Source organism: Megascapheus bottae, chromosome 14, assembly GCF_031878675.1.
Source record: "Megascapheus bottae isolate mThoBot1 chromosome 14, mThoBot2.hap1, whole genome shotgun sequence".
NCBI classification, from domain to species: domain Eukaryota; kingdom Metazoa; phylum Chordata; class Mammalia; order Rodentia; family Geomyidae; genus Megascapheus; species Megascapheus bottae.
In genome coordinates this window covers 28,428,377-28,572,555 of record NC_143522.1, presented here as the reverse complement: position 1 = coordinate 28,572,555, position 144,179 = coordinate 28,428,377, and the positions used below count along the sequence as shown (strand labels likewise).

The following is a 144,179-nucleotide window of genomic DNA, read 5'->3' as shown; positions in this document are numbered from 1 at the left end:
GAATGTGGGGAGGCAAGCAGGGTAATGCAACAATATCCTTCCTGCCCACTGAGAGCAGTGGGGATTTGGCCAGGTAAGAACAGCCAATCTTGGTCTAGGTGAACTGGCAAAGTCTACCAGGTCAATTTTAATGAGGACTTTTATTTGATGGTAGCAGTTGGGCTACCAGTCCACTGGGTCCCTGGCATCCTCTCCGGGCCCCTCAGTTCTGGTGTTCCCCAGTTCTTCAGGGTGGTGAAGGAAAGATCTTTTGGAAGATGCTCCAGCCACAAAGTAAGTCTGTGGCCCCAGCTTTGTCTGAGGTGTATCTGTGAGTAATAGGGTTCTCACATCCGCCTTCCACACCACTTTCCACGATGTCCTCCGGGGAGGCACGCTTTCTGAAGGGAGAAGGTCCCATTTATTTCCTGTGTGCCTTGAGAAGGGGCACCTGAGACAAGGATCCGAACAATGACACCAAGAACATGTCTCTAATTCTGAGACCACAAAACCTAACTGAAGCTGGGTGCTGGCAGCTTATGCCTGCCATCCTAGCTACTCAGGATGCTGAGATCTGAGGATCATGGTTTAAAGCCAGCCCAGGCAAGGCAAAATGGAAAACCCTTAGCCTGTAAAAACCCATTGATCAGTAAAACACTGGAACTGGAGATGTAGTTCAAGTGGTAGGGCACGAACCTTGAACAAAAAAGCTAAGCAAAGACATCAGGTCTCAATCACGTTCCAATACTGGCATACACACTCACAGAACCAAAGATTTCATAGCAAGTGTAGCTTTGGAGGTTTTTGGAGGCATAAGATTAAAAAGCACCACACAGCCAGACACATTGTATATCTAGGTGTGGCCACACCTAGATAGCACCCTTTCCTTCCTTTCACAATGTGACAGATGGTTGATTTGAACCACAATCATTGACCCTCAGTTTTTTGGCATGCGTGCGTGTGTGCATGTGTGTGTGTGTGTGTGTGTGTGTGTGTGTGTGTGTGTGTGTGTGTGTGTGCTGATCCTGGGTCCTGAACTCAGGACCCTTAGCTTTTTGGCACAAGGCTGGTACTCAATTACTTGACCCACATCTCTTCTATTTCCAGGTTTTTGCTGGTAAATTGGAGATCAGAGTCTCAAGGACTTTTCTGCCTGAGAGATTCTGAACTTGGCCCTTGGATGTCAGCCTCCTGAGTAGCTAAGATTACAGACATGAGCCAGCAGCTCCTGGCTTAGTTCTTCGGCTTTTTGGCAAGCATCTGTAGCCGTGGGTCAGGGATGGCAAGAGAGGGTTGACGTCTGGGGCAGAGGGTGAACATATTAACTTCAGATCTTCCCTGGAAAGTAGTAAACAGTGTTTTCCAGGATGCTGGCTGGATTTTTTTTCTTTTTAAGTGTCTTGCATTTTTGGTAAGTGACAGTTTTGCAAATTGCGGGTAAAGAACTTAAATGTCTAATTAAAGCCTGAAGATGTACAGGAGTTTGAAACGTGTGATTGATGTTCACGGAGGTACGGCTCCCTGATGGAGACGGCCTGACAGGGACCGCAAAGCCCGGGCGGCAACTGATGTCTTGTTGTGATCCGTGTTGTCATTTTTTCATTACTGATTAAAATTAAAAATCTGCTTGGCAAATCCATTGTAAAAATTCCCTTCATGAGCATGGACGGGTACAAATTATTTTGTCAATCGTCTGGCAATCACCACGAGGCTGGAGAATGATTCGAGCCCACATTTCTCATTCCTCTCCAGCTCACGCCAGTGACTTTCCCAACAAAGTTTCCAAAAGCGTAGGTAGCATTCTTGGCAGTGTTTAAAAAAAAAATTAAAGATTCATCTCTTATTTTTTAATGAAACGTTCTGTTGGTGTGCGCCCCTCCCCCCTGCCGAGAGCCAAGAAGGGGGGGAGGCTGGAGGTGGGAGACTCAGCCTGTGCTCTGTAATTGTCTAATGCTGGGCCACGACAGGTGGATAATTGTAATAAAAGCTTTTATTAGGATGAAAATCTGTTTTGAGAATGGAAGCGTAAATTGTCGAAAACTGCAAGGCAGAAAAGGGATCTCGCTAACCTTCAAACCAAGTGGAAATATTGACAGCGGCTCCGTTCAGATGGTGTTTCACTTGGTACCCATGTGCTCCGGGAAGTAGCAAGGTGAGGCTCCTGGGACGTTCAGGTGGTATGGAACTCTGCCTCATGAGCAGAGGTCGTCCATCCTAGGCCTAGCTCCGTGCTGTCACTTCCCATCTCTGGGCTCTAGTTCCGTTTTGTTTTGTTTTTGTTTTTTGCCAGTAAAGTGATCTGATGGCTGGGCTAGGCCCTGCACCTCTCCAGAACACTATGAGATGTACATTCACGTTCGTTGATCTGAAGCCTGGAGGTCAGCTTCAGTAGAAATGTACCCACCCCTCTCCTCTCCATTTGTCTGCCCTCTTTCTCTTGACCTCCCCCCTTCCCCACCCTCCCCGGCAACTTCTGACCTCAGTCCTAGAATCTGTGTCTAAGGTTTTGAGCTGACATCCAGTGACACCAGCCTGGGTCACGCAGTAGACTCCAAGTCCGAATTGAACTCAGATCTCCAAGAGCTCTTTGGAAGCTTCTGAAAAAACAAAGACTCAACCTGCTCAGGCCCTGAACTCCAACACTCCAGGAGAGGCTCCCGTGCCCCCTGGGCTGGGACAACAGGAGTAGGGGGAAAAGATAAGGTGAAGGTTGGGAGTTAGGGTAGGGGAGCTGGTGGGAGAACTCTTTCTTGAGTTCTTTTTTTTTGCCAGTCCTGGAGCTTAACTTAGGGTCTAAGCACTGTCCTTGGGCTTTCTCAAGACTAGAGCTTTACCACTTGCGCCACAGCACCACTTCTGGGTTTTACAGTGTATGTGGTATGGAGGAATTGAACCCCGGTCTTTGTACATGCTAGGCAAACACTCTACCGCTAGGCCAAGCTCCCAGACTCTTTCTTGAGTTCTCATACCAACCAGTGGACCTGCCAAATAGAGTTTGCGGACCTCCTTAAACTATAACTTAGACTTAATTATGCAATATTTCATTCTGTTTGGAGTCATTTGTTTATACTTTATGCACCTCATTTTCCCTCTTCTCTTTCTGAAAATGAAACAAAACAAAAATCTTAAAGGTTTCCATCCTTCTAGGGAAGGGGAAAAAAATTGGAACTTATGTGTAAGAGATTAAGACTCTGGAGGTCATCTTTACAGAGAAGCAAATATACCCTTTCCCTTTTCATAGACTCTCTTGCTTATTGGATACCTTGAGCCAATCACAGCATGGAGAGTGAACTTGGGAACAAATGAAATCAGAAAGTTCAGAATTCCAAATCCAAGCCTTTTCTAACTGAATGGGACTGTTGACACCTCTTCACACTTCGCTGGCTTGTGAGTCTCCCACAGAGAATGGGGGTGTTAGAAAATGCAAGTAATCGACAACTGCAAGATCAGCAAGTTGGGGAGGGGTGATGCCTGTCTGGTTAGGGAAGGATCCCTTTAATGATTGGGTATTTTTTTTAAAATAGTTCATTCTAGTTTATAGGAGAATTTCCCTCCAAACCTATATTTTGCGGATATTTTGCTAATGTGCCAACCCACAGCTGGAAAGATGGGCCCTGACTTCTAACACAATCGTGAAATGTGAGCTCATGCATGCAGGGGTTGTGGGGAGTCTTGCTTCTAGAAACTTCCCCCACTCCACCAGGGCCACAGGCTGTTACTTCCTCTTCATGGGGACAAGTGGAGAGAGTTCTCAAGATTAGGATCTCTTTGTAAGTCCAGCCACTCACCTTGTATGCTCACCACTGATGAACCAAGTGTAACTAAATTAAATCCCCCACAAACACTTAGTAAAGATCCTTGGCCTCTGCCACTGAGTGAAGTCTTGATGGGAAGGGGTACAGTCTGCCCCCTAGAGAGACCCTCGAACCCAGAAAGACAAAGCAGGAGCTGGAGAAGGCTGTGTAGAGAAACAGCAACCACAGGGGGGCTGATTTTCTTTCTATTCCATCCTGGCTAGAGACTCTTATCAGTACACAGTAATTCTAACTGAGGGGCAGAACAGGATCTGAGGTCTGGGTGAGTGGTTAGCCCTCTATCTCATTCTCAGCCTGCAGCAGTGTCAGACATCACCAATCTATCATGCTCCCTTTCTACTTGAGCCAGGGCCACTGTTGCTACCCAGGCAAGCTGGCATGGGACAGCAGATCAGAAGTGGTTGGATTGTGGCCATTGAGAATAAGTCAGGAGGCATGTGCTCCGCCAGCTGTCTGGGTAAGACTTTATTAAGTAAGCCATTATAGATGGTCTTTAAAGTCCTGCCCAGCTCTGACATGTCAGCTACAAGCAGCTGGTGGAGAATGTATTTCAGCTAGCACCTGCTGGCTGGAAACTTGCTGTGTGTAGGGCAGAGGGCTCAGCCATGGCCATCAGAAGAGATGACCGTGGGCACAGCCAGACTGTGAAGAAAAAGAACAGAGCTTGGGTGAAGGGCTCAGGGAGATCAGGAGAGGAAAAGAGCCAGTGTTGGGAAGGCTTGGAAGGCTCCCTGGAGGAAGTGGTGGAGAAGGAGCTCGATTAGCAGAAGTTTGGAGTACCACAGAGGGTATCTTGTGCCTCCTCTTCCTGGACCTTCCAGGAAGTTTCCTGGAACTTCCCCACAAGATCAACCAAGACAGCTGCTGGAGGCATACCCTGCAAACACACCATCTTATATAAATATTCACCATCTCTGTTCAAGCTGCCTTTGCTTAATGCCTTTGATGGCAGATAAAACCGAAGGAGCCAGAAGCCAGAAGAGATGGCATCTCTTCCTCTGGGAAGTCTAGCCCATCCCAGCACATGCAGGACACTTCCAGAAGTGTGCCCAGAAATCAAGAAGCCACATAATGGGGTGCCCTGGGTTCTGGGATGCAGAGCCAGTAGCTATTTCAAGGACAGCCTGTCCCAAGGAGATGCTCTGTTTGCCTGGAGATCCCCACATACTCTTTGCTGCTGTGTGGGTGTAAAGAAGCAGCGGGGGCCTCTGGGGGTGGTGAAGAAGGATAGGATCACAGATTGGGAACCAGACTGAGCAGGGCTGGGTCTTGACTTTACCACTTACTGATTGTAGGACCCCCTCCCCCCCAGGACCCTCAGTCCCCTCCTCTATAGATGGGGGTACAGGGAGACTGACTCAGGAAGGATGGCAGGGTGACCCCTGTGGGAGGTAACTTCACAGCCACCGCCTTTCAGCCTCCATCTGTAATCCTGCCCGGGGCTGACACCCCAGACCCAAGGCACCCAGTGTCCTGAAGCGCTCTCTCCGTCTCCATAGACGCTGATGCATACTTGTCGTGGGCGGTGTTCTCACTCTCAGACAGTTGGTGGAATCATAAAAATCCATCTCCCCCTCTTGTATCGTGCATGTTCACAGTTCTTCTTTGACAGGCTTGGATAGGCTGCATGTGAGGGACTCACCATCTTTGGGCCATATTTCTAGTTTGCTTGTGAATGGAAAGTGTTTGAGGATGTCCAGGCCATAGCTGGGCCAGCCAGGGTGGGTGGCTCGTACCATCATGCTAGGTGTTCAGGAGGCGGAGATCATTAAGAGGACGGTGGTGTGAGGTGAGCCTGTGCAAAGAGTTTACAAGACCTCATTCACATCGATAGACTGGCATTGCACTTATTAAAGTGGCAGGAACTGAAATCCTTTTGCACAGTTACTTAAAGATGATGATGATGAAGACAGCATAACAGAAAAAGCTAGTGGTATGTGCATACCATCCTAGTTTTTGAAAAGTATAGTAAGAAGGGCTTAGGCAAAAAAGCCAGACCCCATGGGAAAAAAAAAACAGAGCATGCTGGATGCTGTTGGTTTATGCCTGTAACCCTAGACTGAGACGAGAGGCTTGAGATTCAAAGTCAGCCTGGGCAGGAAAGTCCATGAGACTCCTTTTTTATTGTATTTTATTGTTGGGATAATGTATAGAGGGGTTATAGTTACATTCGTTGGGTAGTGGGTGCATTACTTTTCAAACACTGGTACCCCTTCTCATGTTTTTGTCCCCTTTTCCCTCCTCCCATCCCCTCCCAATCATCTTGTTTTCTCCCCTTCCTTCCCTATTTCAAATAAATAAATAAACATTTATACAATATGTCAGGTGACAAAGTCAGATACAATAACCACACGAGATTAATCATAAGGGGAAAAAGAGAAAAGAATTAACCACACATAATTCTTTCAACAATCACAAAGATAAACCTCTTGTTCTCCTAGAGTTCATTTTAGTCTTCCATGAAACTCTTATCTTCAGTGGTGAAACTGGCTCAAGTGGGAGAGTGGTAGCCTTGAGAAATAAAGCTCAGGGACAGCGCCAGGTCCTGAATTCAAGCCCGGGCACCAGAACAACAGCCACAAAAATAAAACAGAAGAAACAAGTCCAGATGAGTGTGTCTCAGATGGGAGAGCAACTGTGTTATAAGCACAAATCCCTGAGCTCAAGCCCAATAGTAAACAAACAAACATATAACAAAAAGAGAAAGAACAAAAGGTGGGATCACTGATGTGAAGAATTCTTGCTGCTCAAACAGTACAAAGGTCAAGTTCAAGGTCAGAGTCAGGCTCCTGGCAGCAGTGCTTGTACTTGTGCTTCTTTCTGCAGCCACTGAAGTCGCTGGCTCCTGTGCAGTGGATGGGTTGACTCAACAGTGTGCTTGTGCTTAATCTACAGGAGCCTCAGTGTTTATGACTGATGGGGTGGCATGATGCATGGAAGCAGCTGTGCCCAGTTCCCACTCCTGGTGAGGCCCCACCACACTGGGATTGGACAGGATACAAGCTATGTGTGCACGAAAAGGGCCTGAGCTCCATGCCATGGCAGGAACCTCACCAGTGCTAGCTCACCTAATCAAACCAGGATAACCTGAGGCAAGTGTTACAGCCACCTTTCATTTTGGGAAACTGAGGCTTTGGGTAGGAAAGCATAGCCAGATGGAATCCAGTCAGAGCACAAGAGCTGTTGGGAGCAGTCTAGGGCAAGGAGCAGGTTGATGCTGGGCCTAGAGGAGACACGGGGTCTAGCAGGAGGTTTGGACTTCTGGAAGTTGAGTTGGGGAATCTGACGGCTGGAGTCAGCCAGCTGTTCCCAGCTTCACTGATGGCCCCTCGAGGGCCACCCTCTGGAATGTAAACACATTGGGTCCTAATGACTGGACACATTAGGCATGTGCGCATGGGAGTTTTGGCAGCTGAGACATTTCTGGCAGGAAAAGCAGTTGATTTATTTTTTTAAGTCAAGTGGCTAGTTGAGTGTATCAGCTACAACCTGCTCTTAGAGGCTCCTGCTGTTAGAAGGTCTGGTGTGTACGGAGGCTTCGGGTGGTAAGGCCCCGTGAGTGGATGAGTTCTAGGACTGGCCTTCCTTCCTTCTGAGCTTTCCTCTTAGCCTTTACTGGTGCCCTCAAGTTGACATGTGGCTGGGCAGAGAATATCTCTGAAGATTCTGGATGTATGTCTGTCACTTGCTGGGCCACGCAGGCCTCCCTTAGAGCTCATCGGAGGTTGTGCAATGGACCATACTTGACGTTGACCTTGAGACCGGCCTTTTCCTTGGTGAAGAGTGCCTCGAATGCTGGAGAATTTTCTGTGCCTATATGCACATGGCAAGGGTGAGCCCTAAAGTTCCCCTGTGATTCTGACTCTCTGTCCCTGCCCATGGCTCTGTGCCCAAGGCCTAGAGGAGTGCTCCAGAAAGGAGCACAGCCAGGTGCTCGGGTGTCTCCTGGGTGGAGGGGTGGATGGCTCCATTGTTGATGGGAGGATTTAACTCTGCTTGGATAATATTTTAAGTGAGTCCTCAACACTCCATGGCTGTGTCCCAGTCACCAAACTTAGCACCTCCTTCATTAGTGGCCTGGGCCTGATTATCCCCAAAGTAGTGAGCCTCGACAGGACAGTGGCCTGTCTTTCTGTCACCTCTTCCCAGAACTATTGGCTTAGAGTAGTAATAGTACCTATTCATACATTGGTTGAGATGAGTAGTGGAGCTTAAAGCACCAAATGAGAGGTTCTTCCAGTCCAATCCCTGCCTCCCATTCCAGCACTCCCCTTAGACTACAGAATCCTTTTTCTGGCACCATGACACCCGGCACTCTCACAAGCACTCAAGCCTGTAAGGTCAGACTGCTAAGTCTGAAGCAAACGTATTGATGTCCATCTTCGTGTACATGACAGGGGGCAGAGCTCGTGGTTCTGGAGTCCGTGGACAGTGGAAGGCACATGCCTCTGCCAGGATAGGCTAGGTACTGCTGCAGTAACTGACACCCCTAACATCTTGATGGTTCTAGTAGAACACAGTGTATGTCTGATGTCTATGTCCAGCAATCACCAGCTGGGGGTGTGGGGATGGGCTCAAGTCTTGGTTTGGGCTTAGACCAACAGAACAGCCACTGTCTGAAATGTCAGATTTCACCACCACAGGGTGAGTTGCGTTGTGGCTCTTCAAGGTTTCAGCAGACTGTGCTGTGTGTCAGTGCCTCAATTCACTGATGCTCTAGGATGATAATCTGGCCCCCCAGAACAAGCCCCTCCCCCCACGCTGGCCTCAGAGGGAGGACTCAGGACATGAGTGAACTCTGCGCACATCCACGCTGTTTTCCGAAACGTATTTGGGGTAGGTGCAGCTCGTCCTCTGAGCCTCAGTGTTCCTTCAGGTCGCATAACGTCCGTCCACAGGTTAATGTGAGAATCAAATGGGATGGCACGTTAAAAAAAAGATCCTGCAAGTGCTCATTCTTTACAGATCATCTGTTAAAGTAGTTACCAGATGGAACCTGAGGGGCGAAGGTGGGGAGAGAAAAGCAGGATTTTGGTGACAGCCTTCCTGGGTGGCTGAGTGACCCAATTATGTCACCACTCACTGTGCGGCGGATCAGAGAATATGGGAATCAAAAGGAAGTAGTGATCTTGGCATGCACTTTGAAGAGCAGTGTGGCACCCTGACTGTGGACTGTGCTGTCCACCCTCCCATGTCCCTGCCCTTGGCAATCATGTCGGTTCTCCATCCTTTCAGTAGGGGACGGCTTGAGCTTTCCTGTGGCCAGTGTAAGGCAGGTGGAGGGCTGCTGTGTGGGATCTGAGTTTAGGCATTAAGAGGCCTTGCATGTCACGTCCTTACGTACCAGCTCCCAAGCAGCCTCTCCTGCTTCCTGTGGATATAAGACCCAGTCTCTCAGAGCCCCCCAGTCAGAAGAATGGCTTGTTTAGCTTTCAGACAGATAGAAATAACACAGGATTTACATGTTAAATTTTGGGGTGGCTTTGTTACACAACATTGTCATGGAAATATGGGACTGATACAGGGATTTCACACTGTTGGTGAGAGACTTGAATAGTTCAGGAGATCAGGCAGGGCTTTCCTGAGCAAACAAAGTCTATTGAAAGAGCAGAGTTTGTATTCCCCAAGTGAAGGGTTGGAGAGACCCTACCAGCAGAGGGATGGTTTGTGCAAATGTCCTGTGGTGGGAAGAGCACAGCTCCCTCCCTAGAGAAGGAGATAGGTGGGGAGGTTGTACAGTTGGGTTATTGGGTCTCTCTCCCAGGTCTTTTTGAATAAGTCTTTTCAAATCTCACTTTGCATAAGCATTAGAAATGATGAGCCATCCTGTACCATATTCACATAGGATATGCCTCAGGGTGGTTTTTTTTTTTAAGTGTATGTGTGCGTGTGTTCAGGGGGAAATAAGTGAGTGAGCCTGGAAGGACAGAATTGGAAGGATGTGGGTTAGCCTGCCCTAGTGATTGGGAGGCTGAAGCTTGGAAGGTAAGTGTTCAGCCTGGGTACCCAAGGACAGCAAGGGCCGTGTGCAAACAAGGGACTGGATGGTTTGCTTCCAACATGTCCCCGCCCAGCCTTCTGTAGCACCAGGTGTGTCTCTGAGGCCTGTGACTTAATGAGTTTTACAGAAATGTCCACCGCAGCCCCAGGTGTTTTGGGACGGAGAGGAGGGACACTGCTGAAACGCCTGGAGCCCAAGGTGGGACCAGCTGCGTCACGCCAATCATCTTCTCTCATTCTCTTAGCATCTCTCGGAGGTAGGTAGCTCTATTTTTATTTCCTTTTATTCATTGGATACACTGAGCCACTGAAATTCAGAGAAAGCCAATGATCTAAATGCTCATAGCTAGCAAGTCTGAAGGCTTCCCTCACTTCAGAGTCTTTGTTTTCCCACCTCAACATGCTGCCTCTCTAAACCCAATTCCTTTCTGATGGAATCACTTGATTTTTGTTGATCAAAGAGCTATTTGATGGGGCATTTATTTATTTATTAACTTGGTGAGTCAGCTCTCAACCCTTTGGAGGAATTTGCATTGCAAATGGCCCATCACCCCAAATACTTCTTCCTCCTCATCTCTACAAAGCCTTAGAAAAACAAGATGGAAGACTGCAGTCCCATGGTAAATGTTGGAGTCCATTTCAGGTGGTACCTAAGATTGTACAACCGAGGAAACCTGAACTCTTCACTGGGGAACGTGGTTGAGATGAAAAGAAAATGGGACAAGAAACTCACTCAGGTAAACTAGCAGTGGGCAGTGGGACAGAATTTCAGTGTTTTTTTTTTTTTTAATTTTTGGTCTTTTTTTTAAACTAAGGAAGGCAGAAGTGCTGTTAGATCTTTGGCTTCCCTGAGCCAAATCGGAGTAGCTCAGTTGAATTCAGTTCAATTCAGTTCTGCTCAGCTTAGCTCAGCTTAACTTAGCTCTGTTTAGCTGAAAACTCAACTTACTCAACTCAGTTCCACAAGGCTTAAGTCTGCTGAATTCAAGTTAACTCACCTCTCTTCACCCAACGCAGTTGAGCTTAAGTCAACTCATTTCAGCCCAACTCAATTCAACTACATTAAATTCTAAACTCAGCTCAGCTCAACTTAGCTTTGCTAAATTCAGCTTAGCTCTGCTGAAATCAGTGCTATTCAACTCACTTAGCTCCTTTTGGCTCAGCTCAGCTCAGCTTAATCCAGCTGAGTTCAAGTTAATTCATTTCATTCAACCCAACCCAACCCAACTCAATCCAGCCCAACTGAACTCCACTCTACTTACCCCAACTCGACCCAACTCAACACAACCCAACTCAACTGTGCCACTCCACTCCCCTCATCCCAACCCATCCTAACTCTATCTAACCCAATTCAACCCAACTCACCCAACCCCACTCAATCCAACTCAATTCTGTTCAAACCAACCCATCTCAGTCCAACTCAACAACCCAAGTCAACTCAACACAACCCACCCCAACTCAACCCAACACAATTCAACCCACCCAACTTCACCCAGCCAAACTCAACAGCTGAACTCAGTTCAACTCATTCAGCTATCCTCTTCTCAGTTTAATTCAGCTTAGCTCACTGAGCTCAACTTAGCTCAGCTTACCTCAAGTAGATTCAACTCAACAGGATTCAGCTAGACTCAGCTCAGCTCAGCTCAACTTAATCAACTCAACTCTACTTAGTTCAGCTCAACAAAATTTAAGTTAATCCACCTTAAGTTACTCAACTCAGCTTAGCCTAACACAGCTCAGCCTAGTTCAAGTTCTCAACCCTGCTTGGTTCAACTGAATTTAGCTCAGCTCAGTTCAACTCAACTCTGCTGAGACCAACTAGTTCAAGTTAACCACTCACCTGATTCAACTTAACTCAGCACCACGAACCTCTATTTATCCTTTTCATCTCTACTGAATTGGGCTCTGTTCCTCACAACTCAGCTCATTCAGCTACACTTCACTCAACCTGATAGAGCTAAAGTAGTCAGGATCATTCCACAATACAGAGGATTTACTGAGCACTGAGGGTAGACATTCTGAGGGTTGCTTCTTACAGGAATGAAAGCTTTAGTCATCAAGATTGAAATATACAGTTAAATAGGTGGAAGAATGTTTATAGTGTGCAAAGACTGTGACCACTCTGAGAAAGTTGTTCTCGGGGAGTATATTTTCTCATGGAGATTATGAGGGTACTTCTTGATATTGGCATCATTTCTGGTAAAACTTAATTTGGATTAGTAATGATGAGCTGGGACAAGAAGGCCGCGTGTTGCAGGAGCAGAGTAAATGGAATGATCACGGTCAGTATAGGAGAAAATAGGAGTTAGGGCTATAATGCAGGAAGAGCAAGATTTAAGACCTTGTGGAGTGGCACACCAGGAATTTTAACTTTGCTCCTTGAGGACATATCTTATTTTTATAAAAACCTTGAGAAATTTTCAGAGTAGAGATGATGATTCCCATTGTATGGTTTAGGAAATGGAGGCTAGAAAATGTCACTGCTAGCTCAGATGGAAGAAGACTGAGTGGGACATTAAATCATAGTAAGACAATTATTTATTTAAGTTTATATGTCCTCAGGCCCACAGCCAGAATTCAACCATTCTGGCACGACTCATGCTATCTTTTTACATGAATGTCCAGACAGCTGAGGGAGTTGAGGCAGAAAGATGGTAGAAGAGAAGAAATACTTTTGAAACATAAGGGATTCATGAGATAAGGAGTGGGGAAGTGTTTGTTCAACCAAGGTCTTCAAGTCCTATGAAAGTCATCCTGAATCAAGAGTATAACTGATTGAATTGGAGGATGGACTTGACCTCATGATTTTGGGTTTCTTTTCCAGAGAGATTGAATTTATAACACTATTTCCTTAATGATAGTTTAAATTCAAACGAGAAGCAGGTAGTTAAAGCAAGCTGCCTTCAAACTTAAGAAAATGATGGAAAATATTATAACATCTACTTATTATGCTCTACCTAGAATAAACAAGCATTAATTTTCTCCCCAAATTGGCTTCGGATTTTTGTTTGCTTGTTTTCAAAATGAAATTGTTGTCAGTTCAGTTTAAATTCCATTTATATCCCTCTCCATATCTATTCTTGCTTCTGGTCTGAGGTGCTATTCTCTGGATTAGAGCATATCTATAAACAATAAAGGATATCATTTGTGTATGTTAAGCCTATTGTATGATCACAACCTAGATTTTTCTTAAATAGGTGAGTTTAATCCATTTACATTTATTGTGATCCCTGGGCATCAATCAACATCATCATCATCATCATCATCATCATCATCATCATCAACATCATCACCATCATCATCATCATTTGTATGTGCCAATCCTAGGGCTTGAATTCAGAACCTGGGCACTGTCCCTGAGCTTTTGTGCTCAAGGGACACTATTTGAACCACAGATCCACTTGAGGCTTTTTGATGGTTCATTGAAGATAAGTGTCTCATGGACTTTCTAGCCCAAACTGGCTTCAAACTGTGGTCCTCAGATCTCAACCTCCTGAGAAGCAGGATTATAGGTGTGAGACACCAGCACCAGGTTTTTGTTTGTTTGTTTTTATGGAAAGCTCTTTCTTTATAAACAGGGGAGACTGATTCCAACCCTTCCAACTCTTGTGGATACCAAAAATGGAAGGATGGGCCAGTCTGTTCTACACAGCGGCATGGTATTTTCATGTATGCATGTATGCACATCGTGCATGTTTTAAATCTTCTGCAAATGACTTACAAGACATCATGTGGTGTTAAGAGTTGTTATACTACAAGTGTTGGGAGTGATATAAAGAAAAAAATTGTATATATTATGTATTTAGTATTGATTAGTATTAGGACAGATTTAGTATTTAGTACAGATGCATTTTTCCCTTTTTTTCTTTTTTTCTCTGTCATGGGGCTTGAACTCTGAGCCTGGGCACTGTCCCTGAGCTCTTCAGCTCAAGGCTACCACCCTATCCTTTGAGCCATAGCACCACTTCCTTTTTCCTAAACAATTTTAATCCATGCTTGGTTGAATGTGCAAATGTAGAACCTGTGGGCATGATGGATGAATAATGCTGCAATAAAATACAGGAGTACAGATAAGTTTTTTTTGAGATACTGATTTCCTTTCCTTTGGTTATGTACCCAGAAGTGATTTGCTGGTTTCAATAGTAGCTCTATTTTTATTTATTTTGTGGAAACTCCATACTGTTTTCCTCAGTGGCTGCACACATTTTCCCATTTCTACCTATGGTGTGCAAGGAAGGGTCTCTTCTCTCCACATTTCCATCCACAGTCTGTCATTTTGGCTATTGCCATCTAGCAGGGGTGAATGCTATCTTTTGGTGGCTTTGATTTGCTTTTCTCTGATGATTATCAGTGCTGAGCACCTCTGTGATTTTAATCTTTTTTTACTGGTTTAGTACTCTTATTTAGTGAGGGTCTGCAGGTGATACATTCTTTGTAGTATATGTAGTATAGAACTCTTCCCCCCATTTTTTAGGTGACACTGAGAAGTGATCCCAGCATGCTAGGCAAGCATTTCTGGTCCTACTCTAGCTCCTATTTTTTAACTTTGATGAGTTGTAGGCTTTTAGCTCTTCAAATACCTCTCACCCACATTTTTCCTTATTTTTCCTCCTTGAAGTTCAGATATGGTAGACCAAAACGGATGCAATTGCTGAAAGCCAAGTGTTTCTGTCTTACAATAATTTAATTTAGCCATGTCAATTTAAAATTGCCCTTTTACCTTTTTATTTATTTATGTCTTTTTCCATATTCGGTACCATTTCCAAACATCTGTCTTGCAGTTCAATACTTTTGCTTCTGTGTATTTTCTATTCTTCTGTTTAAGATGTCTACTGAATTATCTGTTTTAATTATTGTATTACTTGTTTTGGGAATCTAGATCTTTTCAGGTCAGCCTTTTCCTTTCACACACTTTTTGATCTGTTTTGTCTTGTATTTTCCATTTTTCTCTCTTTGCAAAGGTTTTTAAAATGCTCATTTAAAAGTCACACTCAGGGCCGGGAGTTTGGCCTAGTGGTTAAAGCACTTGCCCAGCATGCATGAAGACCCGGGTTTGATTCCTTGGTACCACATATTTAGAAAAAAGCCAGAAATGGTGCTGAGGCTCAAGTGGTAGAGCTCTAGCCTTGAGAAAGCCCAAAGACAGTGCTCAGGCCCTGAGCTCAAGCCTGGAACTGACAAAAAAAGTCACTTTCAAATTGTTCTTTGATTTTGAAATCTTAATATGAATTTCTCTCATGTTCTGGGTCTTCTGCTTGCAGTAGGGCTCCTGATGTTTGTCCTCATGTGGAAAATGCAGTGTTTTGCTGGGAGTTCCTCTTCTATGAAGGAAGCATTCCTTAGTTTTGCGGGTGGCCTTTCTGGAAAGCGGGGCTTATCAGGTGCGCCCCAAATCCACAGTTCTGTGATAGCTTGGGGTTTGGAGAACAGGTCATGTTTCTCAACAGCAGGTTGATTCAAGGGCTCAGGGAAACTGCTCTGAATCACTTGGGCCTCAAATCTTACTTTTTCTCCATTGGGCTTCAGCTCATAGAATCCAGTTCCAGCATTCTGAGCATTTCTGTTTTTAGTCACTCTGGATTGCGTGCTAGCTTCACTCTGAGCTTCTGAATGGGGTTCTTTCTTTGCTCTTGAGCTCTGCTTTGTATTCCACTCATTGATGGTTAACTTGAAAACATTTATTTGGATTGGGAATAGGTATTGTGGCTGTCTTTGGTGCCAGATCAGACTACCATACTGTCTAGGTATCTGGGAATCAGGATTATAAGTGTATGTTTATGTGGTACTGGATTTTGAACTCAGGATGTCATACTAGGTAGGTAAATCTTCCACATAGATCCCTCCTCAACCCACTTTTCTTCAGTTTTTTAAGTGTTTTGTTTTGTTTTCAGATTCGGTCCTTCCTTCCTTCATTTTTGTCCAGGTTGGGCAGTCTCATGTAGCTGGGATCATAGGCACAGAGCATCATACCTGGCTTATTTGTTAAGACTGGGTCTTGGCAACTTTTTTTTGTCTTTGTTTTGATTGGCCTCCACCTTCAATTTCTTCCTTCCTAGAAGCTGGGATTACAGTTGTGTGCCACTGCACTGGGCTTGTTATGGATATTATAAGGTCATTAGCTGTAAGGCTAGAGATGTAAAACTGTTTTGTAAACATTAAAATTCCCTTTTAGTAAGAAGGTACAAGGTGCCCAATTTCCATTTCTCACTGAAAAAACAAAAAAGGTAAAATCCTTTCTCTATACTGACCTGAGCAGGAGAGCTGCCGATACCTGCTATGGCTGCTTTCTCGTGCACAAACATGTCCTGTAACTGGGCCACTTTAGTGACCCCTGCCTGGCCAGTCTGGATGGCTCCCAGGCTCTGCTGGTCAGTGCCTCAGGACATGTGTGCTCTGGGTTCTTCCTACCTTGATGTCCTCTGACCCCATGCTGCTAGTTCTTGGGCCTTCTGTTCTCCTCCTCCGGTCACCTAGTCTGTGGATCTACATCCAAGCCGTATCCTGACATGCGTGCTTTACCCTCTGGTTCCGCTTGTCCCTCATCACATTCCCAGATGTCCAAGCTCCCTAGCTGGCCTTGCTCTCATTCCATCCGCTGTCCTTTCCCAGTGGACAGAGCAGCCAGGGCACATGATAAGTAGATTCTCTAATTGCACAGCTTACAACCCAGCAGCCACTTCCTTTGTAGCCTAGAATAAAGCCAGATAAGACTTTACTGTGACTTCCAGCCACCCTCTGCTCCACACCCCACATTCCTCTACAGCTTCATCTCTTTCACACTTGGGGGTCCACACGCTTTGGCCAGGCCTTCCCAGGCTGTCCCAAGGCTCCTGCCTTGACCATTCTTACCCTGACTGGCTTCCTAATGGCAACCCCTCTCTCATCCCCAGCCTCCTCTGCAGGGAGGCCTTGTCTGACTTCTCTCCTGCTGGAATCACTGCTTCAGCCATCACCTCACTCTGTAAGCCTTTGGGTGATGTTTATGCTCTGCTTTTCCTAGCACAAACATAGAATGGCCACGTGAAAGGAATTCCTCTTACTTTTTTCTTTTTTCTACAAAGGAACTGACCTGTCCACGTAGACTGTCTCCTTCGATTCTCGGCAACCCTGCGGCATTGAATATTGAAATTACTGTGTCCAAGGTAAAGATAAGGAAGGTGTTCCTCAAAGCTGAAAGACTACTGGCGAGGTGAGGGAGACTAAGGCTGAGGAGAGGTACAGCCAGGCAGAAGGGGGTCACTCTGCAACAGCAAGTTCTTTTCCTATATACAGATCTGGGGTTTAGCTTCCAAGGTCAAGATTTGCTTGGTAAAGACGTTTGATAACAAAATTGCTTTAAGCTAATGAAGGGCACCCAAATCTCCCAAGCCCCGGATGACAAGCTGACTTGAGACTGTTCCACACTCGCTGGCTAGCTTTACACAGAGGCACTTTTCTTTCTAATTGACAATATCTAGGAGGTTTTTTTTTCTCTTTTTTTGAACCATAAAAAAGACCAATGTAAAACCATACCATGTCTACGTTTCTAGCACTTGTCAAACTAAAGAAGTTAGAGAAAAAGAAAGAGAGACAGAGAGAGGAGGGAGGGAGCACAGAGGGGGTTAGATTATTTGAACCACATTTTGCAAATGTTAGCTCTTCTCCTAGTCTGAGGCAGCTGGTGCCAAGTTACAACTCGCCACACATTTTTCCAGGCCGAGTTATTAACCTTTGCAAACAGCCGTCTGCAGGGCAATTAATGCCAGGGCCCAGATCCCGGGTGAGGGAAGCAATGTGGCAGTGCCCGCTGAGTGTGCTGGTTTTTCACCCCAGCTCCAGTGCCAATCTGTCCCTTAGATGTCCAGTCTCGTGTGTGTGTCAGAGAATTGCTTATCCTTTCATTCCCTTGGCAATCTGAGGCACCTGCCAACTGGGGGAGGATGCCTGCTGGACCCCAAACTTGTATCAAGTCTGACAGGGGAATTTCCAGTTCCTGGCTTCAGTCACCAGCATTCCTTCTCTAGGTGACTTTAGACCAATAACATATCTGACCCTGCCTCAATTTCCCCATCTGAGGCTTGGGATCACGGTTTGTAGATCAGGCATGAGGAGTGAATACAGATGAGCCCTCAAAAAATGTAATACTGTGACTGAGAATTGGATAATTGGCAAGACAGCAAGACACAAGCTCAAATCTCCATAGCCGAGCAGTGCTAGTTCCCCACCTGGCCCACTGAGATATGCAGAGATTTAAGTGAGGTAATGCATCCCAAGTGCTTGGCTCAGAGCCTGGCTCACGGGTCTTAATAAATAGACAACATTTTTTTGTCTTGTTCCTAATAACTAATCCCCAAGATAGCACACGATACTAAGCGTGTCCTAAACGAGAACCATCAATTATGAGAATGTGTGCTTAGGCCATCTGGCCAACTTGAAAACTTTTCTAGGCTGGTAATCACGGAGAAGTGTGTGTGTGTGTGTGTGTGTGTGTGTGTGTGTGTGTGTGTGTGTGTGTGTAGTATTTGTATGGATTTCAGTTAAGCACAGAGAACTTGAGGGGAAAGAGGAGTTAGCAAATAAAACTCTTTGTTCAATAGAGAACACATTTCAAAGCAGAAGCCCAAAGACAAGAATCTTGAGCCATTTTGTTGTGTGTGGAGAACATGATTATTTTGTTAGACTTGGGGTGTGGGGGTGGGGAGCATGGAAACACTATCCAGAAATTCCTGTGGTAAGCAATAATGATAATAGAAAATATCCTTTGGAAATAAATAGAGGGATGTTTAGCAAATGCTTTTCTTTCAGGGATCTCAAAAGCTTTTGCATAATTTTAGGGCTATAGTGAGTTTCTTTCAAGGAGTTGACTTTTTTTCCCCCTTGAATCAGGCTGGAATAACTCCTGGCCTGTGTGTTATACCAGCAGGGTAGGGGAAATTGAGATAGGGCTGGGAGGGCAGACCTTCAGAGAGTCCACTCAGCCCAGGCTCCTCTGCAGTTTCCTGACCCTGGGAACTCAGATATCACAAGAAGGTATCTGAGGGCTGACATTAGACTGATATCTGATGCATGTCTCCTCATTTCCTGTTGAGCCATCAGCAGCAGCATCAGTTTCATGGTCGGGAGGGTGGGGTGGAGTGGCAGGTAGACCCTGAGGGTGGGGGCTTTGTTCGGGGATCTTTCCCGGAAGTGAACGTTGGCCTGGGTAGGCAAGAGGCTCCTCTCTCCAAAGCTGACTGGCTGCTCATTCGACCCTGTGGAATTTGTCTCAAACGTAAGGTCCCCTGATTTTACCTCTGTGAGACAATGACTGTTAGCTACCTGGCTGGGATTTTCTTGTCAGAGTTAAAAGCCTGGGAGCTGAGGTCATCCACCCTCCCATTGCACCCTGTCTTAGTCTATACATGCCAAACTTGTCTCCCCAGTTGAGGAAATGCTACTTTGTATCATTATTTATTCTTATTTACCTTCTTATTAGGGGCTCATTCTTCATTACATCTGGGTTCATTTATTCACTCAACAACCCTTCCAAGGCTTCCACGCTGACTTTACTTAGTAGTTAAAAGGAAACATAGATTATGACGTCCAAAGGATAAAAGTCAGAGCCACGAATGACTACTTCCACAGCCACAAAAATGTGCCCACGTGGGTGACAAGCCTCAGGCCCCAGAGACACACAGCTCCACACTTTGTGGCAGACAGAAAGCAGAAATGTAGTTTTTCTGGTTTTGTTCTTGTAGCATTTCTAGAGCTAACCAGCAGGGAGGCGCTGTCGTAGATAGTCAGAAAAGAGGGCTGAGGCAGAGTCATTTGTGCAGGGCTTTTGGTGGTCACTGTGGCTGTTGGGGTGGGGGGTGGCTGGTGGGCAAATTGTGCACCGCCCCTCCGAGACTTGTCCATGTGTGTGTTAACCTCCTTAAATGTTTTATTGGACCCAGAAAGAAGTCACCTAGAGGCAGCTTCCAAATAGATGGACCTGAGAGAGTGGGCAGATGGGAAAGCCTCAGTTTCCCCATTTGTAATGGGGCAGGAGCCTAGTGGCTTCCCCTTCCAGCTGGGCACCCTTCTGGGCTCTGAGCACCAGCAGCTGCCACCCCAGCCACTTCCTCTGTGTGGGAAGAGAAGACGGCCCGCGAGCATACACACCCCCCTCGGGGAGCTGGTGGAGAAGTGGGTGCAGGCAGAGCCTCGAACGCACAGCGGTTTCTGATTTCCGAAGATATGCCTTTATTTGAGGGGCTTCTTTTCCCTTCTCTATGCTTTAAATCCTGGCAGAAGTATTTTCAAGGTTACGGTTATTACAGCAATTATTTTCCTAATTTCTCTTTTGAGTGAAATCCATTTTTACAGAGCAGAGGAGTGAAAGGGATTTTTTTTTTAAACAAGTAGAAGGAAGTCATGGTTCTGGCAGGAGGACCAAGATGCTCTGGAAAAGAGTGATGGTGGATGGATGGGCGTGCTCTAGCCTGGACTTCACAAGCAGATTCCCCTGCTGTTTCCAAGCCGCTTTGCCAGGGAGCTTTAAATGTGGCCTTGGCTTCGAGCTCCGAGGCTGCAAAGCCCTCCCGGTGGTTGTCGGCCCCTCTTGGTGCCCTTTGATTCATGTACTTGGCCAACTGTGTACTGCGCAAATCTCAGGCTGTGTCTGGGCCAGCCACCGGCCTCCTTGGACATGTGCTTAGCTTTGAGAGACAGAACCAGACCTAGCTGGCTCACAGTCACCTTCGGCCTGGGGCTGAGTTTGTGTTTGGAGGGACCTCAGATGGTTCCCGCAGGGCACACAGGGCGCATGGCACCAGAGGAGACCTGCCGGGACCCAACTCCTGGCTGCTCTTGGATACCATTCTTTTCTTTCTGGGTGGTACTCTCCCAGCTCCTGTCAGGCCAGCAGGGAGGGAGGCCCAGGGCCACCCCCAGGTCACTGAAAGTTGGTGGTGGCCACTTCAGGCCTGCATACAGGGTGTGTGTGTGTGTGTGTGCGCGCGCACACACACGCCAATACTTGTGCCTGAACTTGGGGCCTTGTACTCTTGCTTGGCCTTTTTCATTCTATTTTTCTCTTCCTGCAGTAGTACTTGAAGCAAGCTCCACTTCTGGCTTTTTGCTGGGTTGTGAGAGGGCAGAGTTTCTCCAATTTATCTGCCCAGGCTGGATTTGAACCTTGGTCCTTCAGGATTACAGGTGTGAGCCATGAGGCCTGGGTGTTTATTCTATTGTCCTAGGAAATCCTTGGGGAGGGGGACCCTTCCCCCAGCTCTCCTAAGCAAGGGAGAACTTCACTCTGCCCCTGTAGGGGATTAACATGCCTCTCCCAGGACCCTGCCCTCCTCCACTCAAGGCCCCCATCTGACTCCTGCTTTCTGGAAGGCTCAGGCTTCTTTCTCTGGCTGCTTTGTGTGTCGGCATCTATGTGCATGGGGATTCTGAGCAGCTGTGAGCAGTCAAGAGTGCCAGGCCTTGAGTTCAAGTCCCAGTCTCAGCACTAAAACAAAAAACCCAAACGAAACCAAAGCAAACAGAAACCCTTACCTCACACCCTTTCTTAAACCTTGAACTGCTCAGGAGAAGGGGTGAGCTCCAGTTCAATTATTGAAAGAGTTCTTCTTGGGTGCCAGGTCATATGCCTGGCGTGAGAGCACAGAAATGACGTGGGTGCCTTCTTTCTTTGTTAATTAGGGAGAGTGCCTGTGACATAAAGGTGATCAGTGTCACCATTTTTAAGAGACGCTGGCCACACAGCTGAGCAACCATTGCCAGTATCTGTTTCTAGAAAGTTCCATCTTCTCACACTGAAGTTCTGCACCCCTAAGCATGGTGGTCCCCTCTTCTCCTCAACCCTGTCCTCTGAGTTGAAGTTCATGGTCTCACGAGGGCACAACTGCACAGCATGGGTCCTTGTGGGACCAGCTTCTTTCCCTCACACAGCGGGCTCCAGGCACATTCATGTCTCAGGCGTGACAGTTCCCCACGGAACACACAATCAACCTTGTGTATCCGTTCCTCTGCACAGGGACTTTGGTTGTTCCCTACCTCGGCTATCCTGAATGTACAAAAATACCTGATTCAGATCCGCTTTTGCTGTATCACAGAATAATTCTGTTTTTAATATTTTTCAGGGACCACCATTCTGTGGAATTATTTCTTAAAGTCCTTGGCTACACTTACCAGGACTCAACAACCTGGAAGTGAAAAGATAAAAGAAAGAAAACAGAGAAGGAAGGAAGGAAGAAAGAAAGAAAGAAAGAAAGAAAGAAAGAAAGAAAGAAAGCGAGTGAGCGAGCATGCGTTCTACCTCTGGGGCTGACGTGGCAGTCCTGACAGGACAAAGAATGTATTCTGATGAGCAAGCCAAGCGAGAATACTCCAGGTGCTGGTCAGGAGATGGAGGGTGGGGCCCGGGGAGCAAGGAACTGGGTGCCAGAGTCCCCAAGCTGCCTATGAGCCGTGCTGGCAGCTGGCTTTATGTGGATGGCAAATTGTCACTTTGGTGGAATTCAGGGACGCTACTTATGTCATTAGGCAGGAATCTATAATTAACTGGCTCAAGCTGTGTGAAGGGAAGGGTCTTTCTAGGGATGGCTGGGGGAACCCCACCTGCCCTGGCAGGGAAGAGCTCAGCGGACACCTAATTAGTAGTGACTGGAGGTTCCTCCACTGGAGGCCTTAGATTTCCACTGGGGAGTGGCGCCCGGTAAAGGGGGAGACCAGCCTGAGCAAGGCCAGGAAAGAGAGGGCCAGGAAAGGGATGGACGGGGTGGGCTGTAGAGCTGTCTTCATTGCTGACAGATGAGGTCCTTCTATGGGGGCCCAAGATCATTCTGCCTCGATGGGCCCCAGAAGAGCAGAGGCAGCTCCTCTGGGGGTTAAGTGACTTTTCCAGAAGGACAGGGGAGGAAAGCTGCTGAGCTCTGACCACGGGCAGCCTGCAGCCTGGTTTCCCAGGCCCTGGGCGGGTTGGCGTCTGACTGTCCCTTCTGGAATGTCTGGGCTGTAGCTGGGGCTTGCTCTAAATGAGAAACAGGCGGGGAGGGCTCAGCGGGCCTGGCAGGCTGTGACCAGCTCCTCGTGCGGTCTGGGCAGGGCTGCCTGGCATGGCCGGCTGCCAGAGAGGACACACTGGTGGTGCAGCAGGCAGCCCTCAGGCCAGCATGAGAGCTCCAGCCCCCTCCCAGCACCTGCGGGGGTGGGGTGGGGTGGGGGTGGCGTGCAGTGCTCCCTGGGCTGGGCATGGACCTGGAGGGAGATCAGACTTGGAAATGGGACCTGGTAAGCTGAATCTTGGAAGTGTGGGAGACACTCCCAGATCATTCCCTGGCACAGAGACAAGGCCTTAATGTCATCTCCTAGAGGTTAACCCCTGCAAGGATATCAGAAGCTGGCCGGGTATCTTGCCATTCCATCTGTGGAGCCTGAGGTTCAGAGAAGCACAGGACCTTACCCAGGGCCACCCAGCAGGCTGTTGTTCTCTAAGACGTGATTTTCCAGACCAGCACTTGGGAAAGAACTAGACCCCAGCACACACAGTGTACCAGGTCTTTGAAGGAGCCCAAGTGCTTTTCTCAGGAGGCTGAGATCTCCAAGTCAGTCTGGGCTGAACAATCTGTGAAACTCTTATCTCCAATTTACTACCAAAAAGCCAAAAGTGGAGCTATGGCTCAAGTAGTAGAGAACTAAGCATGAACGAAAAAACCAAGTGAGAAGCACTGAGTCCAAGCCCCAGCAGATGTACACACACACACACACACACACACACACACACACACACACACACACACACACATGTGCGCACGCCTTGGGGAGCTCAAGCCTTTACTCTACGTGACACTCTCAAACTGGAGACAGTGATCACCGTTCCTTGTGATGAATGGCCCAGGAAGCAGTGTCCTTCCCAGGCGTCATCCATTGACCCAGGCTCTGTTCCCAGCTCTGCTGTGCAGGTGAAGACCCCAGAGCTGCCCAAGGACAGGTCAAGGTGGGGAGCGTGTCCACTTGATCTGCACTGCCCAACCCGAATCACTTGCCCTTGTCAGCTGTCATAGTAACACAGTAGGTCACAGCTCCTGAGGACTGGGTTCACAAACCCATTTTACCTACTATTGGCCCCAGAGGCCGTGTAGTAGCTATTAATACAGGCAAAGGAGGAGCCATGGAATCTGGCTTTAACCAGAGAAATGGAAGTTCCATAGACTACCATGTGTGCGTGTACATGTCTGCATGTGCATATGAGAGAGACACAGGGTGACTATTTGAATAGCTTCTATTACAGTTTGTTCTTGAAATTGTTCTGTGCAACCATTGGCTATTCCTGTCAATCTCTTACCATCACCCAACCCTTGCCTGTTGAATTTTAGGTGTGGAGAGTACCCATTCCTTGGTATTAATGGGGTCTGGGTCCTAGCATCCCTTGGAGGCTCCAGGTCCTTTCCTGAGATAGCACAGGGAGAATTTGCATGTGACCTACATGCAGCCTCCCCACAAATCAGGTCACCTTGAGACTCCGGGGATGTGGCCTTTAAGAGTACTCAGCCCTCTGAGGGAATGAGAATGGAGCAAAGCCCGCTGTGCCCCATCCTGATGCTGTTTCCCCTCTGGACTATGTGTGAGTCACAGCTGATTGAACCAGTGGGTTTGGGGAGTGACTGCATACAGTACACAGACAGCACTGCATGCCATCCAGGACATCCTCGGGGGTTGTGGGAAGTGTCCCCCACACAGGGGTCTGTGGATGAGGAAGGAGCTGGGAAAAAGCATCCCATCGTAGAGGGAGATACACTGGAGAGACGCTGGCGGTCCTTAGCTTGGTGTTATGGTGTGGTTCACACACCTGTTACAGGCACAAGATCTGTGTTTCATCGTGGGTGTGCGGGATGGGGTGTAAGCATGTGTGTGTAAGCATGTGTGAGTGTGTGTAGGGGCAGGTGCAGGGTCTTTCTTTACTTTCCAATGCTTTGGAGCACACGGCACATTGAGTGAGTCAGGCCTTGGCTCTAGGTGAGGTGTCAGCCAGCTGTGTGCTGTCCCGGGTGACTAGCCCATGGGTCCCTTGGGGAGTGGGGCATTGGACGGGGTGATGGGGCCTGCCATGCTGCTGGCCTCAAGGCTGCTGCCCCTCGGTGCCCAGTGCCAGGCAACAGGCCTTTGCAGCAATTTATAGAGATTTATGGGGAAGCAACATCCGTTCTCAACTCCGTGAGTAAGATTTGCAACCCCCACCAACTATTGATCCACCCGCTCTGTCTAAACACACATTAGCAGGGGCAGCTCATAAAATTAATCCTTCCCTTTTATGAGATGCAAGGTCATTTCCCCAGCTCTCCCCAGGGAGGTGACATCATGAGCCATCTTGTTGGGAGGGAGAGATTATTTTTATTGAATTGGACGAGGCCATCTACAGAACAGCTAACTAGAATGGCCATGTGTACAGGAGCTGGGTGAGCATGGTAAAATCCAACATGTACAGGAGCAGTGGCCCATAGACCCAGGCATGTGACTCCATGCCAGAGCATCTCCTCCTCCTCCTCTTCTTCCTCCTCCTCCTCTTCCTCCTCTGCCTCTGCCTCCTCCTTCCTTCTTCTTGTGTTGGTACCAGGGATTGAACCCAAGACCTCATACTTTTGCTCAGCTTTCTTGCTCATGGCTGATGTTCTGCCTCTCAATTCTGGTATTTTGCTGGCTAATTGGAAATAAGAGTCTTACAGACATATCTGCCCATTGCTGGCTTTGAACCACAATTCTCACATCTTAGCCTCCTGAGGAGTGAGGATTATAGGCTTGATTCTGGCTGCCGAGTTCTAAGTAGCAGTGGAGTGGTGGCTGACGTTATCCGTTTTCTACCTGCTCCCTCTTGGTGCTCTCATATCTGTTTCTAACACTGTGACTTTCTGCCATGGTCTTGGGAAGAGGTGGGCGTCAGGGGCCCTGGGCAGGTGGCTTGGGTTTCAGTCCCAGCTCAGATTCTCAATTCCTGTGTGATCTGTATGAAATGAAGTGTGGGAAGCCACCTGGCCATGTTGCTGGGAGTATTCCAGATCCACAACAGGGCCTCTCACACCATGTCACAATGCCTCAGCTCCAACTACTCCTTTTTGTTTAATAGGTTTGTTTCAAACAATTCCCACTTTCCTCTTTAAATCTATGCATGATGGAAATCTTACACTATTATCATAAATGGAAAATAAAACACTATGTATCATACCATCCATTATAAATTCAAGACCATTTGTAAATGCTCAATAGTCTCCAGGTACAAAACCAGCCCTTGCTGAAAACTACACCATAGTGATGAAAGAAGTCAGAGAACGTACCAATAAATGGAGAGACATGCTGTGGTCCCGTTGAGGTTCACACAGCAAGATGTGAATTCTCCCCCTAACTGATAACCAGGTCCAGAGCAATTCTTTTCCTGATTCCAGGCAAATTTCATATTCTAACATTTGTATGAGAAGACAAAGGAATTTGAATAGCTAAAATAATTCTCGGAAAAGAAGAATAAAGAAAGAATTATTTTCCCTGACATCAAGACTTCTTGTAGAACAATGATAATCCAAGTAAGTGTAGCTGTATTGATCCCGGAATGCTTATGTGAAAACCCTGATAGTCATCCAACAGGAGTCTAGCTCTGGGCCCTGCCCGTGCCTGGCAGGGATCCTTGTCCTGGAGGGGCTTCGTTTTGGTAGGGAGAGTCGTGTGTGTGTGTGTGTGTGTGTGTGTGTGTGCACATGTGTGTGCTTACGTGCCATGGTGAGAAGAAAAGGCATAGGCACCTGAGCTCCTGAAGGCTTTGTGCTGTCCGAAAGACCTTTGGCTTTACATTATGTTGTTTTTCTCAGGCATTCCAGAGTGGTTCTGGCATGTTCTCCCAAAGCCATGTCTTAAGTAGTTACAGAAGAGCCTCTGCTACCCTTGATGACTTCCAGGCAGGAGGATGCTATGTGCCACTGGCTCTCCCTGACTCCTGTGCTAGCTCTGGGCCTTGGTGTTGTTCTGGCCTTCAGGGGGTAGGTGCCCTCTGTCAAGCACAAGAGAGCTGTAGATCCCTCTTGGTCATGAATATCCACTTCCTGCTCAGAGAGCAACCTGAAAGTGGCGTCCCCCTGTGAAGCACTGGCTGACATGGGGTGTGGCTCCCTCAGAGGACATGGTGCCCACGAGGGTCTCATAAGCCATTCCATGCCCAGCTTGTCCAACTCATCATGTTCTTGTCAGCATTTCTCCACTTGGACTCCTCTGTTTAGAAGGCACGTGCAACAGTGGCCATCAGCTCAATATTGAGTTCCCTTTGTGAGTCGTAACAGTAGATGAAACGTCTTTAGAAATAATCAAGGCCCACTTACAATTGCAGCACACTATGGGCGAGGAGGGACAAGCTGTCTTCAGAGGTTTACTCACAGACCAAACTTAGTGAATGGAATAAGCATTTGAGGCCAGAGCAGTGTTACTTCTCATAGAGTGGCAGAGGATAGGCCACTGGACCACCCCAGGCCGACAACAGAAATGCTAAAGCAACTCTGGGAGGTAGTTGAAACGGTGGTTCTTCACCAGGGCTGCCTGTTAGAACAATTAGAGGAAAATATCCAACACACAGATTTCCCCATGGAGGGTCTGAATCAGAGGCCTTGGGCATGAATGGTTCTGGATGTGTTACGTTTCCTGGTGTGTGGTTAGGTTTGACTCCTTCAGGCACCCTGTGTGAAGACAGAGTCTGGATCCTGACAATTGTCTTAAGGACAGACTGGGGTTCACAGACAGGGGCCTAGGCTAGGCCAGAGCTAAATTTTCTTCTTGTTTCATCTACTCATTTTTCCTTAAACCCACCCCTTGACACAGATGGAGTACATGGGCCATAGTGCAGCGATGGCCTAGGATGAATTTTCTGTAAGAGCTGGGCACTGATAGGGGCCTGACGAGCTGTGGGGCCAAGAAGAAGTTTTACACACACTTGAGATCTTCTCAGCAATGTGGGAAAAGTTTTACTAAGCATGCTTTTGCCATGAGAGAAAACATCAGCCCAGATGTTCCATTGTCTGTGGACGTGCTGTTCCTCTCTTGACATCTAGGTTTCTGTACCCGGGGTGGCTGCAGGGAATGGTAGCACAGGCCTCTGACATGTTGATGCATTGCTTAGAGACACTAGGCTAAAAGTTAAGATAAGTTACTAATCCATCTCAGGATGGTGGAGTCAGAGGTACTGATCTTGCTCAGTGTGGAGTATCCACCCACGAAGGCTCTCTCAGCCTCACAGGTCACCCTGTGGGGGACAGGCTGATTTGAACATGCTAATCCAGCCGCTGCCTGGCTCTTTTCCACCAAAGCTTCTCTGTGCATCTGATCTCAGGATATTGAATTTTTCTTTGAGGAAAGAAGTAAATGACTTATCTGGGGAATCAGTACAGAGTAGCCTCCATGAACTGCACATTCTCTATATTGGGCTAAAATAAGGTTTGCTGATTTTCATGTAAATCTCTAAAGCCTGGGTGTCATCGTCTGAGTATTTTATGTGCCAGGTAAGTAGGCTGCATCCTGACTTAAAAAAAAAAAAAAGAAAAAGAAAAAAGGAAAAAAGAAAAAGCAAGCAAGCAAGATCCATGATTGTATTCAAGGAGAAAGAGAACAGATCATAATACTTTAAGTGCTTATAGCTTCATGATACAGAGGCCAAGAAAGCAGACCTTTTGAGTTATATCTGGAATTGATCTTGAAGTCTGGCAGACACATTCTCTGCCAAGTTGTTGCTGGTGCACTCCTTTTACTATAGTCCCTAAACTTGACAAGATGCTGCTGCATGAAATCCTAGTGGGTTTTAGTTTTTGACTGAGGAGAGAAAGCCTAACCCTGTCTGATGCAAATTCACTGTTCAATAGTCTGGTTTTGACCAAATAGGGCCCTCCCTGGAGAATCATATTTGTGTCCTGATAACTCTGAGGACTGAAAAGTGACCACAGCCCACAGGATCTCGTCAGCAGGAGAGTTCCCGCTCTCTAAGGGAAGCAAGGACATCATTCCGGATTCTGAAATGGATGAGAAGTTTTCAGGGCTAATCAAGAATCCAGGTGAGTTAAAGGGGTTGATTTTAGCTTGTGTTGGCTGCACAAAGTAACAGTACTTGTGCTTCTGAATGTCACAGCGAATACCAAAGATCAGGTCTGGAAGTTCTTCTGACCTATTTAATCAAGTCCTCTGTTTTAGTGACCAGGACACAGGGATCTACGGCTGGAGAAGTGACCTCGCCCCTTTCATTGAATGGAATGGAACTTGGAACACCTTTTTTTCTCATGGTGGACAGGAAGAGAGAGAGAAATGACCAGAGACCAGGTCAAAGCACCATTTCCCCCTCAGTGACCCACTTCCTCTGACAATGCCTCACCTCCATGAACCATGATGAGCCACGAATCGAGCTTTCATCAGATGAGCCTGTGAGAGACAGTTCCTATTTAGTCATAACAGTGACCATGTCATCCTTCCACCAAGAAGTCAAGTCTAGGTTTCTAGCTCCTTGCGGTGGCAATGTGGCTGTTTTCGATGAATAGGCTATGGCAGAAAGTAACATTGTGCCAGTACTAGATTTGGCTTTAGTGGACATTTGACCCTTGCTTCCAGCTGCCATATTGTAAAAACTAGAAGCCACAGGAAGACGCCATGTATTGACAATCCAGTTGCGGGCATCACTGAACTGACAATCCAGTTCAGCCATTTGGGTGTGCCATCTTGGATGCCCTAGCAACTGAACTTTTAACTATGTGTGGCCCCTGCTGTACCTTAGGGAGAAGCTGAGCTCAGTCGATCTCCTAGCCATGAGACCTAATGATTGGCTTCGAAGCCTCTACATTTTAGGATTATTTGTTAGGCAGTAATGTTTAACTGGAACATTACTCACAATGCTAATATAAAAACTCATGCTTGACTGTCACTTGGTGCTCTCTCACATATTCTAAAATTCAGTATTTTTCTTTTTTCTTTTTTTTTTTTTGTGGGTCTTGGGACTTGAACTTGGCCTGGGTTTTGTCTCTGAGCTCTTCAGCTCAAGGCTACAGCTCTTCCCTTGGTCCTGGGTTTTGTTCCTTAGCTCTTCAGCTCAAGGCTACAGCCCTACCCTTGAGTCAAGCTCCACTTCCCATTTTCTAGAGGTTAATTAGAGATAAGAGTCTCAGGTCCTTTTGTGCTGGGGCTGGCTTTGAACCTTGATCCTCAGATCTCAGCCTCCTGAGTAGCTAGGATTAGAGGTGTGAGCTACCATGCCCAGCTTAAAAGTCAGTATTTTTCTAATGGGAGGTCACGACTCATTGGTGGATCATAAGATCATTTTAGTGGGCTGCTAAAAGTTAAATCCAGGAGAGCTGAAATATATCAGAGTGCGTTATACAAATAAAGGTTAGAATTGCTTTGTGTGGGTTCAATTGTGTGTGTGTGTGTGTGTGTGTGTGTGTGTGTGTGTGTGTGTGTGTGCGCGCATGCATGGGCAATGATGGCAGCAGGTAACAGATGCTTGCTTGCTCTCTGCTCTGCTCTCTGTGCTAAGGACGCTACATAATTGAGACAGTGCTATCATTATGCCCATTTTAAAAACTTTATAGATTAGAACAGTAGGCTTCAGGAAAGCTGTATAACTGAACTGCTCTTACGTTGCTGCCAGCTGGCAGAGCCAGAAATTAGGAGTACTGAATGTAAACCTATGTAAGGTGTATGTCCGTATCTGAACCACCGAGCTACAGCTTCTAGTTTGGAGACAAAAGGGTGGGATGGGAGTGGGGCCTGCGGCATGGATTTGTTTGTTCTCACCATAGGTAATTTTTCCTAGGGCTGGGATGTGGCTGCTTCTCTCCCCCTCTACAGTGTGGCAGGGGTCCTCGAAGGTACTGGGGTGATAGAGTTGCCACTGTGTCCTGAGGCCTGGAAAGGTCTAGGCCCTTCTCATTGACTTGCCAGGGGAGCTAGAGTCCCATTGGGTAAATGACTTCCTCTGTTTACAAGATGAGAATCTACTCCCTATGGTTAAAGAGCTGGTGTTGGCAGCAGAGTGAAGATAAGAAGCTTTGTGTGTTTGGGGGGTCATTTCCTCTCCTTGCTTGACTTGCACCTCTTTGATAATTGTTTACTTGTCTTGTCAAGTCCTGCATGGAGAAAGGAGGAAAAAATCCGACCACAACTTCCTGCTTGGATAGGGAAAGGCTTGGATTGGTCCAGTCTAGTACCTCTCATCAAACAGTAGTGTCCCCTCAGGGGACATGTAGTGATGTTTGGACTTTTTGGTTGTCATGCTGGTGTAGTGTGTGTGTGTGTGTGTGTGTGTGTGTGTGTGTGTGTGTGTGTGTGTGTGTGTGTGTGAACTACTGGTTTCTAATAACTAAAACAAGAGATGCTGATAAATACCTCATGTTTGCAGGATAATTGCTATAACAAAGAAGCCTCCAGCCACAAATGCCCTTAGTGCCAAGGCTGAGAAACTCTGTTGGCTACAGACAGTAGGAACTAATCAGACACAAGAAAAAAAGCACTACGACTCCAGTCCTTGGGCTCAAGGAGCTTGTGAGTCAATGGGCAAATGAAATCTATAATAGTTTCAGAACCGGTGAACAGCAGAGAGGAGCTAGATGTATAGGCTGGAAGGTTTCTGGAAGCTTCTCAGTACATCTGCACTCTGCGCTAGAGGCTGTTAGGTCTTTGGTCCACATCTAATGGCACCCACCATTGTCCATGGGTTCTACCATCTCAGTGGGGTCTGAGAGGCTCCTTCCACTTACAGCAGCCATTCAGGGGCCCTCTCCTCTGCATCTGAACTTCTTATTTCTGAGTTCTGGCACAAGAGGCCTTTGCCCTTTGCTATTTGGCTCCTGCCAGCTCCTTCTCCAGATCCTCAACCTTCTAACCCCCTTTACCCTTGGTTCTATTCACTCGGGCTGACTCACCATTTGTTCCAAGTTTACAAGCATTGGGATGTTCTAGCTATGTCTTCTGACTGAAGACTTTGGGTCACCCAATGCCAGCTGACCCAATTCCACCTCTAGGGCAGGCAGCAGTCATCTATAGCATAGAATTAACTGGGCTTCAGAGACATGGCCTCGGTGAATGCTGTGGGAACTGAAGCCTGGGTGCATGTCACGGATGGCAGTGCCGAGTGTCGTTTCATGTTAGCAGTAGGAAAGCAAGGCTGTCCTCAACTCCATCAGGACAGGACAATGAGTGGTGGCCTCTGGAATTTTCCTAGGCTCTGCCCATGGGCCTCTCTCCTTAGATGATTTTTAACAGGTTCATAGTTGCAATAATCCAACAGCTGAATTGTGACCATGAGCACATTTCAGTGAGTGTGGTGAGTCCTTGTAGCTTAGTATTGAAGCTAACAGATCTGGGACCTCCTGACTTGAATTTGGTTGGCAGGGCAAGCACAGTCTCATGGATTCCATCCCCTAACTCTGCTTCTGTTCCAATCATAACTATCCTCTTTTCCTTTCTTTTTCATTAGTGAGTTAACGTAATATTTGTAATAAGATGTTATTTTATTGTATTGGTATGTCTATATGTGCACACAATGTGCTCTAGATAGACTCACCTCTTCTATCACATTCCTGTTTCTCCTTTCCTCACCTCCACTTTATCAAACAATATTTGGGGGGCTTATCGTGATGTGTATGTACACACACATGACTGAAGATTGAAGAGTATTCCATATGATCTTTAGCACTTGAGTTTTGTTTTGCTTGTGGTACTGTGGGTTGAACTCAGGGCATTCTAGGCAAGCCAGCTCAATATTTTAAAAGACAACTCTCTATGACCATGACTCTCCCTCACTAAATCTCGTTGGTGGTCAGTGACTTGGAGTTGAAGGCAAACTTTGAGATGGCCCCCAAGAGTTTTCAACCTGGAGTCAGCCTTCCTTCTTCCATGAGAATTTCCCTACCTCTCTTCTCTAGCTAACCTATAGCCTTTAGACCCCAAGCTTCTGGCCTAGTCTATGCTTTGTCATCTTCCTATTCTTCCAAGGGAGCCTAAATTCTTCTAGCTACTGTCTGTCTGTCTGTCTGTCTGTCCGTTTGTCTATCTATCTATCTATCTATCTACCTATCTATCTACCTAGCTACCTATCTATCTACCTATGTATCTGCAATACTGGGGTTTCGACTCCAAGCCTCACATTTGCTAGGCAGGCATTCTACCACTGGTTATTTTTGAGACAGGATCTCTTTTCCTGCCTGGATCATGCTCACAGATAACAATTACCTACTTTAGACTTCCCATCTTAGTTGGGATGACAGGGATACACCACTCAGTTCTACCACTTCAGTGGGGTTCGAGTCCTATGAACTTCGCTGCTGAAGCTGACCTGGAATTGTTCTCTTTGGGGATCTCAGCTTCCTAGGTTGTCAGGATGACAAGTGCACGACTCCATCACTTGGCTTCTTCCACCTCCCCGTGAAGGTGCAGCCTGCCCTGAACAGAGAAGACAGACTTCTGAATCGCCACGCTGACACCCTCAGGGGCCAGGGAAACTCACCCTCAGCAGGATCTCTTCCATTTAGCTCTGCAAAGTCCTTCATAATTCACACTAGAGGACACTTGATGCCAGAGAGGGATTAGGTCCCTGGACTCGCTATCAATTGCAAACCAGTGTTCCCAGAAAGAGGCCTCTCCTCCAGTGTATGCTCAGCTTCTCTGGCTTCTCAGCCTCTCTGCTGCTCCCAAGCAGAGAAGTGGAATGGGAGCCAGGTCTGAGTTCTGGGTCCCATTTCTTGCTGTGTCATTACATCTTTCCTGGCTTCGAGAGGGACACTTTCCATCAGGGAAAGGCCTGTGGAAAATGAGGGGTTTCAGCTTGTTCAGTGGTTCCTACCGGTGTAGGCACAAATGCCCTCTCCTGTTTTCCCTTCCCTTTTGGACATCCATCATGTTGCAAGCGTCAGCATGACTGGGTCTTGGTTGTTCTAGGCATCTGTGGGGTTGATGCTGGAGTGAGATGGTGGGTAGGGATTTGGGGGTGTTCGGATGGGAATCTGTGCCCATGAGGAACCCACACAGTTCTGGGCAAAGCAAGCATATGGATGGATACAAGGAATACCAGCAGGAACAAGGGCTTGATGGGGCAGGCGAGCTGGGTAGGATGGGGGCCCCTGAGAAAGCCAGGGAGAAGTTCACACCGGCTCTGGAGGAACATTTGGGACATTTGGACAGCCTCATCACGTGGGCTGGGACACCATGTGGGAAGAAGGGATGAGTGCATGTGGTCAAGGCTGAGGTGGGCGAGGACCAGGCAGACCCCCGGGCCCTGGAAAACACTGGAAAGCTACTGCGTTATAACGGCCCCGTGGTGACATGGAATGCAGGTCCCATCCCATACCTCTTTGGTCCTGGATGGATTTAGAGGTCAGACTTTGTCATGATACTGTGCTATCCTTGGTGTGGGAGAAGGGCAGTAAGGTCTGGGCCCTGGGTGAAGAGCTGATCTCGCTTTTGGAGGTGTCTACTTGGACCTTGGGATTGTAATGTTACTTGAAATAAGGACCTAGGTAGATGACACTAAGATAAAGATCTTTAAATATGATCTTCCTGGGTTTCAATGGGCCCTAAATCCAATGACAGGTGTCCTTATTATATACAGGGCAGGAAGCGGCGTGGCCAGTCTCACAGCACTTCCTGGGTGCTCACCGGGGGCCACTCCAACCAGGCTTCAGGTCTCTAAGATCACATCCAGCTGTGACACAAGCCACAAGACTCCTCCCCAACATGCAGCCTTCATCTCTTGGCGAAGAATAAGAGCTACGGTGTGTGAGGTAAATCTGAAATGTTCCCAACAGCTATGGGCTGGAAGCTAGGACCTGAGTCTGTGGTTGAGAGCCTCGGGGGGACAGGGCCTAGTGGGAGAAAGTTAGGTCACTGGGGCCAGGCCAAGACTGTGACATGATGGCAAAGCCTCCTGCCGTGCTGATGAAGGATCTGGGTTCTGACGGTTATGGTGAGGTCATATGGCTGCTCCTTGACAGTTCCTCCCCCCCACTCCGCCCCTGCTTAGAAGGTGTATATCGCAAGGCAAAGCCTGATGATCATCAAACACTAGGCCAGGCACAGAGGACAGAGGACAGAGGAGAGAAACAGAGTCAGGAGCCAATTGCAGTCCAAGATGGAAGGAAACATGAACATCCCAGGACTGTGGTGGGCTGGAGAGGGGTCACAGGAGCGGCAGGAGTACAGATAGGGTGGTCATGAGATTCCAGTCATGGGCTGGGAGTTTGGCCTAGTGGTAGAATGCTTGCTTATCACCAAGACCTGATTTTGATTCCTCGGTACCACATATATAGAAAAGCTGGAAGTGGTGCTGTGACTCAAGTGGCAGAGCATTAGCCTTGAGGAAAAAGCTCAAGGACAGTGCTCAGGCCCTGAGTTTAAGCCCCAGGCCTGTCAAAAAAAAAAAAAAGATTCCAGTTGCTCACTCTTAAGCACAGTGCATGGAAGGGCCATGTCTCTCATTGCTATCCTCACCACAAGTCAGACGAGGAAACGGAGGCACAGAGAACTTTTCTGGAGGGAGGATTGTGTCTCACCTTGAAACCACTGCTACTTGGGAATGAACTTGTGGATATTTGCTTTAAGCAGCATGATCTAATCGCTCAGGTTGGGCTATCGTCCATGCCCCCCCCACCCTCCACCCCAACCCTTGTAGCACTGTCTCTAAATAGAGAGGCCCCTAGAGCTGGGGCCATTTGATGTATCATTAAATACACCTTCTCACACGTGGCATGCAGACCTGATAAATTTTCACCTTTTAACGAAATAAATGACTCAATTAACGAGATGAAAAACGGCAGTGTGGTGGCAGCCCACTTGGTGGCCAGAAAAAAAAAAGGCTGGAGAAGAATTATCCCAGCAGGGAGTTAATGCGGGCAGAGGCCTGGGCTCAGTGGGCATCTCTGCCTGCCAGGCTGCCAGGCTGCCAGGCTGGTGGAGGGAGCCTGCTGACCGCTGCTGGGGGGTCTCCCACATTCTGGGCGCGGGTCCAGCAGGAGTAGTGGGGGTCAGGGGAGAGTTATTGAATTAGGCTGAGCCAGAGTGCACAAGTGTGTGAAGAATGTGTGTATGTGTGTGTGTGTGTGTGCACATACATGCACACGGGCAAGTGTAAGGATTTCTCCTGCCCCAGGCCAGAAAACTACACATTATGTGTTTTCTCTCCCTGGCCTAGGGGGACAGGACACCTGGTCTGAATTCAAGCTTTGCACAGATCTGGAGTGACACATCCCCTCATGGCCTCTTTCTTCCTCCACGGTAGATGGGGCTGAAGGAGGGCAGAGGTCTCCACCCTGAGGCCTCCCAGAGCCTGTGGTCTAATTCCTTTGTTCTCCCTGCCACCCAGCTACCGGAGCCCTGAATGACAGGTGCAGCACTCTGCAGCTGTGGTGTCCATGATGCTTGCAGAGGAGTCCTGGGATTTTCTCTTCCCCACTGCAGTTGTTGTAGAAATTTCAAAATGCTACTTCCTCTCCTTATGACTCTGAAATTATGATAGTCATTAGACCCCTCTGGAGGGCTTGTTATTTAATGTGTTAATAAAGAAGCACAGGCATTTCTAGGTCACAAATCTGTTTTTAATATTTGATCACTTTCAAAACAATGGCTTTCCCTCTGTCATCATGTCTTTTATTTATTTCTTCTTATTTTTTTCATTTCACTTTTTTCTATTTCATTTTTCTTATTTTTACTTTATACTTCATTTAACACTTCCATGTTATCTTATTTAATTTTTATGCAGGTGGAACTTTTATTCTGAGAAGAGTCTCCGGCAGGAAGCTGGTTGGGGCACACCTGGGCTGGGGCTTTCCAAGAGGGCATTGAGCTCGGACGTTTCGTGATGACATTGATGTCTTTGCAGATTGCATCCTGTGCACTCGTGCCAATGGTGTTTTTAAACTGAAGTATGATCACATGCTGAAGATCTTCAGGTCCCGTGTGGGCAGGCTGATGTATTTCAACAAATGTGTACATTTCTGCAAGCATCACCACACCTTGTAAAGTTCCCAACTCCCTATGGCTTCCATGCCCTCCCAGCCCCAGCAAGAGGCAGCTACTGCTGGTTTGTTTCATCCTGGATGAAGTTCTGCCTGCGAAGCCGAGAGCAGATGGAATCACGCTGGATGGCCTTTGGTACCTGGCTGCTTGCCCTCAGCACACGTGGAAGGCCTGTCCAGTGCTGTGGCTGGCATCTGTGCTTTCTATGCTTGGTTCCTTCTCTGGCTGTGTAGTATTCCAGTGCAGTTACCCTATGGCTTGTGTTCATATTGTTTTTATCACCAATGACCTGCATGGTGGTGGTACCATAATGGGAAAGGCAAGCTATCAAGCATGGGAGAGTGGGCCACGTTGTCTCTGAGGTCCCCCAGGACCTGGACAGCATGGTCTTCAGATCTCAGCCTCCTGAGTAGCTAGGATCACAGGCGTGAATCATGGTGCCTGGCTTATACGGAACTTTTAACAGCTATTTATGTTCTTTCTCATCTACTGAACCTGCTTTCACAATGCAAGTCTTTCATAACTTTTTTTGAAAAAAATACTCTTTCCTTTGGATATCGTATGCATTATTTATATCTGATCTCCAATTACTTGACCTGGTTATTTTGTGTCTGCTGTAATTAGCACTACTGTAGGCAATGTAGAGAAATCCTTTTATGTTTCCTGTTGTTAGAGGACATTTCTTGAGAGGAGAGTATCTTTCTGGCTTGTTGTTAGATATCGCTAAATTGACTTCACAAAGAGAGGGTCACGTTACACTTTCATTAACAGGTTTTGATACCCCCTTTTTTTCCTGTTCCTGGTCAAAGCTATAAATAATCTTGTTTTTTTTTTAGTTTCAAAAATAACTTTACTCAGTGGATAAGAAAAAAGGAAGGGAGAGCATTATTCTTTTAATTCTTCTTTATTTGATTGATGGGAGTTCAATGTTTCCCCATAATTCTTGTATTAGACTTCATATGGTAACTCCTTCTGCATGGGGTCTTTGAGAGGTGACCAAGATCAGCTGAGGTCACCAGGGAAGAGCTTCCCAGTGGCATTAGTGGCTTGTAAGAGAAGGAGACTGGAGGGAGCAACTTGCTCTGCCTAGCTTTGCTGGGATTCAGAATCAGCCCCTCGCCAGATACAGGCACCAGGCTCTTGGATGTTTCAGCCTCTAGGCTGTGGACTAAGAAAGCCCTCTCTTCTTTATAACAACAACAAAAGAAATGGGCGGACGTGATGGAGAGGGTAAGAGCTGTCCACAACTTGGAGTCTGTGTATTGAGTGGCTCACTTGGTTCTGGGTCTGTTTCCTGGGGTTTGTCCTGGTAACCCCGTGGGCTATGGTGGCTGTGTGCAGCTGACAGCTTCAGACGCACTCCTGCTCAACGCTACAGCTCTGAGGGCTCGGCTTGGCCCATCTACCATCTGAGTAATAGCTAATAGTTCCCCAGGGGTGTGAGCTCTCTCCCTCCCCCCCCCCCCAGCCTTGCCCTTATCTCCATTCCTGAGTTCTCACTTGTCAGAAACACCTCCAAGTCCAATCTGGGTCTGGGAGCCCTCCCTAGGGTCTTGGTTTCTGTCCTGTGCTCTTCCCCACCTCCCCCTACCATGGCCTTGCTCTCGCCTCTTGTCCAGAATCCAGGCCCTTGGCAGCGATCCCATGATGTTCTTGTCATGGCAGAGGGCCTGCCTGTGCTGTGGAGGTCACTTGGTTCAGCCTCTCGGCCCCTCTGACAGCCATAGGCTGCTCATGGCCTGCTGTGTGTTTGCATCTGTGCTTTTGGTGGCGTTCACTCGCTACCTGACAGGCTGTCCATGGCTTTTCCTGTGAGCCTCTCCGTCACAGCCAGCACACTCTGGTCTAGCCACACTCAGTGCCTGGCATGGTGCTCTGAGGCCTGGGACAAGGCCACAGGCCCGAGGGCCACCTGTGGAGGATAGCAGGAGCCAGAAGGAGGGGGTCCTGGCAGGGGCTCAGGAGCAGGTCCCAGCAGCTCCCCTTGGAGGGGAGTGAGGCCCTTGTACCACCCAGGGCCCATTGCATTCTTCCAGGGTGTCACATCCAGGCTCTGGGTCAGAGAAGCAATGACAAAGGCCACAGAGGTGCCATCAGAGCCACCCTCCTATAGGGCTGTGGTGGTGGCTCAGCGAGCACAATGGGCAGGTTAGGTACCTGTGTCACACACCACTGCCACCTGGGTGCCCTCTTCCTCCCAGCAATCACCAAGGCCACCTTAGTCCCCAGGGAAGAGCTGTCACAGCCAGTACTCTTCTTGGGCATCCTGCAGTCCCCTTGTGAGGCCTTCCCCATGGCCCTCCTCAATGCAGAACACCAGTAGCAAAAAGATTTGTGGCCAAGCCAGCCTGGGAGACGGGGACGCTTTGGTCATTTTAGGAGAGTCAAGAAAGATCACCATGGTTTCCAGACATCCTCTCCCTGGTTGATGGTTTCCCAAGAGCCATTCTGGTCCCAAGGCTAGGGTGTGGCCAGCTGGGGTGGCCTCATCTGTCCTCTGCGGTCCCTCTGCCTGGACAGTCTCCAGCTGCCGCATCACAGGAGCTCAGGTGTCTATCATTCAGGAGTGACTCAAACACTCAGCCGGTGTCACATAGCTACCCCATCAGCCTCAAGTTTTGCTATTACAGACAAGAAATACTGGCGTGGTTTTCTAGGGCCACCAGGAGCAGAATTTCACTTGATTCTTCCTAAGCAGCAGGGACAGAAAGAACTGAGTTTAAAGCACGCCCTGTGCCTTGAGGAATGTGATGTGATATGTGGTTCCTTTCCCTACTCAGGGGCCCTGTGCGACGAGGCACGAAAGCAGCTGAACTAGCCGCCTGGTTCTGAACGTACAAAGGGTTTGCAGGTTTCGGATCAAATGATCAACTGCAAATACGTTCAAGCAAGCAGCTCCTCCAACCAAGCTGCTTGTTGGTAAGTCTGCTGCTCTGTTTAAGGAGCCAGTCGCAGTCTCCTCTAGCCATCCAGCAATTGTTAGGCGCCATTTACCTCCAGCCAACTGTGAGGTTGTCTATTGGAGCTGTCACAACTCAGGACGCAATGGTAGCCTGAGCCAGGGCAGGGAGGCAGTGGAGAGGGGCAGCAAGTTCCCCTTTAGTACCTGGCAGGGCCCGTCTTTCCTGCTTTCTGCGTCTACCTTTCTTTTATATCCTGGGTCTCACAAACTGTGCAGCTACCCTGGCCTAGCCTCCTGTTGGGACTGAGATCCAGGAGCACTGACTCATGTCTCAGCAGGGTGAGGGTTGTTCACCACCAGAGCTGGGCCCGCACTGCCAAGGCTCTGTGGGAATAGTCAAGTGTGCCAAGGAAACACTTTCTTTGGAGGTGAGTGAGCTTTGGGTTCCTAGTCCTAGGAGACTCCCTCCCTGGGTGGGATAAGGCCAGAGAAGGGTGGTGACATGCCCAAGACCACACAGCTCAGCGGTGACAGAGTGAGGACCTGGACACCGGTATCCTATCTCCCAGTGGTCACAGTCCTTCCTCTGCTTTCTCTGTCCGCACGTAGATGGACACATAGGCACCTTTTCTGTTTTCTTCATGGCTTCATGAGTGACATTTGTCCACTGAACCTGGGATGAGCCTTGCTGGGCCACTGTATAGAGTATGGGCTGGGATGCTTCCTGGAAGCAGACAGGACTGGGTCAGATGCAGCCCTCCCCTCTTCCACCAAGCAACAGTGGCACGGACAGAGAATCTGCCAGGTACGAGGTGAGAGAGATGGATAACGTGACGGCCAGAGGTCTGTTTACTGGTTCTGTAAAGCAATGAAGGCAGTATTTTGCAAGGTATGAGTGTAGCTGAGAGTTACTGCCACTTTTTTGTGTGTGCCAGTCCTGTGAGGGGTTGTTGGGGTGGGGTTTGAACTCAAGACCTGGGCACTGTCAGTTTTTTCACTCAAGGCTGGCACTTTATCACTTGAGTGAGTCATAGCTCTACTTCTGGCTTTTTACTGGTTAACTAACTGGAGTTAAGAGGACTTTCCTGCCAGGGTGGCATCAAACTGCCATCTGCAGATCTCAGCCTCTTGAGAAGCTACCGGTGCCTGGCTAGTGACTGGAGTTTAAGCTTTGGCTTCCTCATCAGCAACCAGGGGATAAGACAGCCTGCCTCAGCATGTTATTTCTCAGGAAGTACCAAACTGGGCCTCTGAATGCACTTAGGATTACCGCATTTGTATGTGTGGAAGGAGGGGCCAGTTGAGTTATTCCCAATAAACTGACTCCCTTTTTCAAGTTTATGTTTATTCCTATTTATTAAAAATACAGTTCTAGTGTTAAAAAGATCTTGAAAAATCCTCATCACTCATAAAACCCTTGGCCCTTAAATTTAAATTTCGCCCAAGTTCATCTGATGGTGTTGACTTGGGTCATTAGACAATGAAGTGCTATTTCAATTTAATGGCATCATCTAGACACCTCTGTGGGGGCTCTCGCGATGAGCTATGTCACCCCATCTGATCTTCTTCAAGGCTAGGGACAGGATTTTTGCTTGGTCTATAATTTTATGACCAACGGTAACACTGGGAGTACAAAAAGTGCATGCAATGACATGACGCCACATGTGAGCCCTTAGGAGTCTTCTTCGGAGAATTTCAGCTGATGGTTGGAGTTGTTTTCTTCTAAGGGCTGTCTGCTTGAGTATTTGTTCTCACTGGGGATTTCACATAGTGTTTTGGTAGTTAGAAGCTGGGAAAATGGTGAGGAAAACTCAGTCATTACTTGAGGGAAATAAAATCAGAACCACATGGAACTGCTCTGAAAACAAAAGGTACAAAAATCAGACATAAAAATGTGGTTATAACAATTTCCAAAAAGATACTTCACAGGATTCCAGAGGAGCATTTCCTCTATTTCCTGTTGTAAAATGTAATTTATTTATTTATGTTTGTCGGTTTGGGGGCTTGAACTCTGGGCCTGGGCGCTGTCCCTGAGCTTTTCCACTCAAGGGTAGCGCTCTCCCTCTTGAGCCACAGCACCACTTCTGTTTTTTCTGGTGGTTAATTGGAGATGAGTCTCATGGACTTTTGTGCTGGGGCTGGCTTTGAACCATGATCTTCAGATCTCAGCCTTGTGAGTAGCTAGGATTATAGGTGTGAGCCACCAGTGCCAGGCCCTGCAATACACAATAATTATATGTAGGTATATTTTTGCATGTAACAGTTGAAAATAATATTCACAATTTTGGGTAAAATTTTGAAGATGGTTTGAATAACACTGAATATGCCAAAAACTATTGAATGAAGTAGATAAATTGTATGGTGTGTGAATTCCACTTCAGTGAAGCTGTGTACCAGGAAACACACACACAAGAAAACAAACTTCCCCAACAAACAAAATTTCTGTTCCCCTCCTTTCTATACACAGGAGAAAAGGGATGGCTGAAGGTCCTGTCTGTCTCCTGGCTTCCTCTCGAGCTTTTTCCTGAGACAAATCAAATGAACCACTCAGCTGCAGAACCTGTGCTTCCTTCTATAACTGCAGTAGACCAGGAAGACTTTTTTCCTTAAGCTGATTTTCTCCAGTGTGTGGTGACGATAATAGAGTCTGGAGCTTTCAGAAAGCACCTTCTTATGGCCCAGGTGGGATGCAACCTGTCCTTCTCTCTGCTGTTTCGTGCTGGACCAGTTGAGTTGCTTTTGACAAAACTGGACAGAAGGTCTGGCCCATTCTGTGGGTTGGATATGACAAGTCTGGTTCATGGGGTGCTGGCTTGGTCCCCAGGAGGTGGATCCAGTCATGAAGAGGTGTGAGGATGCTGACTGCATTCATGATCAGACAGCACTGCTGGGGGTAGGAAGTAAGACTCTGTCTCTCTCTGTCTGTCTCTCTCTGTCTGTCTCTCTCTGTCTGTCTCTCTGTCTGTCTCTGTCTCTCTCTCTGTCTCTCTCTCTGTCTCTCTCTGTCTCTCTCTCTCTCTCTGTCTCTCTGTCTCTCTGTCTCTCTCTGTCTCTCTCTCTCTGTCTCTCTGTCTCTCTCTGTCTCTGTCTCTCTCTCTCTCTCTCTCTCTCTCTCTCTCTCTCTCTCTCTCTCTCTCTCTCTCTCTCTCTCTCTCTCTCTCTCTCTCTCTCTCTCCCTTTCTAGTAACCATGCTTTGTTCCAGCGCACCTTTCCACTGAGCTCTCTTGCCTTACAGGAATTCATGGAAGCGGCAAACAGAGCCAAAGTAAGTCTTCCTCGTTTATGTTGATTTTCTCAAGTATGCTGTAAGGCATGAAAAACTGGCCAATGCATGCAGCGAGGGGATTTTTCATTAGGTAGAATAACAAGCCCAGAGGTGTGCGTGCGTGCGTGCGTGCGTGCGTGTGTGTGTGTAATACTGGGAGGAGAGTGACTGCTTGCGTTTGATTCTGTATGACGCTCTGGGTCTTGCTTGATGTGGGAGCTTCACCCTTGGGAGTGAGCAAGATGGTGGCCATTCCAGCTTTGACTGCCCCTGGGCTTTTCCTCACCATCTAGAAAGACTCTTTCTAAGGAGGGTCACCTCATTTCAGATGTCATTGGCCTGAACTAAGTTACCTGTTCTTCTCTTGAGGGCCAGTGCAGGGGATGAACAATCCCCCCCTCCCATTGGGACCAGAACTTTATGGAGGGCAAAACCCAGGCTTCTGACTGGAAGGAGCCCCCAAGAGAATGGTGTGGGCCTCTGCCTCCCATTCTCTGTCTGTGCTGGCCCTGCTTGTTTGCTCGTGCGCTGCTGTCTGACTCTTTCTGGATGGCATAGGTCAAGGCCAAGATTTTGCTTCTGTCAGATTCTTCCCTATCTCCCCACATACTGGCTGCAATTCTGTGAGCAAGCTCTTCTCAATTTCTGTTTTTATTTTTATTTTTCTAAAGGGGGTCAGAGCAAAAGCCCAAATGCTACAAGCACACGATGGCTTTATAGACACTGCCATCCACCATTGTGGGAGTTTTTGATTCCTTGGTGGTGCTTTTGGCATTAAAAAAAAACAAAACACAACAAAACTTTAGCACTGACAGCCTGTTCACAAACCCGCTGCAACCACTGTGAGCAAACAATTCCATGTTGCAACAATTGCAAGAGACTCCTGATTTGCCTTGCAGATCAAGTCTTCTTTTGGGGAGGTGGGGATGTTACCTATTTTGGTAATACACATCTCTCCTCGCCTTCCTGAGGCCCTTCTCCCAGGTTAGATAGCTAGGGGTGGCGGGGGTGGGGGTGGGGGGTGTTGTCTAAGCCCAAAGACAGGCAGATTCCCTTTTTGCTACAAAAAGGTCCAACAAGAAATTAACACTAAAGTAAAACCTACTTGCCCATAGATTTTAATTTTTTTTGGTTAAATCTTTAGTGTTGATCTTCCAGCTTCCCCAATTCGTTTTCAATCCATCCTGGAGATCCAGGGGAACATTTTCTGTATCATTAGCGACAGAATGCCAACAGGAAACTAGGCCTGCTACCCGACATAAGAAATGGATGTAGATGCAATGAGAAGAAAAGGAGTGAGGCTGGAAGAATTCCAGCCCCTCCCTTCCTAAAGTCACATTCACCCTCCCCCATTTTTCCTCTCATTTTCATCAATCACTAGGGCAAAACCCCCAAGATCAATGCATTAACTTGTTTGTTTTTTTTTTTTTTTACAATGAAGAGAAACTTCATGGTCTCATCACTCATTCCATAGTGTGGGGGTGAAAAAACAAAAGCCAGCCACCGAAATTTGCATGGTGCTCAATTATACATTAGTGAACATCACTTGGCAATCTGTTCATATCAATTTAATTGGATTTTAATACTGCCTCTGATCTTGTTTTCTAATTAACAGCAGTGCTTGGAAATAAAGCAGAACCATGCACCCAGCAACACCTTTGATCTCGACCATATGGAACTCCACCAAGCTCTGGAAAAAAAATAATCATCTCTCCTGCTTCCACAGCCGTCTGAAGGATGTAGGGCCCCCAGATGGCCGGATACCACGGGTCCCTGTACCTTGTCTATCGTCTCTTTTTCATTGGTCCCCATTGCTTGACGTGCTGGAGGCAAATCCATCTTCTCCGTGCTGGTGAGGTGGATGGATTTCACAGCTCAGATTTGGGGGACAAATATTTGAGTAAACAGATTTGACCCTGTGGAGTCTGCTTTAGAATGGGTGCTCATCAGCGGACAGACGGGGTGGGGGTGTCACCAGAGGAGACAGGGGGCAGAAGCAGAGCCATCTCGTTCCTGTTGGAATGTATACCTTCCTTCCTCCCACTGATGTTCCTGCTGTGGGATGGCTCAACAAGCGCCCTCCCATCTCTGTTCTTTCCGAGTCCCTGGATTTTCATCGTCACTGCTTATAAACCTGTGGATGGGCAGAGTGGGAAGAATTAGTGTTCACTGAGAAAAGAAAAAAAAAGAGCTAAGAATGAGCAAGAGGGGGTGGGTCCAGAAGGAAGCAGGCTGGGGCAGGGACCACAGCTATCAGGCCCAAGAATCTGCATTTTTCTCAGGGCAGGCTCTGGGCAGGTGGAGAGAGGAGAGGTGGATGTGGGGTGAGGCAGAAGAGTTCTAACTCTTATCAAGCACTCTTGGCCAAGATATCCGCCATGGATGGGTGACTGCCGGTGTCTTTCTTTCTTCTATTCCTCAGGTAAGTCACTCAGTCTCTGTGCGTGGACTCTTCTGTAAATCTAAAACGTGAAAACTCCTGAAGTGGTCTTTTTGTCAGGTTGGCAGCAGACCCATCTGACAGCCGTGTCTGACCTGACCTGCTTCCAGGGCTGGGATGAGTCTGTGAGCTGAGCTGTAGTGGCAGATTTGTAGTACTCTCTTACTGCAGCTGTAATGGACATTTGCCCAGTTCTAATGGCATCGAGCATGTTTCCATTTGTTTCTTTGCTACTTGTCTGTCTTTTTTTGGTGATATCAAATCCTTGTTGTCATTCAGCTGTTTCCTTACTTGGATTTGTGAGCTTTCTTTATGTATGTTGGCTAGCAATCCTTTCTAGGACATGTAACTTGCAGAGATTATTTTTCACTGCTTCTTAGCAGACTCTTTTGAAGTTGCAAAATCTAGCATATCATTTTTTTTTCTTCCAAGGATAGTTACTGTTGATACTGTACTTGGTAATTCTAAATACACCCAGGCTTCAGATTTTGTCTCCCATTTCTTTCTTCTAGAACAATATGTGTTTTAAACCTTGCATAATGGGAGTGCCAATGTGTGTTGTTTTTGGGAAAATAATGCCTAGAATTCAGCTCTGGTTTCTTTGGGAAGACATCTCCTAGAACTTTGTGAGCTCCTTGTCAGTGTTGTCTTCTTGTCCTGCCATGCTCCAGTCTTACTCTCAATGGCTTTCATTTGTTTGCTCCCTCACCGCACCTTCTATATCACTTCTTTTCAATTTACTGGTAACTATTTCTTTGGCTCTGAAGGACTTCAACCGTAGAGCCATATTCTTTTTGGGGATTGGGAGGGGGCTCGTATTAGAGTTTGAAATCAGGGCTTCGCATTTGCTACACAGGTGGCCTACAACTTGAGCCACACCTGCAGCCTTTCTTTTGCACTGGGTATGTTGAGATAAGGCCTTGCTTACTGCACCTCCCGCTCCAGGAACACTGGACCGCAAGACTCCTGTTTTATGCTTACAATGTGGCTGAACGACAGCTGTGTACTACCACGCTGAGTTTCTTTCACAGAGGTGAGATCTTACAGACATTTCCTTTCCTTTCCCTTCCCTTTCCACCATCTCTCCCTCCCTCCCTTTCTACTATTGTTAAAGTATGCCTTCCTATTTATTATAATAAGTGAAATAGTTAACAGTGATTCAAACATTTGTGTTGCAAGCTTTGTTTACAAACCAGACCATGATTTCATTTTTGAGGAATTGTTTATCCTGAAGACTTTTCTGTCCAGGCTGGCCACAAACTGCGCTCCTCCCCATCTGAACCACCCATGTCTTTGGGTTGTTAGGTATCTGCCACCATGCCCAGCATTCTTGGTCTGACCTTTGCTTAAGGCCATTTTACCCAACTCCAAACAGTTAAACAGTCCTTTGCCTCAGAACCCATTTGAAATCCTATTTCTATTTGGAACCAGAAACAACCGCGTTTTCCAACTGGGAAAGGTCCCCAGAGTTCTAGGTCACCTACTCGTCTCCTATTCTCCTTGCATCATGAGCAAGGTTTTCCTCAACTTAATTCTTTCCTTATTTTCTTCAGATGTGCTCAGTTATTGGTAAAATATGAATTCAGACATGGCTCCTCATGACATAGGAACAAAATGACAAGCTTTGTATGCCAATACAGATGCAGGGGGAGACACAGAGGAGACCAGAGGCTACAGTAAATACTTCTGGAGAGAATAAACAGATGCAGAGGTGATGAAAGCAGTCTCTGAACCATGACAGGCAATGGTCCTAGAATTGCTCGTCTCTGCCCATCTGGGTCCTCACTTCCTGATCCTTGCTTGGTAAACTGAGGACAGTCATTTCTGGAACTTTGAGAATCCCTCTACAGTCTCCTATTTCTGTATGATTCAGGATGAGGAACAAGGGCTGCTCTAACAAGTACCCGTATACTCCAGTGACATAACAGGATGAAGATTATCTCTCACACATACTCAAATCAACTCAGAATTGACAGACGTCTAAGATTTAACTCAGGAAACCAGGATCCTTTCCATCTCGTGGCTCACCTCTTTCCAGTCGCTCAGGATGGAGGCAGAAAGAGACAGAAGTAGACGTGTGATATGGAGTGGGTTAGGAAATGGCTCAGAAAAGTCCCATCAGATCCGCTGGCCAAACTGAGTCATGTGGTTGTGTATGTTTGGAATACATATGTTCTCCCCAAGTTTATGTGCTGGAAGTTGAGTCCTCCAGGCACAGTACAAGAGGTGAGACTGTTAGGAAGTGATGATGGGGTGGAGTCCTCGTGTGGCAGTGGTGCCATGATGGTGAGAGGACATTATGATCAGGAGAGCAGGGCCCTTGCAAAGATCTGTGTGATCACCTCTTGCACTTCCTCTCCATGTGATGCTTCCTGCTATGCACTGATGTTTAAGAAAGCTCTCAATAGCTGTTCCCTCAGTCTTGCACTTCCCAGACTCCAGAGAGCTGTGACCCACAGTATTTCCCTTCATCAGAACATTCCCAGATTGTAGTATTCTGTTACAGCAGCCAAAGTACGGTAAGACAAAATTCTAGTGCTGAGAAGTGGGGCTTGTCTGTATACCAATAATGTACAAGCGAAGAGGGAAATTAGGAAAGCAACTCCATTTGCAATAGCCTCAAAAAAGAAGTATCTGGGAATAGACCTAACCAAGGAAGCAAAAGACCTTTATAGCCAAAACTATAAACATTTGAAGAAAGAAATTAAAGATGACACCAAGAAATAGAAAGAGATTTTATGTTCATGGCTAGGTAAAAATTAATATTTAAAAATGGCCACAGTGCCAAAAATGATCTACAAATTTAATGCGATTTCTATCCAAATCCCAAATGAAGTTCTTTGCCATAATGGACAAAACAATCCAAAAAAACACATATGGAACAACAAAATACCTTAAATAGCCACAGCAATTCTGAGCTAAATAAATAAATGAAGCAATGACGGCAGTCGGTATCACCAACCCAGATCTTAGCTCTACTATAGCTATAATGATAAAAAGAAAAAAAGCTTGCTGTTGTCACAGAAATAGACTTGAAGATCAATGGAACACACTAGAATACCTGAAACTAAAAACCATATACTTACAATGATCTGGTATTTGAAAATGAGCCAAAGATCAACAGTGGACAAAAGATAGCCTCTTTAGTATTTGGTGTCGAGAAAACTGGGCATCCATGTGCAGAACACTAAAAGTGGATTTCTGTTTGTCACCGAGCACAAATATCAGCTCAAAGTGCATCAAAAACCTCAACATCAGAACTGAAACTTTGTACTGCAGGAGGGAGTAGGAGAAACATGAGAACCTATAGGCAAAGGTAGGAAGAAATTTTTTGAGAGGAATCCCAAGGGCACAGAAGACAGGAGAGGGACTTGACAAATGGGATTACCACAGTAAAGTTTCTGCACAGCAAAAGATGCAGTTACTAAACTAGAAAGACAGCCAACAGGCTGGGAGCTCTTTACCAGAAATACATCTGACAAAAGCCTAATATCCAAAATATACAAGGAACTCAAGAAACTAGTCCCCCTCAAGGCTAGTAAACCAATCACTAACTGGGTAAAGTCTCTAAGGGGACTTCTCAGAAGAAGAGGTAAGAATAACAAAGAAACACAGGAGGAAATGCTCATTGTTTCTGGCTGTAAAGGAAACACAAATCAAAACAATTCTAAGATACCATCTCACCCCAGTTAGATTGGCCAACATCATGAACTCAAACGACAATAAATGTTGGTGGGGATGTGGAGAACTGTTGCCCTGTTGGTGGGAATATAAACTAGTACAACCACTCTGTTTAGCAGGCTGGAGTTTCTTCAAAAAAAGATTAAGCATACATCTTCCCGATGGCCCAGCTGCACCACTCCTGAGCATCTACCCAGAACATCACAAGCCCGGATACCATAAAGACACCTACACATCCATGTTCATTGCTGCACTATTCACAATAGTCAAGCTATGGAAAGAGCCCAGATGCCCCACAATAGATAAGTGGATGAAAAATGTGCAAATTATGTACAATGGAATCTCATAGTCATTAGAAAGAATAGTATGTTATTTGCAGTGATATGAATTGACCCAGAACAAATCATGTTAAGTGAGGTAAGCCAAGCTCAGAGAGACAAATGGCACGTATTTTCTTATGCAGATGCTAGATCTGGAATACACTGGGATATGATAAAGTATACAGGACAAGGCATGGACACACAGTGAGACAAAAGGAGGATATTCCTAGGGGAGGAATACAAAGTCACACTGTGTCTGTGCTTCTGATTATATAAAATCATATTTATCAAAATGATCTGCAGGAAATGGAAACAGATTTTTTTTCTCTGTTGTTTCTGTTATCTTTTTCTTTCTATCTTGTTTCTTCGTTTATGTCTTTGGGAGGGTCAGAGAGGCGTATAAATAGAGGGGAAGACGTGCACAATGCAGCGGTGATGCTCACTAGACATTATGTTGAACATGAACTATAGAACTTGCAGGTGGGGATGGGAGGGAAAAATTGTAAGAGAGTGAGGGAAGGGGTGACAGTGTCCAATAAAAAATATGCTTATTAGGCCGAGAGTTTGGCCTAGTGGTAGAGTGCTTGCCTAGCATGCACAAAGACCCGGGTTCGATCCCTCTGTACCACATATGTAGAAAAAAGGCTAGAAGTGGTGCTCAAGTGGTAGGGCTCTAGCCTTGAGAAAGCCCCAGGACAGTGCTCAGTCCCTGAGTTCAAACCCCAGGACTGGTTTAAAAAAATGCCCTTATTGCCTTTAAACATCACCTTTATACTGACAAAGCATTTTTAAAAAGAAAAAAGTGGGGCTATTGCTATTTGCTACTGAGCAAATTCCTCAAAATATAGAATGTTGGTAACAGTGGGCATTGTCACTCATGCTGCAGGAAGGAAGGCTGTGGTGAGGATGCTGAACGGATCTCCAGGGAAAGCCCAAAACTTCTGAGCAGTTCCCTCAATGGTGGCAATCAGAAAGTTGGTAGAAATATGAAGAAAGGAAGCAACTGATAAGGACTCTGTTCCTTCATTAAGGAACAAAGATATTGGGAATGGGGGGCAACCATTCTTGCTATAAAGTGGCAAAGAATTTAGTTGAAATGTCCATGCCTCAGTGCCTCAGTGTCTTATGGGAAACAGGATGTAAGAGTGATGATTTGGAATATAGCACTAATAGGCCTGCAAGGGATGCTGGGAAATGTAGTCTGTGTGTGATTCCAGTAAGAGCCATGAAACATACTGAGGGTCTAACTAGATCCATGCAGCATGCTTTCTTTGGCACAGAGATGTGTGTGTGTGTGTGTGTGTGTGTGTGTGTGTGTGTGTGTGTGTGTAGATGCTCTTCCTCAAGTTAGATTTTGCCTTGCTCTGGTAAGAGCTATTTATTAAGTAAAACCTCAGCATTTTTTTGGCTGGGGAAGGGGGAGGGGGGGTGCAGGTACTGGGGCTTGAACTTAGGGCTGGAATGCTCTCCCTGAGAATTTTTGTTCAAGGTTAATGCTTTATCCTTGAGCCACAGCTTCTCTTCTGTTCCCCCCACCACACACACCTCTGCCCCATAGTTAATTGGAGGTAAGAGTCTCATAGGTTTTCCAGCCTGGGCTTGTTTCGAATCGTGATCCTCAGCTTTCAACCTCTGAGTAGCTAGGATTGCAGGTGTGAGCCACTAGATTTCAGCCCTCATCATTTTTTAAAATTCTAATTCTTTCCAATAATTCTATTGGAAAGTGAGAAGCTCTGTCAGACAGTGTTTGACACAGGAAAGAAGAAGTGCTAATGTACTGTGGCTGCCACGTTTCTGAAGCTTGAATTCCCATCATGATAGAGACTCCCATTTTCTCCCTTGGTTCTAATGAGTGAACTGGTTTAGAAGAGCAGTCTCACCCAGAGTTGCAGAGCTAGAAATCAACCATGAGAAAGGCTCACGCTCATCCTAAATGAGTAACCTATATTTCTACCACATTTTAAAAAATCTTCCAGCCTATAGTTTGGTGAGAGGAAGAGGCACAAAGCCAAATAATGATAACGGAGTGAGACAAGTGGACACAGTATTGGCAGAGCCAGGTGGAGAGGGCATCTGAGCTGAGGTCCTTCAGGATCGTCGGGAGCTCACCAGACAGCATGGTCCTGAGCTCTAGCTCCAGACGAGACCCTCCACAGAGACCCTCACTGAGTTTCCTTTTGCAGTTTCTCATTTTAATTTGTGGTGCTCTTGATGGGGATTTCTGGGAGCAAATTCTAGAGGAAATGGCTCTACAGAACCTGCGGAGCTGTAGGAGACGCAGATGCTGTGATAAAGCATGAGGATGCTGACCTCATGAGCTGCTCCACTGCAGATAAGGGCGGCAGAGCTGAAGAAGGTACTTCCTGTCCCCTGCTTGTTGCTGCTGGGTGGATCTGTGGCTGTGGCTGTGGCCAGCGAAGTGCTGAGGCTGCACTTCTTGCTTGCCTTCCATCTCGGCGACACCTGCCCCTTTGAAACAGTCAGGGACTTTACAGCTCCATGTTGGCCCTGACTCTGTTACCGGTCAGCTATGAGGTTGTAGGAAAAATCACCCCACCTCTCAGACCCCCTCCTATGACATGCGAGAGTCCTTACTTCAGAGGACTGGTGTAGAGACCAGCAGGGATGAGCCTGGAGGTCCTATAAGGGGAGCTGATGCAGGATAGATATCGGATAGAAGGTCGCTACACTTTGAACATCATCATCACCATCACCATCATTATTATTATCCTCCTCCTCCTCATCAAGACCATCACCACTATCATCACCACCTTCATAACTATCATTCTCTCCATTATTATTATCATCCTCATCATCAGCACCTTTATTACCATCACCCTCCTCCTCCTCCTCCTCCTCCTCATCCTCCTCCTCCTCTTCTTCCTCCTCTCCACCGTCACCTCCATCACTCCCATTACCCTCACTGTCATCACCATCACCACCATCACTAACATCACAATCATCACCTTCATCCCCATCATTCCCTCCATCATCCCAGGCTGCATCATCCCAGCCTGGATCTCCAGACTTTATAGAGATCTGCAGTCATGGACCAGGGTTCCTGCTTAGGAGGGTTTATGGGGTTGTCACTGAATCAAAGCTTTATGCCCACCAGTGGAGTAGACTCTGTGAACGTCACAATTAGAACCCACAGGGTCTCACTGGGGCTATGGCTCCAGATCTTCCCAGATCTCCTGGCCCCATAGTAGCAGGGCTGGCACCTTCACCGATCTTTGTCATAGACCAGGTCAATGCCACCCATTTTGTCTTTAGTTTATCTTGGCCCTCTGTGCTTTCTGATGCTCTCCTGGTAATGCAGGTTCACTCTCTGTGCCTCTCCCCCCTCTCCTCATCTCTTTACTTTGTGTGGCAGAAGCCACTGTAGAGAACACAACACATGCTAGGGTGCTTATAGAATGGACTTCTACTTCTTTAGAAAGCAACAGCTCTAGGCCTGGCCCTGAGTCCCTCAAGAAAGAACGTTCAAATCTACACTGGAATGCTCTTCCGAAATTAAAATGCATTGCAGTAGGATGGGCCAGGAACAATGCTATGAGAACAACATCCAGAATATGAATTGACATTTCCATGTTCATAAAATGGGGGCTTGAAATGACGATGGAACATTAACACAGATGACTCTGAACAGGGAACATTAAGCATACATACAGTGACAGCAAATTGGATGTGCTCATAGCAGATTTCCTAACACAAATTGGTTGTTAGCCTCTTTACAGACAGCCAGGGAAGCTGGCATTTTTGCGTTTATGGAGTAGAACATTCCAACACGGTTAGGGAGTGTCGGGTCTAGAAAACCATCCCCTCCCCCCCAAAAAACGGTACTCGTGATCTTGTGATGTCCCAGGCAGGGGGAGATACTACCCTTCATCTTCATCATCACTTTCCATTTCCTGCACTTTCCCTTCATTTCTAAATGCTTGCTCACTGGCATGGTGTCTCTCTCCCTGTCTCAGCTGCAGATGCCAACGTTTTAGCTGCTGAGTTTGTTCTAAAGGGTGATTCCTTCATCTCCAATCCCAGCCATGGGATCTGTTCTTAGGTTGCCTGTGTGTCAGTTGTTTGATAACAGCCACAGTCTGGCCCCTGATTAGAGCTCTGAGGTCAAATCTGGACCCAAGCCTTCATCTGCGTCCCTGGTTGTCACTAGTGTGACATTGGGTGAGTCATTCAGTGTCTCTGTCTCTCCTGCGGGGAAGCTGCAGAGAAGAGGGAAGAATGGAGTGAGGCAAGCTGCACGGATTGTGCAGTGGGATCTGAGTTTCCTGGTCCAGGGCTGGCACTCTTTTCTGCACAGCTGGATTTCCCATAGCGGCTTCTGGAAGGGGAGGACAGGCATAAAGGATGCCTCTCATGAGGATGAAGAGAAAGCTGGGGAACTTGGAATTGTATGTAGGGTATCACGTAGCACATACTCAACACAGTGTGTGTGTGTGTGTGTGTGTGTGTGTGTGTGTGTGTGTGTGTATGCCATTTGTAAAGAAGCACAGGGATGTACCCATCCAGAAACGTACCCCTTAAGCATGGGTACAGTCTGAGAAGTGAACCGTGAGGTCCCGTGGTGGTATGAGCACCAGGACACGCTTGTGAGAGGCACAGGTTCCCCTGCCCAGGTGGCCTCTTCATGAAACTGAAGTATGAGGCTGCTGAGGGCACTGCGAGGCAGAAAAGTTTACACCAAGTTTGTTTTTATTGTGTGTAATATATATATATATATGATATATATGTGTGTATATGGAACCTATGTATATATATATACATATATAACTTAAACTTATTTAAAGAGTTGCACAACATGTGAAATTATGCCCATCAAGGAGGTGCTCTGGGCTGTTGCTGTACATGTTACAATGCCTAACAAGAAATCCATCTCCTCCTTTATCATTTCTTCATGGTGAAAGCATTCAGAAACTTTCTGACTTTCTGAAGTACTTCATGAAATATGTCCCTCTCGAACTTCTTGCTGTTGCCTTACTCTAATTGATCACCCACCAGTCTACCTCCATCCTTCCCGACCTCCCCTCCCCTCCCCCCTGTGCCTGGGTACCACTATCACACTGGGGCCTCTGTACAGCCCTCTTCTTCACAGGATGTCCAGCCAGGTCCTGCTGCCCTGCCCGTCTTTCTGTGCTGAGCTTCACTTCACTTGATGATCTTCACTCCCATCCAGGTTGCTGAAAGAGAATTCCGTTCCTTTCACAACAGAGCCATATTCCAGTGTATCTGGGCCTGGTTCCACGGTCCACTCATCCATCCGTGAGTACGTAGACCTCCCTCCTGTCTAACGGGAATCGGGATGCCATCAGCAAGCGCTTACCCATGGTACTTCCCTGGTATAAATATGCAGCTGCGCATTGCTGGAGCATATGGTAGTTCTATTTTTAATGCCTTGAGAAACTTCCATACTGCTTTCTGCAAGCTTTCTGGTGACGAGAAGGAACACAATGTAACAGGAAAAGCCCACAATACAAAGAAAACAAACGTGCAGCCTGGCTGTGGGTCATCGCGGTTGACACTTGGGCACTGTACACTGGCCTGCCACAGGTGGGAGGTTGTTCATATCACGGACCCTGGGGGAATGCACTGGGCCATGGTATCCTCGTCACTATACTGTCACCCCACCAAATCCCCACACTTCTGCTGCCATAGATGCAGCCTATCCATGTCCAAGGTGATGAGTGGGTGGACACACAGGAAGTGTGTGTAGGAAGATTCGCTGTCTGCCTTGATGCTGGCTCAGATGGCAGAAGCCAGGCCTTGAGGTGATGGCCATTGGAGTTAACCACGTTAGGTGGAAATGGGCTTTGTCTCAGGGAAATCCCGTGGTCTCCATGGAATTCTGAGGTCCAGTTGAGAACATGGGCAAGTCCTGACCTGGAAGATTTATGGAGGTAGCACAGGAGACTACTGGATTTCACTGCTGCTAAATGATGCAGGCCTTCCCTGGCTTCCTTTTTGTAGTTGTCTCAACTGGGGATTCTGTAGGGCATGAGCCTGAACATCCAGCTTGGCCTATCACTTGCTTAGTGAGCTGAAGGTCACTCAAGGTGCCCTTGGAGGGGTCCCTTCTGTTTCCTGGGTTCCAGGTTCCTTATCACCAAGCAGGTTGTGATTAAGTCCTTGCCAGCCACGTATCCCTTTCATTCTTCTATCTGTATGTTTGCCTGTGTCCCTCAAAACGCTTGCTCCTCAAAATCTACCGTAGGTAGGGAACAAAAAAGAATTTGCTGTTTTCATGCATTAACAAAAGTTAAATCCTGAAGATTGATTATTACACGAAGTCCAAATGGGAAGATGGAATATCTCTTCCTAAGATAAGAATGTGAAGATTCATCTATGTCGTATTTGTTTCCTTAGTTATTTAGTTGTGCTAAATTATATAGAACAGATTTGTACTGTCTTAGTCATTTCCAGTTGTAGTTTGGTGATATTAAATACACTCACCATCAACCACCTTGCAAAACCAAATCCCTATAGAATTGACGTAATGACTGGTTCTTCCTTCTTTGACCCCCACAAATCTCCATTTCACTTTCCGTCTGTCCTCATGCACACAAAGTGGAACCTCACAGACATGGAATCATATAGCATCTGCCCTTCTCCTCCTCCTCCTCCTCCTCCTCCCCCTCATCCTCCTCCTCCTCTTCTTTCTCCTCCTCCTTTGCCAGTCCTGGGAATTTAAACTCAGGGCTTGGGCACTGTCCTTGAGCACATTTTTTGCTCAAGGCTGGCGCTCTACCATTTGAGTCACAGCACCACTTCTGGCTTTTTCTGTGTATGTGGTACTGAGGAATTGAACCCTGGTCTTCATACATGCTAGATAATCACTCTACCACTAGGTCACAGTCCTGGCCCAATATCTGCCCTTCTATGACCCAATTATTTTACTTAGTACAGTCTCCTCAAGATTCCTCTACATTGTAATTAAGTCAAGATCCCCTTCCTCTTCAGGCTGAATACTATTCCATTAAATGACAGCAGGGTTGCTTCCATATTTTAGCAATTACAATTGTCACAGGAGTGTCCAAATATCTCTTTGTGAGCCTGTTTTCAGTTCTTTTAGGTATATTTCACTTTCCATAACAAAATGCCTTAACCTGTGTAATTTATAAAGAATGGGAATTTCCTTCTTACAGTTCTGAAGGCTGGGAAGTTCAAGGGTAAGGCACCAGTAAATTTGGTATCTGGCAAGGGTTTGTGATGGCGGATATGCACAACCATACCCTACAACTCATTCTTCAGCTGAAGTCTGGGGATTCTGACTTTCCATCACTACTGATAATGCCAATACAGGCTTCCTGATGATATTCTTTACCAGATCATAAAAAATTCCCTTCTCTCTTCAGTTGGCTGAGTGATTTTGTTTATTTGTTTATTTATTTATTTATTTATTTATTTATTTATTGTTGATTGTGGGGCTTGGATTCTGGGCCTGGGCACTGTCCCTAAGCTCAAGGCTACCCCCTACCCCTTGAACCATAGCATCACTTTTGATTTTCTAGTGGTTAATTGGAGCTAAGAGTCTCAAAGTCTTTAGTGCCCCAGCTGGCTTTAAACCACGATCCTCAGATCTCAACCGTCTGAGTAGCTATGATTATGGATGTGAGCCACTGCACCTGGCTATTGATTTTATTTTTGAGTATCTGAAACGGATGCTTGGTTTGATCAGATGTTTTTACTGCATCTATTCATAAAGCCATTATATACATATGTATACGTGCATATGTGTGATTTTGGTCTGTTATGATGATGAATTATATTGTTATTCAAATATCAAACCATTTGGGTATCTATCACAAGGAGAAAAGTTTACCAAAAATTTAAAGGATTTTTGCATTGTTTATGTATCCCACCCAGTGCCTCTCTCAGCATCTTGATGCAGGTAGGATATCACAAGAGCTTGGTGTTTTTTTCTCCTAAAACACTTGGGTAAAGTGTATTAGTGCAGCTTTCTTGTTGTCAAGGCAAGTTTTAAATTAAAGATGGCCATTTATTTGATAGTTAAGGTAGTAGGTCTTTTCATTAAAGTGTGGACTTAAAACTTTTCAATGGTTGGGGCCGAGAGAGGTGCAGGCAACAAGGCGGAGGCGGCCTGGTGGAGGTTCTAGAGGCGCTGCCTGTGCCCGCGGTAGGGGTCTCCACTAGCAGGGGTCATGTTCTGGGCGGCCTTTCCTGTCAGATCCGGCCTGACCCTCCAGACCATGGCTCGAGCTTTGGAGGAACTGCAGAAAGACCTAGAAGAAGTAAAAGCATTACTGGAAAAGTCGACTAGGAAAAGAATACGTGATGCCCTGACATCTGAAAAATCTAAGATTGAGATAGAAATAAAGAACAAGATGCAACAGAAATCACAGAAGAAACCACAGGTTGACAGTGAAAAGCCAGCTGCTGTTGTTGCTCCCCTTACAACCGGATATACGGTGAAAATCAGTAATTACGGATGGGATCAGTCAGATAAGTTTGTGAAAATCTACATTCCTTTAACTGGAGTTCATCAGGTTCCCACTGAGAATGCACAGGGGCATTTCACAGGCAGGTCGTTTGATCTAAATAGGAGGAGTTAAACTCCATGATAGCAAACAATCTCTTGAAGCCCATCTCTGTAGAAGGCAGTTCAAGAAAAGTCAAGACCAATACAGTTCTTATGTAGAAAGAAAGCAGAAAATGTACGATGGGACTACTTGACTCAAGTGGAAAAGGAGTCCAAAGAGGAAGAAAAGCCTTCCTGTGACACTGAAGCAGGTCCTCGTGAGGGGTTAATGAATGTTTTAAAGACAATGTATGAAGATGGAGATGATGATAGGAAGCGCACCATTAATAAAGCCTGGGTGGACTCAAGAGAGAAGCAAGCCAAAGAAGACCCAGAATTCTGAGACTTTTAAATCCTCTTGGAACCGTGATGTGGAAATACTGATGCTTCCAATAATGTAATGTTGGGCAGATATTTACACAGCCTTCTAAGTGAAAGGCAGTGAATTCTCCATTTCCTACTGGAGGATTTATTTAAATAAAATATGCTTACTAAACAGTTCCTCAAAAAAAAAACTTTTCAATGGTGTTTCCAGTTCCCTTTCTGTATCTGTAAGTCAGCAGTGATGCCGGCTCTCTAGCATTCCCCCTTTTTTCCCCCTCTTTTTTGCTGAATACCTTGGGTAGAATTTTATCAGATGGTTTTATGAAAGAATTAGTCCTTTAAGTTTATTAAATTTCTTCCTGTTTTTGGCCTAATTACTTTTATTTCCCATTTCTGCTTAATTTTAGATGCATTTTTCTTTTCATCTAGTTTTTAGAATTAGAAGCTGAGACCATTGAATTGAGCTCTTTCTTCCTTTTCTGTTATTCATTTTAAAGCTATGAATTTCCCCCTAAGTGCTGCTTTACCAGCATCCTAGAAAATTTGACATACTTATTTGTGTTTTTATTCTATAAAAAAATACTTAATGTTTTCCTCTCTGTTTCTTCTTTGACCTATGGATTTTTAGGAATGTGTTATTTGATTTCTAAATACCAGGTATTTCCAGTAATCTTTGTACTATTCATGATCAATTTAAATCCTTGTGGTCAGGGAAAACATGTTATGTGTTATGGATGGTACAGACTCACTTAATGTGCCTTCTGTTCTTGAGTGAAGCACTTCAGAAATGTCAGCAAGGCCAGATTGGTCGGTAGTATTCTTTAACTCTGACTGTTATTCTCTCGCCCTCTGTTGACTGGGAACTGAGAATCTCCTGATCTCAGCCTCCCCCCATAGCGGAGATGACAGTTATGTGCCATTACACTCAGCTATGTGCTTTGCAGGGGTGTTATGCATGTCTGGGCTAACCTTGAATAGTGACCCTCCCAGTCTTAGCTTTCTAAGTAGCCACACCTCAAGACAGCATCAATCTATTTCTGAGACTTCACTGTCTGGAGGCGACTCTGATCTCATCTCTCCTACAGTGGAACTAAGACAGTCACAAAGGCTTCCTTGGGGTCAACTTCTAGCAGCAGGATTTCTGCCACAAAGGATATGTATATTTTATTCTTTGAAATGCATTGCAAATGAATTTACAAGAAGGATGTTTTTCTTCAATTCATAAAGAAATTTCTAGCAACATCATTAGTCCTATGCATCATGTATAGGTTTCCAATGCTTTGTAATGTAAAAACAAAACACAGAAAAACCCTTCCATCATTTGTTTGCTCTCGACGTCTAATTTCAGGTGATATGAGAATATTTATAGCCTTCATGTACCATGTTTTGTGCAGACATCTCTGTTTTGCTTTAGAAATATTCTGGTGTTAATCCAGGTGCCCGTGGCTCATACTGGTAATCCTAGGTACTCAGGAGATTGAGATCTCAGGATGGTAGTTCAGAACCAGCCGAGGCATGAAGGTCTGTGAGACTCTTACCTCCAATTAACCACCAGAAAACTGCAAGTGGCCCTGTGGTTCAAGTGGTAGAGTCGTAGCCTTGAGCTAAAGAGCACAGGGACAGTGCCCAGGCACAGAGTTCAACAATAAGAAAAGAAATATCCTGGTGTGGGATTCTGGGGAGATGCCCAGATGTTTTCAGGTGGGGAGGGCTGCTAATGGGCAGCATGTGCTCCACAATGTTTCCAACTTCTGGGAATGTCTAAATTCAGAAACACATCTGTCTTCTGCGGCATTTAGGTGAATAGCCATAATCCTATATAAAGAATGATTCCTACTAACTTGACAGGTGCCCGATGTGCCATTTATTTCTGTTTCTCTCTTCTTTGTTTATTGTGAGGTTCAATGTGTTCCATTTGTTTAGCACTGGTATTATTCTTATTCTTTATTTTGATAAGACTTTCCTTTCAAAATGAATTGCGTCCCTTCAAAGGTATAGGAGAGATGCACTTCAGAGGAAATATCTTTCTCCTCTTCTTCCTCTTCCTCCTCCTCCTCCTTTCCCTCCTCTTCCTTCACCTCACTTTCTTCTCCCCACCTCCTCTTCCCTTCCTCTTCCTTTTATTGCCTCCTCTTTCTTTTTTCTTTATCCTTGTTTCTTTCTTCTTTTCTGACTCTTTTTCCTTTTCTTCTCTCTTCCCTCCCTCCCTCCCTTCCTCCTCCTCTTCCTAAACCTCTTTCATCTTTTGGCCTCTCCTTTCTCTGCTCTTACACCTCCTCCTCCTCCTCCTCCTCCTCCTCCTCCTCCTCCTCCTCCTCCTCCTCTTCTTCTTCTTCTTCTTCTTCTTCTTCTTCTTCTTCTTCTTCTTCTTCTTCTTCTATTCATTTTTTGGCAGTGATAAATTCTTGGATCATTAAACTCTCTTGCATAGTTTGTAGGGAATGCCCCATTATATGATCTCTTTTGAGAATGTTGAGGAAAAGTCTGAAATTAAAGCATTTCCAGCAGAGATGCTGGAAAAATAATTTGTCTTTTGGATTAAGAAAATGGTCATTAAAGCATTCTTCTCTCTAATCTTGACCAGTGCTTAGAAAATGGGAATCAACAGATGCAGAGAAGAGATTTTCTGCACCACAGGGCAATCACTCTCTCGGTCCTTAGGTGGGCACTCTCCTCTGTCTGACCTGCTCCCAAAGTGGAGAACCATGGTGTCCTCATGTAGTGGGAGGTCTGGATGGGAGGGAGCTGGGGGAGCACTCTTCCATCCCATCTCTCTTTTTTGCCAGTCCTGGCTTGAACTCAGGGCCTGAGCCCTGTCCTTGGGCTTTCTCAAGGGTAGAGTTCTACCACTTGAGCCACAGCACCACTTCCAACTTTTTTCTATTATGTGATACCAAGGAATTGAACCCAGGTCTTCGTGCATGCTAGGCAAGCACTCTACCACTAGGCCACACTCCTGCCCCCAAGCTCTTTTATAAGGGTACTTGTCCTATTTAGGAAGGTGGAGCCCTATGACTGAATCCGTATTTAAGGCCACATCGCTTAACCCTGTAGCATTGGGGAGTCCAGGTCAGTGCACATTTTGAGAAGACATTGCTGTGAAACCATGGCAGTTTCTGACAACTTGGGGTACCTCAGCATGCATTAAGCCAGAGAGAGGATTTTAGTCCTTACTCATTCGATTCCTTCCCTCATAAGGTAAAGATCAAGTCGGATCATCAGAAGCCATACCTGCCACCCTAATTGTCCTCCTTAGTGAAATGGGTAAAGAGCAGAAACACACAGGACAATTCTTGAAATGGCAGCTGTCTGGACATCATAGAATGCTCGGCAGGCTTCCTTCCATTCATGTGAGGTGGGTAGCACCCAGTGCTATTGCTCAAATGTGCCCTAAGGCACAAAATCATCCTGTGTGAGAGCCTTGTCTGGAGCCAGCAGAGTGAGGCTCTTGAACTTGACAGTGAGCCATCAGCATGGGGCGATTTCTGTGGGGGTGGAGCAGACCTGGGGAATCCCTGCCTCCCTGGAAATGACCCTGTCCCTTGCAATGCTGTGATATACTGATGTCCAGGGGTGGTTTCTGATCACAGGGTGTGCAGGTTCACTTGGATGGGGTGGGGGACTTCCTTGTGGGTCCTGTGACAGCTGCCATCTGGCTCTGAATTTCATTCATACACTTGGTTCGAGCTCCAAGGAGACATATGGGGAGAGAAGGGGGCTCTCGGAACTCAGATGTAGAGTAATCCCCCCACCCTGGCTGGGTGCAGGTAGAGGCTGAGGCTAAGCCACACTGGGAGTCACTGGGCCTCAGATCCCTCCTGAGACATGGATGGTGTGAGAATGGGATGCTGTGTCTCTGGGGGGACTGTCACGGGGGCTGTGCCCAGCAGGTGCAAGGCAGCCCAGGGCCTCAGAAGCCCATCTCTCCTGTGACCAAATGTGGTCAGTTACATTGAAATCTCCACTTCTCACTCCCAAGTCTGTGTTCTGGAGTCTTATTATTTTTAATGTATTTCAGGATTCTTTTAAAAAGAATCTTGTTATCTTTAAGTAGTTCATCGTGTTAGTTTGTGCGTGCGATACGTCTTTTATATGATTAATTTTCATTATTCTTAAGTAGATCTACGAAGGGGTTTCAATTCAACATGTAGGTTTATGATCAATGCCCCCCCATCCTTCTTCCCCATCTCTCCCAAGCCCATTCACCCCCTCCAGTTCCTGGGTTCCATTTTCACATACATACTATAAATATTATGACTGTGTTTGCCCACCCTCCCTCTCTCTGATTGTCTGCCCTTCCTCTCCTTCATTTTTCCCCCAAAACATGTTCCATCTTCCCGGTAAGTCAGTTGTTCAGAGGAGTTACACTGCTGTGATCTCCCCATCAGTATTATTATTATTATTATTATTGTCTGTGTTCTCCTGACTTGTGACCACAGATCACTGCCAAGCCTGGAGCCCTGGCAGGTCTAGAGAGACACCAGCCTGGTCAGCTCTCACCGGTGGCCTCTGAGGAGGCAGGCAGAGTACAGTTCATCCCTCCTCGAAATCAGGGGCTGGGCAGGGTGATTTCCCAGGTGACCCTGGGTGTCTTTCTTCTCCATGGAAGGTTCCCACACTGGGCGCTGGTCCTGCTCAGGAGAGAGTGCTGGGCTCATTGCCTTGGGACAATCTTCATGGAGATCACACTGGGCTTCTTCCTTTGGAGGCTACCCACTGGCTCCAGCTCTCTCCACTCCTGTCTTCTTTCCTTCCTTTCTCTGAAGTGAACTTGCTCTGTGAGTTCCAACAAGAATTATTACGATCTAACTTCTCGTGGCTTCAGGAGATACCCATCTGTGGTAATGCTTCAAATTAAGTGTCGTGAGTGAGTAATTACTTTCTGAATCTGAGGCGTTCCATTGAATAGGAATCATTATTGTGTGTTAATTAAAATCCCACTGATTATTAAAAATTATATTTTGGTGTTTTAATAACTCTATAAGGGACATGTAGATAAAGCTCGGAGATACACATCAGTGTGGGTTCTTGTTAAACCCCAATAAGTATTGGTATTAATTCAAACATGAGCTTGTTGATTCGTGAAACTGAAATGGAATTTATGATGCTTTTGAGATGGATCTGGGTGTTGCAATGGTTTTCTGTTTCTTGGGAGCTTGCATGCAGAGGTCTTTTGATCTTTAAGGAATCAGAGTCTAGAGCAAGTTTCCTTGGGGTGCAGAGTGGTGGGGAAATGGAGGGGGAGGTTTAAAAGTGGTTTGGACATGTTCAGATCCCTTCTGAGCTCTTCCACGGACCAACCGGCACCTGGAGCTTGAATCTGCTTTGAATCGATGCATATGAGATCTGAGAACCCGCAGTCTGAGCTGGTAGGAATTGCAGGACCTTTCCTGGCTCTTCCTGCTCCTTGCTGACTCCCCTCCAGGAACTTTCCCTTCCTCCTGCTTCCTCAGTCTCTGCTTGGGTCATTCTGTGGCCTGGGTCCAGCTCCTTGGTGGCCTGTTTTCTGCACAGCTTTCAATTGTCTGGAGAAGCTTGTCTGTAGTTGTAGCCCTTGTTTCTACTCTTCCACTGCCCTGGGAGCTCTCTCAGCCCCCGTCCATTCTCTACTTGGGGGGTGGACTCTAGGGTTTGGCATCGGAGGCATCTGGCTGGGTCCCACAGCCCTACCCACTGACGTAGGTCAGCTCCAGCCATCTCCATGGTGTCTTACCAGTCCCAACCGCCTGCTTCTGGAAGATGATTCCCCACTGGCACTTTGTGGATGCTCACACAATTATTCTTCAGAGACAGCGCAGGTAGATGGAGGAAGGGTCTGTCTGTCTGTGTGAAGAGATTCCTCTGGCAAAGCCCATTGGCCGAGGCCATGTGGCATGGCTGGTGTGACATGGCGTGTGTATTATTGCCATCTTGGTGAGGAATAGGCATCTTCAGATGAGACCATTGTGAGTAAACACAGCACCTGAGCCTCTTGTGAAGGGCAGACAGGAAGAGAGACCCGAGGCAGTGCAGCGGGGAGGGAAGAAGGGATTTCTAGGGGACTGGCTAAGAACAACAAGGTAGAGCAGGGAGAGTGCTGCCATGTTGGTGATTTGGGAAGGCTCTGGGGAGGAAACGCCACAGCCCCGCTGGCTCTCTTTCGTCTAGCCTTTGGCTGACCAGCTCAAGAAGAGTCGGAGGGCCTCAGGCGGCACTGAGTGGACCTCTGGGTGTCCTTGGAAGGTCTGGGGCAGGATGTGGGCTGCTGAGGGCTCACCTCCAACCCAAGCAGCTACTCAGGAGTAGAGGCTGAGGGCAGCAGGCCAGGTGCAGAGCGGGATCCCAGGTTCAGAATGAGAGGGCGAGGACCAGGCAGTGTTCCCTAGTGTGAACACAGGTGGCTCAGGCCAGGAAAGAAGAGGGTCAGGATTCCATGGGGAGGGGTTTCTGACTCACAGACATGTGCATGGGGGCCAGAGGGGAGGGGGCTGCATGCTGGGAAGAGGTCCCAGGCACTTGGCCATGGCTAGGAAAAGGCTGGAGGAGAAGTTACTCAGAGGAATGTCTGTGAGTCTTGGCCCTATGGAGGGAGAAGGATGTGGGGTCTTGCAAAAGCAAGGATATGACTTGTTCTGGGGTCTGGGTCAGGACCAAGGAGAGGAAAGGTACTTTGCCTCTGGACTGGTGATACCATCACAGCGATCAAAGGCTGGCCCCAATTTGATGGACATTTGTGGGTCTGGTTCTTGGTGTGTCAGTCTTGCTTGGGGTCTGCTAGCCTGGCTTCTCATCAGATCCCCAGAGTTGTCCTGGGACTCATGTCAATAAGATGAACTGACCGACAATGGTTCCAGAAGAGCAGCTGGCTCAGCTAGCTGATGTTGCTCTCTTCTCTTTTCAGAGGAGGTGGTGCAGAAACTGAGGCACCGAAGAGGAGACGCTTGCCAGTCTCCTGTGGTCAGAGCCCAGGCCTGTGTCTGGGCAGAGCCCCTGTCCTCAGGTTCACAGGGCCAGGCAAGGAGAAGGCAGAGGAGATGGAGACAGCATGGAGGCTGCACCCTTTGTTCTCTCTGACTCGGCAGTTTGCAGGCAGCTCACGGGGAGGTTGGCTTCCATGGGGCCACACAGAGAGTGGGCACCTGGGTGCCAGACCCTTCCTGGTGGCCAGTCCCTGGGCAGACAGAGCTGGCAGACCTTGTTCAGCCTTAGCAGGCTCCTGCTGAGGCGGCTGGGCTGAGAGTGTCGATGAGGGAGTCCTGGAGGTTGGTTTTGAAAGGATCCCAAATGATGAAATAAACATGTATCCTTCTCTCTCCACTGTGCTCCGTGCCAAGGAAAACCAAGACTTCAGAACTGAATTTCCCCGTGGTGATGCAGGAGTAATACATGCACCCGGTCTGCACACTGAAGACAGAGGTGGAAGTTTAGTGTCAGACAGACAGACAGACAGACACAGACAGGAAGGGAGGGAGGCAGGTAGTCTCATTTGGTTAGCAGGGTCCCAGGTAGGCTGCTTGGATGCCAAGCTTCCTCACCAGCAAAGCAGAGAAGATAACAAGGCCTACCTGCCCATAGATGTGGAAAGATTCACATCTAGAGCAGAGACCCCGGCCTGGTGATCGAATGTTGCTGCGATCACCAGAGCACGTCAGACCCAATGTGTACAACATTTGTTGGCCAAGGGAAATACTTAGCAAGCAAGCATCTGCTAGGTGTCTCACATGGTATGGCGGGCTGCATGTAGACAGAGGGACAAACTGAGGATCAGAAACTTATGATCCAACTGGGGCAGGAGAAGACATCACCCAAGGAACAGCACATGATCGCCTTTCCAAACCCCCACTCTGTCTTGAGATGACCTGGGCCTGGAAAAGTGAAGAGGAGAGGGGGGCAGGGATTTCATATCATCCCTCATGGAATGCCTAGGGGTTGTGGCTGGGAAAGGGGCAGGAGCAGGGCCTTCTACAGTCAGTCACGTTGAGCTCTTTGGTAGCCATTGCTTGTCTTATCTTTGCTTTTCTTTCTTAGTGACTCCAAGGACTCTTATATAGTCCCTAAAACCCTATTTAGCTGGATGCCAGTCTTTCTCACCTATAATCCTAGCTACTTAGCCAGGCTCACACCTGAAATCATAGCTACTTGAGGCTAAAATCTGAGGATTGCAATTCGAAGCCCATCCCAGGAAGAAAACTCTGTGACACTCTTACCTTCAATTAAACACACACACACACACACACACACACACACACACACACACACACACACACACAAGCTAGAAGTGGAGTTGTGGCTCAAGTTGTAGAATGTTAGCCTTAAACCAAAAGGGCTAAAGGACAATATCTAGGCCCCGAGTTCAAGCCTCAGGTCTGGCACAAAGCAAAAACAAAACAAAAAAACTCCCCCAAACCTCAAGCCCCCACTATTATACAAGATCTGCCTCAGGGGCTGCATGTGGGCCTTAGGGGCCAGCTTCTGCCCCAGAGAGCCAGTGGGGCGGCTGGGCAGGGATGTCAAGTTTGTACCTTGCTCTGGGAGTCTGGAGCCAACCGGAGGAAGTAGCACGGATTCAGCCTGGAGGATGCTTGAGTCTTCTCCCAGGGCAATGCAAGGAAAGGCATGAAAGGCCAGGGAAGAGCAAGAGCACCAGCAGAGAGAGGCTTGCATGAGCTGGCCGGCCAGGAAGGTAGATAGGACAAGAAGCAAGCTGGAGTGGGGGGGGGGGGAGGAGGAGGGGGAGGAGGAGGAGGAGGGGGAGGAGGAGGAAGAGGAGGAGGAGGAGGAGGAGGAGTTGTTGCTGGGGGTGGAGAGGGGCCCCAGCAAGGTGGGCTGTTTGGAAAAGCCCTGGATCTGGCAGGTAGGGAGACTGCGGCCTGGGCCTGTTCCAGGCTGTGGGGCACTTCCCGCAGGTGGCTCTTTGATCTCATAACAAATGGCCTATTCAGTATCTCCAAGATGGGGCCAGCCTCTGGCAGCCAGGGCGGGAAGGTGAGGAAACACAAGGGAATTGTCTGCCCAGTACCAGGCCGGGCGTGGGTTCAGTGAGGCAGACTGCACACAGGAGTGGTTAGTATGATTACCTGCCAAAGACACCCCCTCAACGCCCCGCCCCCCAATCCTGCCATACACACACCCCAGGCTAAGATTGCAGGTCCTGGCAGAAGATTGGGTGGCCTGGCCTAGATCGGGGATGTGGGGGTCACTGTCACACACATAAAGCACATACATGGTAGTGACTCCATTAACTGTTCCTTTCCCTGTTCATCAAGAAAGAAAAGTCGCCTTAGGAATAAACAAACTTCAGCTATTTTTGTCAAAGTAAGGATGGATCAAAAGTCGCAAAGTTCTTTACAGATGGTTTTCATTGGGTTAAAAAAAAAATCCAGGTTGTTTAATCAACAATCTGTTTTCTCCCTCCCGGAGCCTGACAATGGACTCACCTTTGAAAATTCAAATTAAGCAATGTGAGTTTTCCAATCCATCTCTTTCATTGGCTCACTCATTCATTTCTTTTCCCTCTGCAGACACAGTCACCACCTCCTGTGTGTGCGGTCTGGCTGATCCAGTCCAAGGAGGAAAGGGTAGAGTCCTAGTGCTGGGGAGGTGAGAGGGAGGGGTCTCTTAGCTGAATGGGTCCCCACAATTTACTCTCCGTGACCTGGGGCAAATCATTTCAATCCTGTGGCCTCGATTTTTCTCTTTTATGTAATCAGGATAATCATAGTTCCCTTGCAGTGCTGCTTGTGAAAACTGAAGGTAGAATGCTGGGCTGAGGAGACAACGCATGGAACAGCAGCCATTCCTTCTGAGATGCCCCTTCCAGATGGGCTGTGGTGGCAACAGGCAGAGGAGAAGCTACAGCCCAGAGAGATTTGTCTTCAGGATGATTGTACTTTCCCATCTCACTCTGTGTACCACCAGCTGGAAGCCTGGAAGATCTCCCTTTGGGTGGGCCTTTCAAGCCTGTGCCTTTGAAAAGACCCCTGGAAAAATGAGCTATGCCCTCAACCAGATCTTTGAGGCTGTTGTTTAAGGTTTCTGGCAGAGCCAGACATTGCCCACAGTTTCTGGGTCCTGAGTGAACCCCTCATTTGGGGGTGGAGCCTGGCGGGGGCGGCAGTGGCGGGGGGGGGGGTGTCTGGCTGTCTGGGCGCTCGGCTTGGATGAGTGGGAAAGGCAGAACTCGTTTCTCTACTTCCCTGACCTCAGAGCTCATCACATGAGATCAATGGGGCCCAGTCTTGACTGGACCCACTGGCCACCCCACGAAATGGACTCTTTCCCATGGGTTTTATGCAGCAGAGGTTTCTCCAGGCGTGGGTTTGGATGGCTTGTGTCGCATGGCTAGACTTAGCTCAAAGGACTTTCGCCTCAAGCACTCAGTACGGTTGCTGCAATCGAGGCCCTTGGTAATGCCAAGTATAGGACTGAGCTGGGGCTGAACTGTGCCAACCTCAGCAGTGAACCCCAGGGGCTCTCTCAGGAATCTGGCTTTTCCTCTCTCCATCTCATTTCTCCATCTGAGAAATGAGCCGCCTTACAGGAACCCTGGCCTCCTCCAGCCCTGAGTTTTGCCTTGAGGAAAATGGATTGAATTCTCTCTTGCCTCCTGGTGTGGTAATCCTGGGACCCTCCCTCTGGCCAGCTCTTTCCTGGCAACACCCTGCCCTAACCCCTGAGAAACACTTGCCCTTGGACAGAGCAGACTCTGACAAGCGATGACCCAACCAGGCCTTGGGTGGTTGCGAGTTGCCATGTGGATGTCCGAGGCTGGGCGTCGCATGACAAGCATGGACACTTCCTGACTCTTACCCTGTCCCTCCTGGCTGCCTGCAAACTAGATGGGGAGATACTGGGCCGCCTCTTAATTCATGATGCAATTTTTGCCAGGGAGTGTGGATTTCTAGAAAGGGAGGGCTCCTCCCGTCCTCAGTCGGAGGTTCTGGTCTGCACCCAGCCTTTTGTCCTGGCCTCACCCATTCCCCACCCTGTTTGTAAGCTGGAGCTTCTCTGCCAGCTGAGTCACTGGGGCTAGGATTCCAAGTAGGATAGGCCTTGACCTCTGCTGAGGAAGAGCCTGGCCTTCTCCACCAGCCAAGTGGGAGGCGGGTGGCAGCTGGAGCCCTTGTCCTGCTCGCTCATGTGAATTCTGTCTCTCCTCACCTCTCTACCATTCTCCCAATAAACACCAGGAGAGACCTGGCTTTCGGTCCCTTGCTGAGGGCATTCTGGCCAGGGAGCTATGGAGGGGCTATGTCCTTTCAGTGTTGCAATTTCTTAAAACTCTTATGGATATAAACGTGTTAGGAAGGAAGTTGAGGGTTTCCGCTTAGGCCCATATCATAGAAGAGTGGGGGCAAAGTTGTTCCCTCCTCATCTCCACAGATATGGTGATATCTGAGACTTTTTGGTTGGTACAATGGATGTGGTGTGTGGCACTTTATGGAAAGAGCCTAATCGTCTCTGAGTGTTACAGACAGGACGGCCTGATGTGCTGTCACCCAGTCCTAAGGCAGCGCTGAACTGGCCTACTGGCTCCCCCAGGCCTCTCTTCCTGTTGCTCTCAGATTGCCTGACCTGGCTCCTGCGCAGAGGACCTGGTGATGCCAACTCCCTTCTCTGGGTACAGGGTGGCACCCCATTCTTGATCTCCAGTCCTGTTGTCTATCTGGGGCTATTGTCCCACGTTTCCACTGTGACATCTACCTGTCCCACCCACAGCTCCAGCGGAATGTGTCCCAGCCTGAGCCACAAGTCCGCCTCCTCACTGGCTTCTCTGTGGCCCAAGTGCCCAGGCCTCATCCTCCCTGCCTCCCCACTCCTTGGCTCACTTGACTCATGGCTGCCTTCACTTCCTTGGGCCCCTTCCGTCTGTGTCCTGGCATCTGTGCTCCTGTCTCTGACCTGGACCCAGCGCTAGCCTTTCTCTTCTCTCTTTGGGCTTCTGGTCAGACCACTGAGGTGGTCAGGTACAGCTCTACAGCTCCCCACGAGGCCTGCAGGCACCCCTGGGCTGTGAGGAGGAGCTCACATCCTGCTAGGCCCTGTGGGATGGGTCTGCGGGACGGCTGATGCCGGACTGGAGGATACCGAGCCTTCCTTCACCAGGGCTCTCCAGAAGGAGTGGAGGAGCCAAGCTCCTTCTACCAGAACCACACTTCCTCCCCAGTGGCCATCTTTCCCTGCTATTCTCTGTCCTCTTCCTTCCTTCCCCCACAGGCCAGTCCACCCAGGTCATCTGAGCTCCCTGCTCCAATGCCGACTCCCTGGAGGATTTCCATGGAACGCTAACACCTCTGTACAACAGTGCTCATCTCTCTCTGGTTTGCATTCTGGACACACAATGCCAGAAACAGCAAGCTGGTGGCTTGAGCGTTGCCAGGTGCTACTGGGCATGGCTTGGTGTGTCCTGAGACTGGCATGGCTACCGGGTCCAGCAGTTTTCAAAGAGAAGAGTGCTAGAGCACCCATTGGCTCCAAGAGCCAGAGGCCTGTGTGTTGTCCAGAGCTCCAGGCTGTGCCTGGCACCGTGAGGCCTTCATAACTGGGCCGACTAGACTGACTCACTGTCTGTACTTGTTCGTGCACCAAGCACGAATGGGTCATTCCTTCTTCCCTGCAGGAACTCACCTATCGGTGAGGGGTGTCTGAGTCAGTGAAATAAATGAAGAAACACATTCAAGTCCTAAGAGTATTGTCTGGGTGTCCGGCATGTCAGACCTAATATTTTCTGTTGCTCCTTCTTGGAGGAGGGGAGGAAATGGTGCATGGAGTCAGGAGACAGATCACTTAAAAGTAGCTGCGGAAGCTGGCCATGAGAATGAGGCGACCTCACATTACTAAGAAGAGCGGTGGTCCAGCTGAGGGCAGGGCTTGTTTGAGGGGGCCCCCTGGCCCGGGGCTGGACTTGTCCTTGGAGTCAGACCTGCAGTCTAGTGTTGTTATTGTTGTTCTTTTGCCAGTCCTGGGGCTTGAACTCGGGGCCTGGGCACAGTATTTGGGCTTTCTCAAGGCTAGAGCTCTACCACTTGAGTCACAGCACCACTTCTGGCTTTTTCTGTATATGTGGTACTGAGGAATCGAACCCAGGGCTTCGTGCATGCTAGGCAAGCACTTTACCACTAGGCCAAACTCCTGGTCCAGTATAGTGTTTTTTTCCTTTGATAAATGTCTTCTCCATGTCTGTAGGAAGGATGTGATCAACATGGGCTCTGAGGAGAAGGGTGATGGGGTGAGCTGTGGACTTGAAGGGGTCAGGAGAATGTTCCTGGAAGTTCGCTCAGTCTCACGACTGAAGTCTAGGCACTCTGGTCTGTTTCACAGATGGAAAGCTGAAGCCTGGCAAGAAGAAAGGGACTGTGAAGGAACAACCAGGGCTGAGCTGGAACCTGGGGCAGAACCTGGTACATCACCTACGGTGGCTGGGGTGGGCCAGTTCTCCTCGTAGACTCAGTTTGCCAGATGTGAAGTGGGGATGGGCATGCGACCTGCCTGCAAAGCTGGCTGTGAGGATGAATTGGATTGTATCCCTCAGGGTCCAGCCCTGGGCTGGCGCAGGCCAGCCTCACACAGACAGGTGGCTCAGAGCTGCCAGTCAGTCCTCAGGTGACATTACTCTCAGTCTCCTTATTTATGAAAGTTGAGGTCCAAGCTAGGTGCCGGAAGTTCGTATCTGTAATCTGAACTACTCAGGATGTTGAGATCTACGGACTTTTGTTTGGAGCCCCCGCCCCCCCCCCCCAGCAAGCAAATCCAAGAGATTCTTATCTCTAATCTGCAAAAAGCTACAAGCAGAGGGAGGGTTCAAATGGTAAAGTGCCATCCTTGAGTAAAAAAGCCTTGCAGAACACAGGGCCTAGGCTTAAGCCCTTGCACTAGCATACATGCGTGCGTGCACGCGCACACACACATACACACACACACACACACACACACACACACACACACTCACAGAGGCATCTCTCCAGGTCATGTTCTCAGTTCTGATCAGAGTGTCTGTGGCCTCATAGCTGCCATTTGGAGAAACGAATGAACAAATGTTTTCTCTTCCTCTGTCCCTCTTTGTGCCAGGTGGGCAGTCTCAGCTCAGGGCACAGTGGAGTCACCAGCTAGGCAAGTGGTTGCCTTGTTCTACTGAATTTGCTCCCAGACAAGCAAGGCAGTAGATCAGAGCGAACCAATTAAAGGCGCTTGTGTATTTAGCAGTTCGCACTCAAAAAGCTTATGGGGAAGGGTAATCCTTTGACATCAAACATCTTGATGGTTAAAGTTGATGTAAGTTATTTTTGGAGGCAGGGCCTGGCTATGGCCTCCAGAGCCCCATCCAGCATGGCCAATTACCAATACATGAGGTTATGCCTAATTACCTGAGCTGCCCTCCCCTGCGAGTGGAAAGCTGTTTTCACCAGTCCCGTATTAATTATGACTGCAGAGAGCTGAAATTGGCAGAGGGAGGTTTTCAGCTCATGACTCAGGGCTGACTCAATGTTGGGGCCCGAGCTTTCCATGGCCTGGAGCTGGGCTCCCCTCTCTTCCTGGAAACGCCTAAGCTGGTTGCCAAACCTCTCTGTGGGTGTGTCGATCTGGGAGCCTCAGCACCCTCACAATGGATAGCTCATTCTAGCTGGGGCTCCCATTTCTGAGAGGTGTGTGGTGGGTGTGGCCAGCTTGCCTCCAGACCCCAGTGTGGCTGCTGGAGCCCCACACTGGTACCTGCTCAGCATGACAAGGCAGGTCACAGCTCCAGAGCTCCTTCTACCTCTTTTAGGGGATAGGTAAGAAACTGAGGTCTGGGCAGTGGAGTATGGACATGAACCCAGCACTTCCGGACACTGAACTTTTAACAAAACATTTTGACTACATTTAAGTAGTTGTACAAAGGAGTTGCCATTCAACAAAGCAGCTTATGACTAGAGTGCCTCTTGGTCAGTATCACTCCTGTCACCATTCTCACGTGGCACGGAACCTCTTTCCAGTTCCATTTGAGAAGGAGGAGGACAGACTAGCTTCTGCACTGGGGAAGACTTAGGGTGGGGAGAAAGGACTTGGTCCTGGGTTCCGGCCTTGCCTCTGGGTTGCCTGGGCCACCATTTGGGTGCATTTGTGAGACCTTCTTTCTGTCTCATTGATCTTCTCACACACAACTGCTCTGGAGTGGTCGCCCTGGACCCTCGGGGACCCTGGGAGGAAGGCAGAAGGTGGACAGACACCTTGAACAACTGCCTGCCCAGTGCGTGGCAGGAGGAGGCCAGAAATGGCCCAACCCTTGACGGAAGTCCACCCGAGGCAGACAATCATTTCACTTTCACCGGCCCAGTCCTTCCATGGCCTGCCTGGAAAGAATGAGGGAGAACAGTGAGTAGTTGGGTCTCAATTGTGTCCAAATCTGACCAGCCAGTTTCTGCGTCTGCCTGGCAGACCCAGGACATGGACCATAGACAGTGGCTTTCTAAGCTGTGGAAGCCACACTCAGTATCCACATCAGTGAGCTGTGTTTTATTATTCTGTATTGTTCAGATGAGTAAACTGACTGCGCCCCAGCAGTCTCAGGGCAGCCTCACCAAGGCTGGGGACCATGTCCAGGCTTCCAGGACAGCTGCTTTCCAGTCCTGTTGGCAAGGTGCCCCTTGTTACATGTCAGGAGCTCGGTTGGGACTCCCCGGGCTGGGTGTCTTCCACTAGTGGGGAAAGAAGCGTCCTGACAGGCTGGGACATGCGCAGTACACATGCTGCCCACTCATGGAGGCCGACAAGACCAGGGAGCAACGGAACCCTCAGAGCCCGCCTGCTGTGACAGAGCAGATACCATTTTATCCAACTAACTCTCCTCTCCCAGTGTGTCCATTCACAGGAGCATGGACGGCTTTGCCTTTCTCCTCTCACGTCCCTGGTCTGTCTCCTTTCCCTATCTGTCTCCTCCTACCCCCTACTTCTACGTCTATTTCTTCCTCCTTCTGTGGATCTCTGTCTCTCTGCCTGTTTTTTTTCCTTTCTGTGTTTTTCTCCGGGTCTCTGTTTGTCCTTTATTTCCATCTATTCGTTTCTATCTCCCTCTTTCTCTTTGTGTGTCTATCTCTGCCTCTGTGTTCCTTTGTTTCTCTCTCTCTCTCTGTGTGTGTGTGTGTGTGTGTGTGTGTGTGTGTGTGTGTCGGTCTGTCTGTCTGTCTCTGTCTCTGTCTTTCTCTGTTTCTTTCTGTGTCTCTGCTTCTCTCTGTGTCTTTCTGCCTCTGTCCCTCCTAGCAGACTTCAGGAAAGCACTGGAGGACACTGAAGAGAATCCTGGGACAGCTTCCATGTGGACAGCTGGGACTTGGTGCTGGTCAGATTCCCACTGTTCCCCCGGGGACACCTGGTACCATGGCTGTGGCTGTCCCCATGCTGCACTGAGCTGGCAGAGGCTTGGTAGCCCCCAGGAGCCCAGGACACACAGTTTAGCACTGGGGTCCAGCCCTCCTGTTCTTAGGGGTACTGCCAGTGCAACAGGCTGAACCCGGCATCTGGCTGACCTCTCCCCTTCTGGTTGAGTATGTGAGCCCTCTGGGTTCCAGCCTTTGCTCACCCAGTGCCATGATCTACCAGTTGCATGTGGCCTGGGCAGGGTGAGGAGGCACATGCTGGTCCTCTGGGCTCGGCTGTGTGGACATCAGCAGGCTGGCAGTGCCTGCAGCCAGCCCCCGCCCCCACCTAGTACAGAGAAGGCAGGATGGGTAGCAGCTGCCCTCATGACTTCATGTTCTCTGGCCCAGCTCCCTGTCACTGCCAGTCAGTGACTGCCAGGATGCCAGTGAGCCTGGACTGAGGGACCACTGCATGTGCCTGGTCTTGGTGAATTCTCGGTTGAGTTTATGACTGCTCCTTGCTTGGGTGCCACATTTTTCAACCCCTGGTTAGCCCGTGTGGATTTTCTAACAGCATGTTCTTTCCAACATTAGCCCATCTGAATCGCCTCCACGCATGCCCTCCGCCATCTGAGCGTGGTTCTGTGGCATACCAACACTTAGCCATGACAGAGAAGAACTGAGAGACTGGAGCCTTCCCAGTTGCAGGCCGACTAAAGTCTTCACCACCATCACTCCACTGGGTCAGAGCACAGAGAGCCTCACGGGGGGATAGGGAGCTTGCTTCCGCTGAACCCCACCCCAGCATTCTCAGACCTTTTCCTCTGCTCTCCTTCTACTCACATTTATTTACCGCAGGGACAGGGACAGGGAAGAGAGTTTGCTTCCTTGTGTTTGGTCAGGGAGATAGAGGCCCACGTGGATAGCCGCTGAGTTTGTGAACAAGCTGAGTGAGGAGCCGCTGGTATGTTTGTGGAAGAGAGCCTGCCTCCCAGTGTCAAGGAACCAGTTTTAAAATGGCTCAGGCCAATCAAGGCCGGCAATGACCATTTCCCTGCTGTATGAGTGAGCGGTCATGTTCTGGAGGCTTCTTTGGCTGCAGTTTTGCCTCCTACTTCTCACAGCCCTGTGGAGAATCCAGCTGGAATTCTCAACAGAGGCAAATGATGTGCCATTCCGGGAATGACTGTTGTGTGAGGGAGGCATCTCATGCATGCTGGGCAAGCATTCTACCACTAGGCCAAACTCCCGGCCCTATGAGGGAGGCAAATCAATGGGACCAAGTGCTCATTCCCCATGTCATGGGCCAATGAGAGGGAAAGACAGACCGACACTGGGGCTGCTGGCTGGAGACCTAGCCCTTCGCCTCCTGGTTCTGTCTCAGTCATGCCAGCATCACCCTACAAGGCCGGGCTTTTTGCATGGCTAGTGTTTTGCTTTGGTAATATAAATAACACATGTTCTTTTCTTTTCAGGAAAGTTTGAAAATGTAGAAGGGCATAGAGAAAATTAAAATCACCTGCATCCTTGCCACCCAGAAAAATCCCCGAGTCTGTTTTGTTTACATTCTTCCCATATTTAGGAAGACTGGTGGACAGATAAAGAGATGACCAGATAGACAAACATACTAACGATTATCTTTATTCTTTTAAAACAGTGCTTAACTATAAAGGAAGTTCTATTTTATAGGATTAAAAAGTCCTCTACCATTGGGTTGAGATGTAGTGATTTAAGAGACGTGTCTGCATTTGGTGGATAGGCAGGCCATCTCCTTGTCTTTTGTCTCTCTCCCTGGCCCCATGTCCAGGTTTGAGTGTTATTTGGGGCACAGATCAACTGATGTTCTTTCCATGGGTCCTAGATGTGGTCTACGCTCCAGCCGTAACCCTGTGACTCACCGGCTGGGTGACCTTAGGCCACTCTGATTTTGGTACCTCTCATCCATAAGGGTATGCATTCTGATTCAAGGCTTCAGTAAAAGTGACCTACTTGACCAGTGGTCTGTGCCATGCACATAGTGTCTTCAAACTTAAGAAGAGCTCCACTTCGTATTTTGAAGCCTTGTTTTGGGCATTTAGTTCCTGTAAAATGGGGGATGGGGGGGAGGGTAATGGGGACCAAGACATGTGGAAGGGTATCAATGTATGTGAATTAATGCACCTTCTATCTGGCAAATATCATGTAACCCTTTTATTAAATACAATAACAAATATTTAAAAATCACTGTTAATAAAATCTTTATAAAAAACTAAGCTTGTCATAAAAGCAAATAAATAGCTTTATAAAAAAATGGGACTGCTATTTGACCCATGTCTCAATTTTTGCCTCTGAAGATGCGTCTTCCCTGAGTGCTGTCACCTGGTGCTGTGTGGACTTCAGCTTCCACATATGAGGGAAAACATATAATCTTTGTCTCTCTGGGCCTAACTTGCTTCATTTAACATAATTTTTCTACGTCTTTCCATTTCTTTGCAACTGATACTTTTGTGCTTAAGGCTGGCACTCTACTGTTCTCCCACATATGCCACAGCTCCACCTCTGGGTTTTCTTTCTTTCTTTTTTTGGTAGTTTACAGGAGGTAAGAGTCCCATGGATTTTCCTACCCAGGCTGACTTTGATCCTCAGCTTTCTGTATCCTGAGTAACTAGGTTTACAGGTATAAGCCACTGGTGCCTGGCTATTTTGTGTTTTCACTCAGGGAATGATGTCTAGAATGATGAGGATCCATTATTGAATGGCTATGTGGTGATATTTTGAGCAGTTTTCCTTGACTGGTTCTTAAGATTTTTTTTTTGTATTGGCCATGTATTTCCACAGTGTCCACAAATTATATTGACAAACTAATGAAGTCAATATCTTGGGGGAGAGGGAGTACAAACAAGCAATCACAATGGAAAGAGCTATAATGGGGGATCACTGGGCTGTGATTTCCGATGAGTCTAATTCTAATGATGCAATAAATTGACTTCACAATTGCCAACACCTTTTCTCAAGAATAACCAACAGGTCTTTAAAACTCAGGCCAGTGCTAGGTCTCAAACAGACAAAGTAACAAACCACTAAGATGCCAGGCAGTGAAAGGAGATGCATGTATACTTATGTAGTTATCAGCTGTGCAATTGTTAACTGTGGCGAGGCAGTGCAAAAAATCCTTCTGCATCTGTCTTGGGGAGCTGCCAGACACAGAGACAGCCACTAAGGTAAATTCATTGACTGTGGGCTCCAGAATTTGTGTGGTAGTGGTATGGCACAACCCCTCATACTGCCCTGGGATAATTCATGCCCCACAACAGCCCATCACAGAAATACACAGAATGCCCTGCCTTTTGCTAAATATATCCTCATGTTGTAGCCATCTATGAGGGAAGCAGCATGGTGACACTTTACAGATTAGGCATCAGGAGTGCACAGATGTTTAAGGGGCTTGCCTCAAGAGTGTTAACTTTCAAGCCCCAAATTTTAAGCCACATCTGAAATTGTAGATGCATATGTGGGGAACTAGCCTGCCAGGAATTTATTTCCTTAGTGGCATATTACTTTCTGGGACTCATCACCCTAGGGACACGGCCAGTCTCATGCTGGGTGCTATCGGCTTGCTTCATTCTGTGTGTGTACATGTGACCTCATGTGACATGTGGCCACTCATTGTGGGCACTCGGTACCCATAGTGTGTCTCACTCCCATGGGCTCTGGGCAGGCAGGCAGTCGATACGTGTAAGCAGGAGGACTTTTTCCCATATGACTGGGAGGAACTCAGTTTTCTGGGGGACAATAGCAGTATGGCTGTTGTAAGCATGTGTGTGTGAGGAACCGCCACAGTGGTTCCATCCCAAGATGCAGTCTGTGCAGAGGAAAACCACAATCTGGGGACAGGTTGGTTTCCACTGCCTTGCTAGAGCTCCTGGATTCAGCCATGCTTGAAGCTAGTCCACTTTGGGTTTGCAGGACACACAAAACAAAGACTCTCATTGACTTTCAGTCACTTGAGGCTTAAGGACAGCATTGCATCTGGAAACATCACTCAGGGGTGGTCACCATATGTCTTGACTCAGTATGGACTCTTCCTGCCAGGCACCCCAGGGTGCTTCTGGGTAAACTCCTTCACGTGTCAGTCCCCCCATGGAGGATGAAGCCTTCCTCACTGCCCCCCTAGATCTCAGTGCTGACTTTCTCCATGAAAACCACTCTTCAGAATGGAATGAATACCACAGCTGGTTGGGGCTTACTTGGAGAGGTGTGTCTCCAACGATCTAAATTGAAGGAGTAGTCTTTCTTTTTTAGTGTGTGTATAAAATCAGTTCCCCTCTCTGGTTAACAATATAGCTTCCATTCTAATTATGTGAATCATATGAAGGAGTGAGGATATGGTTTCTTATAAAATGCAAAGTGTTTTATGCCAAAAGTTAAGAGAAATTAGGGACTGCCCCCTAAAAAGGTATAAAAGGTGACCTTCTTCCATCTTTGCCTTAAAAGGAAAGATGAACAAGTCCATCTATCTATCTATCTATCTATCTATCTATCTATCTATCTATCTATCTATCTTGCTAGCCAAAGAAAAGGAGAGAAGCATGCAAGCATCCTGCATTTCTATGGAGACAAAAAGAAGGCAGTGAGCTGTTAAAAAGTTATAAATGTAATGATGGAAAGACCATGTGATCTACATTAATTCAAAAAGGCCCCTTTATTGCACTGTGATCCGATTGTGTTTACAAATATATAGCCAGAGGCTTTTAATTTTGGGCAATTCCATTGTTCACAGATACATATATCTGGCTACAGATATCCATCTATGAAATTATGTGCTTATGTGTTTTCAATGAGATACGGGTCTCTCTCCTGTAATGCAATAAGAATCCTACTTACGATCTGCATTTGCCCAGAGTTGAACAATTTTATAACAATCTTATTGAAAATAGCATAATAGGTGGAAGATGCAAATAGTGTGATGTTTAGAGACCCAGTTGAAATTTGAATTTGCCAGAATTTAGCCACCACTGGAATTAACAAGGGCAGACTTGATGAAATCTTACGGATCAGCTTCTTCTTACTTTTTTTCCAGCCATCTCTGAGCTCCTTGCTGTTTATTTTTCTTTGAAGCCTGAGTTCAATAAATAAACCCAACTAACAATTAAAAAGTCCCCAAATGATTCGAGATTGAAAAAAAATACAAAAATAGCCTGCCTGGCACTGCTCTTGCAGTGGAGTTTGATTAAACTCTCTAATTGCGTTCAAGCCTCCCCACCCCTCTGAACGCAATTAGAGAGTTTAATCAAACTCACTGCAAGAGCAGTGCCAGGCAGGCTAAAAATGGAAAACGTTCATAATAGATAAACGCTCTTCCTATTTGAGAACTGCCTTTTGAACATCGCGTAACTGATTTGGGTGAGATACTATTCTGTTTCCTCTCACGCACTGTGGATTGATTCACACTGCCACTGCCACAGCTCCAGAACCTTCTCTGTGCTCCAGGGGAGGGCCCTTGTCTGCCCTTGGCTTAGCTAAGATGACTGTTGTTTCCATTTTTGTTGTCTAGAGACTCTCTGCCATGCATTAGCTAGGAAAATGGAGCGGGGAAGTTCCATGGAGAGAAGGAAGAAGATGGAGGAAGATGCTTATAGAATTCCTTTGGAGTTCCTGTGGAATCTGCTCCAGATTCAGGCTCTGCCATGGAAGGTGACGGGGTGCAGGACAGGATGACTGGACAGGGGACCAGGATGTTTTCAAACATAGAATAGCAGCTAAAGGAAACGCCTGGGCAAAGCCAATGTGCCTTTGGTCTTTCAGGAAGACAAAGCCAGGTTCTGATGTCAGCTCTGACATCTCTATGTGTTCCTGGCAGCGTGACTGCATCACCATCCTCATGTCCGCCCCCCCCCCCTCCTGCTGCCCATCTGCACCTCTGTGTGCCCCAGGCAGAGCCCTGGTTTAGGTATTAAATCTCTAGCTCACTCTGGCTGCAAAGCCCTGTGAATTCATCCATCCCCTTCCCCATTTGGCCTCCGCCATGTCTCCTCCACGTCTCCCTCTGCTCCGTGACATATGGATCTTCAGAGTCACATGGAGAAAGGAGAAAGCAGCCAACAGGAGTCAAGAGTGCATGGTATTCACTCACTCTGACCTGCCCTTCCTCCACTCTTTTATCTTGATTTCCCCTGCCCTAACCACTGCCACCATTTACCTAGCACAGCCGAATGGCAGGAAGTGATGCCAGGTTCTGTGACTGTCATGGAGTGTCCTCACATCAACTGGGTGGTCATCATATTGCAAGGACATACAATCTCAGGAGGCCACGTCATGTCTGCAGTCTATTGCTGGCTGAAATGTCCACAGGGTCAGGCTGGGCTCGTGGAGTACCTGACCTCAACCTTCACCCCTAACTCTCCTAGTTCTTCCCCCCCTTCCCTCTTCCCTTCTCTGTCACACTTTGGTTTCAGCTTTCCCCGCTCTGGGGCTTCCATGGCTTCTCTTTGTATGGGGCATAGAAAGAGGATAGTTAAGCTAGCTGTGAGGCTCAGCTCCACCTTTCTGGTGATTTCTTCATCCCAGTATCCCTACCTCTGAGGGACACTGGGGTCTGGTCCCAGAAAATTACACAGGGAACACGGCCTGCCTTACACCACTGTAAAGGCTGTGTTCTGCCCCATGGTGCGCTCTCTCTCTCTCTCTCTCTCTCTCTCTCTCTCTCTCTCTCTCTCTCTGTCTCTCTCATCTCTGCACAGAAAACTTCCACTTTCTTACACTTCTCCCAACAGCCTGTGTCTAGCCTGCCCCAGTCCTGAGGCCAGCGTGCATGTGGCCATGTCTGTGCAGTAGAATCTCCTGTCACTTGGCTCCCCAGGTGTGGCACTGTCCCTTCGCAAATCCTCCCACAGCCCTACTCTCCTTTCCTGGTTCTGATGCCCAGCTTACTACCCCATTCTCTCTCCTTCTTCCATTGCCTTTGCTCCTTTCCCTTCTTCCTCACTGCCTCTAACTCAGCCCCCTGCTCCTATGGCAGGTCCCACATGCAGAGGGAGGGTGGCTGTCCTGGGAGCATGGGCTCAGTGAGAAGGACAGCTAGGATGCATGTCCACTGAGTCCAAGGGCCCTTGTGTGCTTTGTGTACCTAGAAACCTAAGGCAAGGCAGAGTGTGCCACCATGCCCAGCCCTTCCCAGCCTGCCTTCCTCCCTCCCTCCCTCCCTTCTTCCTTCTTTCTCTTCCTCCCTCTTAAAGGGACCCCACTGATGACATAGGACACCTGACATTTCTAGGGACTTACTGAAATAACATCAGAAAAGTCTTTCGTGTCATGTAGACTGACATTTTCACAGATTCTGAGAGGAGGACGTGGACATCTTTGGAGCCACCCAGCTGTCACCCCTTAATCTCCCAGCATCCAGTCAGCTCAGATCCCCTTCTCCCTCTCAGGCCCTCCAGAGGAATTGGGAAAACTTATTTGTGGACATTCCATACACAGACCCTTCATGATACCGCCCAACCTCTAATCATGCACTCATGTGGTGGCTCCATGGTGAGCACTGACCTTCATGCTGGGGGAAGGTGCAGTGGTAGAAGCTGTGGTACACTGTGTGGGTTCCCCTTAAGAAGGAGTCTCCCCGCTTCTGATTGCTGGGGACATTGTCTGCCACTGCTTCTGAGCTCTGAACCTTTCTGGGAATGGCTCTGGCTATAGGAAGCTGTTTAACCCAGAGTATCATCCGTCCCCAGAGACATCCCATAGCCAGTGATGGGGCCATGTGTGGATAAAGCACTGACCTGCTGACCTCATTCTCAATGCCTCTGGTGATAATCCCAGATTTCCTTCCCTGTGGGACTGGCTGAGCCTTGTGAGTGAACCACTGGCTTAGTTCTTTCACCACCCAGTCCTTCTATCTTTGTTCCCTAGCCTGGTGTCCTCAAGAGCTCTATTTCTAGACCTCCTGCATGTACGTTTTCATCCCCTACTCTATTGTCTGGGTGCCTATTAATCACAACATGGCTGGTATGGTCCAAAGTTGCAAACCAGAATGAGACTTTGGAGCTGGGTCATCTTCTGGACCAGTGGCAAGCAATACCCCAGTTACCAGGAGCACAAGCTAGATGGACAGGCCCCAGTGGGCGGCAGCAACTCAGTGACTCCCTGTTGGCAAATGGAATGGGCTACTGGAGAAGGGATACACTGCAGGTGCAATTTCTCAGGTGATGAGGGAAGGGATCATAATTAACTATTATGGGATTGATGCTGGGGGCAAGCAATGCATTACAGAAAGACAATGCAAGACTAAGAGTGATTAATAGCCAATTAAGGGCTATGTGTGAGAGCCAGAGGGCAGCACGGGAGACACACTCATCCTCCTGGAGGGTAGAAAGCTGAGGATCAGGCTGTAATTAGAAGAGCAGCATGAAGTTCCAGGGGAAGCTGGATCCTCAAAACCTGCAGGTCAGATCCCAAATGAGGAAGAGGGGACCGGTTATACTTCCCTGCTCTCTTTTCCCAGTCCTGCTTTCCGGCTTCCAGTCTACATTTTGCTGATGGTTAACTAGGTGGGCCAGTCCCTGATGTGAGCAGCTGATTGGTGGAGACTCTGGCCCACAGCAGCTGATTGGTGGAGATGCTGGCCCACAGAAAGAGTATGGAGGGTAACAGCGGGGAGGGACAGGGAAGACATGGAGATGTCTCGCTCTTGTAGGGCTTACGGGGAAGACATAAGGTAGAATTCAGGAGTATCGATTCCCTGGTGGAGTAGGCTCTGTACACAAAGCACATCTGGATGGCATAGGGATAGACTGTAGTAAGTACAGTGGAAAGCCAATTCATCCCACTTCAGGATGGGGCGTCAATTTCAGTCCTCCAGGTACCTGGATACTGCCACCAGCACCCCTTGGCCAGGCTCCAGTGGTTCATGCCTGTCACCCTAACTACTCAGGAGTCAGATCTGAGGATCTTGGCTTGAAGCTAGCCCTGGCAGACAATTTTGAGAGAACAGTATTTCTAATTAACCAGACCAAGGCTGGAAGTGGAGGCATGTGTAAACTGGTAGAGCACCAGCCTTGAGCAAAATACCCAAGTAGAGTATGAGGCTCTCAGTTCAAACCCCATGAGAGAGAGAGAGAGAGAGAGAGAGAGAGAGAGAGAGAGAGAGAGAGAGAGAGAGAGAGAGAGAGAGAGAGAGAGAGAGAGAGAGGAGAGAGAGAGAGAGAGAGAATGCACTCTTTTACCCAAGGTTACATGTCTTGGTGATCAGCATGCAATTACAAGATGGCAAGTTTGGAGCAGATTGCAAATGCCCAGTGCCTGTGTCCTGACTTGGGACATCTCCTGAAGATATCAGTCCCAGAACCTCCTGTGAGACTTTCCTCTTGTATCTGAATTATACTTCAAATTTTCCTAGTTTTCTCTGCTCAATCCTCTCTGCCACTTCTGCTATGTGGTCCTGAGCAGCATGCCTCAACGAATCTCCTCTACCCAGTTCTGAGAGTTTTGTTGTTTTCCAGAGAATCTGGGCATATTACAATCTGGCAATTTTGTTCTCCACGTACAAGGTCATTGTCACAGATTTCCCAGAAGATGCTGCTCTGACACTGTGCCTGCCTCCCTCTCAAATCTGTTCCTTCTCCTCTGCCATTCAAGAGTCCAGCTGCAGTGGGGTGCAGTGGCTCACGCCTGAAATTGTAGCTCCTCAGGAGGCTGAGATCTGAGGATCAAGGTTCAAAGCCAGCCTGGGCACTAAAGACCATGAGACTCTTAATTCCAATTAATCACTAGAGTAGGGGAAGCAGGGCTGTGGCTCAAGGGATAGGGCAGTAGCCTTGAGCTCAAGAGCTCAGGGACAGTACCCAGGCCCAGAGTTCAAACCCCATAACCCACAAAATAAAAGTGTTCAGCTGCCCACCAGCCTGGCCCATCCTATGTCAAAATGAGCCCAGCCATACATGAAGAGCAGGAGAGGAAGCATGAACATACTGGTAGAGAATTCATAAAGAAGAGGCGCAGTGCAGTTCAAAGGCATGAAACCAGCCTTTCCCGCCACTTTCTGTCATTCTCTGCTTTGGAAATAGCAAGTAAGAGAAAGAAAAGGGCGAGTGAAGAAAGAGGAAGAACAGGACTAATGGAGGGGCTGCTTTCTAAAGATGCATGGGTGGATGGGAGGCATCACACTGGAGAAGATTTGCTGGCATAGCCTGTAAGTTTTCCATAGTCCACTTTGAGGTATAGAGTTGGTGGCTTAGAGGCCAGACCGTAGTTAAAAACCATCTCAAGTGTTTGGTTTTGGTAAAGGTCCAAGTGTAGTTCCCTTCCTCGCCTTTGCCTACCTCTCTACTAATTTCCAAACGTCTTATGCTTTGAAGGATCTTGAACTGCCTGTTTTGGACTCACTCATATATAACACATCCAAGTGTTATTTTGTAAGATGGGTTTGAAGTCTGAGCAGCCCTAAGCTGTTTTGTTTTTTTCTACTTGACTGGATGATTTACGCTTTAGTAATACCGAAAAGATGGCCTCCTCGTGCTCTGGTAAAAGAGGTCAAATTCTTCACTGCCCCTGTGAGATCTCAAGTTGGCACAGAGCACCATTTCTCAGTCCCAATGAATGCTATGCTTAATCTTTCCTAAGAAGAAAAGAACATTTTGGAAGAAAATGGCTTTTTTTTTCCCTTTGCCTTTTGGCTGCCCTGAGTCTGAATGATGAAAAGAGAGCAAAGATGGCTAAATTGTCTCTCGCACTTGTGGCTTTGTTGCAAAGGCCTGTGGGAAACCCTTTGCTAGGTGCCTTGCTGCTTCAGTGAAACCACATCCTGCAACTGGCTCCAAGGGCAGAACTCAACCAGAGACAGCAGAGCACCAATGCTGTTTCTAACCGGGACACATGTGTCTATCTCAGCCACTGGGAGAGGACAGTTCAGGAGCACTGTGAGTGACCAAAGGCTAGCCCAAAGCTGCGGATTTTCTGGCCCTCCATGCTGAGAAAGCTCCTGCATTTGTCTGCTGCTTATTTCTCTGCATAGTTCAGTAATGTGGGCATCTATGGGCAGAGAAAGCATGAGCTACACAAGTCTGCCTGGTGACTCTGCAGGTTCACTGACCCAGTGGGTGCTGCCCGAGTCCCAGCTGTGTTGAACAGGTTTAGAATGGACCTGGTATCATGTCATAGAGCATCTGAACTTGCTAGGCTACAAGCATGCAATGGTTTTGATGTGGGCACACAGCCTTGGTCATAGGTCTATACAGTTCCTGGCCCAGTGTGCTGTGGACTGCAAATCCCACTCCGAGCCCCTGAAATGCAGTAGCTGGGAGGATAATAAGACCAAGCAGTGGGTGCACTTAGCCCTTGTCAGCCTCATCCTGTGTGTGGGGTGGTGGTGGTAATGGTAGCGGTTACATTGTCTCAGTGGCAGGAGTCCATCTCTTTCCTCCTTCTCTAGTGACCATCAGGATCCAATCAGACTGTAGCTGTATCACCAAGTTTCACATGGGGTTCTCATTCCAGCTGAATGGCAAGGTGGCAGGGAGGAGGGCTGGACTGCACTTGCTGGGGTGCTGGGTAAGAGGGTTAAACATGGGCAGTGTGGGAACCTAGAGAAAGTTAGGACAATGGGCTACTAGTCTGACCCTCCTGGGGGAGATACCACTGTAGAATTCACTAGGAGAATTCACTGGAGTCTGCTGTGGCAGGGGTGCGTGTGTGTGTGTGTGTGTGTGTGTGTGTGTGTGTGTGTGTGTGTATACATATTTGTGCATGTGTGCACAGAGCAGAGGGAGTGGTACCATGTGGAGGCATTTAGCTTGGGTTGCTTAGACACTGGGATTACTTCTTAACATTAAATTAATTTGATTGTTTGCCTCCCTCCCTCCCTTCCTTCCTCCCCGCCCCTCCCCCTACTCCTTTGCTTCCTTTCCTTTTGTAGAGGATACCTTCTCCATGTGAACTATCCAAGCTGGCTTTCACTCAGTGGGGCTGGGAAAGGTGGCTGCCAGGCTAGGGAGGGATGTGCCTCCAGTGTACAGAATTCACAGGGCTGAGACCTGGGATCCAACCTAGGTGCTCATCTAATCCACCCTTCTGTGCACTTTGGAGGAAACCTATGAACATAGTAACAATTTGTTATCTCGAAAATGGGAGGGTTTTTCTCATAGTGTTTTATTGGAGGGTATTTGTGGAACTTTTTTAAAAAAAATCTGCAAAAAGGACTCACAATTACCTTTGTGTCTTTTCTTATGCTTTTCTCATTTCCCTTTTTCTCCTTATTTGCTCTGCTCTTCAAGTAACGTGTGATTTAGAGATTGGTGAGGAGTAGAATTTAGAGTTAACAGCCTCTGACCTCTTCCCATATCCACTCTCCTTACCCCTGCCCATGTCATTGCCTACTGCCGTACCATTGTTATGAACTTAAGGTTCTTCCTTCGAATCCACTTGAAATGTGTTGGGTATCTGGCACATGCATATTCACAGACACACATAAAACATGGCTTTTGTGTTTGAATGTTCATATGAATGGTGTCACATTGCCCAGAACCACTAGCAGCCTGTTTTGAATTCCACTATTGCAGTGCTATTGGGGATCTGTTTGTTCTGTTAGACAAGGCTCAGTTCACCTTCCCAGGGTCCAGAGTGGCAGAACGGACTCCCTTGCCTGTCTCCATGGCTCGTTCCCAAACCACTGGTCAACACAAAGTCATGTGACCACTTCAGTGTGACCGCTGTAGAAAGAATCTGAAATCCAGACGGATTCTTTCTGGGCCTGTAATTCCGGAGGACTTGAAGCCACGTCCCTAGTCCATGCTTCTGTTTTCTTGTCTCCTTAAGGAGCAAGTACAGAACTCCCTTCCCACATCCCTTCTCCCTTCCCTTCCCCCATTTCCCATCCCCTTTCCTCATTCCTCATTCCCCCATCCCCTCTCCCCATCCTATCCCCCAGCCCCCCGTCTTTTGGCATGAGACCCCTGTGTTTTCTATATGAATCAGGATAGAGAGGGTTTTTCATCTGCCACTCACAGAACAGGTGGCTTCTAAGAAACAGCATAGCTGGATGGTAAGTATGAAGATGTAGATATATTTCTGGGGAAGCGCTAAAAGTAGAGAGGCTTTCTAACAACAGACAGCTGCAGCTGAGGTAACAGGACTCTCCTGAGCTTAGAGAGCAAGCTTGAGAAAAACCTTGAGGTCAAACTCAAGGCTCTGGCAGCAGTCTGTGAGTACCTTCAGGCAGCAAGAGGAGTCTAGTAGGTGCTGAAAGGTAAGTCATTTCCCCCCACCCCCTACCACAGGACATAGAAGAGAAGACATGTGAGCTGAGTTCTTTTCTAAGTAAGGTGGGGGAAATGCCTCTAAACCAAAGGGAGTGGGTAAAGAAGACTGGGAGGAATAGATGTGTTTGGAGGTTGGGGAGGAGGAAGCTGGAAAGACAAATGATATCAAGAATCACAGGAGAATGAAAACATGGGAACAACCTGGTGAGATGTGTGGTAGGGATGACAAAGACAGACAGGAGGGATCAGAAGTGAGATTGATGCAGCAATGCCAGTGAGAGACACCAGCGGTGGTGGGTGAGAGGGGAATAGGGAAGACTTTTCTAGGGTGGAGGAGAAGACAAGGGACCTGCAGTCATACAGTGATGAGTTTAGCTAATGAATGTTCTCCATAACCCTAAGAGAGACCTGTCATTGCTCCCGTTTTATAGACAACAGGAGGCAGACATAAAGAAATTAGGCAACAAAGCCCTGCAGTTCCTTCGTGTTTGTGAGACTCCAGACTCAGCATTCTTTCCCCTAATTCTAGGAGAAGGGAGGAAAGATATTTATCTGTTTCTCAAGGTGGGGATTTTATCATTAGGGACCTAGACGGACGGATAAGGAGATTCAGTGTTCTTCCCCGTGGTCAGCCACGGTCATGTGTGACTGGCTTGGATCAGTGAAGTGTGAGTTGAGCTCACCTAGACCACCACAGGGTTGGAGTATTGAGCAGCTGGCCCAGGGATCCTGTTGCTTGGTGATCCATGAAGCACCTGCTGAGGCTCCATCTGCCTGGGCATTCCAGTGTCTGGGAAGAGCAGAGCACACTTGCTTTGCCGTGAGGGCAGTGGGAGGCAAATCCTTTCTGTGTGAGGCTGTGGATGTCTAGGCTTGCTTGTTGCTGTAGCAAATTTGCCAGGTATTGGGTGATATGGCAGATGTGGTTCCTCCTGGGAGGGTGGAAAGGAGGAACAATTTCACAGTAACAGGAGGAAGATGCCCTTCTGGATTGGAGAAGACTAGGCTGAGGCAGGAAATTAGAATCTTGCCTGGTCCAACATCACAGGATACTGAGAGGTTGTTCACCAGGTCCCCTCAGTGCACTCATCTGTGAAGTGGCAATGGGAATAATCATTGTGGTCATCACTGTGGTGGACCATTCAGATGAGGTGGGCTTGGAGCGAATTGTCCAGTCCCTGGGAGACTCAGCAAATGATGGCCATTTGTTCTTGGAAGATGGTCAGGAGGGAACTGGACATTCAGGCGATGAGCTGTGAAACATTTCTCCTTTCTTGCTCACCTAATTTTCTCATACTAGGAATAGAGTCCAGACAATGGGTTTCAACTTATGTTCATCAGCTAAGTCAAAGAATAAATAAATAAATAATGATGTGCTTTCTGTGCTCATTCTGTCACCACCCAAACTAGGAACAGACTAAGCCTTGGACATCATAACTCATCAGAGCCTTCAATGCCCAGAGGATGACACCTCTCAGGAACAGGTTACCTTGGCCTGGAGGAGTAGCCAGAGCTATCACATTGCTACAAATCCAGCCTTGGATTTCCAGGGGACAAGTCCCCTGTGCTCCCCAGCAAGCAGGACTTCATGCTGACCCCTAAGCTGCTTCAACCTCTAGATACCCATGCATGGTCCCAGCCACATCCACCATACAGATTTCAGAAGTCCTCATGGGACTTCAGTACTCTCCCCCCCTCCACTCCATCCCGAGCCTACCTGCAGATGGTGAGTTGAGGTGCAGACCTGGACAGACAGGAGCGGGCTGGCAGCAGTTTCTGCTTCCCAGGCAGATGACTGTGGAGCAAGTTTGTTTATCAGACAACGCCTGATAGCCAGAGGTGGTGGCTTCCCAGTGGCGGCAACACCCTCATTGCCTCACAAGCTGCATGCTGCTAAGATGCGCCTTTGCACTTAGCAGGCAGATAAGCACCTGCACTGGAAAGGGAGCCCTTGATCATGGGCTGATAAGCTCAGGAAAGGGGGAAAAAAAGCCCTGACAACAACAAGAGAGAGCTGAGCAAGAGAGAGCCATGGTGAGAGGCCTCTTCTCATACACTGGGCGTGTGACCTGTCTCTGCTGCCGCAGAGTGATGCAAAACCTTGGATTTTAATTGAATTTGGTGGTCACGCAATCACAGCCCCAGAGCATGTTGGAGCTGGAAGGGACTTGGGATATTGTCTGGTTGAGCCCTTTCATCTTCTAGGTGAGGACACCGAGGACTGTGGAGCTGTAGGGACTTGTTCAGGATCGCCCAGCAGTCTTGGCAGAGCTGGAACTACACCCTGGGTCTCCAGACCCCAGGCCTGGGATCCTTCCACCTTGTGGATTGCTTCACAGGTTCCTGCCTGACTCCTTCCTAGGGTGCAAGCTGTGGATTGCACACCCAGGCCCAAACCGTCCCCCTTCACACCACTCACTTGCCTCCCACCCTGATGCAGGGGAGGGAGGTTGACCAGTTGGCCCCAGGCAACCAGGGCTGATGGCTCACACCCCAACCATTCAAAACCTGCTATTTCAGCTTTGCAAACACCGACACCCAGATAAGAGAGGTGACTTACCTAGGTGATACAGAGAAATTGAAAGGACTGGGTCTAAAAATTGCCAAATTCCTGTTGTCTATGCTTTCCATAATTAACGGATTAAAGGCCAGGTGTGGGTTGAGGGTATGCCAAAGGGCACTCCCATCCTCAGTCCTCTTTGATGGTGGTTTTGGGGATAAGCCCCCTGTGTTACCTTCAGGATGTGAGACAGAAATGCCATTGATCTTAGCAGGAGCTCAGTTAACAATGGCGGGATAGTCACATCTCAGAAAGTACCGTCCAACTGCATATTACGTAGTGATCGCTGTAGAATTTCCTAAGTTTGATCTATAAATGGAAAGCAACAGCACAGTCTAGGTTTAAAAATAGCTTCTAGAGCTAGGCACCAGTGACTCATGCCTGTAATCCTAGCTATTCAGGAGACTGAGATCTGAGGATCATGATTCAAAGCCCAGTTGGGAAAGAGTATGTGAGACTCTTATCTCCATTTAACCACCCCAAAGAAGTGGTGGTGTGGTGCAAAGGACAAAACAGCCACCTTGAGCAGAAAAATCTCAGTGACAAAGCCTAGGCCCTGAGTCCAATACACATGTGTGCGTGTGCACACACACATACACACACACACACACACACACACACACACACACACACACACACACTAGCTTCTAGAAGAAAGTAAAATATATATTAGCAGCAGCAAAAGAAGCCATTATCATTTTAAGAATAAAAAATACATCTGGTATTTCAGTTTTACATAACTGTGACTACAATATGAAGGCTTTCTTGGCTAAAAATGTCTACCCAAGTCACATGTGTGATTGAAATGTGAAATACTAGAGGTGAATTCCTAATGAAGAGTAATAAGGTCTTGTCAGATCACTCTAGTCCTTCTCTACTGTGTAAATCTCTTTCAATTCCATTAACTATTTTTGCTTGTTAACTATTCTGAAGATTAACTGCACATGCTTCTGTATGCTAATGATACCATTTTTGGTCAGTGGAGTTTAGATATCTTGGAGTAAGTTGAGGCTCTGTTCACTGGATGGTACCACTCATGCCTCCATCTCTTTCCACCCCAATATATTTTGTATTTTCACTGTGTTTCTGTGTTGGTCTCTCTCCCTTGTGACTCTTTATCTCTCTGTCTCTGTATTTCTGTGTCTCTCTCATTCTCTCACACCCACAAACACAACTTTTAGTTTCTGTGTGAGTTATGTTGGCCCATTGCAATCCCATGTGTTACTACTTTATAAAATTTGATTCCCTGGTTGGAAGGTGAGCATATTCCAACTATTGCCTTCTTACTCTTCCTTCTGTGTCTTTGATTTCTTGCTTTGAACAACCACACTGTTGCTTTTCTATTGCTATGACTGATTAAAATAATATTCTATTTTGTAAACAGAAGTCCATGTTTTGTTCATGAGATGATTCTAGAAGTTGGCAATTCATGAACCAAATTGTGCTGATGTTCTTATGACTCTGTGTATATGGTGTTTCACAATTAAGTAGGGTGCTGCGATTGCTACTTTCAGAGATTTCAAATTCTGAAGAATAAATTCAAGTCCCTGGAGTCTGACTTCTTTTTTGTAGATCACCTCCACCTCCAAATCCTCCATCTTGTTGTAATATAGACCAATCATGTTGGTTTTGTAGAGTCGATATTCTCTCCTGAGTTGAGTAGTGTCTTTCATTTTTGATTTATGTTGCATTAGCACTATCTTCCTTGCAAATATTTAATGTATCTGACAATGACATGAACTTTGGAGTTATTTCACCCTTGTGATCTTAGGTCCAGTTGTACAAATGATGCTGGGTTTATTCTCTTTTCTTGGAAGATGACCTCTGGGTGATTTAATTTTTTTCTAATTCTTGTGTTCTAAAATTTCATAATAGTATGCTTGGATATGGATTTAGCTATTAACTTTGGTGGTGCTTGTGTCTTGTGTTTGACAAGCAAGCATCTGATCACTTGAATCATATCCCAGCCCTTTTGCTTTCCTTAGTTTGTTTGTCAGATAGGGTCTTACGTTCTTGCCAAGTCTAGGACGGCAATACTCGTACTTCCATCTCCTGAGTAACTGAGACTACTGACATGTGTCACCATAAATACCTGCATATGATATAACATTTACTGTACTGACACTCAAGGGGATCAATTTTTCTGAAGCTTTATGTCTTTTACCTTGGGGCATTCCTTTGCATTCTTATTTGATCTTATTTTTGAGGAGAGGGTCCAATCTTCTCTTTATTCAAACCCATTTTCTCTTCCTAGAACTTTCATTAATCAAATGCAGAATGTCTCCAATCATTTATACCTCCCCTCCCTTTCTCTTCTCTTTTCTTTGTTTTAATGTTTTCCTTGATTTTGTTTTGTAGGTTCTCGGCCTTTCAGGGCCTGAGCATTGTCCTTGGGCTTTCTCAAGGCTGGCGCTCTACCACTTGAACCACAGCACCACTTCTGGCTTTTTTTCTATTTATGTGGTACTGAGGAAACAAACCCAGGTCTTCGTGCATGCTAGGCAAGCACTTTACCGCTAGGCCAATCTCCTGGCCCTATTCTCTTCTCTCTTCTCTTCTCTTTTACATTCCATGGACCTTTTAGTTCTTTCGGGAAGTTTTCTTTAAGGATACTTTCCAAAGCTTTTACTGGATTTTCTTCCTTATTCCATAATCAGATGTTTATTTTCCCAGAACTTCTTTTTGTTACCAAACAACATGCTATCTTCCTTTTATAAATGTACTTTGTTTGAGAATAATTAAGTCCTTTCCCAAATATATATTTCAGTCTGTAGAATTTGGTTTCTCTTTATGCTTGGACCTCATGACAATGTCTGACATCCCTGGTTAACCATCTAAGTAAAATGCGAGGTAACCGAACCTGGTAGGGACTCCTGTGCACCTGGACCCTGCTTGTTGATGATTGAGCCTACCCTGGATCCAGCATGGGAGCTCTAGGGGCTGGAGGCCGGCCTGAGGCTGCTCTTCTCTAATCCTCTGGCCTGTGGTATCAGGTGTAGCTATCTCCAGTGGCTTTACCTTCAAGTTCCCAACTGGGTGTGGAGTGCGTGTATATGGTTGTGTCACTGTTAGTCAGCATCAACCATTAGCCTCTGCCTCTTTTCAGCCTGTGGAGAGCACTTCTGCTCTTTGCCTAAGTCTATCTCATGTCTATGTAAAGGCATCTTGGCTCTGCAGCCCAGGACCTGTTCTGCACCTGAGCCTGATTTGACCTGTGGGAGTTTCCTGGGTTGGCCCGCCCACTGGTGTTCCATTGTGTCTCTTTGGTGGGGAACTTGGGAGAGCAGAATCCCATGGGGATTCTGTGGGCAAACACCAAGATGGCGTTGATGGGTGAATTCTGTCCTCATCTTCCAGACCTCTTCTCAGCAGGTCAGGGGTCCCCGGGGTCTCCCTCTGTGACAGGGCCCTCCTCCATCCCCCTACCTTTTCTCCTTCCCGTTTTCTCAAGGCTGAGAGAGAAGCCATCTCTGTTCCCTCCAGCCCTCTATAGACTTGTCTGAAAGGAGTGCAATGAACGTGCCATTCTCTCTGGGAATTCCCCTACATTCATTGACCACAAAGCACATGTACTAGATCTTATTCTTTAGGACAGTTTTAGGTTCATGGAAAAACCTGAGCAGTGGGAACATTGGATCCCTGCTATCTGTTCCCACCCAGCCCCTGTTCAGTCTCCCCCCTCACCAACAGTGAATTCCTCATCATGTCATCTTTAAACATCTTTAAATTTTGACTCTTCCAATGCTCTTCTCTGCTTTCTTCCTCTTCCTCTTCCTCTTCCTCTTCCTCTTCTTCTTCCTTTTCTCCTTCTTCTTCTTCTTCTTCTTCTTCTTCTTCTTCTTCTTCTTCTTCTTCTTCTTCCTCCTCCTCCTCCTCCTCCTCCTCCTCTTCCTCTTCTTCCTCCTCCTCCTCCTCCTCCCTCCTCCTCCTCCTCCTTCCTCCTCCTCCTCCTCCTCCCTCCTCCTCCTCCTCCTTCCTCCTCCTCCTCCTCCCTCCTCCTCCTCCTCCTCCTCCTCCTCCTCCTCCTCCTCCTCCTCCTCCTCTTCTTCTTCTTCTTCTTCTTCTTCTTCTTCTTCTTCTTCTTCTTCTTCTTCTTTTTCTTCATTTAATTCTAATTTCTTCTCTAAAATCTGTTTACCTTCATGTCTTAAAAGCAAAATAAAACAACAGATAAGCTGGAAGTTTTGAGATTAGATTCCCTTCCTACGTGAGGCTTCTAAACAGTATGGATTTTAGTTCAGGATGAGATACAAAGCAACTCTCCCTGTGTCCCTTCTCTACCTCCAACTTCTCTCTCTCAGCCCCATGGAGCCAGCGGCATGTGTGGCTCTCCTCTGCAGCTGGCTGCCTCGATGACTGCCTCGATGGCTGCTGGAATGTGCTCTGCTGCCTCAGTTTCCCTATCTCAGCAGTGGAAGAGGATAGCTCCTCCTCAGCCAACCGACAATGATGAAGATTCAGTGAGCACCCCATATTCTTGCAAAATAGGGACTCTCACTTGTATCACAAACTTGGCATTCTAATGGCTCTGTTGTATCCAGTCTCCATTAGAATTATAATGGGGAGAGATTGTTGGTTTCCTGCTCCAACTAGAGGGCCTTGCTACCCAACCAGGCAGTGGCAACCACCGTTTCAGAATAACCATGGCCTGCTTTCCCACAATCCCACTGGCCTGAGGACTGCTCAGGCGGCCAACCAGACTCTCTCCTCAAGTGGCCTGTTCTCTGTGTTAACACTGCCCAACATGGGAGTTTAAATCCTGCCTGCTTGAGTAGCCACAAGTGATCAGGAGCTCCAGGTGATGTATTTTCTCTATGGCTCTCTCTGCAAGCCAGGGGGGATGAAGAGAGGGTTTGTGAGGACTTGCTAAGCAAGGAAGGAGATTTGGGGCAGAGTGATGCCTCACTAAGCAGAGGATTTGGGGCTGAAGCAGGAGGACTGTGGGTCTTAATGTGTATGAGATCAATTCTGCTACGGACACAAGAGCAGTCTCCGACGTCTTCCAGATGCAATAGGCCTTTCTTGTGTCAAGCAGAAGTGTGAGGTAGCAACAATCCACCAAAAAAATTCGTTCTGAAAGGAGAAACCCCCCTCCCCAAGCAGGCTATCCAGGGAGGGGGGAAACACAAGGGGAGCAGGAGGAAGAAAGAAAGGAAGGAAGGAGGGGGGGAGGCAACCAATAGACCTGGCGCTTGACACCAGAGGCTTAACATCAAATGCAGCCCGAAATCCATTTGCACAGACTCATTGGCCATCCCGGATGCCTCATTTCAAAGGGAGAGATTGGAATTCAGAGGCACTGCGCTCTCTTTGTTCTCTTGCCCTCCAGCCTTGGTGCCAATGTGGACTGTACTGTGGGGAGCGCGGGTGATCAAAACCCGCTCCGCGCCGCTACCTGCCCCCAGAGCTGGCCCTTGGCATGCTTAATGAAATCAGCTTCGCTATAGATTGACAATGCCCTGTCAATTACAATCATTTATCTTGGCAAGCAGAGCATTTGAACACTTGAAAGAGCAGGGGTTCAGCAGGCCCAGAGTAAAAAAAAAAAAAACAAAACTCAGAATAAAATTATACTGCATGGTAATCAGAGCGAGAGTATATTGCTCACATAAAATTTTACTTTAACTGTCACAAGGGCCGATATGATCTTACGTCTCATTTTCTGCCTGTAGGCTGTCCACAGTTCGCATGTGGGCCACTCTGGAACTAGGGTAGAGTGGAGATTTTCCCCTACACCCCAGCTGAGTAGAAGGGGGCTTCCCGGGGTGTCTTGTCACTGCTGCATGCTGCAGACTCCAGGATGGCTGTGCAATGGCTGACAACAGGGGAGAGGGAACTGGAGGGGAGACTTGGTTTGCTCTCCAGCCACAAAAAATGTCCTCCTCGTACTGTCTCAGTATTTCTTCTAGATTATTCCTTCCAGATTATGGAGCAAGTACATGTTTCTCCCACTAAGAAAGATACTGCACAGTTTTGTTATGATTATTTTATAAGTCTCGATTTTATTTTATTTTATCCTTAAGCAGTTGTACAAAGGGGTTTCAGCTCAGTCTGTCCGTTTATGGGTACAATGCCTCTTAATCAGCATCATCCCTTTCATCATTCTCCCTCATCTTCTCCACCCATCCCTTCAAGCACCCTAGATTCATTTCCAAATATGTGCACTGAATATTACAATAAGTCCTGATTTTAGGCAGGCATGCATCTATCCAGAGCACAAACCTGTCCCTCTCTTGCCTGACTCTAGGAGGCAACAGGAAATCCAAACCCCTGTCAGAATGATTGGTCTTTAGGGAGAAGCAGACTCCACTGACTGCCTGGGGTCTGGTGAGGCTCTGGCTGACCTCAGAGCCAGCAGCAGCCACCCACTGAGGGGTCTCTGGACCTTGCAGTGCAGCCCCCACGTGGCTCCCCTCTCGGAAGCTTCCTGGGGGCCCTGAGGGGTGGTGGCCTCTGAGAGAGGGCGGTGGGGTGGGAGTGGGGGGGCAGTCCCCAGGACAGAGCACATCCTGTGAATTCAGCCATGGTCCTCACATTCCTGGGTGGAAAACAGGACAGAAAGGCTGGGTGGCAGCAAAGCTTCCCACTCCACCCCTCCTAGGGAGAAAGAGAAGGAGAAGGGGCAACCGAAAGAGTGGACATTTCACTGAGCCAGATGTAGATGAATGGCCCTGAGCTCTGTGGGTGGGTGGGTGTCCTGTCAGAGAAAAGAAGACCCGAGACCTTGCACTCCTCACTCCCTCTGTGCCCCAGGACCTGGCTTCAGAGTACATGCAGGCCTGTTGCACTTGACATGAGGATCCTGGACAGAAGCCTGCTGGGGACATTTTGGTACACACAGTAAAACCCAAAGCCATCTAGGGTCAACTGGAAGCCTATCCTTTAAGAGTGGCTATTTCTGTGGGCCTTGATCTTACTTCAAAGATGAGGCTCACAGCTGTTCACAGCTGTCTAGAAGAGTTGTACTCTGTCCAGGTGAAGGGGAAAGACAGGTAGGAGAAAAGAGAGACGGTGGCGGGGGGGTGCATGTCCTCTGGGATCAGGAGATCAGACTGAGATGATCCTCAGGTGCCTGGATCAGAGGCAGGACCTGTGTGTGTGGCTAGGCAGGGGGTCTGTCTTCACAGCTCAGGAGACCAGGGATGGACAGGACAGAGCCGGCCCTCCATGAGAGCCTTTGGCTCTGTCTCTGCTCTTGACTCCTATCCCCGGACTGGGTTATGCAGCAGGCTGACTGCAAATCCTAGCTCTGGGCAGCTGTGACCAGCTGTTTTGGAAAGGGTTTTAGGAGGTCAGAGCACTAGCCTCTGCAGGCTTCCTGGATTCCTTCACTTGTGCTTTGGGACAAGGTGAACCCCTGTCAGCTGAACCCCTACAACATGGGGGCTTGGGTCAGTTCTCTGGATGTGGGTCCCCTATGAGTTATGGTAACCCCAGAACCAGTGTCTTTTTTTATTTCTGTTTTGGTAGAACTGAGGTTTGAGCCAGAGACCGCACAGTTTCTGGGCACACTGATGGAGGCCTCCAGCCCTTTCTGTTAACAAAGGAACTGTTGGGAGAGGCTGAGCTTCAAAGAGATGGGGGGATAAGTTATAATATTCAATATGAATCTTATGAAACTAGAAAAATCAAGGGGAAGGTGATGATGAAAAGGTCACACATGACACATTGCACTTACAGACGTTTTGTAAACTTATGTCCTATTTTTTCATTTAAAACTAACTCTCCCCCCCCCCCCCCGCTTTTGTAAAACGACATAAATAAAGGCTAAGCAAGTCACAAAGTTCAGAGAGGTTAAGTTCCTTTCCCCAAACTCCACAGCCCTCTGGGGCCAGTTCTGGCTAGATATGGCTCTCATGGCTCCTAAGTCTCTCCAATTCCTTTTCCACTTGCTTTCTCTGTCCTCAGACAAGAAACAGCTCGCTCCCTGGGACCTTTCTAATAATGTTTCCTTTCTCCAATTCATCCATCACAAATGTTCTCCATAAATTAAAAACAAAATTATACAGCCAGTGGGAATGAAAGAGGCCATTGTGAGATGACATGAATAGGAATTAGGATCTCAAGCCAGAGAAGGGCAGTGAGTGGCGTGGTGGCTGGCAGGGAGAGGAACGGCCCTTGAGAGGTGACACGGGAGAACTGGGGTTGAGACCAGGTCTCTGGAGCACTGGCAAGGCAGGCCAGGGCCCAGGTGCTGGCTGGGGGAAGTGGGATTAGCTTTGCATTGGCCGCGTCTGGATACTGACTTCTCTCCTGTCTTCTTTCCTCCCTGACTCCCTCTCTTCCTTGCTTCCCTTCTACCATCTGCAGCATTGTGCAGACCTGGGATGGTGCTGCTAGACATCCGATGACTTGGCCCTTCTGATGCCCTTCAGTGACCTTGAAGCTTTGCTTCTTCCAGGGGTCATCTAAGCTCCCCTCTTTTCTGAGGCACAGCGGGGTGACATCATCTTCTGGGGCTCCCAGAGCTCGGCCCAGTGGTACTGGGTTGAACACTCAGGTGGTGCCACTATGATATCCACATCTCTAGTCCCCAAACTGCCTCTGGCATGAGAATGAGAGTGAAAATGAGGAGCAGAGCCAGGGAGGGCCAGTGGACAGAGAGACTCAGTAGGCAGATGGGTGGGGCAGGCTGGCCTCCTCTCACAGCCGCCCCTTCCAGCTTGGCTTGCTTGTGTCTCTGCCTCTCAGAAGCAGTGCACTGGCTGTCTGGCACTCTGCTGTCCGTGCCAGTGCCTCAGTGACCCTGAGAGATGTGCCATGCCCGAATGGCTGGCCAGTAGCACAGTCTTGATGACCAGGGGGCTGAGTGGACGTTTGGATAGAGGATGCTGTCTCAAGGAAGTCTTTTTTGTTTTCCTGGCTTCATGAAGTTGAATAAGAGGTGCACTGTAGATTGACAACAAGGAACTGTCTATTTCACAAATGTTTGCCCACACAAATGACACATGTGAGTGGGGTAGTCTATAACACTGATCCAAGCATTGCATGTTGTGCGCATGGCTTGGACTGCCATGCGATATTCTATAAATATGTGCCAAGTTTAAAGCTCCAAGCTGGAGCGTGGCTCAAGTGGTAGAACCCCTGCCCGGTACTGAAAAGCAAAGCAAAGAGGAAGAAGAAGCAAGCCAGAGAGCCCCATTCTTATATGTTTGGTTGAGATCTGTCTGTCACTCTTTACCCACACACATCAGTCTGTGTATTTGTCTCTGTCCTTCACACAAAGCCACATGGAGTTTCCTGCAGCACACGGGCAGGGGTGCTGGGAAAAAGAACCCACTAGCTACGCTGTGGGCTGGAAGGTGAGTGTATGTCACCGTTATGGACATCTGTGTGGAGAGTCCTTCAGAAAACTAAGATTGCAGCACCGCCCTGGGGTCCACATCCAGGGGGGTTGCTCGGTGCTCACCTGAAAGACTGCCAGTTAGGGTTCCATAAAGATATTTGTGTACCCAAGTTCATGGCCAAATTACAGAAATAGCTCAGATGTCCTACAATGGATGAATAGATCAAGAAACTATGATATTATATATATACACACTGTATTTGCCATATATGTACCACACACATATCTATATTATATACATGGAAACATACATATACACACAAACAGGAATCACACTTCATAAAAAACAATATGCTTTTTTTTTCTTTGTTGAGGAATAGATTAATGGTGAGTGAAAGTAAGTCTGGCTCAGAGAAACAAAAGATGCATGCCGTTTCTCAGGTGAAAGCTAGATGTAAAACATCAGCATATATGAAAACACTCTTGCACCTATGCATAATCAAGCTGACTGACGAGGTGTAGGTGGGGGTGAGTTCTGATGGTGCAATTCCTTTGGACAATAAACAGTTTAACAGCATGAATTTCAGGAAGCTGAAATGTGTTTTGTGGGAGTAGGGTGGGGGCTGAGAAAAGGAAAGCTGGTGAGTGCAAAGAGAAAGGTGAGGGGATCACTGGAAACTCCAGGAGATGGGTGAGGACGGGAGAGATGGGTGGGAAAGGAGAATGGTGGAAGAGGTAGCACATGTTACCCATGTCCAAACGAGACCCCTTTGTACAACTCTTGAAAGGTAGTAATGGAATACTATTTATCTTTGATAAACAGAGGATTAATTCAATACAATAGATGCTATTAAACCTTGACATCAAAACAGTGCACATTTTTTTACTTATCTTAAATCAGAGAAGACATTCCACTATACACGATGTATACTATACAGCAATTTCTCTACTAGGTAATGAATACAAAAAAAAAAAAACCTATCCTACTTCAATGCGATCTAAATGAAACAAATCAGAAAGAGCAGAACTGGAGATGGGTTTTGTTTGTGGCTTCTCAGTGAAGTGCCTGGCATGGCTTCCGGGTGTGGTTAAAACTCCTTTGGCTGGGACGTGGATGTCATGGAATACTATTCAGCTATAAATAAGATGAATTCAATTGTGAAATGGGGCTGGAATTGGGGATGCATCACCCAGGCACGGAAACTGCATGGTCTCAGTCTTTGGTGGAGTTTGAAGGAAGGTATCTGATGGAAGGCGGGAGTCCCAGGAATGGAAGAGGGCATGCAATGGCTACTGTGGTTAGAGTCAGGAACCAGCGGTCCTGTGTGCTCTCCCTGTGACCAGAGTTCCCGTTATGGGGGCCTCCAGAGGGGTTTTCCAAAGGCAACCATTCTCACTACAGCCAGAGCAAGGGGTCAGAGGCGGAGATGGGGGGTGGGGGGGGGAATTCTCTTCCTCCCATGGCCCAGCTATTTGTCATCTTGGCCTACTTGATCGGCCACTTCCTTGTCTCTTAAATGGGAACAGTGAGCTTTGGGCTCGCCGAGGCAGGGCCTGGGACAGCTGGCAGCAAAGTGGCCCTTTCTTGGCCAGTGTCCTAGGCTGAGCTGGAGGTGAGGAGCTGTAACTGTTCTCCATACCATCCAGACAGGCAGAGGCCCAGAGAGCCAGGGAGCGGAGAGGAGCTGAGTAGGCCGAGCGGGAGGAAAGACAGGAGCGATGGGAGTGGCTCAGGATGGCGCTTGCTTGCTCTCAGGGCAGTGGGGTGGCAGGGATCAGACCTGCCACATTTTAATTTGGAACCAATGCCCCAGGGAGGGATTTAGACTGTCAGCTTGCTTTGTGCAAACAACCCCTTTCCAGGACAGCTGTCAGGGAGAGTCCTAAAGGAGCCTCCTTGTTTCTCTTCTGCGACCACAGGGCCAGAGCTCGGCCTGGAGCCAGGCCCTGGACACAGCTCCTTCCGTGCAATGCCCTGAGGTCAGCCATGGGAACCAGAGCTGAGGAGCAGCTGGGACAGGAAGATAGCTAGATAGAGGGAGGGGGGAGGGGGAGAGGAAGGGAGGAAGAGAGACGGGGGGGGGGAGGGGGGAGCTAATACCTTGGTCAATTACAGTTGGGTCAGCCTTTGTATTGGGACTCCTGCTTCCTCACAGCTTAGTTCTTGGGTAAGAGTAGCACATTGAGTTGTATGCATAATAAGTGCTCAATAAAATGAGAAGAGGGAAAGAAAGGATGGGGGGGTGGGAACAGATGAATCATGATTTAAACCATACCGTCATAAGATGGAGAGACAGGATATTCCTTTTTCCTATAGCTTTGAAGTATGCATTAGCTGTGTCACACAGCCTGTTTGCCCAACTGGTCCCCTGGCACTGGTGACACACCAGAGTGTGGGGCAACCACGTGAGAGAAAGCAGATGGCATGATCTGACCTAGAGATTGGTCTGCTAGCCTCCTTCCTCCTCATGCCTGTCAGAACCGGGGTGAACACCCACTCCAGCCCTCTGGCATAGATGAGGTGAGCCTCCCTATCTCCCTAGCTCAGTTGGAGCTGTGGACATCCAGGCCCCGGTGCTGTCCAGCAGACAAGGCAGAAAGCACTCAGACAGAGACCGGGAAGGGGTCCTCAGCCCTGCAGCCAGCCATCCTGTCTCTCCTCCCCACTGCGAGGCAATTTGCTTGAGTGCTTGCTCTCAGTCATGGTTGAATCAGGGTACAGTTGGGAAAATCCTGGGCACCCCAGGCTCATTTCTGGAATTCGAGCTATTCAGCAGGCTGAGATCTTTCAGATCTTAGTTTGAATCCAGCCCGGGCAGAAAAGTCTGCAAAACTCCACGTCCAGCAAAAAGCAGGGCCAAAGGACTGGTTTAAGTGGTGGAACTGAACAAGCAACTTCGAATGCAAGCCTTACAAACCTGTCTAAAAAAAAAAAAAAGAGCTGACTTCTGAGGGTGACAGGACTAGGGTGCAAAGCCAGGCCACGTGGCTGCCCAGAAATCCTTGGTTTCCTCAGAGACTCAGTTTCCCATTTGCACAGTGTCCTGTCTTCGCCATTGCACAAACACTTCCTCTACCCTCAGCTGCTATCCTGTTGCCTGGGGATTTTCCCCACCAAGCTAGCACTGGTCTCCTCACCTTGGACACGGAAAGCCCAGCAGGCCATTCACGACTGTCCTGAGCCAGAGCATGCACGCGCACGCACAGGTACCCAGTGTGGGGCCAAGGGCAGCCTTGGAGGTGTGATCCGCCAAGAATGCTGGCATGCAGACGGGGTAACTGTCCGAGGGCCCTTCCCTCCACTCTTGGCAGCTCCCCAAGGCAACCACAAGACAAGTTTTATCATCTGTTAAACCTGTCGTTTGAAAACAACAACAACAAAAAATGACTTCAATAAAATAGTTCAACAATTATAGTCCATTTGAATTAGGTGTGTGCCACATAATTATAGATTTTAAGAAAACGTATAGGGTTTCAAAACCCAGCGCCACGACCGTCGTCAGGAATTAGCTGCTCTCTCTGTGGGGTGTTCCGTGTGGAATTCTCCACCTTTGGAGACCAGATTTACCTGGCTGTGCCCACCCGCCTCTTCCACTTGACCTCAGTCCTTCCTTTTCACCTGGGGGTGGGTCTCAGAGTCTGGAGGCCGCTGCCAGGTAGTCCTCAGAGAGGCCCTGGGGCTGCAGGTCAACGCTGCTGTGGACAGGGCGTCTGGGGAGCTGGGGCCATCCACCACAAACTTAGGAGAAGATCTCTCTCTGGACTTCAGTAACAAGAGAATTGACAGCACCCTTTTGCACAGTTGAGTTTTGAGGGGGATGGGAGTCTACTTTTATTACTTTTTTAAAAAAATGTATATATATATGTATGTATATATATATATATATTCCTTTGCTGTAATGGCAACACAAGACAATATGAAAACTGTACTCAGGAATATAAACATTACGTTCATGTATACATTAGTGGGTTTATATATTAGTGGGTCAAACATATCTGACCCCTTGCATTTATCATGTCTTCATGGCTGGGATATTTAAAATTTGTGGATTTTTGAAATACACAGTATGCTGTCACTGTCTAGTCATTATCTTGTGCAACAGCATACCCAGACCTTCTTGTTTTTCTCAGCAAGCTACAACATTGCTCATCCATCAGGTCTTCCTGTCTCTGTTTCTCCAGAACTCTCCCTGCCTCTGATGACAACAGCTTTTTCTCAACTTCTACCACATCAACTTTTTTTTTTTTTTTGTGGGTCATGGGGCTTGAACTTGGCCTGGGCGCTGTCCCTGAGCTCTTCAGCTCAAGGCTACTGCCCTACCCTTGAGCCAAGCCCCACTTCCCTTTTGCTAGAGGTTAATTGGAGATAAGAGTCTCAGGTACTTTTGTGCCGGGCTGGCTTTGAACCTTGATCATCAGATCTCAGCCTCCTGAGAAGGTAGGATTACAGGGGTGAGCCACTGAGCCAGCTCGCACAGGCAGTGAATCGTGTGGTTCTTGACTTTCTGCACCCATCTTATTTAGTTTTTCTTTCTTTCTTTTTAAACGTAACAATCTCTATTTCTGCTTATGTGGTTGTAAATGGTAGAGTTTTGTTCCGTGGAATGGTATTCTGTCAAGTAGGTGCCCTACAGTTTCTTTATTCGTTCAGCAGTTGATGGGCATTTTGAGGGTTTACATTTCTCAATTGCTTAAATAGTGCTTCAATGAACCTGACAGTGGAGATGCCACTTGGGCACCTGAATTTCTTTCTCTTTGGAGATATATAATTATAGGGATTTCTGGATCTTATGATAATTCTATTAATTTTTTTCTATTCCATTCAATACTATTTAATTTTTCTTTTTCTTTTTCTTTTCTCTTGTGCTTGCACTGAGGCTTAAACCCAGGGCCTTGTACTCTTGCTTGTCTTTTTTTTTTTTTTTAACTCAAGTATACTGCTCTACCACTTGAGCCACACCTCCACTTTCAGCTTTTTTTTTTTTCTGGTTAATTCTAGATAAGTCTCTTGGATTTATCTGTCCAGAATGGCTTTGAACCTTGATTCTCAGATCTCAGCCTTCTGAACAGTTGGAATTACAGTCATGAGGCACGGGGCTCAGCTGGTCGTTCGAGTCTTAACATTTTGAAAAACTTTAAAACTGTTTTCCACTGTGGCTGTACCAATTCACTTTCCCACAAACTGCCCCTCTTTTTACTTCCTACTGGAGGTACTCTTTTGTCTTTTTCAGGATAGCCATTCTAATTGAGGTGAGTTGCCTTCTCATTACGGTTTAAATTTGCATTTCCCTGATGATTAGTGACCAGTTAGCCTTTTGTATATCTTCTTTTGAGAAAGGTCCATTTATCTCTACTATACATTTTAAAACGGGGTCATTTCTTAACTATTGAGTTTTTTTTAGGATTATATATATATGTATATATATATATATAGGATATCTATCTATCTATCCTATCTATCTATCCTATCTATATATTTTATATATATATCCTATATGTGTATATATATATATCCTATATAGGATATATATATATGTATATATACTAGATGGTAACCCTTGTCAGATGGACTGATTGAAGGTTTTTCTCTCTTGTGGTCCTGAATTCAATCTCTTCATTTTGATGAGTTTTATGTCTGGGTCCGAGCAGGCATGGTGCTCCTTAATTTGGGGACCCTTTGGCACCCTCAAAGTAGTAGTCATTGAAAAATGAAAGGACAAGGCCATTTCTAAAGACCCTTCCAGCGCATCCATCCCTTTACCCAATGCACGTTGACTGGGCTGGCTCTGGACCTTGGCGTCCACCATGTACTCACTCAAAGACCTCAGAGGCCTCAGGTCCGGCGGGGTGGGGTGTAGACTGTGTCCAGCCCTCAGTGTCCTAGCATAATACCATGTTGGGGTCACCATGCCACTTATGTGTGGGTGCACTCAGGCTAGATAAGGTTCCCATGATCACACAGCGTGTCAGATGGTTCTAGAACTGAGTCTAGGATCTTACAGATCCCACCAGACCACAGCAGCCTATCTCTACTGACCCACTGGCCAGCCGGGTTTCTCTCCTTGGGACCTGCTCCTCACTGAGGCCAACTGCTAATTTGTCTCTCAGAGAGTACTACCTGAACCCTGGGGACTCTGTTCTTGAGCACAAGCTCCTGTTCTATAACCCAAGCCTGATTGTCCAGCCATGTATCACGCTCCTTTCTGCCTCACACACCACTCCCGGACTCCCTCCTGGATGATCTGCCTGAGCTGGGACTGGGGGGGGGCTCCACTCTGAGTCTTTGCTCACTCTGAGGTGAAAAGGGAGCTATTTCTCCCAGGGTGGGGTGGGGTAGGGACTGAAGGAGGGGGGAGAGCGGTGCACATTTGTGAGGGCATTTATCTCTGCAGCAAGTCCCTCCCTCCACCCCGAGCCCCGGGGCCTTCTGGGAATGGTGCAGGTAGCCATTGCTTGCTGTGGACCTCGGCCAGTGTCTGGGCTGTGACGTTGGGCTGTAAGTGGCTGCTGAGGGCCCACTTGGTGGGGGCGAGACACAAGAGGCAGCATGAGGGGAGGGGTCAGTGCTAACATTGGTTTTCTGAATCAGGATAGTGCAGAAAACACAGGTGATGGCATCAGGAGCGCTTGGCTTTTAGGAGAGCACAAGCCAGGAGCTGCAGGGGCCCCCAGCAGGGCCACAGGAAGCTTCAGCCTTAAGCTCCTGTGGAATCCTCAGAGCTCAAGATGCAGAGGAGACATCCTGCAGCTCTGGGGCCCCATGGGTCTGACTTTTCCCTCCCCCATGCCTGTTCTGTGTCCTGGGGACACATGCTCACAACTCCTGCAGCCTGTCTGGGCCTGTGAGGCATGGCAGCTGTCACCGCCCCCCCCCCCCTTACTACCCTAGCTCTGACACTGCAAGAGTTAGAAGACAACATTTTGTTCTCAATGCAGCTCAGTGTGGGATCTGGGACCCAGCAGGGTGCAGACATTGCTTTGAGAGTGAAATGAATGAAAGAACGGAGGAGGACAAAGGTCAGAGGCAAGGGAGAAAGAAGCAGGGAGAAGACGGTGGAAAAGCACAGGGAGAAGAGTAGAAAGAAGGGAAGGGGGAAGGAAAGAAGATGAAAAGGAGGGAAGGAAGGAGGAAGGGAGACAGAGAGAGAGAGAGAGAGAGAAGGAAGGAAGCAGGGAGGGAGAGAGCAAGTAGAGAGATAGGAAAGAAGGCAAGGAAGAAAGGAAGGAAGGGAGAAAGAAGGAAAAAGGAAGGGAAGGAAAGAAGGTAAAAGGAGTGGAGAAAGGAAAGAAAGGAGAAGAAGAAGAAGGGAAAAAAGGAAAGGACAGGTGGATGGGAGGGAGAAAGCAGGAAAGAAGAAGGGGGAATAGGGTAGAAGAAAAAGGAAGGGAAGGAAGGGAAGACAGGGGGGACGAGGGGAGGAAGAAAAGGGCAGCAGAGAGGTAGGGAAAGGAAGAAGAGGCAGAGAAAGGGAAGATAGGCAAGAGTAGGTAGATGAGGAGGAGAGTGAAGAAAGGACAGAGAGGAGGGAAGAGGAAAGAAGAGCTGGGTAGGAGGAGGGGTGGAAGGAGGGATGGAGGGAACCGTGGGGAGTGATGGGGGGGAGAGAAGCGCAGCTGGGAGAGAAGCAGAGGTGGGAGGCCATGAAGGCGGGCAGGGGCCAGGGGGCTTTAGGTGGCTCCAGCCAAGGTCCTTAGATGGGAAGTCCCCAGGGGAAGTGGAGCTGATGCAAGCGGAGGTAAGGCCGCCTCGTGCCCCTGGGGCAGTGGAGGGCACTTCCTCAGGTGCCGGTGAGCCTGGAGTCACAGCCCCTGCTGTCAGCTGTTTCACTAATCAGCAGGGTTTCTGGAAGCCCTGTTATTGCAAAACAAGGGATCACCTGGGTTCTCCAGGGAGGGCTTCCATTCTCTGGGCTGCGAGCGGCCTTTGCTCAGTGGCTCCAGCCGGTTTGCAGACTGTCAGGATTGGCTTTGAATGGCTGCCCTCCTTTCCCGCAGTGGAGCCTGTGGTAGGCAGGGGCTGGTGGGAGGGAGGGAGAGACTACAGCTAAGTCCAGTTCTGTCCTAGCGAGATGCAATTCTGGGAAAACCCACAGAGAGGGGGACAGAGGGAAGGAGGAAGGGCTTGAAGAGATCATAGCCATGAGCACACAAAGCCAGAATTCCAGAAGTTTCTCCATGGGACAAAGGGCAGGGCTGACGTAGGGCTGTGTTCTGGGTGGCACTCACCCCTTGAAAGCCCATGCTGCCATGTTGTCACCAATGGCTCCACGAACAAGGCGCACAGCTCTGCCTTTGCCAGGAAGACTGGAGACTTTGTCCTAGCCCGAGCTCCCCAGGATGAGGCTGGGTCTCCCGGAGGCCTGGAAAGGAAGGCTGTGTGATACCAGCTTCAGGAAGCACTGGCTTTGGGCTGGACTCATGCCACTGCTGGAGAGCGCGTGGGTCTCAAGTGTCCTTCCTTCTACACTCACTTGGCATCCACCCCCCCCCCCCACGTGAGGGTGTATATGTCTTTTCCTGTCGTACATGTGAGGGTATCAGTCTTTGAGGCAGGGAATGGTTGAGATTGGTTTGTATTCTTCAGTGCAGCAGGCAATGGGTGTGGCAGGGAAAACCCTGGCAGCTCCTGAGGGATTCTGGGAATGGAATGGCTGAGGGGATCATCTACCTGGTCAAAACCTAGGCTCAAGTGGTAGAACAGGTTGGAATGGAAGAGAAAGAACCCTGGCCATGCTTGGAAGAGAGGCCCAGGCTCTCTGTGGCCTTTGCTCCCAGATCAAACTTCCCAGAGCAAGCGGAGGCTGCTGTCTCGGGAGACCCGGTTCCCAGAGGGATTCTCCCAGAGTCTGACCTTGGATCTAGCGCTTGTGGAGGTCATCTGGGTGCCCGCTCAGGCACTGTCCCGGTGGATCATGGGACAGGTGAGGGTCCTCTAGCCCTGGGTACCACCACGTCCTGTTCTCCATCCAAGCAATTCACTGTTCAACTCTTCTTGGCTAAACACGGCTCCTACTTGTACACTTTTACTCTGTTTTAGTTTATTTTGGTGTCTGGCATTAGAACTCAAGGCTTCCTACAGTGCTCCACCACAGAGCCACACCCCAGCCCCCCGTCATGGTTTCCAAACATACCTGTGTGTGGGGGGTGGGGGGGGTGAAGAGAAGCCCAGTGACTCAGCATGCGAGACGGTGATCCCTATGTCCTCTGCAGTGGTGGGCATGAGTGTAAAGGTAAGGCCAGGCCACCTGTAATCCTAGCTACTGAGATCCAAGGATCGCCATTTGAAGCCACCCTAGGCAAGAAGGCCTGTGAGACTCTTATCTCCAGTTAACCACCAGAAAACCAGAAGTGACGCTGTGGCTCAAAGTGATAGAGTGCTAGCCGTTAGCTTTGAGCTGAAGAACTCAGAGAGAGTGCCCAGGTCCTGAGTTCAAGCCCCATGAATGACAAAAATGAAGAAGGAGGAGAAGGAGGAGGAGGAGGAGGAGGAGGAGGAGGAGGAGGAGGAGGAGGAGGAGGAGGAGGAGACCAGGAAGGACTTTTGCACAGGCAGGATGGAAGACCAAGGTGGGCTGGGATAGGGAGGGAACTGGCTCTGAATTGGAAAGTTCTGGATGGGAGCCCAGCTGAGGCAGCTCCTGCACTAGTCACTCCTCTGAACCCTGGAAGCCTCCCCAACAGCCGAATGCAGAGGAGACTCAGGCCCCCCCCCCCCCACAGCCACTAGCGAACTCTCTGTGGCCAGGTGTTCCCATGCCGGGAGGGGTCTGTAAAGTGCTTAGCGCATTGCTCTGCTAAGTGCCCAATAAATGCACTCTATTATTATTATTATTATTATCATCATCATCAGCGTGATTACCGCTGCCATGTTACAACCTTGTCCTCCAGGGCTGTTCTACCTTCCACAAAACTGTATGGCACTACTCTGGGTAGCCAGTGATAATCATACAGGAATCTATAACCAGAAGCATCCGGCCTCTCCTCCCTGAGGTATTAAACCACGTGCAGCTGGGAAGCTCTTCATTGACAGCAGGCTATGGAGGCCCTGTCGTGGTTTATCCTGAGCTTACTGTTTAGTAAGCTAAGTCTTATTGGAGAGAGTTTCTACTGCTGGGCCTGTGGTCCCAACCCACTTGGCAGATGAGGGCACTGAGGCTCAGCATAGCCCACAGGATGAGCTGGGACACGAGGCAGGGCTGACTGTGTTTGGGGCCAGCTACGTGGGCCAGTGGGTTGAGGAATGGCTCTTGGTTGCACTGTGCTACATGTGTACCTTAACATCCATTGCTACTCATACCCAAGAACAGAGGGTGAAGAGCCATGCGCTGCCTGCTGGAAAGACTATTCTGAAGTCAATAGTGGTAGTGGCTGTGTACCTGACATCTCTATGGTTTTCTTTTTTTTCCCATGTATTTTTTATTGTAATTAATAGAAGGGTTACCTTTCTTCCTTTCTTTTTTTTTTGTTTTCTCAGGACTAGGGATTGGCTTTCTTGCCTGTGTCTGGTGCTAGACCAATTGAACCATACCTCTAGTTTGGCATTTTGCTGGCTGTTTAGGAAATAGAATCTCAAAGATGTCTTTTGTTTTCTTCCAGTTAAGATGTCTGTTTATGTGTGCCGTGTATCTTGATCGGGCCATCCCTCCATCGTTCTCCCTTTCTTCTCGCTCATCTCTCCGCAACATGTCAAGCTTTCCAGCTCTGTTTTCACACACACCCATTTGGTATTAAGAGTATATTCATTCTGCTTTTCCATGCACTCGGAGGCAGGCCAGCCTCCTACCAGAAGCCCCTGCTGCAGCCAGAACCACCAGCCCAGTGCTTAGGAACTGACCAACTTCCCCGTCATGAAATTAAACAAGTGAAACGCACTCGGGAAGGAAGATAAGAAAGTCTGTGCTGTCCAAAAAGCCCCATGGATGGAGGTGAGGAGGTGCATAGCCTGCTCAGTACAGGGCTCCACTATCCCACATCTCCCAGCCACCCATGTATGCCTTTTTGTCTCCACCCACGAGGGCCAAAGGGAGGAAGGGTATCATTAGCTGAGGAGCAACACGGAGTCTGGAGAGAGGAGCTAGGTCTCCAGTGGGCTTTCACCACCATTTGCAAACCCTCGAGCAGGGCCCAGTGCTTTCAGCATCAGGGCAGTTTGTCACCTCAGCGGCTCTCTGTCCATCTGAGTATCCACGGTCCTCCCTGTCTCTGCCTCCTGCTGTGTGGTCTTGGGACATCACCACGCCTCTCCGAGTCTCCTGCTCTCCTGTGTGAAGCTCTTGAGCTGAAGGGTGAAGTGGATTCGTGCTACACCCCAGGCCAGGTGTCTGTGCCCCCTTGTCCCATCCTCACAGGACTCCATCGGACACTGTCATCACCACCCACACTTCATCATCACCTCTGGGACCCAGGACGGGAAGCTGAGGCATGATGTCTGCACAGGCTGGAAGCAAGACCTGAGTCCTAGGCAGATGGACTTCCAGAATAGTCGATGGGAAAAGAGAGGAAAGAACAGGTTCTGCTGGCATCAGGGTCTATCTTCTTCATTTCCAGTGACGTCACCAGAGTTCTGTGCTTGTGCAGCAGGCTCAGAATGGGGTTCACTGCTGCCCCAGCTGGTGGGGAGATCAGATGGTCACACATGTGGAAATGTCTTTGAACCAGCTGGGCTGGGAAGGCGGGTGTACCTTCCTCTGAATCCCAGTTCCCTGCACAGCACCTTGACCCCTGCCCTCTACCCATACTCACTACTGTCCTCTTGTTGGTGTTTGTTCTTGTACTGGGTTTGGAACTGGAGGTCCTAGGGTCCCATAGAGGGATCTATCTTCTTTTCAACCACCAGAGGCCCATAGCGGGTCTGCAGAGAGCGCTGATGCATGAACAAGAGCTCATTTCTTTATGACCACTCGGGAAGGAGAGGAGACCTTACACACCAAGCAAGGACCAGTGAACTGGAGTCACAGGGGCAGAAAAGACAAGCCGGGCAGTTTCTTTTCCCTTCAGTGGGAGTCACAGAAGATGGCAGGACAGAAAGCCAGCAGGTGAGGGACAGGCAGATGGTTGAGAAGGACACAGGACACAAGATGGGGATTTCAGCCTAGCCATGCAAAAGGTGCTTAGCCCCCCCGCCCCCATCCCCCGACAGGGCCTCTGTGCAGCACGTGGAAGTCCTGTGCTGGAGGAGGGGCTGTGGACTATGTTTCCTGTTCATGTCCCCCAGAATCAATTCTCAGCAGCCAGCCACAAGGGCCTGGTAGTGAGACTCTGTTTACCTGGTTGCTTTAATTGGAATAAATACACCAAGCACAGATTGCTGGATTGCATTCTTCCTGGGAAAACTCGTTTGGTAAATAGGAGCCTGTGTTATTATCTCTGAACAGACAGGGTTCATCTAAACACAGACCTGTGGTAATTGCCCTTCCAGGCCTTTCTGGGCTGCAGTCCCTGATCCATGGAGCATGCACATTTCTTTGCACCCTTCCTGGGACCCTGGCAGCTAATGGTTGGGTGGCCTTTGTAGAACTTCCCACTTTCCTTAACCACTGGTTTCCGTTCTGGGCACACTTTTCCCTTGGAGGGGGGGCATTATATAGACCATTTACAAAGGGAAGTCTCTCCTCTGTATGTATAATTTTAAATTTTAAAATTTAAAATTCCTGGTCAGTTTGGAGGTAGTGTGACCCGCATATTGCAAATACAAAGCGACCGTGTGCAGGAGGAATTCCAATCTGTATTCTTTCATTTAAAAAAGAAAAGTACATTTTTTCCAATAGACTACTCAGGGCCGAGAGAATTTGGGGGCCTCAGAAGCACGTAAAAGTGAGTCATCATTAATAGGAGAGCTCTTTGCTCTGGGATTAGGCTAAGTGACAGGGGCTCGGTCCCGTCCTTCACTGGGACAAGGCCAGGAAAAGGCTTTGTGCCACTCTGACAAGGGCCGAATTAGGTGTTCCATTTATCCTATTGATCTTAATAACCTCATCTCATAAATACTCGCTTTATGACATCAGTAAAAGGGAACTTGGCAACTCAGACAAAAGAAAGGTTGCTTTGCACAGAAGTACTCTGCCAGTGCATGGTGAGGGGGCAGAAGACGGGCTGTCAAGATGTCTCCTCTGGCTTCTTCTCCCACAGCATAAACAGACTGAGGACTTAGGGCTGGGTGCTGCATACCGACTTTTTCCTCACAAGCAGGATTCCTGTGCTTTCTTGTGCGGCCCAGGCTTGCTTCTGTCTCACTGTGACACTGATCTGATACTGGTGTCTGTTTTGATGGACCAAGGAACATGCTGTGATGAAAATATCCTGAGCCACCCACCACAGGCCAAGCACAGCGCTTGCTTCAAGGTATAGCCACATCCCACCTCCTTAGCTTGGCTCTCTGACTTTCCAGAGGAAAAGGTTAAAGGTCAGAGTGGTTCCATGCTCCTGGGGCCACATTGAAGTCCTGGATATAGTATGGTCAAATTTAAACAGCTGGATATTCTTCTGTCCCACTGTCTCCAGGCTGGACCGGGGGACGGGGGGGGGGGGGTTGAGGGGGAGCGGTCTCAGGGTGAGAAAGAGAAGGGTGGGCAATGGGTGTTAATGGGAGTCTTGTCCTCCATCAGTAGCCCAGAAGAGTCAGACTGTTGAATGGGGGCTCTCTGAGGGCAGTTCTGAGAGTGGATGGGGCCACCAACCTCTACCGGACACACCAGAGATCTGGACACCCCAGCTGGCCTGCCCTCCACTGAGTATAGTTGTATGGTCTCAGCAGGTGACACTCCAAAACATTGCCCAGATGGCCTAAGGACCAGAAGGGTTGTTAGCTCATGTGGCCAAAAGCCAGGGGACCTGCTGGGTGATTTGTTGAATGACAAATGTGACTAAGTCGGACTTGCTCTTCCTTCTGGCCTGGTATTGTGAGCTGGGGAGCCTCTGGTTTGGATGGCTGGTAGGTGAGTGCCCCAGAGTAGCCAGGGACTCTTTCCTCTGCAGCTGTTGTCCTTGGCATCGGCGTGCGGGCAGGTGGTCCTGAAGGCTGGGGCTGCCATGGGGGTGGGCAGGGTGGTGGACAGGCAGCTCCAGCTTCACATAGGCCTGGCTGGACAGGCCTGGCTGGGTCTGATGTATCAAGATGTCCTGAATGTCAGTGAAGATTCTCAGTGTCACCTCTAGCAAAAGGCAGAACCATTTCCTCTCAGAGCATCTACAGCATGCCAAGTGGTGACCAGAGGATGTATCTCCCTTTCTGGGTCTTGTCTGGAAGAGACTGACTCCTCTTTTCTTCAGTCCACAAGGGGAATGGCTCTTAGTGTTCCTGGCTGGACTCCATTTCCTATTGTTGAGGGCAATGAGGGCAAGAGAGGCTGTGACAGGAGACTCGAGAGCCCAGAGGAGGCCTGGAGAATCCACACCACAGACACTCTTCTAGGAGGAAAGGAGTAGAGGGAAGTTCACAGATAATCCGCAGTGGCAGGGTCACAGGGCATTGTCACATGCTCAGCTTCCCTCCATGGTGATAGTCTCTCAGGCATCTCAGGCATTGCTGTCCAGGTTGGCCTGGCACTATGTCCTCCCAGTCTCAGGGACTCCACCCAGCTAGGGATTGAGAAGGAGTCTCCCACACTGGGCATATGGGTCTGGGCTTGATTCTGCCAGTGTTTTTAGCAGAGGGTCTTCTGTCCTTTGGCTTCCATTTTTCCTGTCTGTAAAATGGTTTGGGGTAGGTTATGTCTTTCCCCTTGTGCTTTCTGGGGTCTTAATGGTTCCCAGTGGATTCTCTTGGGAAGATCAGATAGAAGGGTGGGGTGCAGCCAGGTGATGTCACCAGAGCATCTCTGCACTTCTCATGCTTCTGCCTACCGTTTTGCTTTCCTTGGGGCAAAGGCAATTGCCCGTACAGGGAGGCAGATCTGATGAGCAGTCCATCAGCTGTGCTGGAATCCAGGGAAAGGCTCCACCTTGGAGAATAAGCAGAGGATTCCCTGTCACAGCAAGAGAAGGTTTAAGGAAATCTCCTCAATCTTCTCCTGTTTCTCACAGTGACCACATGGCGAGTCCTGTAGGCACTGCTGCCCCTCGTCACAGCTTTCCATCTGTACCTCCAGCAGCCCCAGAGAAGCTGCCAGTGAGCTTGGATTCTGTTCTGGAACCTAACTTCATATCACCAACTTCTTTCTGGTCAATGGCTTTTGCTGGTTCGTTGGTTAAGAGATGCCTTCCACCCCGAAAGCAGCTGTTTTCCCACTGGTGGTGATGTGTTGGTTTGGGTTTGTGTGGGGGCTCAGCTATCTGGGCATCATGCCCACGTGTCACTCACTGGCAGCTCTCTTGGCTGCTGAGGCGGTCCTGCCTCATTGGCTGCCTCTGCTGCATTCTTTGTCCCTTCTTCCGGGAATTGTTGCCTTGGTGATCATGTGACTTGTTCCAGCTCTCCCCTCCTTAGGGTCTGTACTCCAGGGTCACTGTCTAGAATAGCTTCTCTGCCCTCCTAAGTGATGTCACCTGCGCTCCCTACCTCTGTTTCATTTGGTCACACCCAGCTCTCTTAAGGGACCAGCAAACTTTTGATAGAGGACAGAGAGCAAATAATTTCGTCTGTGGGATTTATGGTCTCTGTCGCAATCGCTCATTCCTACCATTGTGGCTTGGAAAAGTCCATAGGCAACACATCAGTGAAGGGTGTGGCTGGGTTTCAATAAATCTTTATTTACAAAGAGGCTAGGGGTCAGATGGGGATGTGTTTGCATTGTCATCTAACAGAATGGGACTCAGGTAGGGTAGGATAGAATCTATGCATGCTGGGTGCACAGAGGGGTCTTAGAATTCAGCATGTAGTCATTCTGTGAATGCTGAATCACACATAAAGATTTAAAGGTATCCCCTTCCCTTAAAAATATATAATTTGCAGAGTCAGATTTGACCCACTTGTAGTCCATAGTTCAATGTGTTTGGCATGCTTATGTATTTGGAGCAGTACAATCTAGTTCTGGAGTCTTGTTTTTGGTGTGAGGTCTTCTTATGTAGCTGAGAATTGACCTTGAGCTCATGACCCTCCTGCCTCTGCCTCCTTCCTTCATGCTGGGTTTACAGGCCTGTGCAGACATCTGCTTTAGCTGGGTATCAAGGCTCATTGTAGAACACCTTCCCCACCCACTGACCTAGTCCTAGGCAACTGCTAATTTATTTCTGTCCCTGTGGATTTAACTGTACTGGCCATGTCAAATGAGTGTAATCGTTAATCGTACCCCTTTATGATCTTGTGTGAACAGCTTCTCCCAGCAGAATATTTTCAGAATTCATCCATGCTGCAGCATAGATCAGAACTTCATGCTTATGTATTGCCAAGTGTTCTGCCATTTTGTGAAAGAGATCACATTTTCTCTGCATTTATCAGCTAGTCTATACTGGGTTGGTGGAATCAATGTACGCACATTGGGTTGTGTCTTTTGGAGTACAGTCAACCAGTAATACTGCTTGAACATCCACAACAAGATCTTGTGGCAGTGGATGGAGGTTTAAACAAGAATAGAACGGCCGAGCAATGGTAAACCATATTTTAACATGGTAGGGAACCGCCAAATTCTTTTCCAAAATGGCCATTTTGCATCTCACCAGTGGAGGCCTTGTCTCTGGCAGCTGTCACTGTCTGGCCTTGTGACTTCAGCTATCCTAGTGGCTTCACAGTGGCACCTCACTCTGCTGTCTCTGTGAATAGTGATGCTAATTTTTGTCTTCATTGGTCTTTTTATTGTCTTGTGACATCCCATGAACCCCAAAGCTCTACATTTTGATGAAGGGCAATCATTCTGCTTTTTCGTTGCTTGCTTATGTTTCCCTTGTTGTATCCAAGCAAATTTTTCTTGGCTCAAACTCATGAAGATTAAATCTCTAATTTTCTTCTAGTACTTCTTGTTGTTTTAGTTTTAGCTCTTCCATGGAGGTGTCTGGCCCATTCAGAGTTAATTTTTTATATGTGTTTGAGGTGTGTGTGTGTGTGTGTGTGTGTGTGTGTGTGTGTGTGTGAAATCAAACACTTTCTTCCATATGGATGTCCAGTTGTCCAGCTGACTTTGTTGGAAAGGCTAACCTTTCTTAATTTTATGGTGTTAACATCTTGGAAAGAATGAAATAACCTAGATATAAGGGTTTATTTCTGGATTTTCATTTTTATTCTGTATATCCTCAGCCTGGGACCATATTGTCTTGAAAACTGACACTTTGTGCAAGCTTTTAAAATCAAAATGCACTTGTAAGGGAAAGCACATAGTGCTCATTTAATTGCCTAGAGAATTACTCTGTGTTTTAAACCTCATAAGAAAGTTATTGTCTTTAACACTGACTTTGATGATTAATTCCAGGTCTGTCAGTCTAGAGTATGTTGGATTTGTTTGGCAATTCTATGACTGTAACCTAGAGTTGAACAATTATTTATTTATTTTAATTTATCTACTTATTTTTATTTCCCTGATTTCATTTCCTACCATCTTATTAAGAGGGTATTTAAGAAAGGATTTTAAAATCAAAGTAAGGTCTGGGATGAGGCTCAGAGGTAGCGTCCATGCTCAGTGTATAAGAGGAGCTGGGTTCAAAACTCAATACGAGCAGAAAAAGAATTAAGTTAATAAAATGAGAGCCAGCGCTCATGGCATGAGTAGACGTAGGAATGCCAGTGTCAAGGCTTTCTTAAGGGAAGGGCAGGGTTGAGACACGAAGGTGAGGGGACCTGGAGCTTGAGATGGGGAGCCATGTACCCTGCTTCTGAGCTTCATCCCAGACCTCACTCTGATTTTAAAATCCTTTCTTAAGACTACTTTCTTGAATATCCTCTTAATAAGGTGGTAGGAAATGAAATGAGGAAAATAAAGATAAGCTAAGTTAAAAATAGATAAATAAGTAACTGTTCAACTCTAGGGAGGTAGGGGTGACCATACATCTTAGGGATTTGGGATTTAGAGTTTAGATTTTATTCTAATGACAAGGAGAAGTCAGCAAAGGGGTTCACTCTGGGAAGAGATGTGCCTTGGGCCTCTGTGAGATTCCTGAAAGAGGGATATGGAGGATGGAAGCAGGGAGAGCCCGGTGAGCGTCATGCTGCAGTGCAGTCCAGGTGAGCAGAGAGGCAGAGTGGATGGTTCAGTCAGGGGGGCCAGTGGGTGCAGCCGTCTGCTGGAGTTCATCCTGGGTGGTGAGCTCCTGGCCTGGAAGTGGGAGGAAGAGTGTGCAGGCGCGACTACCAGGTGAGGTCTGCAGTTAAGGAGGCACTCGTGTGTGAGACGCCATGGCTGGGAGATGCATGTGTTGGGCAGATATTGCAATACTTCCAAGGGTCTTCTGTCATCCCTCATGTCCGTGTTTTCCTCTCCCAGTGGACTGGGAATTCCTGGAGGCTGAGGCTGGACCTCTGTCCCTTTGAAGGCTAAGAACAGAGCAGTGGTTCACTGGTCCTACAATTTCCTCTGCCAGGAGAGGGAGTGTTGTTATTGAGATCTGAAGCCAGCACAGAGGATCCTGATTTCCCTCTCTGATCTTTCCCTATCCCCTGCTGTGGACAGAATGCCTGCACATGTCTTGGCCTCATGCCCCCAGGCCCTGGCCCCTCAGGACTGTTCACTGGGAGTTTCTGTTCAAAGATTTTGTTTTTTTCATCTGAAGAAATTATTCCCACTTATCTCTGATCTAGACCAGATTGACTTAATATGAAACAAAAGTCCCTTGGTGGTCTAGGCTGAGGCCCGCTGGGCTGTCGATAGGCTGTGGGGTTGTGCTTTCTGTGTGTATGTATGTGCAGTGTGCACGCCCGAACATGCGTGTGTATTGACATAGGTACGCTTGTGCACGTGAGCACATGCGTTGCATGGATATGCACTTGTATGTGAGTGTGCCTTTGCATGTGCATCTGCGTGCTTACATGTGCACATAGGTGTACTTCAGTATTCGTGTGCAAGTGGGAATATGAGTGCTCATGTTTCTTTATGTGTGCACATATATGTCTGTGCATATACACGTCAATATGCACATGAGGCACGCCTGTTCATTTCTGCACATGCATGTGTCCTAGTATGGCCCATTGTGCATGCATGCATGCACAGGTGCACGTGTTCATGCAGGTGCCTGGGTGGAAGCACACATCTGTGTGTGTGCATATCTGTACTAGTATATGTGTATACATATGTATGTGTGTGTGTTTATGTGTAAGAACATTTTCCTGCATACTGTGAGCTTTTCAGAGGGGTTTCTAAGTGGGCTGTGGAGCAGATGGAAACCATGTGAGCACCAGCTGACTGCTGTTGGCAGTGGGGCGACACTGGACCCTCTGTGGTTTCTGGCCTCCCTGGGTCTCTGCACCCTATCGGCCCCACAGCCCTTTCTATGTGGGAGGCCCTGGTGGTGTGGTGGGAAAAGCCCTGGATGTGGAGTCAGAGCTCCTGGGCCCTTTCCAAGCTCTGACTCTTGCTAGCCGGGAGACCAAGCCTTCGAACTTCTGCAGACCTTGCTGTGGCTATTGTGAAACGCTCCGTGGCGTTAAGTGCACAGAGGATGTGAAAAGCAGCCCAAGGCCCTGGTGCTCCACTCGGCCCCGTGGGAAAGGAGACTGGGCTTTCTGGGGTGTTTCCCAGCTAAATGCTTACACTGAGACATGCTTCGTATTCGAAGACCAACAGAGCTTGATGGAATCTTAGAGGATGTAAATGCAAGTGTCTGTAGAGACAGTAAAGCTGATCAGGGTGGGGTGGGGACCTGGCAAAGGGCATGCCCCGTGTGAATCTGGGGGCTGCTAGTCAGCTCTGATGGAAGTTGCCAAGCTAATCAAGTTCCAGGATGCCAGACAGTACGTTCACAAAACTTCCAAAGGCTGGCGTTTCGCATTCTCAACTCTCCACTGGCTGGGCAAGCATGGGAACTGGGTGGAGTCTGTAGTTTGCTGAGCGACTCATGCTCACAGCACCTCTCCCTGCTCAAATCTTCCACCAAAGGGCCTCCCCTGGCAGACCTGGCTATCTGCATTCCTACTATATGGAGTGAGGTATAAAGCCCAGGTCTCACCACCCTGCTCTCTATGCTTGTTCACTGAGTTTGTCACCTTTAGGTTTGAGGACATGACTTAGGTTTCGTTCATCTTGTTTACCTCTGCATTCTGGGGCCCAGTAAAGGCCCTCCCCACATGAATCCCTTGGTTGGTGTTTGGTGATGGGAAAATTAGTCACATAGAGCCAACTTTTCATAATTCCTTCTGCCATGCCGCTGCCGGCCCCCACTCCTCCCCCTGAAACATGGCCTCTGGAATGTAATCCAATAAAAAGTTCACAGGAGACACTATGGCTCAGGGGGTCAGAGCCCTGCCCACACCTCATGCTTTCTTGGCCACATGTTCATGGCTGCCAGATGAGCTGAAAAGCACAACTTAGCAAGGTGGAGAGCTTTCTACTCCATACTGAGCTCTGCCAGGGGTGGAAGTTCAGGGACTCAGGGTAGGGAAGGTTGGAGTGACAATGTGCCCCCAGTGTCTTCTCACTGCCCACAGGCCTCCCCTCTGGGCAGCACCTTATCTCACATCCACTTTGATACACAGCTTGCCTGTCACGGTGGATGTGTACTCTGGGGTCCTACTTCTCTGCTTCCACCTTCCTTAGTACGGATGTCCAAGCGGCTGTCACTAAAACCACTTGTAGTCATGTCCTCACGGCCCTTCTCTTCTGTCATTGCTTCCTGAACATTTAGAAACTTCAAGAACAACTGAGCTGGGATTGAACAGCGAACTGACAGTTGCTGAATAAAATTACACAAACAAATAAGAGCCCAGGGTCTTATTCCTCTTCAAGTGATGTAAAATAAAGCCAAATGAAGAAGAAGAAAAAAGTGTGACTGACATCTAGGAGAAATAAGGTCAACACTGCCGTTTATGTGATCTTTACCATGTGACCTTCACGATGCTGTGACCTTGACCATGCTGTGACTATGGCGATGCTGCCTTAGCATCTTCTACAGACTCTATCCGACAGGTGAGGCTCACATGAGCTGTCAGACCACACAGACTCCTCCAGACACAGGGTACCAGCCAGGAGTCACTGTGAGGTGGGGCCTCCTCATCCCGCAAATACATTACTGTGCCTTCCGCTCACTCCATCCATCAGCTACCGTTTTCCATGGGCTTTCCACTGTCTGGAAGCTGGGTGAAGACAGGCTCTTTGTGTCCTGGCATGTCCATCAAAACATCAGGCCCAAATCAAGGATGCCCACTGTCAGGCTGTTCCTTCACAGGGGATCCAAAGGAGGCTGTGGCCTGAAGCTCAGCCCCGCTTCTCAGTCCTCAGGTCTTCCTTCTCAGGTCCACACGGCCAGGCAGTGCCTCCATCAGCACACACAGTCTCTGCTCTGCGTGTGAGCATTGTTCCCTTTGCTCTTATCCCACAACCCAGGTGGCTGTCCTCTGAGAGCCTCTGCTCATCACCCCGGCGCAGACCATCCGCAGGCTGTGGGTGGACCCCTACTTCCCATGAGCGCCATCAACCACCCCTGTATGGTTTGTGTTGTGAAATGCTCCCCTTGCAAGCCAAGAGAAGCAAAATGAATTCATCTGGGCCCAGCTAGTAACCAACAGAGATGGAACTCGGATAGGACTTCTATGCCATGCTGTTAGCCAACTAATGGACCATGTTCCCCTCTGTCCCATAATCCTAGCACCGAATCCGGTTCCTGTCATCCTCAGGCCTCCCCGTGCAATGTGCCTCTACCGTGGCTGAGATGACCAGAGAGGTTCCAGAGTGGGTGAGAGATCAACTGTAAGCTTACAAAGTCCTAACTTGGAATTCCTTTCTTCTAGGTGGTACAAGGGTTTGAACTCAGGGTTTCCCACTTGCTAGGCTTGTGTTCTGCCCACCTAGGCCACACCTTCTGCCCTTCAGCCCTGATGGGAACCTCGGTCCCTATTCTTGTGTGCCAAGCAGCCTCCTATTCTGGCTGCCTCCCTATTCTCTTTCCCTCTCCCACCACCTCCTGGAAACTTTTGAGTTAGCAATTCATGAAGACTCTGGGGGAGCCACATTTCATGGCCTCCCTGTTTATGGCTGTGTACAGTAACTGAGTGTCATTCGTGGGCTGGAGCCCCATGCTAGGCCCAATCGCCAGGGCAGGCCCTCCGTCAGATGTGAGCTGAAACGTGTTCAGAATTCAGCCCTGTCACTGGGTCTGGGTCATCGCCACAACTTCAGCCCATAGTCTTTGATGCTGGCTGTTGGGTTTCATAAAAATTATATGGAAAGTTATAAAAGAGCGATAAGGCCTTCTAGTTTTACCACCGAGTGGAAAAGTCATCCACACAAAGACTTTATAACCATCTTGTAGCAATTTCAAGGCTCTGCCCCATTTTAGCAGATTATATATTCAAGGAATCCTTGGGAGGGAGATTAACCTTTGGTTTCCTGTGGACAAGACAGAAGGGAGCCACCGAGCTTCCTTGTGTGTTCCACAGCCTGGAGATGGAGGCTGGGTTTTTTCCACACATGGACGTTGACCTTGACTGTCTAATCACCTTCCTCTGAGATCTATACTGTCCCCCTCAGACTCACTATCCTTTAGAATATGAACCATTTACAACCTGTAAACAGCTCGTGTTGGTGAGAAGCAGCTCATGAGTGGGGGCAGTGGGTTGTGTAATTCAAACCTGGGATTGTGGGATGATCTGGAAGCTCTCAAGCTGTGGGGCTCTAGAAGCCTCAGTTTCCCAAGCCTCAGTTTCCAACTCCAGAAGGAGACAATGCTGCCTTCTTCATGCTGTGCTTTGTAAACAGAGGTCAAGTGTCCAATGGAAGGTAGAACATTTTTACTTTTGTTTGGGTATGTGTGTCTGTATTGGGGCTTGAACTCAAAGTCTTGAATTCAAGGGTTGGCTTTGTTGCTCAAATCTGATACTATACTGATACTATACTATGTGAACCATACCTCTACTTCTGGCTTTTTTTTTTCAAGGTTAGTTGGAAATAAGAGTCTCTGGGATTGGTCTGCTCAGGCTGACTTCCAACCAACCACGATCCTTAGATCTCAGCCTCCCAAGAAACTAGGATTATAGGTGTGAGCCACTAATGGCTGGCAGTCTTCCTTTTTATGACTAGGTTTCAGTGATCTCGGGTTTCAGTTAACATTAACTTCAGGTAATACAGTTTAAGTAAAATTCTTGAATTACATGCCATGTGTAGACTTTCTTCTGGATAAGGTGTGCATTTCAATTAGTCATTGTTTATCTAAAATTCTCACTTATTTACTCGCTGATCTGTGCATTTTTACATAGCCCCCCCCCCCCCATTTTCTCCTAGGGCCTCTGGAATGAAGGACCACATACTTGGTATCTTAAAAAAGCAGGCTGTGTTAGGCATCGCTGACTCGTGTCTATAATCCTACCAACTCAGGAGGCTGAGATATGAGGGTCAGGGTTCAAAGCCAGCCTGGGCAGACAAATCTGAGAGTCTTACCCTCAATGAACCAGCAAAATACACAAGTGGATCTGTGCCTCACATGGTCAAGCACCAACTTTGAGTAAAAAGAGCTGAGCAAGAATGCAAGGCCCTGAGTTCAAGCCCTAGGACTGTCACAAAAAATGCAAGAAAACCACAGTCATTTATTTGCTCACAGTTCTAGCAGCCACAAGCCCACAATCAAGGGGGAATCAGGAGGAAGAAAGAAGATTTCTCACCTCTTCCACATCTGGTGGCTCTGGGTGTCCCTTGACTTATGGCGGCACCACTCCAATCTGTCTTCTCACGTGTCTCAAAGCAGTCTACCTTTCCCTTATAGGACATCTGTCATTGACTGAGGGCTTATGCCAAGAATTCATGTCATTTTCTTCCTGGAAGGACCTGAGTGCTTCTCCTGTACTTCTTGTCCATGGCCAGCTCCCCAGCTCTGCCACCTGCCCAGATGCTCCTTCGCCCATCACTCTGGCATGCCTGTCATGTCTCTTGGCACCAATGTTTCACCCATAACACCTGCTCCTTCTTTCCACACTGACAATCCCTTCTCTATGTGCCTTCTCTGGGCAATGCAGCCTCATCCCAGGGCCTTGTCTCCTTAGCTCCTTCCACCCCTCCTGGAGGGCCCTGGCCAGGGCTCTCATCCCCCCTGGGAGCTGGGCCCTGGTACACTGTGGATGCTCAGCAGAGCTTGGCTTGGTGAATGGAAGATGGTTGTCTGCTAACCTGTGAGCTCTCCAAGCTTGACCACCAGAGCCTGAATCTAGCTGCTAGTTTTCATCCCCTACTCCTGCCCCATCTAGGCCTGGAGTGGTACAGCAGACTCACCAACAGAGGGCAAGTGGCTTGGTGACAACTGAGGTCTGAGAGGCCTGGGAGATGAGGTACAAACACTCCTCAGAGACCCCCGCCATGGCTGGCCAGTAAGCATTCACCTCTTTGCCTCCAGAACACCCCTCCTACACCCCCAAGCCACAGGAACTTGTGTGACAGACAGTTGAGAGCAGGTTTCAGCCCTCCGTAGGCCACCCTACATTCCCACGGCAGGGAGGTGAAAACGGATACACTGAGAAGCCAGTAGGAGGCTCGGCTCGTGGCTATCTGCAAACGCAGCAGGCTCATTTCCTCCTGCTTACAAGCGGGTGTCAGGCTCTGCAGCACAGGAGGGGTAACCATAAAGTGGGGTCTAGGGAGCGGCATCAGCTCAGACCAGAGGATGGCTGGATTCTAGCATGGCAAGGCCTGTCAGAGACAGGCAAAGGTGTGGTGGGCATGGAGCTGGAGGCCTGGGGTTGAGGGCTCTGGGCTCCTGGGACAAGGCGAATGATGCTCAGGGGTGTCCACCCTGTCAGGTGGCCTCCTGCTTTGGTAGTTCTGTCAAGGTGTTTCCTGACCCCTGATCCCTGGGATTTGACAACTTTTCTCTTGACATCTGCTCAGCTTCCGGTTGATGTCGGCTCTTCCGTAGGGCATTTGCAATTGTTATTTTCTGTGTCAATCCCTTCTCCACCAGGAACACAGAGTGCTGCTAAAGAGCCAGCCAGCCAGCCAGCTGTCCCCAGGCTTCCCCAGATTCAAGGTCAAGCCTAAGGACTTCAGCATGATTGGGAAAACCTCCAAACCACCCATTTCTCTTCTTCTTCTTGACAATGGCTCCATCTCTGTCCCCTGAAGCTGTCAATCTCACCTCAGGGCCTTTGCTCATGCTGGGTGTGTTTGGTGTTCTACTGGTGTCAGGTGGCCTCCTGGACTCTTTTGTCTAGATCTCAGCCCAAGTGCCCTGGCATGCAGCTCTAGATCTTTTCATGTGTTCTATTATTATTTTATTTTTATTATCCCATCATTTTTAATTGCTTACATGGTTAATTGTGTAGTTAATGTATGGTAAAGTATGGATTCTTTTAATCGCATTCATTGGGGGCTTACCAAGCACAGTAACGGAGATGAGACTCCTGGATCTGCAAGCTCTGTGCAGGTAAGATATTGCCTTGTTCACTCTAACCAGGACCTCAGGAAATGAGATAGTTGCTGAATAAATGAGCATCTGAGGAGCCCTTGCTGAGGACCCATGGTAAAGACGGAATGTGGGTCTTCAGTGGTGGGAAGGACAGGAAGATCCTTGTCACTGGCTGTGGCCACACAGGGAACCACACACACGTGAGACCCCCAACCCAGGCTTCCTGCTCCCATCCAAGCCTCCCACCTCCAGGTCCCTCCTAAGGTTTCTACCCTCACCCTCAGGTAGACTGACAGGGAAGAGAGGAAGTTAAACTTTAGTGTCCATGACCCATCAGCCCTCCCTTCTTTTCCTAAAGGGATCAGAACTGGCATCTCATATAATACCACAGAGCTGGAATGTCCCCACCCCTGGCCCCTGGTCCCCGTCAGTCAGATGGGCTCTTGAACTGGAACTCTTAAAGCACTTGCTCTCTCACCCAGACAACCACAACTGAGGTCCCAGCTCCGATGGCATGGCCCATGCTCTACTTCCCAGGGCTAAAGGTGAGTTATTCTAAAATACCAATTTCCTACAACGTTCTCTTAAAATTGAGCCCCGTGGATAAGGGACACGAGACTCACGGCTACGGCGTCACGGAGCTGTAAATCCATGCCAAGGGGTGCCCTTGGCTATGAGTCTTGGGTACCTGTTCCTGGCAGGAGCTCCTTTGGGTAGCCATGCGTGGCCCCTCAGCTCCCCAGCCAGAATGAAGCTGTAGGAGCTAATGTATTCTGAGTCAGACCAACTGCCGCTCATGAAGGAAGAAGAGAAAAAAAAAAAAGAAAAAGACTTGCTTGAGTAACCGTAATAATTGGAAAATTATTTTGATAGCCTGAAACAATCTAATATATTACAGAATTTTATTAAAATAATATCAAATCAAATTAACTGCTATTCCATAATGAATTAGGTAACAAGGTAGGCAGATATTAATCGAGCCTAGCTTCTAGGCAGGGGAGCCCAGAATTTATTAGTTCTTGTGGTTGGTGTGAGGGGTAGGGGAGGCTGTCGCCGCTGGAGACGGAGCCCTCCCGAGACCAGCTGCTTTTACTTCGATTGCCCCCCTACTTCTACTTTCTAATCCATCATTAAACACTTGTATTTCTTTTATGTAGGGTCTTATGAAATTTTTAATTTTTTAATTGCTTTGTGATTTAATAATGAGGACTTTTCATTTGGCCCGAATAAGGCTTAAGATATGATATGGAAATTCTTTCACCTTCGTCGCCCTAGCTAACCTTCTTCCCTGTTCTTGTCTTTTCCATTTCCCAAGACCAGGTACCAGGAATCTAATCATGGAGGGAACGCAGCACCAGCCAGACTCGTGGGAGCTGCTTGGACATTTGCTGCCTTGCAAAGCAGGTGCAGTTGGGCTTCCTGAATGGCTACGGGACAAGTCCCTGAACAGCCATCCTGTGCAAGGCAGGGGGTTGTCTGATGACTCCACGAACGGGCCTTCTAAATAGTTCTGCCCCTCACTTTACCTGCTTGTGCTTTCTTGCCTCCTTGACTCAATGCGTTTCAGCTTTTAATGATGCCATTTACACACAGAAGTAGAACGTGGTATTGACAATGCTTACCTTGGGCCTCCATCACCACTCTCTCCCGGTGCTGGACCTGTGCAGGTATCTGATTCTCGAGGGCCCATCTGTGTGTCACTGGGAACCCAATACCATTATTGGCCATGACTTCTGACTCATCTGCAGCCTGTGGTGTCAGAATTTACGGTCCCACAAACTCATTTCTCTGAGTTTTAATTCACTCGTCTGTAAAACGGGCACAAAATAGCCCAGCCGGTATCATACATAACACCATCAAATTATCCCGCAGGATACTGCTATGGGATCCAGTGGGATTCAACTGTACTGAAGACCGAGGAGGTGAGGATGACGTGGATGGCCACAGAGGGTCACTAACCACATTGGGGGCCCACAATATCCCAGAGGTATGGCTGGTGCTCTCATATTGCTTTATAAATGAAGGGACAGAGGATCAGGCGCAGGGCCTCGTGTCTGGGCGATGAAGCTGGTTCTGACTGACAGTGGAGATTTCCCAGCACCGTGAAGCATACAAAGCTTCCTGCATGTTGTGTGGCTTCCTCCTGGTCTGAGCACCATGCAAGAAGGAAGCTTGGCTTGCGTTCAAAGCTGAAGCAGAAGAGGGCCGGTGGGAAGACCTCATTGATTCTCTGTGAGAAGGAAACAAGGGCTTCCGGCCAAGGAAAGAACATGGAGCACTCCACTTTGGTCCTCTCCGAGCCTCTGGCTTTGTCCTCTAGGGCTTGCCAAGCTCCTTTATTGAGTGTAGGAGCCAGAATCTGCTCACCTGCCATCTTGCCTAGCCAGGATCCTGCCTTGGATGAGAGCTCTGTGGGAATGCAGAAGGACTCTTCCTCTCCTCACAGGGGACTGTAGAACTAGACATAGCTCAAGCACCCACCACCCTGGCCCAGGGTCGCAGAATCTGTCTCTTCCACTTGCAGAGCCTGCCACTAATTTCCTCTTGCCAAGCTCACAGAACTCTAATATTTTTCTTCTGGGGCAGGGTGGGTAAAGGCCCTGCTGTATGTCTTATCAGAGGGCCTGTCAATTAAACTGCCCACAGTTGAAGTCAGATCTTCTCCTTTGTCCCCCTTCTGGGGTAACAAGGAAGCTCTAGATTCCTTTCAGGAACGGGTTGTTTTTGAAAGGATTTGGACAATCTATCTAAGTCACATTGACAGATAAGACAGGCAGGGAGAAACAAAGGGGCAGTGGGTAGTTCTGGATTGTAACTAGAGGCTTCTTGTAGCTACCCAGCTTTCTTCCATCTGTCTAGAGAATACAGATGTGGACTAGAATGAACGCATTCAGAGTGGACAGCTATAGGCCTGGTCATGGAGGCTCTGGATGCTGCTGACTTAAGGCCAGTAGTTTTGGTGCCTAGGAGAGGACAGTGAAGAGTCCTGAGGCTCAGGGAGGCAGAGAGAGCCACAACAGAGGTGCCTCCTTTCCTCCATTTATTTTGTTTTATTTTTTGCCTAGTGCTTGGGTTCAGTAGAAGAATGGAGAATGGTCTTAAAGAGGAAAGAAAATGAGCAGAGGCCACTGGGAGCCCTGGGACAGCAATGGGCAGAGGAATCTTGAGGGTAGGGATCTCACCCTGCAGGAATAGAAGCCAGGCAGTACCTTCCCTCCAGGGGTAGCTGGTACACAGTGGACCCAAAGAGTGTACGTGATTCTGTCACGGATAGAGAGAAAGGTGCTATGGCAAGCTTGTGTGTGTCTCTCTGTGCAGGTGATCTGGTCTGGTCTGGTTTGCAAAGTCAGTTTCCAGATTGCTTCTCTCTATACAGAAAAAGAGAAACAAAACAAAAACAACAACCCAATAAGTACTCCAGTGACTTTAGGACAAAAGATAAAAATTTCAATGATTTTTAAACTCCCAAGCAGAGCTCTTGGAGTTGGCTTGTTTAGGAGGTATTTTGCTCAAAGCTGGAACGTTTTTGGCCAGCCATGGCCAGTTGACCCCATTTCCCTTGGTGTTGAAAAGGATAGGGCAAGTGGAGTTCTACAGTCAGTGGGCTAGGTTAATACGGCCTGACTTGCAGAGTATATCCCCGGGGTAGCATAGATACTATCGTATTTTGAACTCATGCCTCACTCTGTGTCATTCGAACCATATCTCCAGCCTTACTTATTTTATTTTTATTACTGTAAGCTTCCAAAGGTTGTATGCAGGGTTCATGATTTAATACATCCATCTCAGCAACTGTATTTCGTGATCAGAGTCACTTGTTCCACCATTCTCCCTGCATCCTCTCTGCTCCTTCCCCCAGACTCATTTCACACCCCACTTCCTTACACACACACACACACACACACACGCACACACACACGCGTGTTCTGCCTGCATGTATGTTCATATATCCACCTTCATCCCACAGCCTGCTCTCTTCTTACGTCTCTGGTTGAGGCTTCCTGATATTCATTGTGCTGAACTGTTTATTGTTCAGAAGGCTTATTCCATAAGAGACATCTATCTGAAGAAACACAAACACTTCCAGAAAGTGAAGGGCTGGAAAAATATTTCAGGCAATTGGCATCCATAAGAAGGCAGGAGTAGCCACAACTATATCTGACAAAGTAGACTTCAAACCTAAATTAGCCAGGAGGGAAAAAGAAGACCACTTCACATCAGTAAAGGCAAATTTCCATCAAGAGAACATACTGATTCTTAACATATGCGCATCAGATTCAGGGAGCCAAATCTTGTTAAATGAACACAAAAGCCCGCCTAGAACCCAACACAATGACAGCTGGAGACTTCAGTACCCATCTCTCACTGAGATAAGTCATCTAGGAAGCAACTGAACAAAGAAACTTTAGACCTGAACACTGAATAACATTACAGACCAGCTGGACCCATCTATGTATGTATCTATCTTTGTATCTATCTTTGTATCTATCTATCTATCTATCTATCTATCTATCTATCTATCTATCTATCTATCTATCTATCTATCTATCTATCTATGTATCTACGTATCTATGTATCTATCTATGTATCTATCTATGTATCTATCTATGTATCTATCTATCTATCTATCTATCTATCTATCTATCTATGTATCTATCTATGTATCTATCTATGTATGTATCTATCTATGTATCTATCTATGTATCTATCTATGTATCTATGTATCTATCTATCTATCTATCTATCTATCTATCTATCTATCTATCTATGTATCTATCTATCTATCTATCTATCTATCTATCTATCTATCTATCTATGTATCTATCTATGTATCTATCTATCTATCTATCTATCTATCTATCTATCTATCTATCTATCTGTCTACCATGTTTTATCCAATAGCTACTAACACATTTTACTCAGAATCCCAGGAGCATTCTCCGAAGTAGACCACCTGATGCTAGATCACAAAGCAAGTCTCAGAAAATCCAAGAAAATTGAAATAACCATCTGTATTCTATCAGAAGACACTCAGACTCATGGAGACTAAACAGCTCATTATGGAATGATCAATGAGTCATTGAAGACATAAGAGGGGAATTCTAAAATTCAATAAAAATAAAAACACATTCTACTAGAACCTCTGGGACATAGCAAAGACAACTTTCAGAAGAAATTTTATAGCTGTGAGGACCTATAGCAGTGAGCATCAATGCAAAAAGATATTTCAAATAAATATTCTAGTGATGAGCCTCAATATTTTAGAAAAACAAGAACATACACCTTTCCTGCCTTAATCACTTTTTTTTCCCCCAGACAGAGCATTTTTCAGGGCTCGCCTGCGAATGAAATCCTTCTAACTGTGCTTCCTGCACATTGTGAAGCAGGATGCCCAGATACGTTGTTGAGATGGGGTCTCTATAATATTTTGTCTGAGCTGGCCTCTAACCATGATTCTCCTCATCTTTGCTTCCTATGTAGCTGGAATCACAGAAGATGGGCTGAGTTTTATGGGACAGACAAAGCTCCACTGGCAAAGGAAGGCTCACACTCAAGGATAAGTGTCTGTTGGCAGGCTTTTCCTGGAGCTATACAAGGTTTGGGTGAGTGCATCAGTCACTGGCAACTCAGCCCCTCAGCATGAGGATGGGATCCAGACACACAGGACAGACTGTGGAGCATCACAGGCCCCTCGTACTGTCCATATTGAATGTGCTCCTCTTGGTTAGGGTCTGGATAGAGCTCTTGAAGCAAAAAGGGTCATGGCATGTGTGTCCATGTTTGCACATGGGTTGAGTTTTTAAATAGAGTTAGAAGTGGAGGAGAAAAGTGGAATTGCCCAAGTGCCAACCTGGTTGCATTTTTTAAAAAATGAACATTCTCTCTAGTTCAGCCACGTTTTGTAAAATGGATGAAAAGAAAATGCAATTGTGTCCTGTTGAATAATGACAAAACAGGTAGGAAACAGTTTCTATTATTTGTTACTGATGGAAACTATTTAAACCATCACTGGCATATTAAAATGACATGCAAACAATATTGTATCCTATGATGCAACTAAGGCTCATAGAACACTGGAGAATACACAAAGATTCTCACACAAAAAGTTCTGAGTATAACACCCTGTAGTGTTTAGACCCCAAATCACTTTCTGCTCCCACCCCAGGATGAGAGGGGCATCATTGGAAAGACGGAAAGGCTTTAAGGTTAAAGGAGTGTTCCAGTCATAAAGTTCTTTTGCTTACAGGTGGCTTGAGGCCTAAAGGATCTGAATTAATGTGCAATTAAATGATTTTTTAAAAATTCATGTATTGGGCAGCAAAGAGAAACTGGAGGTTACAAGAGAGGACACGTCTAAACAATTGCAATTCACCTCACTTTCCAAAGAGGGATTGTGTAACGACAGCTGGACGAAATTCATAGGGAAGCATTCTGCAATGGGTGTGCCCCACACAAAATCAGTTCTGTGCATATATATGTGTACTCTATAGATGCATATATTTAAAATTATGGTTTAGGTATAAAATATAACCCAAATGAAGTGACACCTCTCTGGTGGACAATTGCTTCTAAAAGAATGAGCACTAAATAATCCCTTTGGTGCTTACATGGGAAAAATAATAATAAAAAAGGATTTAAAATTAAGGACAAAAAGAATAAAAGGGTAGATAAAATCTGAGATGCATCAGAGGGAAGATAAAGTGACTTTTTTGGCAGCAACTTTAATAGAAGCTTTGCTTCAAAAGTCATCTAACTGTGGTGTTAATCTGCGATTTCTTTCCCAGCCTTCTCTGTTATTAGCTCAGTTAAAAGGATGCATATCTCAAATCAGAATCGGCTGACACCAATTACCGCTTGTGATTCTGTGTTTCCCATTTCCAATAATGGGTAATGAGAGATCACGCTGCTTGAGCCGTTTTGGAAAAGACTATGAAATGACCTTTCATTTGCCAAGCTCAGCTCAGCCTCCGCCAAGAGCTGGATCCCCAGTACGGTGGAATGCTCAGGTGACCAGGGAAGTGACATCATTTGTGCCAGCTTTCATCAAGGTCCCCTTGGAGCACTGTGGGCTGGGATAATTTCCAAGGGAAGAGGAAGAGGGCTGCAGAGGTTTGGGGGACTGCCTGGGGGAGGTGATGGTAAGTTTGGAATTCTCAAGCTGTTGTGCCTGATGCATGCCTAGTGCCAGGAACCCAGGAGGCCACCAGACAGGCCAGGTGCTTGGACTCTGACTTGTTAGCCTCCCTCCGTTTTACTTGGGATACACTCATTCACCCCTCCGCATGCAGGGCTCCAGGAAGCCAAGGAGGGATTTGACCTGATGTTTACCTTTATTACAGGAATACCAGATACTTGCATCTAGAAAGAATCATGGACTCATCTGGATCTCAGGACCAGTGAGAAAGGGCTTGTAGACTGGATATGTGATGCCAACATTCACTGGGCTACTGCCTGCAAGTTACGTCCAAAGACACTATCCTCATCACTAGCGAATTCTGTGAGTGCAGGGGCCCTTACCATAACAGGAACCATCCTTTTTCCAAAAACAGAAACCTAAGCACAGGGCTGTTCTGTAGAACAGAGACATTCTTGAGAATCTGTTACTAGAAGAAACTCCAAGAGAAACGGTTCTGTGGCTGGAATTGTTTGCCAGGGCTGTCACAAAATTCCACAGTGCATGGAGTGGCTTACATGACTTGCAGATATGAAGCCACAAGTCCAAGATCCAGGTGTGTGCAAGGCCAAATCCTTTCCTGAGGAGCAAGAGAGGATAACAGCAAGGCAAGCTTGTCTGAGAGTGGGGAGTGCGTGTGCGTGTGCGTGTGTGTGTGTCTGAGTGTGTGTGTGTGTGTGTGTGTGTGCGCACATATTTTTCTTTTTCTTTTTGCTTTATTTTTTATTGTAATTAGTAAAAGGGTTACATGATATTTGCCAGATAGAAGGTGCATTAATTCACATACATTGATACCCTTTCACATCACACATATTTTTCCTTCACATACTCACCATCGTATTGGAGGTTGGGCCCCCTCTTTCCAGAATGACCTTGTCTTAAATACATCTCCAATGACCTCTTTCCAAATAAGCTCAAATAGGAAGGTGCTGAGGATTCAGATTACTTCGATGTGGATGTTTTAAGGGGGTCATGTTCAACCATAGCAACAGTCAAAGTGAGATTTGGGGACTGGTAAAAAGGCTCAGTCCATGCATAAGGTCTCAAGTTCAAATCCCAGGACTGCCCAAAACACAAACAAAGCTGCACAGTTTAGTTTCTCTTGGAGATTCACGGTTGTATCACCTAAATACCAAGCAATAATATGTAAGAAGAAAGAATGATTTGTGCTTCTTAAAAACCATTAAGTGTCTTTAACCTCCATCTACAAGTTGTTCGATTGAAGTGAAATGCAGAGCCTGACGAATGTTTACAGGTGCATGCACCTGTGTAACTCACGGCTCACAACACAGAACGGTTTCTTGTGCCTCCCATCAGACATCCTGCCCAAGAAGCAGCAGTGCTAATAAGATCCTTTTGATCCTGGATTAACATTGTGCTTTCTAGAACATTCTATGCATGGAATCATGTAGTAGGGGTTCCTTGGTGTTTGTTTTCTTTTGCTCTGCATAACGTTTTAGAGATTCACCTGTACTGTTGTGCTGCTCCATAGCTTATTTTTGTCCTTTAGTTCCTTTTTTAAAACAAAACAAAACAAAACAAAAACCAAGTAATTCTGGGGTTGAATTCAGGGTTTCATGCTCACTAAGTAGATGCTTTACTGCTTAGGCCACACCCCAGGTTTGCTTTTCTTTTTGTGCTGGTTGTTTTTGAGATAGTGATCTGCTTTTCCCCCAGGGCATCCTGGACCTTGAGCCTCTTACCTTTACTTCCCACCATAGATGGAATGACAGGCAAGAGCTACCATGCCAACGTTCTCTGTTGAGAGGGTTCTTGTGGACATTTTTTGATCTGGCTGTTTTGGCCTTGCAAGTCTCCCAATATGAGTCCCCTCCTGGGTAGCTGGGATCCTATGCCAGCTGCTGCTGCTGCTGCTGCTGCTTCTTCTTCTTCTTCTTCTTCTTCTTCTTCTTCTTCTTCTTCTTCTTCTTCTTCTTCTTCTTCTTCTTCTTCTTCCTCAGTGCATCTAGGATTACAGGCGTGAGCCACTGGCATCATATACCTTGTTACTTTCTGCAGGTAAGAGAGCATTTTGTAGTGTGGATTGCTTGGCCTATGTGTCTTGTCCATCCTCCTGTTAAGGGACTTTTGAATTGTTCTAGGCTGTGTATGAGAAAAGCAGTGATAAATATTCCTGGGTGAGCTATGTATGAGCATACACATTCATTTCCACACCTCGGGGGAGAACTGGTGAGCCACGTGGACCCTGTCCCTTGAGCTACATATGAAACCACCAGTTTGCTCTACTAGGTTTATCTTCTGTTCCCGCCAGCAATCAACACGGATCTGTTCCTCAATGTCCTCGGCTTCTTCAGTCTTGTTAATTTTAGCTTCTCTAAAGGATGTGTGCAGCTCTATCTCCCTATGGTTTTGATTTTAATTTCTTTGATGAATAATAAAAACTAAAGTAATCAAAACAGTGTGATGCTGGCTGAACGATAGATGCGTATATTGAGGAAACCGAACAGAGAGCCCAAAATAGAAGCACATTTATATGGTCAATTGATTTTCAACAGAAGCACTAAAGTGGTTCAACTGAGAAAATTCCTAAAAAAAAACTAGTGTTGGAACAACTGCATAGCCATATGGAGAATAACATCCCATCCCTCATCGTCTATCATAAACGAAAAATGATTCAAGATGGGCCATTGCTTGAAACACAAAAGGTGAAACTGTCTTAAACAAAAAGCAAAGTATTTTTGTGACCTTAGAATAGTGAAACACATTTGAAGACAAAATGGAAAACAATGCTAAACTGGGTTTTTAATCAAAATACTTCTCATTAAGGAAATGAAAGAGAGAGCCTCACAGGAGGAGGAAATTCTTGTATCACATATGGTACTTGTACAGGACTGACTTCCAGGATCCATAAATGTCTCCTACAAATCAATAGTTAAAAGACAGACAACCCAATAAAAATGCGCAAAATATTTGAACAGTTACTTTCCAAGAGAACATGGTCAAATGGCCAATAAGGCCATGAAGATTCACCTAGTACCATATGCTAGACATTAATTATTTCTGTGTGTGTGTGTGTGTGTGTGTGTGTGTGTGTGTGTGTGTGCGCGCGCGCGCACTAGTACAGGGGCTTGAATTCAGAACCTCATGTTCTTACTTGGCTTTCTTGGCTCAAGGCTCTATCTAGTGTTCTTCCACTTAAGCCACACTGCCAATTCCAGCTTTTTCTCGTTAATTAGAAATAAGAGTCTCTCATATTTGTCTTCCCAGGCTAGCTTTGAAGGTCTATTCTCAGATCTTAGCCTCCTGAGTAGCTAGGATTATAGGGATGAGCCACTAAAGTATTGGCTTTTGTAACCATGAAGCATCTGGTGCTGCCATGTTAGAACTGGGGGGCATGGAGTGGAGAGGGGCTCGTGGTGGATCCAGCCAGCCTTGCCCTCCATTCACCAGGGTAATGGAAGTTGGGGGGAACTTCAAATGCTCATCACAGAGCCCTGGGAGAAGCCCTGCTCCCCCTGCCACTCCTTGAACTGTCCCATCACCTCTGGAGATGAGAGCTACCAGCCGGAGTCTGTGAATTGGCCTCTGTCCCCTGGCAGGGAGGGGTCCATGGATGTAGTAGTGCCTCTGTAGATGGTATCCATGTGGAGAAAATCACGTGTACCAGGAGCCTGGAGTCAGGATTCTTGGCTGTTCTATTTTGGATGCCAAAGTCAACACACAAAGCTCCAGAGGCTCCGTTTGCTGGATGGTGGGACGGCCAAGATCAGGCCTGCAAAACTGGATCATTGTACCACAGCCCAAACCTATAGCCTCTGTTCTTTGCTCCCTCCCCTCCCCTCATTTTCCCTCCCTCCCTCCCTCTCTCCCTTTTTCCCTTCCTTCTTTTCTCCCTCTCTGGATCCTAGTCTCTGGCCCCCTCTTCCCAAACCAGGCCTTCCACTAGTCTGTTGCTGGGTGAAGCATGCCTAGAATACCATGTGTGCTGCTCTTTCATTGCAAGATCTCTTGTGGGTGATCTCTTGTGGAAAGTGGCCTCAAGTCCAGGTCTGCAGATGAGCTGCAGCAGCCGTCTGGAGCCTAAGTCTGCCTTCCCCGGTCTACATATCCTGAGCAAGCTGCAGATGCTCTGACAACACGATTTCCAGGTGGACCTGATGGGAGAGCTGGCCTGAGGATCTGGACCTAACCTTCTGCAAGAGCTGCTCACTCAGGGTCGGCTGCCGTGCTCCATGGCGCCTGGTGTCACACTATATCTGGAACACAGCATGCATGTGTATGCCTAGTAACCACCCTCGTCTGGGATTTCCTGCACTTCCTGAGCTTCACAAATACTCTTCAGCCAACATCTTATGTTCTCGGTTGTCCGCTGCTGCATTCAAAACACCTAGCATAAACAGAGTGACTTAAAACCATCAGTTGATTACTTCATGACTTTGGTGAGTTAGAAGACTGGGCCTGGCCTGCTTAGGTACTCTGCTTGGGGTTTCCCTGGGTGCAGTCAAGGGGTTGGCCAAGTCTGCTTCTTGTCTGGAGTCTGAGCTGCAGAATGCTCTGCTTCTCCATTGGAGACACAATTCCTTTGTTGGCTTGTTCCCAGCTGGCAAGGGAGGAAGGTGCTCCAGCAGGGTGGGGCAGGGGCTGCAATTGTATATAACCCGATCACAGTCACATGGAAGTCGCTCTCGTTCTTCCACCTCTCCATGTTCTTTGATAAGAAGAGGTCACAAATCCTGTGGCACTTGGAGGGGTGGGGGTTGGGGGCTGGTCACATAAGGGCGTGGCTATCAAATAAAGGTCATCAGGACACATTGTCCTGGTCCTGTTGAAACCATTCACCTCTATACAACTTTCCCAGATGACCCCGCCCTTTGGGGTTGCCATGACAACGTGGCTGTTCATGACCTGACCCCTTGACGTTCACACCTGGGAGGGACAAGCAGAAGTGGCTCTCTGGGCTTCACCTTTGGGGCAGCATCTTTTTCCCTCTCCAATGTTTACACCTCAAACTTGGGGCCCATAATTGAAAGTGAGGGTTTGTGCCCATTTGGGCTATCCCTAGCTCCTCAGTGGAGAAAGAATGCCTGCTTCAGCAGGCTTCCCCACTGTCCTTCTGCGGGCAGTGGCTCCCTGACAAACCTGCGTGCACAAGTTCTCTGGAGTCAGGTGTCCCTAGAGCTGGGATGTCTCAGACAATGGCGCAGCCATGAAACTGGAAGCAGAGAAGCTCTGGGCATGAAAGACAAGGTCAAGGGCAAAGAACCTTGCTTCCTCTACCCTCTTTGTCTGCTCTGCCTCCTTCACACTCCCCTGAAGCCTGTCTCCCTCTCTTCAAACATTTCTTAATAATCTGTAATTTCATGGAAGGGATAAAGGATAAGAGGGACCTAGAAGGTAACTGGATTTACATATGAATGTTGGGTTTTCATTTTAATTTTGACAAAGTGTAAAGGTTGCTAATAAAAGCATCATTACTGCCTCACCATTTCTTTGATGGACTCTAGGGCAGATTACTAAGATATGAAGACAAACCCGAAGGTCACTGGTTTTACCAGGAGCTATCGTTCATCCTTGAACAAAAAACAAAACACCATGACAATTTCTTAAAAAAAGGATAAAAAGAAATGACATTATTTTCAAGATGGTTACAGCCATAGTGAATGTGTGTGTGTGCGTGTGTGTGCGTGTGCGTGTGTGTGTGTGCACGCGTGTGTGTGCGTGCGTGCGCGTGCGTGCGTGTGCGTGTGCGCGTGTGCATGTGTGTGTGCGCGCGCGTGTGTGTGTGCGTGTGTGCGTGTGTGTGTGTGTGCATGTGTGTGTGTGTGTGTGTGTGCGTGTGTGTTTGTCCTGGGGCTTGGACTCAGGGCCTGGGTGTCGTCCCTTAGCTCTTTTTCCTCAAGGCCAGCACTGCACCACATGAGCTGTGGCTTCACTTTCCGCCTTTTGATGGTTCACTGGAGACAAGCATCTCAGTCTTCCTCACCCAGGCTGGCTTCAAAATATGATCCTCAGATCTCAGCTCAGGCAAGTGCTTTTTAGAGAACCGGAACTTTCTTCAGCCCTAAAACTGAGACACAGGAATGGTCACACGGTGGGGACTGCCACAAACCACTCAGACTCTGTGCTTCCCGGTGGAGAGCTGGGAAGAGGAGCTGATCTGAAGATGAACTGAAGACCTCAATTTACCCCACAGCTAATATTGTGAAGATTAAAGACATGAGGTGACTGAGTATCCCGGGTGAGAGAGACAGGATGGATGGAAGACAGCTCTCAGGTGGTCCTGACCCAGAGTCTCCTCTGCTAGGACTGAGTGGCGCATGTGCATTGTAATCTCCAGGAGTGTCCATGGGAATGGTCATCCTCTGGATTTAGAGGATTCCTAGAGCTGTTGATGGAGCTGGGCGAGTCTCTAGTGGGTGACCATAGGCAAGTCATAGTTCCTCTCTGGGTCCTGACTTCTAAACTGGATGGAGCAGAGCCTTTCAACATGCTGAGGGGGCGGGAGGGATGGCATTCCTCAGGGGACCGCATCACGTGACAGGGTATATGTCTGTCTGCACACCTCTCTCAATCAGATCAGCTCTACCATTGATCACTCTAGGTAAGATTTTTAGTAGGAGAAATGTTTTGTGGAAGATTATATGCTCATGATCTTGAAGGAGCTGATGAGGCTCTCTCCTGCACCATATCCTTTATTGCTAAGACTTTGGGGTTCTTTTTCAAAACAACTGTCTATCTATCTATCTATCTATCTATCTATCTATCTATCTATCTATCTATCATCTTACTCTTGCTATTAAGGTGTTGCACAGAGGATATTGTGGGATGCTGAATCAAGTACCTGGATCTTGGATGGGTATTTATCTGCCTCCTGTTGGACATAACTCCTTATGAGTACTGCTCATGGTTTACTGGATTGTAGAAGTAAACATGCACTCATGCCAGACAATTCCAGAAAATACGTCAAAGATCAAAAGACTTCTAAGCATCATCCACTGATTAAGAACTTTCCATGTAAGCATGTGGCTGTGTCTTCTTGCTATGAAAATGTGCTCCACTTCTGGGGGTCAGACATGGGGTGCTGGCTTGTTTGCTTTCTATTCTGTCTCAAATATTTGTTCTTATCTTTGCTAGTAAAGCCAGCTTTCTAATGGTCACTAGCCCCAGGGCAAATAGGACCTCTTGAGGGGCCATGAGCTCCTCATACACTGTAGGAAGGCAGAGAGGAGCCACATTCTTCTAGGCCGGGACATCAGGAAGAGTCAAGACACTCACGGTGTCTTCACATTTTCCTGGGTCTTTCCCAGAGAAAATCAACTGTGGATCCCAGAGGGTTCGTAGGCTCATTGCCTGCAGCCTTCTCAGAACTCCCCTGGAGGGGTTTATTCACCTGCCCCAAAGGGAGGCCCTTCCACCCTGGTGGCTCAGGGATGGGGCGTCTCCCCAAGGCCCCATTCCCACACGGAGATGAAGCTGCTGAGAATGCAAGGTTAAAGGCCAAGGCCAGAGTCACCCATCTGGTTTACCTATGTGTGCTGAGGGCAGCCTAGCCTCCTTCGACTCTGCTGTGTGATCTTTGGGCCAGGACAGCAGAGCTGGAAGGAGTGAACTCCTCTGTGCTCCAGGGCCTCACTTAGAGAGCTGGGATCACAGCCTTTATTTTGCGACTTGGCTCCCTGTCAAGTCAGCACCTTCTAGGACCAGCCTCTGAGAGGGCCATAGCAGATGATGAGACAGGAGGTGGGCTTTAGGGCTGCAGTGGCATTTACTCGGCAGAGAGAAGGGACTGCCCTGAATGAGTATCATACAATATGACTTGGAAGCTTTCGTAGAAGACTTTGGGGGCACAAACACCTCATGGCACGACTGCCATAAGGATTAAAATGCACAGTGGGTGAAGCCCAACCCCTGTTCCAGCTCTCCCCATCCTGCTCTGGCCACAGAACAGCTGGCACTACTTTCACCGGGTGGGCAGGTGAGGGCTGGCACTGGTCCTCACTGGCATTCCAGTGGGACTCGCCCAGGATGGCAAAGCCTCTGTCCCGACGGGGAAGGAGTGGTTCTGCTCTCACTGCAGCCAGGTGCGGTGGTGAGGGGGAGCTCTGGCTGTGGACTTGGGAGGCCGGAGTTCACATTCCTGCCCAGTGACTCTCTCTCTCTGCAGCTCTGGGCAATTTATTTTACCTCCCCACATGGCAGATTCCTTGATCTGCAAGGGGGCAGATGCTACCACGTAGAACTGTTTCGAGAATCTCCACATTAATGACATAAAGTGCATTGTAAATCCCCAAGCTTATAACACAAAGGTGGTTAATATCTCTCCTCCCAGTCTATTGTGCTCCTGCCAGCAGGAACACACACACACACACACACGTACACGTACACACATGCATGCATCCGCATATTCACCCTCACAAGGCACACAGACATACCCATGTCCATGTGTGCACATACATGTTTGCATGGACACACATGTACACACTCACGGGCATGTGCTTCATGTTCTTCTCCCTTCATCTTCTGATTCTCCCTCCTGCAGACCTGAGTTCTCACTACTTGGCTGCAGAGGCCACCTGCCCTGCACCCATGCCACCTGGTTTCCAATGCCATTTCCTCCACAGAGCCCACCTGATTTGCTGGTGCCTAGAGGGCTGTCCCCAGGCTTGAACCAGCTAGGTGGGATGGAAAACCAGGACTCCTTGTTTCAGCTCTTTCTGTGGTCCTGGGCCTCAGTTTCTCTGCTGTGCATCCATTCACCCACCTAGGTGCTTACCTACCCCTTCACACAGTTCCTGTGAGTCTGAAAGGAGGTCTATGTTGGGAGCTTCTCCTAGAGCTGGTGGGAATACACAGGCACAAAGTACTGGTAGCTTTTGTCCCCTGGGGAAGCACTAGCACTCAGGAACACTTGGGTCACCTTGGGATTCTCCACCCCTTTGTGGTGCCATCTTGAAGATCCCCCAATTCTGGGGTTTAATCCTAATAACTTGGCAACATTTGTTCACCAGGGCTGTGTGGTGTTGGGGCTAAAGCCCGGTGAAGGATTTGGATCTGCACCACATGGAGGGGGCAAGGTGGGGGAAGTGCTTCTGTCCTGACTCCCCCTTTTTTTCCCCACTGCAAGTAACAAGTTCAATATTAATCTTCATTTCCAGAGAAATAATTAGGGCTAAGTGAACTGTGATTCTATCTCTAGCTATTCCTCTTGTGCTAATTTAAGCAGCGCAGAAAATGTTCTGTGGTGGCTGGGATGCAACCTAGGAAGACTGGAGGGAGGGGGTGGGCAGACCACCCATTCTATAGGGGATTGAATTCCAGCTTGCCAAGAGTCTCCAGCTGGGGCAAATTGGCCTTCCAGCCCACCCAGGCACTTCTGCATTGGAGCTCAGGAAAGAAAATGTTTTGAAAGAATAAGGGCTGTCTTGGGCTTGGCCTTCTTTCTGCAGGCTACAGAGCACTCCCTGGGCCTGAGCACGCACGTGCTATGCTCTGCTCCATACTCTCTTCTGCTTTTCCCTCTCCTGCCCACTTGGGAACAGGATTCTGTGGTTCCACATCCCTGGATGGAATTAGGATCCCTCCTGGTTGGTCTCATTGGAATGGACAACCAGGCTGACTCTCCCGAGCCTCCCCAGACTAGGGTCCCCACTGTAGTGAGCATCGTGGGCTGGAGCAGGCAGAGCAGCCGCATACTGAGGGCTTCCAGGCTGTGGATCTCCTGGTCCTGTCCTCCGTTTTGTGGATGGGAAAGCCAGGGCTATATAGAAAGTCTTCATGGCCCGTGTGAGCGGGACGATGACTGGAATTCAGAGCCGTGTGACTGAGATCTCACACTGGTTATCGGTAGATAAGTCGGGGTGCTTTCTGAAGGGAAGCCCAGGGTAGGCACCCAGGAATGTGGCGGGTGGTGTGGGGATGACTCCAGACTTTTCACCAGAATCAGGAAAACCAAGCAGAATCACTTCCTAGGCTGTGATTCCTCCAGGCTGGCCTCTGGCACTGGCTGGGTGATCCTGGGAGTTCTTTAATCTTTCTGAATGTTGCCTCTCTTGGTAACATCTCTTTGGAGTGAGCTGTGAATCTAGGGTGCTTTCCTTGGGTTGTTGGAACAGGAAGTGAATAAGGTACATGGCCAGAGCCCATCCTGTTCAGCAGCGACAACAACCACTACCACGATACATTTACTCACTCACTTTCACTCATTCATTCATCCCACCTCACGCAAGTATTTCCCAAGGGCCAAGGATGTTGGGGAGCAGAGACTCTAGGTCCCCCTCCGTCTTTGGAGCCTCTCCTGGAGGAGATCCTGATGAGAAGCTGCCTGCTTCACTCTTGGCTGTGGCTCAGCTTCCTCTCCACACCTCAGCGCTCCATCTTTCAGGTGGGAGGAGTGCTGGGAATCAGATTGCTCCGAGCCTTCCACACTCTTTGGTCACAGCCCATCCCTTCCTCAGAAGTGTCTCGGCATCACCATTCCGTCAGTGGCCTGGTGACTTGTGCGTTTGGAGACCACCCTTCTGGGTTGTGGGGGCTGAGAGGACCCCCCACCGTACTGTGGGACCCCATCTTCTCAGCTTGGCTTGACATGGAGGGGCTTCCTCGGCTCTCCTTGGAGCCTACATCCCATAGGCAATAGCTAGATCCCTTAACAGGCTTCAGCCTGGTTCTTGTCACTTCTGGAGGGACACAGGCTGTTCCGCGCTCCCTTCTACCTGATTGGTTGCCCTGGATGGGGCCCCAAGAAGGACCTGACCCCAAGGGCTGGTCAGCGGGTGTAGGAGGCCGGCATGTATTTTCCAGAGTCTCTGCACGATAATTGGTTGAGGACCAGCGGTCTGGAGGTAAAGTCAGTCGATTGCCAAATGGTTTGGGCTCTGCAAGACAAAAAGTATATTCATCCACGTTTTTCCTTTTAAGTTTTCATGAAATGGGTGGTGAGAGAGTGGTGTACATGGGTGTGGGGTGGGTAGAGCAATGGCTTCTTGGAGAAATCCAGATCCTAATTCCCAGAGCCTATGCTTGCACCCTGAGTTATGAGTGAAGGGAATTCAGGTGGATGGGGAAGGGAGTTTCAGTCCGCTCCGAGTACCACCCTGATGACATAGGCACATCACAAGCGTCCTTGGGAGTGGACTGCGGAGGCTGGAGGGGTGGTCACAGCTGGGAGATAGGAGAACAACTGTCCAGATGTGGATGGTGAGGACTCTGCAGAGCCATGTGGATGCCTCTCCAGAAGCCAGACAGACAAGATGTGCTCTGCTAGAGAGACCGTGGAGCTGCAGCCCTGCTGAACTGAGGTAAGCGCGGTGGATGCTCGGTTACCCTGATTGTCAGGACGTTCTTGCTGAATCACCTTATGCACTGTGTGCTGGACAGCAGGCATGGCAGTGGCAGAGAGGAAACATAAACTCTTTTCTTCCAGAAAATTCACTGTGGCCATCTCTGAGCCTCAATACACCCATTTGTCAATGGGTGTACAAATAATTGGATGACCAAATGAACAAAACTGGTTTCTGTCACTAGCTTTGAGGTTCTAGTGGCTGCCAGTGCCCAGGTTCCTTCTATTATCTCCACTTACATTCTTGCACATATCGGCCTCACTTGAGCTGATCTTCAGAGAGATGCAGGTGTATGAACAGCTAACAGGAAAAATCACAGCCAGTATGAGAAATTCTCCATCTGCTATAATTGACATTCTCAGTCCCTCTCTAATGATCGCGAGAACTTTCCAGGTTCAAGAGATCTCCCAGCCCACCACTGGGCTCTCAGTCTTCCCATCCCTCATAGCCTCTATTCTCTTTACTTGGCATCAGGAGCAGACAACTTCAGAATCGACCCTGGGTTTCTGCTTCCAACCAGCTTCAGGCTTGCTTTAAATGCTGTGTGCCAAGTGCATAGGAACTCAAAGTCCATATATTCTGCTTCTTTTTCATAACAGCGTTATCTACAATAGCCCAAAGTACAAGCATCCCAAACATCCGTATATGAGTGGACCAGTAAACAAACTATGGTATGC

General features: G+C 47.8%; 1 pseudogene; it reads left to right on the top strand.

Annotated features, from left to right (window-relative positions):
- The first annotated feature begins 57,586 nt into the window (after window positions 1–57,586).
- On the top strand, window positions 57,587–58,258 carry LOC150054900 (calcyclin-binding protein pseudogene; annotated as a pseudogene).
- The last annotated feature ends 85,921 nt before the right edge of the window (window positions 58,259–144,179 follow it).